We start from the raw sequence: 144,179 nt of genomic DNA on the forward strand, positions 1-144,179 counted from the left end.
CACATCCCCTATGGCCACAGAGGAATTGCAAACTTAGCTCAGAATTGCTGTAATTTCCTTCCTCTATTCTCACACTTGGGTAATGACCTATCCACACTTGGGGATTTGTCCACTTAAAAGCCTACGGTCATTATCAATAAAATGATCCTCACTGTCACCTCGAGAACTCATCTAGTTTCATTCCCCAGAATTCGGAAAGCCACTGGACTGTACTTTGTTGGACTTTCTATGTGTTTATATGAAGAACTCTTCTGAACACATTTCAAGATATCTGTCCTAGCTGCAAATGTGTTGCTGGTCAAAGCACAGCAGGTTAGGCAGCATCTCAGGAATAGAGAATTCGACGTTTCGAGCATAAGCCCTTCATCAGGAATAATGAAGATATCTGTCCTACCAAGTCTTTTACATGGTGACTGACCCAGCTAATGTGGGGTAGTTGAAATCCATTAATTTCATTAGCTTATTATTATTTTTACACACCTCATTGAATTGTCTATATGTCTGCTTTTTGATTGCACACTGACTGTTTGGGCGCCTATCACACTCTCAGCAATGTGATTACACCAGCTTGTCTATACACAAAGCCTCATTTGAAAACCTCTCAAGATATCAGCCCTCCTTATTGCAGTAACTGACTCCTGAATGAATAATTTTACCCCACCTCCACTTTTACACACTCCACTCTCCTCCCTGAATATTGAATGCTGGACTTGATAGGCTGAATAGCCTAATTTATGCTCCTATGTCTTATGGAATGTTGAGTTGCCTGTCCTATACCTCCCTCAACCACAACCACAACTCTGTGATAGCAACAGCATCACAATTCCACGTGCCAATCCATAACTGCTCTGTCTTCCCTCAAATACTCCGAATGTTACAGTAGTGACCATCCAGCCTCACCTTACTCCCATGGAACCCAAGATGACTGAGCTCCTTCTGCTTTGGTTCCTTGACTAAAGTATTTCGTGTCCTGATTAACACACTGTGTCCCATTCCTCTACCAAACCCATTCATGGACATTACCACCATTGTCTCTGCCAGCATTTATTTCCTAACTGTTGTTACTTACTTGGATACGTTTCAAGAAGCTTGACATTTGACTTACAAAAAAACAGAAAAACTGCATGTGTTTTGAATAGATTAAAACTACAGATTTCCATTTTACTCTAATTTTGCAGCTATGGCATTGAAACCCACCGTCCCGATCTGTTGAAGCAGTTGTGTGTTAAGAACCTAACACGCAGAAGTTGACAGTTTGAAACTGGCTTCCAACATACTGTGAATTTCACTGATTTTGAAGCCTCTCTCCTCAGGTTCCATTTCCTCCACTTATTAAGGAGCTGCAGAAAGTTGTTGAGTTTACAACATTCCAAATTTTAATCCAAATACCACTAACCAGGATACTGAGAATAATTATCCATTAGTGAAAATATTTTATTGACAAGTACTTCACATGAGGCAGAGACAACCGTGAAATTTGGGGAAGCAAATTTAGAGCAAAACAGACTCTGGTTACTGTAACTAATGAAAATGAAACCACAAACAACCAGAAGATGTATTATTAAATCATGTTGCTGAAGCAGCAATGAACAGTCACACATAGCAGCTGTTTGCTCAGCTCAGTGAGATTTTGCAAAGACACTTATACTTCAAATGCTGAAGTTTGAATATTCCTGATCCTTCAGGAATTTGCTGATTCACTTTAGTAGCATGCAACTTCTGGGAAAAAGCAGATTCAAAGGAAGCAAAATGATTCCAGGGTGAGAATGGGATTGGCCACATTCAGTTGGAATAGGAAACAGCAGAAATGCACACGGACCGGAGATGAGAAGAGTTTTCCAAATTACAATAAATAACAGCTGAAAATGTGTTGCTGGAAAAGCGCAGCAGGTCAGGCAGCATCCAAGGAACAGGAGAATCGACGTTTCGGGCATATGCCCTTCTTCAGGCTTATGCCCGAAACGTCGACTCTCCTGCTCCTTGGATGCTGCCTGACCTGCTGCGCTTTTCCAGCAACACATTTTCAGCTCTGATCTCCAGCAGCTGCAGTCCTCATTTTCTCCTACAATAAATAACAGCCATCTCAACACTCATAGCATCTGAAACTACAGTACAACTTTCGAAAACAATCTATTTCCGGGATTGTCAATCCACAAATCAGCTTCATGAGAACAATCTCATTTTCTGTGTGCAATACAAGAATCCTACATTCATACAGGACACTTATTGAGCTCAGGAGAGAAGATATAACAATTCCTTTGTTTTACAAGAACATGACTGACTGCCGTCATGGCTCACACAGGCAAATATCCCATCACCAATAACTCCACACAGGCTGGTAACCAATCACCAACAACTCCACACAGGCCAATATCCCATCACCAGTCACTCCACACAGGCTGATAACCTATCACCAACAACTCCACACAGGCCAATATCCCATCACCAATCACTCCACACAGGCTGGTAACCAATCACCAACAACTCCACACAGGCCAATGTCCCATCACCAATTACTCCACAAAGGCTGGTAACCAATCACCAACAATTCCACACAGGCCAATATCCCATGACCAACAGCTCCACACAGGCCAATATGCCATCACCAATGACTCCACACAGGGCGATATCCCGTCACCAATAACTCCACACAGGCCAATAGTCCGTCACCAATAACTCGACACAGGCATTTATCCCATCACCAATAACTCCACACAGGCCGGTATTCCATCACCAATTACTCCACACAGGCCAATAGCTTGTCACCAGTAACTCCACAAAGGTCAATATCCTGTTGCCAATAACACCACATAGGCCAATATCCTGTCACCACTAACTCCATACAGGCCAATATCCCATCACCAACACATCCACACAGGCCAATATCCTGTCACCAATAACTCCACACAGGCCAATATCCCATCACCAATAACTCCACACAGGACAATATACTGTCACCAATAACTCCACACAGGCCAACGTCCCATCACCAATAACTCCACACAGGCCAATATCCCATCACCAATAACTCCACACAGGACAATATACTGTCACCAATAACTCCACACAGGCCAACGTCCCATCACCAATAACTCCACACAGGCAATATCCCGTCAACAAAAACTCCACACAGGCCAATATCCCATCACCAACAACTCCACACACGCCATTATACCGTCACCAATAACTCCACACAGGCCAATATCCTGTCACCAATAACTCCACACAGGCCAATATCCTGTCACCAATAACTCCACTCAGGCCAATATCCTGACACCAATAACACCACACAGCCAATATCCCATCACCAATAACTCTACACAGGCCAATATCCCATCACCAATAACTCCACACAGGCTGGTACCCCATCACCAATTATTCTACACAGGCCAATATCCCATCACCAATAACTCCACACAGGCCAATATCCCGTCACCTATAACTCCACACCAGCTGGTACCTCATCGCCTATAACTCCACACAGGCCAATATCCCGTCGCCAATAACTCCACACAGGCCAATATCCCATCGCCAATAACTCCCCGCATGCCAATATCCTATCACCAATTGGTCTACAGGGGCCAATATCCCATCACCAATATCTCCACACTGGTCTATATCCCATCACCAATTACTCCACACAGGCATTTATCCCATCACCAATAACTCCACACAGGCATTTATCCCATCACCAATAATACCACACAGGTCAATATCCCATCACCAATTACTCCACACAGACCAATATCCTGTCACCAATAACTCCACACCGGCCACTATCCCATCACCAATAACTCCACACAGGCTGGTATCCCGTGCCAAATAACTCCACACTGGCCAGTATCCAAACACCAACAACTCCACACAGGCCAATATCCCATCACCAATCACTCCACACAGGCTGGTAACCAATCACCAACAACTCCACACAGGCCAATGTCCCATCACCAATTACTCCACAAAGGCTGGTAACCAATCACCAACAATTCCACACAGGCCAATATCCCATGACCAACAGCTCCACACAGGCCAATATGCCATCACCAATGACTCCACACAGGGCGATATCCCGTCACCAATAACTCCACACAGGCCAATAGTCCGTCACCAATAACTCGACACAGGCATTTATCCCATCACCAATAACTCCACACAGGCCGGTATTCCATCACCAATTACTCCACACAGGCCAATAGCTTGTCACCAGTAACTCCACAAAGGTCAATATCCTGTTGCCAATAACACCACATAGGCCAATATCCTGTCACCACTAACTCCATACAGGCCAATATCCCATCACCAACACATCCACACAGGCCAATATCCTGTCACCAATAACTCCACACAGGCCAATATCCCATCACCAATAACTCCACACAGGACAATATACTGTCACCAATAACTCCACACAGGCCAACGTCCCATCACCAATAACTCCACACAGGCAATATCCCGTCAACAAAAACTCCACACAGGCTGGTATCCCATCACCAACAACTCCACACACGCCATTATCCCGTCACCAATAACTCCACACAGGCCAATATCCTGTCACCAATAACTCCACACAGGCCAATATCCTGTCACAAATAACTCTACACAGGCCAATATCCAATCACCAATAACACTACACAGACTGGTATTCCATCGCCAATTACTCTACACAGGCCGGTTACCCAACACCAATATCTCCACACAGGACAATGCCCCATCACCAATAACTCCACACTAGCCAATATTCCGTCACCAATAACCCCACACATGCCAATATCCCGTGACCAATAATTCAACACAGGGGAATATCCCATCACCAATAACTCCATGCAGGCATTTATCCCATCACCAATAACTCCACACAGGCCGGTATCCCATCACAAATATCTCCACACAGGCCAATTTCCCCTCACCAATAACTCCGCACAGGCCAATATCCCATCACCAATAACTCCACTCAGGCCAATATCCTGACACCAATAACACCACACAGTCAATATCCCATCACCAATAACTCTACACAGGCCAATATCCCATCACCAATAACTCCCCACAGGCTAATATCCCATCACCAATAACTCTACACAGGCCAATATCCCATCACCAATTACTCCACACAGGCCAATATCCCATCACCAATACCTCCACACAGGCCAATATCCCATCACCAATAACTCCACACAGGCAATATCCCGTCACCAAAGACTCCACACAGGCCGGTATCCCATCACCAACAACTCCACATATGCCAATATCCCATCACCAATAACACCATGCAGGCCAATATCCCATCACTAATTATTCTACACAGGCCAATATCCCATCACCAATAACTCCACACAGGCCAATATCCCATCACCAATAACTCCACACAGGCCAATTTTCCATCACCAATAACTCCACACAGGCTTGTATCCTGTCACCAATAACACCAGACAGGCTGGTATCCCATCACCAATAACTCCACACAGGCCAATATCCCATCACCAATAACACCATGCAGGCCAATATCCCATCACTAATTATTCTACCCAGGCCAATTTTCCATCACCAATAACTCCACACAGGCCAATATCTCATCAGCAATAACTCCACACAGGCTGGTATACTGTCACCAATAACTCCACACAGGCCAATATCCCATCACCAATAACTGCACACAGGCCAATATCCCATCACCAATAACTCCAGACATGCCTGTATCCTGTCATCAATAACACCAGACAGGCTGATATCCCAGCACCAACAACTCCACACAGGCCAATTTCTCATCACCAATAACTCCACACAGGCTGGTATCCCATCACCAATAACTCTACACAGGCCAATATCCCATCACCAATAACTCCACACAGGCCAATATCCCATCACCAATAACTCCACACAGGCCAATATCCCATCTCCAATAACTCCACACAGGCTGGTACCCCATCACCAATTATTCTACACAGGCCAATATCCCATCACCAATTGGTCTACAGGGGCCAATATCCCATCACCAATAACTCCACTCAGGCCAATATCCCATCACCAATAACACCACACAGTCAATATCCCATCACCAATAACTCTACACAGGCCAATATCTCATCACCAATTACTCCACACAGGCCAATATCCCATCACCAATACCTCCACACAGGCCAATATCCCATCACCAATAACTCCGCACAGGCCAATATCCCATCACCAATAACTCCACTCAGGCCAATATCCTGACACCAATAACACCACACAGTCAATATCCCATCACCAATAACTCTACACAGGCCAATATCCCATCACTAATTATTCTACACAGGCCAATATCCCATCACCAATAACTCCACACAGGCTTGTATCCTGTCACCAATAACACCAGACAGGCTGGTATCCCATCACCAATAACTCCACACAGGCCAATATCCCATCACCAATAACACCATGCAGGCCAATATCCCATCACTAATTATTCTACCCAGGCCAATTTTCCATCACCAATAACTCCACACAGGCCAATATCTCATCAGCAATAACTCCACACAGGCTGGTATCCTGTCACCAAAAACTCCACACAGACCAATATCCCATCACCAATAACTGCACACAGGCCAATATCCCATCACCAATAACTCCAGACATGCCTGTATCCTGTTACCAATAACACCAGACAGGCTGATATCCCAGCACCAACAACTCCACACAGGCCAATTTCTCATCACCAATAACTCCACACAGGCTGGTATCCCATCACCAATAACTCTACACAGGCCAATATCCCATCACCAATAACTCCACACAGGCCAATATCCCATCACCAATAACTCCACACAGGCCAATATCCCATCACCAATAACTCCACACAGGCCAATATCCCATCTCCAATAACTCCACACAGGCTGGTACCCCATCACCAATTATTCTACACAGGCCAATATCCCATCACCAATTGGTCTACAGGGGCCAATATCCCATCACCAATAACTCCACACAGGCCAACATCCCGTCACCAATATCTCCACACTGGTCTATATCCCATCACCAATTACTCCACACAGGCATTTATCCCATCACCAATAATACCACACAGGTCAATATCCCATCACCAATTACTCCACACAGACCAATACCCTGTCACCAATAACTCCACACCGGCCACTATCCCATCACCAATAACTCCACACAGGCTGGTATCCCGTGCCAAATAACTCCACACTGGCCGGTATCCAAACACCAACAACTCCACACAGGCCAATATCCCATCACCAATCACTCCACACAGGCTGGTAACCAATCACCAACAACTCCACACAGGCCAATTTCTCATCACCAATAACTCCACACAGGCTGGTATCCCATCACCAATAACTCTACACAGGCCAATATCCCATCACCAATAACTCCACACAGGCCAATATCCCATCACCAATAACTCCACACAGGCCAATATCCCATCTCCAATAACTCCACACAGGCTGGTACCCCATCACCAATTATTCTACACAGGCCAATATCCCATCACCAATTGGTCTACAGGGGCCAATATCCCATCACCAATAACTCCACTCAGGCCAATATCCTGACACCAATAACACCACACAGTCAATATCCCATCACCAATAACTCTACACAGGCCAATATCTCATCACCAATTACTCCACACAGGCCAATATCCCATCACCAATACCTCCACACAGGCCAATATCCCATCACCAATAACTCCGCACAGGCCAATATCCCATCACCAATAACTCCACTCAGGCCAATATCCTGACACCAATAACACCACACAGTCAATATCCCATCACCAATAACTCTACACAGGCCAATATCCCATCACTAATTATTCTACACAGGCCAATATCCCATCACCAATAACTCCACACAGGCTTGTATCCTGTCACCAATAACACCAGACAGGCTGGTATCCCATCACCAATAACTCCACACAGGCCAATATCCCATCACCAATAACACCATGCAGGCCAATATCCCATCACTAATTATTCTACCCAGGCCAATTTTCCATCACCAATAACTCCACACAGGCCAATATCTCATCAGCAATAACTCCACACAGGCTGGTATCCTGTCACCAAAAACTCCACACAGACCAATATCCCATCACCAATAACTGCACACAGGCCAATATCCCATCACCAATAACTCCAGACATGCCTGTATCCTGTTACCAATAACACCAGACAGGCTGATATCCCAGCACCAACAACTCCACACAGGCCAATTTCTCATCACCAATAACTCCACACAGGCTGGTATCCCATCACCAATAACTCTACACAGGCCAATATCCCATCACCAATAACTCCACACAGGCCAATATCCCATCACCAATAACTCCACACAGGCCAATATCCCATCACCAATAACTCCACACAGGCCAATATCCCATCTCCAATAACTCCACACAGGCTGGTACCCCATCACCAATTATTCTACACAGGCCAATATCCCATCACCAATTGGTCTACAGGGGCCAATATCCCATCACCAATAACTCCACACAGGCCAACATCCCGTCACCAATATCTCCACACTGGTCTATATCCCATCACCAATTACTCCACACAGGCATTTATCCCATCACCAATAATACCACACAGGTCAATATCCCATCACCAATTACTCCACACAGACCAATACCCTGTCACCAATAACTCCACACCGGCCACTATCCCATCACCAATAACTCCACACAGGCTGGTATCCCGTGCCAAATAACTCCACACTGGCCGGTATCCAAACACCAACAACTCCACACAGGCCAATATCCCATCACCAATCACTCCACACAGGCTGGTAACCAATCACCAACAACTCCACACAGGCCAATGTCCCATCACCAATTACTCCACAAAGGCTGGTAACCAATCACCAACAATTCCACACAGGCCAATATCCCATGACCAACAGCTCCACACAGGCCAATATGCCATCACCAATGACTCCACACAGGGCGATATCCCGTCACCAATAACTCCACACAGGCCAATAGTCCGTCACCAATAACTCGACACAGGCATTTATCCCATCACCAATAACTCCACACAGGCCGGTATTCCATCACCAATTACTCCACACAGGCCAATAGCTTGTCACCAGTAACTCCACAAAGGTCAATATCCTGTTGCCAATAACACCACATAGGCCAATATCCTGTCACCACTAACTCCATACAGGCCAATATCCCATCACCAACACATCCACACAGGCCAATATCCTGTCACCAATAACTCCACACAGGCCAATATCCCATCACCAATAACTCCACACAGGACAATATACTGTCACCAATAACTCCACACAGGCCAACGTCCCATCACCAATAACTCCACACAGGCAATATCCCGTCAACAAAAACTCCACACAGGCTGGTATCCCATCACCAACAACTCCACACACGCCATTATCCCGTCACCAATAACTCCACACAGGCCAATATCCTGTCACCAATAACTCCACACAGGCCAATATCCTGTCACAAATAACTCTACACAGGCCAATATCCAATCACCAATAACACTACACAGACTGGTATTCCATCGCCAATTACTCTACACAGGCCGGTTACCCAACACCAATATCTCCACACAGGACAATGCCCCATCACCAATAACTCCACACTAGCCAATATTCCGTCACCAATAACCCCACACATGCCAATATCCCGTGACCAATAATTCAACACAGGGGAATATCCCATCACCAATAACTCCATGCAGGCATTTATCCCATCACCAATAACTCCACACAGGCCGGTATCCCATCACAAATATCTCCACACAGGCCAATTTCCCCTCACCAATAACTCCGCACAGGCCAATATCCCATCACCAATAACTCCACTCAGGCCAATATCCTGACACCAATAACACCACACAGTCAATATCCCATCACCAATAACTCTACACAGGCCAATATCCCATCACCAATAACTCCCCACAGGCTAATATCCCATCACCAATAACTCTACACAGGCCAATATCCCATCACCAATAACTCTACACAGGCCAATATCCCATCACCAATAACTCCCCACAGGCTAATATCCCATCACCAATAACTCTACACAGGCCAATATCCCATCACCAATTACTCCACACAGGCCAATATCCCATCACCAATACCTCCACACAGGCCAATATCCCATCACCAATAACTCCACACAGGCAATATCCCGTCACCAAAGACTCCACACAGGCCGGTATCCCATCACCAACAACTCCACATATGCCAATATCCCATCACCAATAACACCATGCAGGCCAATATCCCATCACTAATTATTCTACACAGGCCAATATCCCATCACCAATAACTCCACACAGGCCAATATCCCATCACCAATAACTCCACACAGGCCAATTTTCCATCACCAATAACTCCACACAGGCTTGTATCCTGTCACCAATAACACCAGACAGGCTGGTATCCCATCACCAATAACTCCACACAGGCCAATATCCCATCACCAATAACACCATGCAGGCCAATATCCCATCACTAATTATTCTACCCAGGCCAATTTTCCATCACCAATAACTCCACACAGGCCAATATCTCATCAGCAATAACTCCACACAGGCTGGTATACTGTCACCAATAACTCCACACAGGCCAATATCCCATCACCAATAACTGCACACAGGCCAATATCCCATCACCAATAACTCCAGACATGCCTGTATCCTGTCATCAATAACACCAGACAGGCTGATATCCCAGCACCAACAACTCCACACAGGCCAATTTCTCATCACCAATAACTCCACACAGGCTGGTATCCCATCACCAATAACTCTACACAGGCCAATATCCCATCACCAATAACTCCACACAGGCCAATATCCCATCACCAATAACTCCACACAGGCCAATATCCCATCTCCAATAACTCCACACAGGCTGGTACCCCATCACCAATTATTCTACACAGGCCAATATCCCATCACCAATTGGTCTACAGGGGCCAATATCCCATCACCAATAACTCCACTCAGGCCAATATCCTGACACCAATAACACCACACAGTCAATATCCCATCACCAATAACTCTACACAGGCCAATATCTCATCACCAATTACTCCACACAGGCCAATATCCCATCACCAATACCTCCACACAGGCCAATATCCCATCACCAATAACTCCGCACAGGCCAATATCCCATCACCAATAACTCCACTCAGGCCAATATCCTGACACCAATAACACCACACAGTCAATATCCCATCACCAATAACTCTACACAGGCCAATATCCCATCACTAATTATTCTACACAGGCCAATATCCCATCACCAATAACTCCACACAGGCTTGTATCCTGTCACCAATAACACCAGACAGGCTGGTATCCCATCACCAATAACTCCACACAGGCCAATATCCCATCACCAATAACACCATGCAGGCCAATATCCCATCACTAATTATTCTACCCAGGCCAATTTTCCATCACCAATAACTCCACACAGGCCAATATCTCATCAGCAATAACTCCACACAGGCTGGTATCCTGTCACCAAAAACTCCACACAGACCAATATCCCATCACCAATAACTGCACACAGGCCAATATCCTATCACCAATAACTCCAGACATGCCTGTATCCTGTTACCAATAACACCAGACAGGCTGATATCCCAGCACCAACAACTCCACACAGGCCAATTTCTCATCACCAATAACTCCACACAGGCTGGTATCCCATCACCAATAACTCTACACAGGCCAATATCCCATCACCAATAACTCCACACAGGCCAATATCCCATCACCAATAACTCCACACAGGCCAATATCCCATCACCAATAACTCCACACAGGCCAATATCCCATCTCCAATAACTCCACACAGGCTGGTACCCCATCACCAATTATTCTACACAGGCCAATATCCCATCACCAATTGGTCTACAGGGGCCAATATCCCATCACCAATAACTCCACACAGGCCAACATCCCGTCACCAATATCTCCACACTGGTCTATATCCCATCACCAATTACTCCACACAGGCATTTATCCCATCACCAATAATACCACACAGGTCAATATCCCATCACCAATTACTCCACACAGACCAATACCCTGTCACCAATAACTCCACACCGGCCACTATCCCATCACCAATAACTCCACACAGGCTGGTATCCCGTGCCAAATAACTCCACACTGGCCGGTATCCAAACACCAACAACTCCACACAGGCCAATATCCCATCACCAATCACTCCACACAGGCTGGTAACCAATCACCAACAACTCCACACAGGCCAATGTCCCATCACCAATTACTCCACAAAGGCTGGTAACCAATCACCAACAATTCCACACAGGCCAATATCCCATGACCAACAGCTCCACACAGGCCAATATGCCATCACCAATGACTCCACACAGGGCGATATCCCGTCACCAATAACTCCACACAGGCCAATAGTCCGTCACCAATAACTCGACACAGGCATTTATCCCATCACCAATAACTCCACACAGGCCGGTATTCCATCACCAATTACTCCACACAGGCCAATAGCTTGTCACCAGTAACTCCACAAAGGTCAATATCCTGTTGCCAATAACACCACATAGGCCAATATCCTGTCACCACTAACTCCATACAGGCCAATATCCCATCACCAACACATCCACACAGGCCAATATCCTGTCACCAATAACTCCACACAGGCCAATATCCCATCACCAATAACTCCACACAGGACAATATACTGTCACCAATAACTCCACACAGGCCAACGTCCCATCACCAATAACTCCACACAGGCTAATATCCCATCACCAATAACTCTACACAGGCCAATATCCCATCACCAATTACTCCACACAGGCCAATATCCCATCACCAATACCTCCACACAGGCCAATATCCCATCACCAATAACTCCACACAGGCAATATCCCGTCACCAAAGACTCCACACAGGCCGGTATCCCATCACCAACAACTCCACATATGCCAATATCCCATCACCAATAACACCATGCAGGCCAATATCCCATCACTAATTATTCTACACAGGCCAATATCCCATCACCAATAACTCCACACAGGCCAATTTTCCATCACCAATAACTCTACACAGGCTTGTATCCTGTCACCAATAACACCAGACAGGCTGGTATCCCATCACCAATAACTCCACACAGGCCAATATCCCATCACCAATAACTCCACACAGGCCAATATCCCATCACCAAAGACTCCACACATGCCAATATCCCATCACCAATAACACCATGCAGGCCAATATCCCATCACTAATTATTCTACCCAGGCCAATTTTCCATCACCAATAACTCCACACAGGCCAATATCTCATCAGCAATAACTCCACACAGGCTGGTATCCTGTCACCAATAACTCCACACAGGCCAATATCCCATCACCAATAACTGCACACAGGCCAATATCCCATCACCAATAACTCCAGACATGCCTGTATCCTGTTACCAATAACACCAGACAGGCTGATATCCCAGCACCAACAACTCCACACAGGCCAATTTCTCATCACCAATAACTCCACACAGGCTGGTATCCCATCACCAATAACTCTACACAGGCCAATATCCCATCACCAATAACTCCACACAGGCCAATATCCCATCACCAATAACTCCACACAGGCCAATATCCCGTCGCCAATAACTCCACACAGGCCAATATCCCGTCGCCAATAACTCCCCACATGCCAATATCCTATCACCAATTGGTCTACAGGGGCCAATATCCCATCACCAATAACTCCACACAGGCCAACATCCCGTCACCAATATCTCCACACTGGTCTATATCCCATCACCAATAACTCCACACAGGCATTTATCCCATCACCAATAATACCACACAGGTCAATATCCCATCACCAATTACTCCACACAGACCAATATCCTGTCACCAATAACTCCACACCGGCCACTATCCCATCACCAATAACTCCACACAGGCTGGTATCCCGTGCCAAATAACTCCACACTGGCCGGTATCCAAACACCAATAACTCCACACAGGCTGGTATCTCATCACCAATAACTCCACACAGGCCAATATCCCGTCACTAATATCTCCACACAGGCCAATATCCTGTCACCAATAACTCCACACAGGCTGGTATCCCATCACTAATAACTCCACTTAGGCCAATATCCCATCACCAAGACACCCTTTATTTACCCACAGAGAATTCTTGACACTGATTCACTCCCTCAGAGCCAGCTTTCAGACTGAATACAACCTCTGACACATCTGTCAGCCAAAGCTCCCTGATTGGACCAGGTTAACAGCCCCAGTCAGGGAACTAATATTTTATGTGTTTCCCCTGGCTGACCACGTTACAGCCACTACATCCCTCCCTGTCTGAGTCTGAGGACATAGCTCAATTATTTTGGACTCCTCCTGAGGGATTTTAACACCAGGTCAGGTCCCTCCAACTCTGCCTCTGATACCGGACGTGTGTAACACATAGTCGCTCACCTTCTGTGCCTGGAGCATCTCGGAAGAAATTCTTTCTCCTCTTCAGGTGGAAAAGGCATCTCAGATTTCGAGGTATCTTTAACGCCTGATGGAGAGGTAAAACTCACGGGTTCCTGAACAGTTGGAAAGGCAGTTGTGGACACATTTTGCTCTCACACTGTTTGCGAGTTTGCAGATTTCATATGGTCCATGTGCTTGTTCAGGACTAGCTCACTGACCTGAACTTTATGTATCACTGGTCAAGACCTTGTGTCGACCTTGCCTCTTACCCATGCAGGGCCATTTCCATGATTTCTACACCAAACTTTGTACACTGAAGAACACTGTCTGTCACACGTAGAGGAGTCTTGTGTCCAGTATTGACGTTCTGATGCCATTTCACCACCGCCTCCACACCCCCCCCCCCCACCCCAACAATCACCTCAGCCTGGTCTGGGAAGATCAGATTTAATCTGGTACAGAGTCTTTTCCCCATTAGCAACTCATCTGGAGCTACCTCTGTAGTTACATGAGGAGTGGTCCTGCAGTCAAACATGAACTGGGACAGTTTGGTATCGAGTGAAGCTGTAGGTAGTCACTTTAAGCCTGCGTTCAAAGTTTGGGCTGCTCTTTCTGCCAGGCCATTGGATGATGGATGGTAGAGAGCTGTCTTTATACGCCAAATGCCTTTTGACTTTAGGAAACACTCAAATTTCCTGCTGGTAAATGATGGCCCGTTGTCTGTGACTGACACTTCTGTGAGCCTGAGTATTGCAAAAGATACATGCAGTTTTTCTCTTGTCATCGCTGTGTTTGACAAATTAACTCTGTGCTCATCCAGCCACTTTGAGTGGGCATCCACAATGACAAAGAACATTGAGCCCATGAAAGACCCAGGATAGTCAATGTGTAAACAAGTCCAGGGTTTACCTGGCCATTCTCACGAATGTGGGGGAGCCGCTGGTCCTGGGCACTGCAAGTTCTCTAAGTGCTCCTTATTGGTCTTATCTGTTATTAGCATGTCATCTGATAAATGATGACCTGAGGTCAACCTTGTAAAATGTTGTCTATCATCAGCAGAAACATAGCACAGGCTGCTGATAACTCAAACGGCAGTCTCGTATATTTGTACAAATCCTGATGCATATTTATTGTAGAATACTTCGGGGGATCTTCATCCAACTGCAAGTATGTATGTCCGGCTTCTGAATGACAGCCTTGAGTGAAAATCCTCTATGCGAGGCATTGGGTATTTAATCCAGCTGCAAAACACACTTCACAATTTGTTTACATCACTGTGAAGGCGAACCGACCCACCGAGCTTCACAATCCACATGACCAGCACTGCCTCGTCTACAAACTGGACCGGGGGGGGGGGGTTGATGATTCCTCGCTCTGCAGCCTTCAGATTTCTGCCATTACCTTTACCTTTAAAGCAAATGGCTCTGGGCAGGCCTTGCAGAACCGTGCAATTGCTGCCTGGTCAACATACAAGGAGACCTTGGCTTGTTTGATAGTGTCTAGGCCGTTCTGAAAAACCTCTATGTATTTAATTAGGACTTCACTCAGGCAGCCATTTTCTAATAGAAAAATGTTGAGCCAATCAAGGTGAATCTTTCCCAACCAATTTCACCCTATCAAGTTTGGGCCCGAGCTTTTTACAGCCAACAGTAACTGAACCAGCTGCTTCTCATAAGAGACTGGAAACAAAATTATACCTTTAATCTGTAAAGGTTCCCCTGTGAAGGTTCTCACTCCAGCTGAGGGTTGGAGTTAGAGTGAATTTTGTTAAAGACTGGCTCTGCGATCAGTGAAACAGCTGTGCTGTATCGACCTCCATTAGAACTGGGCGACCATTTAAGCAGACGCTTATTTTGATTGGGTAAAAACAAGGACTGCAGATGCTGGAAACCAGAGTCTAGATTAGAGTGGTGCTGGCAAAGCACAGCAGGTCAGGCAGCATCCAAGGAGCAGGAAAATCGACGTTTCTGGCAAAAGCCCTTCATCAGGAATAGAGGCAGGGTGCCTGCAGGGTGGAGAGATAAAGGAGGTGGGAGTGGGGAGAAAGTAGCATAGAGTACAATAGGTGAATGGGGGTGGGGATGGAGGTGATAGGTCAGAGAGGAGGGTGGGGGAAGGTAGCAAAGAGTACAATGGGTGAATAGGGGTGGGGATGAAGGTGATAGGTCAGAGAGGAGGGTGGAGTGGATGGGTGGAAAGGAAGATAGGCAGGTAGGACAGGTCCTGGGGACGGTGCTGAGCTGGAAGGTTGGAGCTGGGATGAGGTGGGGAAAGGGGAAATGAGGAAACTGGTGAAGTCCACATTGATGCCCTGGGGATGAAGTGTTCCGAGGTGGAAGATGAGGTGTTCTTCCTCCAGGCGTCGGGTGGTGAGGGAGCGGTGGTGGAGGAGGCCCAGGACCTGCATGTCCTCAGCAGAGTGGGAGGGGGAGTTGAAATGTTGGGCCACAGGGCGGTGTGGTTGATTGGTGCAGGTGTCCCAGAGATGTTCCCTAAAGCGCTCTGCTAGGAGGCGTCCAGTCTCCCCAATGTAGAGGAGACTGCATAGGGATTGGTTCTGAATTGGATGTTGCTAAGCAATGTAACTTGCAGACCTGATGTAGATGGACTTTACAGGGTTTGCACTCTCCTGCATACTGGCCTAGGGGTTTTCTGACTCCATTTAGATCTAATGCGACTCTTTTGCTCTCTCAAATCTGCACACCAGCAGCAACTACAATGGCTTACCAGCCCAGACCCTGAAGGAAATTTTAACTGTTTGACCGAGGCTTGGCTTTGTTTTGGGGTTTTGCTGTGGGCTGACCGAGAGTCCCTCTGTTCAGGATAGGCCCGAAGTGAGGCTATGCAATTGTCTTTATTCAAGTGGTATTCCCAGACTCACTCAGACTGGGGAGGGTTTCCACTTCCGTTGGAATACCCTGCAATTCATCTGATCCACTTGCCACATTTTCTAATCACAGTCAGTTTTAGTGCCTGTTTGAAGTCCAGTTCGGCTTCAGCTGATAAGCGCTTTTGCGTGGTTACGTCATTAATCCCACATAAAGTCTCTCAGCATCTCACTAAATCTGTCAACTCTTGAAAGGTTTTAATGTCTGGTGCCTCAGAGAAAGTTAGGTTCCTAATAATGGAAAAAGCTGTGAGTCCACAAGCTGTCGGGAGAATTACTTGTTTTTCATTTGCCCCAATGTTATTTGCCTGGAAATAAATACTGCACTGTTTCCACATACAGGGCCCAGACTTTGACGGCAGGACCAAATGAGACAAGCTTCCAAAATAACTGCATGATGCCAGAAATGTTTACCCCAACTAAAAATCACTGTTGTGTGCAAATTTCTTCAGAAGCATGTTTTTCTGTTGTCACCACTAAAGTAATTCCACAAATGTCAATATACTGTCATCAAATCCCTGTTTATTTACACGTGGAGAGTCCTCAACACTGATCCAGCTCCCTCAGAGCCTCTGGCACTCCTGTATTTTTTTTACTGTGTTTTTTAGCCAGCCTGCTCAGAGCCAGTCCCTCGAGTCAGGAGACTGTCTGAGATTCATGTTTTTTTAATCCTGCCCACACTACCATAGCACACCGAAAGGAGGTACAGTAATTGTGCTCATATCTTCCCCACATCACCCGTGGCTGTGTGTGCAGGGACTCAGTAAAAAGATACCGTTGTGTAAAAACTTTATTCCATATTTTCCACCACCAGGAAAAGTACCCATGTGACCAGTGAAACATTAACAAGCAAAGCCTGAGAAGACCAATGCTGACATGAAGAAAATGAAGGGGGAATTGTTCCTGTTATTTATTTTTACTTCTTTCTTTCTCCTCCTACATTAATACTTCACAGCAGTAGGTGCTTATATTTCCCCCACAACAGCCGTGGTGTGTGTGTGTGTGTGTGTGTGTGTGCATGTGCATTGATTTATTGAAGACACCATGTGTACAGAAAAAAAAACCTTTATTCAATATTTTCACCACCAGAAACACTTCTGTTTATTCTTTTTTCCCCACACTGTCGCCTAACAGCAGGAGTAACAATCCTTTTTTTTAAATCTCCTAGTTATTTTTTTTCTCTCTTTTTGCAATAACACACTGACTGTGGTTCAGCCAGCACAGAGTCAGTTCCCTAAACTAAGGAGATTCTAAGTCTCCTGATTGTATTTTCTATCTTCCCCCACACTACCGCCTAACAGCGGTGGTGCTAATTTTTCCCCAGCACCCATATTGTGTGTGTGCAGGTGTGAGTCACAGTGAAAGACACAAGGTGCACAAATCTTTATTCAATTTCCACCACCAGGAAGAAAGGAAACACCCGAGTGTCCAGTGACCAGCAGTGCCCTTCACAGAGGGCAATGCTGCATGATCAAACAGTGAAGGGAGGACAGGGATTAAATCAAAATAGAGTCGGGGAGGGGAAATAATACAGTCCATTCGGTGCGATGCCCACCTCTCCCTGAAAATCTTGAGGGTGTTGGTGGACTCCACATGCTCCTTCTCCAGAGACACCCAGGCTCTAACATAACTGCCAAAGAGGGGCAGGCAATCAGCCCTAACGACCCCCTCCACTGCCAGTGTGGCCAGGCCTGGGATCAGACCCATGAGGAGGTCCTCTGACCTACCCTCCCCCCTCTGTACCGGGTGCCCGAAGATCAGGATTGTGGGACTGTAGTGCAACCAGAAACAGAGGAGAAAGTTTTTAAGAAAATCAAAAAGGGAGTGTAAGCGCCCACACCCAATATACACATAGTCCATGGACTCCACAGCAGCACAGAACAAGCAAGTGGGTTGTGAGTTTGTGAACCTCCACAGTCTGTGGTTACAGTGGACTGCCACATGCAGCACCCTCCACCCAGATCCCTGAGCAAAAGGCAGAAGACCCCCGCATAGACAGCCTTCACTCCTGTTTGTTTTTCTTAACAATCACGATAAACAATAAAGAAAAATAAAAAAAATCAAAGCAAAGTCTCCCTGAAACAAAGGGGAGAGACAAAAAGGAAAACTCTCCTCATCAGTTGGAAACACCAACGGCAGTAACTAAGACACACTGACTGCGTGGTCCAGACAATTCCAGAGGTCAGCCCCCTCCCTCTAACACACAAAAATGTAGAGTCCTTCTCACAGTGATCCTGCTCCCTCAGAGGGTGCTCTCTGTGAACAGGATGTTTGATACTCCTTTTTTTTTGTCAGACACTCCTGTTAATTGTTTTTCCTTTTTCACCCACACTACCACCTAACTGTGGTAGTACTTGTTGTCCCCCCAGCACCCATGTTGTGTGTGAGACACAGTGAGAGACACAAGGTATGCAAATCTTTATTCAATTTCCACCACCAAGAAGAAAGGAAACACCTGACCGGCCAGTGACAAACAGTGCCCTTCACATCAAAGGGCAATGCTGTGTGATCATACAGTGAAGGGGAGGGCAGGGACTAAATCAAAATAGAGTTGGAGGGGGAAATGATGCACTCCACTCCCTGCGGCGCCCACCTCTCACTGAACAACTCCAGGATGTTGGTGGACACCGCGTGCTCCTTCTCCAAGGACGCCCGTGCTCTAATGTAACCACGGAAGAGGGGCAGGCAGTCAGCCCTAACGACCCCCTCCATGGCCCGCTGCCTGGACCTGTTTATGGCCAGTTTGGCCAGGCCCAGGAGCAGACCCACGAGGAGGTCTTCAGACCTGCCCTCCCTCCTCCGCACCGGGTGCCCGAAGATCAGGAACGTGGGACTGAAGTGCAACCAAAAGCAGAGAAGGAGGTTTTTAAGGAAATCAAAAAGGGCCCCCCTGTTTATATCTGTTAGTCAGACTGTCTGAGTGGGCCAACTTAACAACCCAATCGGGAACCTCGTTAAAATCACAACAATGTCTAATTTTTGATGTGCCTCTGGAGACCTGTTGAAAAGCTGCTGCTACTATTACAGAGAGTTTGCATATCCACCTGGATTACTACTGGAGGAAGCCTGCAAAGGATTGGATTAAGGAAGATTAAGGAACCTTGGATGACGAGAACAGAGGTGCTTCTCATCAAAAGGAAGAAGGCAGCTTACGTAAGGTGGAGGAAGCAAGGATCTAGCACAGCTTTAGAGGATTACAGGCTTGCTAGAAAGGAGCTCAGAAATGGGCTGAGGAGAGCCAGGAGGGGGCACGAAAAAGGCTTGGCAAGAAGGATTAAGGAGAACCCAAAGGCGTCTTACTCATACGTGAGGAATAAGTGAATGCTCAGAGAGAAGGTAGGGCCGGTCAGGGATAGCAGAGGGAACTTGTGCGTGGAGTCTGAGCAGATAGGGGAAGCCCTAAATGAGTTTTTTGCTTCGGTTTTCACCAAGGAAAGGGAACTTGTTGTAAATGAAAACTTAGAGGAGCTGGGATACAATCTTGACCAGATCAAGATTGATGAAGATAATGTGCTAGAAATTTTGGAAAATCTTCAGACTGATAAGTCCCCAGGGCCAGACCAGATTTATCCTAGGCTGCTCTGGGAAGCGAGAAAGGAGGTTGCTAAGCCGCTGGCGAGGATATTTTCCTTCTCATTCTCCATGGGAGTTGTACTGGAAGATTGGAAGGAGGTGAATGTTTTTCCTCTTTTCAAGAAGGGTAATAGGGAAATCCCTGACAATTACAGACCAGTCAGTCTTATGTGTGTGGTCAGCAAAGTTTTGGAAAGAATATGGTGGATAGGATTTATGACTATTTGTCATGCCTCACAAATCTTATTGAGTTCTTTGAGGAGGTGTCAAGACAGGTCAGCGATGGTAGAGCAGTGGATGTGGTGCACATGAACATCATCAAGGTATATATGGACATTTGATAAGGTTCCCCATGGTAGGCTCATTCACAAAGTCAGGAAGTATGGGATACAGGGAGATTTGGCTATCTGGATTCAGAATTGGCTGGCTGACAGAAGGCAGAGAGTGGTTGTAGATGGAAAGTATTCTGCCTGGTGGTCAATGTTGAGTGGGGTCCCACAGGGCTCTGTTCTTGGGCCTCTGCTCTTTGTAGTTTTATAAAAGACTTGGATGAGAGGTTGTGGGGTGGGTTAGTAAATTTGCAGATGACATAAAGATTGGAGGTGTCGTTGATACTATAGAGGGCTACTGCAGGCTTCAGCATGACACAGACAGGATGCAGAGCTGGGCTGAGAAATGGTAGATGGAGTTCAACCTGGATAAATGCGAAGTGATGCATTTTGGAAGTGCAAACTCGAATGCTTAGTATAGGATTAAAGACAGGATTCTTGGCAGTGTGGGGGAACAGAGGGATCTGGGTGTGCAAGTACATGGATCCCTCAAAGTTGCCACCCAAGTGGATAGGATTGTTAAGAAAGCATATGGTGTTTTGGCTTTCATTAACAGGGGGATCGGGTTTAAGAGCTACAAGGTTTTGCTGAAGTCCCTGGTGAGACCACACTTGGAATATTGTGTCCAGTTCTAGTTGTCCTACTATAGGAAAGTAAAAAATGAGGTCTGCAGATGCTGGAGATCACAGCTGAAAATGTGTTGCTGGTCAAAGCACAGCAGGCCAGGCAGCATCTCAGGAATAGGGAATTCGACGTTTCGAGCATAAGCCCTTCATCAGGAATGAGAGAGAGTAGCCAAGCAGGCTAAGATAAAAGGTAGGGAGGAGGGACTTGGGGGAGGGGCGATGGAGGTGGGATAGGTGGAAGGAGGTCAAGGTGAGGGTGATAGGCCGGAGTGAGGTGGGGGCGGAGAGGTCAGGAAGGAGATTGCAGGTTAGGAGGGCGGTGCTGAGTTGAGGGAACCGACTGAGACAAGGTGGGGGGAGGGGAAATGAGGAAACTGGAGAAATCTGAATTCATACCTTGTGGTTGGAGGGTTCCCAGGCGGAAGATGAGGCGCTCCTCCTCCAGCCGTCGTGTTGTTATGTTCTGCCGGTGGAGGAGTCCAAGGACCTGCATGTCCTCGGTGGAGTGGGAGGGAGAGTTAAAGTGTTGAGCCACAGGGTGGTTGGGTTGGTTGGTCCGGGCGGCCCAGAGGTGTTCTCTGAAGCGCTCCGCAAGTAAGCGGCCTGTCTCCCCAATATAGAGGAGGCCACATCGGGTGCAGCAGATGCAATAGATGATGTGTGTGGAGGTACAGGTGAACTTGTGGCGGATATGGAAGGATTCCTTGGGGCCTTGGAGGGAAGGGAGTGTGGAGGTGTGGGCGCAAGTTTTACATTTCCTGCGGTTGCAGGGGAAAGTGCCGGGGGTGGAGGTTGGGTTGGTGGGGGGTGTGGATCTGACGAGGGAGTCACGAAGGGAGTGGTCCTTGCGGAACGTTGATAGGGGAGGGGAGGGAAATATATCCTTGGTGGTGGGGTCCGTTTGGAGGTGGCGGAAATGACGGCTGATGACGTTGTATGCGGAGGTTGGTGGGGTGGTAGGCTACTATAGGAAAGATACAGAGGCTTTGGAGAAGGTGCAAAGAAGGTTTACTAGGATACTGCCTGGACTGGAGGGCTTGCCTTATGAAGAACGGTTGAATAAGCTTGGACTTTTCTCTCTGGAGAGAAGGAGGAAGAGAGGACTCCTGATCGAGGTATACAAGGTAATGAGAGGCATGGATAGCGTCAATAGCCAGAGACTTTTCCCCAGGGCAGGATTGACTGCTACGAGGAGTCATAGTTTGAAGTTATTAGGAAGGTATAAAGTACACGTCAGAGATAGGTTCTTTATGCAGAGAGTTGTGAATGCATGGAATGCATTGCCAGCGGTGGTGGTGGAAGCAGAGTCATTGGGGACATTTAACTGACTGCTGGACATACACATGGAGTTGAGGGGTGCGTAGGTTAAGTTACTATATTTTACATTAGGATTAAACCTCGGCACAACATTGTGGGCCAAAGGGCCTGGTCTGTGCTGGACATTTCTATGCTCTATGTTCTAAAACAGCCTCATCAAAAACTCCCATCTTCACTCATCCTCGATGATTTAATACAGAAGCATATGTACAGGTGCACACATGCACACACACAGAAAATAAACACACAGATAGATACAAAGACAGACATATATATACACACACATACACAGTTACACACATAGAAACACGCATACACACACAGAGACATGCACAAATACATGCAAATATGGACTTGAATCAAGTCCCACATGGTAAACTTCTTCAGAAAGTAGAAACAGATATGAATGTAGCCATTTGCAATGATGGATAACATATTAAAAAATAGAAGGTAAGAGATGAGCAGATGTCTTTCTGATCAGAGGCAAGATGTGGATGTGTTAGCAGCAGGATCAATGCTTTGTTTGCTGATTTTACAATATCTCCAAGCTGTAGTGAGCTCCCAGTGTAATGGGATCACCAAATTGGTATTTCCACATCTCACTCTCTTACAGTTAAGAACAAGAAAGCAACATCAGCACAGTCTGGATGATATGCTACAATGATCATCTGGACTGTTAACTACAGTCTGAAAGAAGATTTTTTGTATTATCTCATGAGCTGTGATTGAATCTCGTAACTGAGTTGTAATAAACTTGGATTTAATATACTTTGTCACCAAATTTCCTGTTCATTCAGGAACAAATAAGTATCAGTCTCCACCTTATTCAGAACACATAAACTGAAAAAAACTAAATTATATTTACTTTCCAGATTACTTCACTTGAGCAGAAGGGCTGAATTTTTTAATGATAATTTTATTTTATACAAGCTTCAATAAAATTGTTGTCAGAATAATGAAAACAAAAAGTTACAGAAACAAATTATTAGACTGGCGGGTTTTACACAAAATATAGTATTGAATTTTCAATAAACCTGAGATGCATGTTTCAAAGAAGACAGCATTTGGCGAGAGAAGCGGGGATATGGAGGTGAGAAGGGAATGTGTTTGAGAGAAGGGGCTGAAGTATGGAGGGAGACAGAGCAGATTGCACAGAATCTGTTATCTAGATCACAGAATCTATTATCCTTCAGTCATGGAGTTAATGGTGGATGGGAGTTTGAAGACCCACTTTACTCAGTTTCTAGTTCGCTTCTTATATCCAAGATTGTCTCACACCAAGGCAGGGTTTTAGGCTCTTGGGTTAAAGGGCTTCTTACTTCAGGCTTGTCTAATGTAGTCAGACTGAGGGATATGGCCCTGGAGACAAGGTCTGGCAGCCAGCCAACTCACTTCACCTTGCCTGGGAGAAACTGGAGATGTTGATGATAAAAATTATAACTTTATTCACCTGTACTTCACAATTCAAGGAGAATTGATGGCTTGCTTTGTGTCCAGGAATACAACAATGGATTCAGCACACTATTAGCTTTGATTTTTTTGATTTGATTTAATTTGATTTGATTTGATTTATTGTTGTCACTTCTACGAGATACAGTGAAAAGTACTGTTTTGCGTGCTAACCAGAAAAATCAGATGTGACATAGGACACCAGGGTAATAGAACATAATGCAGAATATAATGTTACAGTTACAGGGAAGGTGCAGGGAGTGATCATCTCTAATATATGAGAGGTTTGTTCACAAGTCTGATAACAGCGGGGAAGAAGCTGCTCTTGATTCTATCGGAACCTATTTTCAAACTTTTGCATCTTTCACCTGATGGAAGAGTGACAGTGATTCTCTTCCATTCTCCTGTCAACCTGCTTATTTTAATAACCAGTCCAGCCTGATCTTAGCCAGAACTAGAAAACCATTTAACGTTCAGTCAGGGCACAGCTGCCTGAACGATGTTATAACAGATCCACCCAGACAGTCCCTTTCCACATTGAAACAGAACTGAGTTAACAGAATTGCTACCAAGTACATACATGCAAATGGCAGCTATAACAAAGTTATGGTTTTATGGTAAAATGTGTTTGATACTTTCAGAAAACTGCTGAGCTTGAAACGGTACATTACACTTTACCAATTCAACAGAATCTATTAGTCGATTGTAATTTATCAGAAGAGCAAAATATTACCATGGAAAGGTCAGAAAGTAATGTATAATGTTAGACAGCATTCAAAACTTGTGATATAGACAAACCACGCGAGTGAACCACAAGGTCTGTGCTACAGAACAGAGAACATAGAACAGTATAGCACAGTACAGGCTCTTTGGCCTGCAACGTTGTGCCGAGCATTTATCTGAATCTCAGATCAACCTAACCTACACACTCCTCAATTTACTGCTGTGCACATGCTTGTCCTGCAGTCGCTTAAATGTCTCTGACTCTACTACCACTGCTGGCAGTGTATTCCACGCACCCACCACTCTGTCTGTAAAGAACCTACCTCTGACATATCTTCTGTACCTTCCTCCAAATCACCTTAAAATTATGACCCTCATGACAGCCATTTCTGCCCTGGGAAATGCCTCTGGCTACCTACTCTACGTATGCCTGTCATTACCTTGTACACCTCTATCAAGTCACCTCTCTTCCTTCCTCTCTCCACTGTGAAAAGCCCAAGCTCACTCAACCCTCATCAGACAAACCCTCCAATTCAGGCAGCATCCTGGTAAACCTCTTCTGCACCCTCTCTAAAGCATCTACATCCTTCCTGTAATGAGCTGACCAGAACTGGTCACAATATTCCGAGTGTGATCTAACCAGGAATTATTAGAGCTGCAGCAAAACCTCACGGCTCTTAAACTCAATCCCCCTGTTAATAAAAGCCAAAATACCACATACCTTCTTAACAAATCTATCAACTTGGTGGCAACTTTGAGGGATCTACATTCGTGGACCCTAAGATCCTGCTGTTCCTCCACACTGCCAAGAATCCTGTATTTAACCCTGTATTCAGCATTCAAATTCGAACTTCCATAATGAATCACTTTGCATTTGTCCAGGTTGAACTCCATCTGCCACTTCTCAGCCCAGCTCTCTACCATGTCAAGCCTATTAATCTGGTCCACAGTGTTCTCACTATCAACAAGGTGCCTCTCTCTAGTGAATACTGAAGCAAAAAACTCAGTTAGGATCTCACCTGCATCTTCAGACTCCAGGTACAAGTTCCCTCCACTATCCCTGATCAGCCCAATCCTCTCTCTGATCATTTTTTTATCCCTCACGTATGCATAGAACGCCTTTAGGTTGTCCATGATCCTTCCCATCAAGGCTTTTTCGTGCCTCCTCCTAGCTCTCCTCCATCCATTTTTGAATTATTTCCTAGTTACTCTATAATCCTCTGAAGCTATGCCGGATCTTTGCTTCCTCAACCTTAAGTAAGCTTCTTTCTTGGTCTTGACAAGAAGCTCCTCTTCTCTTGTCATCCAAGGCTCCTTCACCTTCCCATTTCTTGCCTGTCTCAGTGGTACAAAGTTATCCAACACTCGCAACAAGTGCTCCTTAAACAGCCTCCACTTTTCTGTTGCACATTTCTTATAGATAACTTGTTCCCAATTTATACTCCACAGTTCCTCTGTTATAGCGTATAATTTCCCCTCCCCCAATTAAATACCTTCCCATACTGTCTGTTCCTATCCCTCTCCATGGCAATGGTAAAGGTGAGGCAGTTGTGGTCATTGTCACCAATCTGTCTCCTGGCCTGGCTAGTTTCTGAGCACCAAATCCAATATGGCCTCCTCCCCCTAGTTGGCCTATCTACATATTGAGCCAGGAATCCTTCCTGGACACACCTAACAAAATTGGCTCCATCCAGACCATCTGCACTAAGGAGGTTCCAATCAATATTGGGGAAGTTGAAGTCACCCTTAACAACAACTCTGTTGCATCTGCATCTTTCCAAGATCTGCTGTGCAATCTATTCTTCCATCTCTCTGCTGCTATCAAGAGGTCGAGAGAAAACACCCAATAAAGTGACTGCACCTTTCCTGTGACTGACTTCCGCCCATACTGACTCAGTAGACAAACCCTCCTCAACAACCTTCTTTCCTGTAGCTGTGATGCATTCTTTAATTAACAATGCTACTTCCCCCTCCTCTTTTACTATCCTCACTGTTCTTTGTAAAAGATCTAAACCCTGGAGCATCCAGCAACCATTCCTGCCCCTGTGAAATCCATGTCTCCGTTATGGCCACAACATTGTAGTTCCAAGCTCTGATCCATGCCCTAAGATCAACACTCTTTTTCCTAACACTCCTTGCATTGAAACTGACACACCTTAACCCATCACTTTGCCCTATCAACTGTGTATCTTTCCTGACAGACTTTCTGCATTCCATTTCTGCCTGTTTGACAACTACCCTCTCCTCTCATCTGTAGCTCTGGTTCCCATCCTCCTGCCAAACTAGTTTCAACCCTCCTGAAGTGCTCGAGCAAATCTCCTGCCCTGGACATTGGTGCCCTTCCAGTTTAAGTGCAACCTGTCCTTCAGGTCCTTCATGTGCAGGTCATTTATGTACAGGTCCCCCCTTCCCCAGAAGGTACTCCAATGATCTATATATCTGAAGCCCTCCCTCCTACACCAGCCCTGGAGCCATGTGTTCATCTGCATTCGCTCTCTATTCCTAGCCTCACTAGCACGTAGCACTCGAATAATCCTGAGATTACTACGCTGCTTGTCCTGCTTTTTAGTTTCTCACCTAACTCCCTGAAGAAGCACTAGATGATAGGAAAGGCTATTGTTTAAAATTTCAAATTTTGTGATGGATTTCTTTCAGTTAATAACTGAATCTGAATTTCTTTTTCATAACAACTGGTCTACATTGAGATCATAATAACTTATGCAAAGCAGAAACGGCTGTACTTATGGAATCATATCTTACAGACAATCTTCCAGACACCATTACCATCACTGGATGTCCTGGCCCACTGGCAGGACAAGTCCAGCAGAGGTGATGGCACAATGAGGTCCTGGGAGTCCTCAACATTGACTCCTGATCCCAAAATATTTCATGTTATAAGGTCAAACACAGACAACGAAGCTTCCTACCGATACCGTGTACCATCCTGCATTAATTTATGAATCCTTACTCCTCCATGTTCAATAACACTTGGAGGAGATACGGAGGTAGACAAAGGTGAAGACAAAGGTGGGTGTACCAACAGTAACCCCTGACCCCAAGCAGAGTAAACCCACCCTGACCCTGTCCTAAGCACAGTGACCCCATCCAATGCCACCACTCTGACCCCTGACCTGAGCTAAATGACCCCACCCTGACCCCTGATCTGAGCACTGTGAATTTCTGGAAGTTTGGGCCCTAACCTCCCTTCACCCACAGATGCAGGCTGTTCAGCATATTTCTCCTTGAAATTATCTTGGTAAGATTTAATAGATGTTGATGCTATAACCAACTCAGCAAATCTCCCAGTGATTTTCCTTTCTGCTATCTCCAGCAATTTTGGGGGATTATTGATTGTTGTGAACAGTGTGTGAGAAACCCTAGGTTGAGCTTGTTGCAAGTTGTTGCCCCACAGTTATATCTAGTTCGAATCCCATGTTCATTTTCCGATTGCTCAGACATGTGTAATCTGAGGTGTCCTTCATTACCCATTTGTGACTTTCTTGACAGATCACTTGCTCAGAAATTACTAAGTCAATAAACCATTATTTTACACACTGCTCAAGCAGCTTAAACTCACAGACAATGTCTGCTCCCTTGAATTGAAACAAGATGGAGTTTGTGTCAAAGTTCCTAGAACTCTGAATTCAGAGCAATCATTCTGGACTCTTGGTGTTGAAGATGCTGCAGATCTGACTATCTGTGGTACTACGCCACGTCCCTTTGCCACTGTCACCCTCTCTCTGTGCATTTTGTCAGGAATTCTTGCCTGAAAACTGGCTTCTGGACAAACACATCACAATGGCCCAAAAACAATGTCATGCCTGCAATAACTTTGTCAAGGCATCCTGAGGCTGTCTTTTATTTGACCTTGCCCAGTATTTTCCAAGACAATAGATTGCCACCATCACTCCTATCTGACAGACCCATTATTCATTATTGCTACTCAAGTAGTGCCTGGTGCAGTCTCTATTGAATGTAAGCTTGCTGTTGTGGGTCCCAGAAGAACTGGAAACAGTCCAAGATCTGAGTGTTTTCAGAGAACTCAGCACAATATATTGATGCTTAAAGGGTCAATGGAGCTCCCAGTGTGCAGAATGATTGCTGATGATCTGTCTATATTAAGGCAAATCCCACAGAATTGTCAAACCTCATTGGCTGCCATGGTTTTATTGTTAATGTGCTTAAAGTTGGAAAAGCTTCAGAATCACAAGCTGCCACCATGTTGTGTTTCCTTTACTTACAGCACTCAAGTGGGAATGAAAAACTTAAATCTGAGTTATTTATTATTGAAGATTATGTAGATCCTACAATTTTGGGGAATATTTGACAACAGATTTCGGTTGGATGACTCCACTTAGCCAACAATCTATTATCTTACATCATTTTGATCTGAGATTTATAAATCAGAGGCGTGTCTATGTCAAGATGTAAAACTAGTCAGACACCCCATGCAGCCACCTTAGAGAGGAAGGTGAGCAGGAACATTTGGCTCAAAGAGTTTAAAAAAACTTTGGGCTCTGCATAACCCAGTAAGAAAGGAATTCTTAGGGGTATTTGTCTTTCTCAGACCTTTGAGGCCCTTCAAAACAACTTGGCAAATTTAACTGCTAAGAATGAACAAATAAGAGGAAAGCATTTAATCGTGGAATCGACAGCTTTCCTTTGATGGAATCATCTTCCATTTTAGTCACGAAAGATGCAACCTTCAGGCTACAGAGATGTGGAAGGCTGGATAAGTGCATCAATTATAACCAGAGTGACATACAGGCTTCTCTCACTCTGCAGGCTCCTGGAAATTGGCGTGAAACATCTACACAGTTTGTGAACTTTGATGCTCAGCAAATGGATCAAATAGGTCTTTTTTTGCCCTGTCTATCGCTCTGTGCGTGAATGTGATGGTTCAGTTTGTGATTTTGTACAATTGTAAACCATCAAGTTATAAATGACAATGATTTTCCAAGCTTGACAGCAATCTGCCAGGTAAAAGGAAAATGTGACTGTCACCTTCGCAAGAATAAAGTCACCTTAATTCCAAAGGACCACAGGGCTTGAAATGAAATAAAAACTAAAGGAAGCCATGAACTGAACTCTAGACACTTAAAGAGTGTGCAGTTCCTGTGGAGGTGAAGGATAAAGTCACTATAGTCCCAGAGGCAGCTCCCTTGTTTGAAAGAGAGAGAGAGAGTTGTGGTGAGTTTAACCTGATGGTCACCTTGCCTCAGGCGAGAGGCAAAATTGAGAAGCAGATCCTTCATGGTGACCTCATCCAGTGCCTGAGACATGGTGACCTCAGGTTAAACTACCACGAATCATCTCTCTCTCTCTCTTTCAAACAAGGGAGCTGCCTCTGGGACTATAGTGACTTTATCCTTCACCTCCACAGGAACTGCACACTCTTTAAGTGTCTAGAGTTCAGTTCATGGCTTCCTTTAGTTTTTATTTCATTTTTTATTCTCTTAATATCATTTCAGAGAGTGACCTTGATTCTGGATGTGATAGAATCAGTGTGTCCAGGTAGAACATCTCAGGTAGAATGCTCTCTAATTCAACTTTCCCAAAATCTGGTCAGTAATCTTACAATCACAGAAATTTGGGCCAGAGAGACATGGGCTTTGGTGAAATTTGTAGCAGAATCAGGTGAGAAGATCATTGAGGCCAATCTTGACAGTGGTAGCATCTCACTCCATCTTTCTGGGGTTTCTGAGTAGGCAGCAGTGAAACACCAATTAAGGGCCCAACTCACCTCATTAATGTTCAGTTCCCATTTATCAATCATACCAAACAAGAAATCTCATCATGAAGTTAAAACGAGTACTTGGTGACTTTAGCTCACCACTAGATCCAAATGACCTCCATGTTGGACAACAGGCTTCTTTGGCAAACTCTGTGGGCACTGGTTGCACATCCCATATCGTTTAGGAAGGCCATCACGGTACATCTCCAATCCAATCACAGTGTGCTTCTGTATCTTGGACTGCACTTTGTCCTCTCAGTCAGAGATACCAGGCTTCCAGGGCAGTGGTATACCCTGGCTGTCTCATGCAGACACAAAGCAGGAAGCAATCTCCAATTCAGTTGAGGGTAATGGCTTTTGCTCAAGGGGTCCTATCACAGTACCTCAAGGGCAGTCTCTGATACCAGGCCTGGGTTTTGATTAATAAGAGGATGAAGGGTTCCTGCTATAGATGGGGAAATGGCCCAAGTGACTGAGTGGGTGGGCAGTGCAGGGGAAGCAGGTGTGGAAGGACTGAGACTGCACTGACCTATGTTGGCAACCTTGAACCAGGATGGCATGGGCTGGTGTTATGTCCTCCACTGTTGGTCCTGGTGGAGGGGGATATCCCCAGTTGGCACCACCCTGTCCAGCAGGAGCCTGGTCTTTTCCTGAAAAGCAGGAGTACCGTATCACCAACCCCCACCGCACCACCATTCCCCCCCCCACCCCCCCGCACCCTGTCTGTCACGTCTGGAGAAGATGTCAGGACAGTATAGGACAACTCCGGACTGACATCCAGCTGGACAATGATGCAGGCAATGCCATAAAACCATAACATACAGGAATAGAATTATCCTATTTGGTGGCCCATCAAGTCTGTTCCAAAATTCAGACATGATTGATATGTTTCTAACCCCATTCTCCTACCTTCTCTCTGCAATCCTTGATCCCCTTACTAATCAACAATGTACCTATCTCTGTCTTAAATACACTTAATGGCTTGGTCTTCACAGCCCTCTGCAGCAATGAGCTCCTCAGTTCAGTCCTAAATGGTCATACCTTCACTCTGAGGTTGTGCCCTCGGATCCTACTAGTGGAAACATCTTCTCCTTGTCCAATCGATCCATGTCACTCAGTATTCTGTAAGTTTCAGTCAGATCCCCCCATCATCCTTCTAAACTCCGTCGAGTACAGACCCAGAGTGCTCAGCTGCTCCACATATGAGGAGCTTTTCATTCCTGCGATCATTCTTGTAAACCCCCTCCAACACCAGCACATCCTTCCTTAGGTACTGCTCACAATGTTCCAAATGCAGTCTAACCAGAGCCTTATACAGCCTGAGCAGTACATCCCAGTTTGTGTATTCTAGCCCTCTCAAAACAAATACAGCCATTACATTTGCTTTCTTAACTGTTAGTGAATTCTAGAATCTCTGGTCAGTGAGTATTTCCCTGAACAGAGGGAGACAGTAATGGAATTAGACATGGAATAGCTGTTATAAAGATGTTGTTTTTATAAAACAACACTTCCTCGGAGTCAGAATGGCATTTTTAATTGCAAATTTTAAAAGCTTTCAAATACACAGCTTTATTCTTCTTAAACCTTTTAAGAGACCGTAAGACTGTAAGAATACAAATTAGGCCATTCAATCCATCAAGTCTGCTCCGCCATTCAATCATGGCTGAGAAGTTTCTCAACTCCATTCTTTCGCTTTCTCCCTGTAACTCCTGATCCCCTTGATACTCAAGAATATATCTATCTTAGCCTTAAACACACCCAATGACCTGGCCTTCACAGGCTTCTGCGGCAGTGAATTCCATAGATTCACTTCTCTTTGGCTAAAGAACTTTCTCCCTATCTCCGTTATCAAAGGTCTTCCCTTTACTTTAAGGCTGTGCTCTCAGGTCCCAGTCTCCCCAGCCAATGGAAACATCTTCCCAACATCTACTCTGTCCATGCCATTCAGTATTCTGTATATTTCAATTAGATCCCCCCTCATCGTTCTAAACTGGGAAAAACAATTCTCTCCAGAAGCAGGAACATCTAAATGAACCTTATCTCTTGGCCATTATTACACCTGATTCCTTGTAATGCTTTTTATTCTCGAGAACAGAACCACAATCATTTGTCCATAAATTCAGGATGCAATCTATTATATTTGTGTTGCTTTCATTCATCAATCTCATTTCAAGACTTGATTTTCAAACAGTTAAACTATCATAACAAATTCTAACATTACCACAAATTATTATCTCAAACTTTTGCCACTTCCTCGAGAGACTTAGGAATGGTGCAAAAAATGGAAAAGCCTGGTTGAAATGGAAAAATCAGACTCTTCAGTCAAGAAAACTGTTTTAGTTTTCCTCTTTTCTGTGCAACACCAAATTCTCCCCTCCCTCTCCAAAATGTAGAAATGTAAATCAGAGCAGGAATCCCATGCCATAGCTCACTGTCTGCTAGACCCAACCAGCATTGACTCTGTCTTCACCACAATGTCCCTGCACACTCTGTGGTTAGAATCCTCCTCAGCCCGTCATCCATACAAACCAACATCAGCATCATGGCTGCTATCAGACCAACTTACACACCTCTCCAACCTTTTAGGACCTGACTCTGGAGCTCAGAGACTTGATTGATTGATTGTCACGTGTACCTAAGTACAGTGAAAAGCTTTGTTTATGAGCAGTACAGGCAGATCATAGTAAACAAAGACATACAGGTCATAAGGTGAAAAAGAAACTTGGACAGAGGTATACAGGTTACATCACACAGGATGTTAGACAAGATCAACATTAACAAGGTCAGTATTATTTGAAGTTAGAGGGTCCAGTCATCAGCCTAATAACAGTCGAACAGAAGCTGTTCTTGAACTTGTTGGTGTGTGTGTTCAGGCCTCTGTACCTTCTGCCTGATGGAAGAGGTTGGAGGAGAGCATTACTGGGGTATGATGGGTCTTTGATGATGTTGGCAACCTTTCCATGGCAGTGGGCCTTATAAATGGAGTCCATGGATGGAAGGTTGGCTTCCATGATGGTCTGGACTGTGTTTACCACCTTCTGTAGTTTCTTACATCTGTAACTTGTCTGTTTCTTCAGGTCAGAGAAAGTGAGGACTGCAGATGCTGGAGATCAGAGTCAAAGAGTGTGGTGCTGGAAAAGCACAACCGGTCAGGCAGCGTCCGAGGAGCAGGAAAGATGTAGATTCTCCTGCTCTTCGGATGCTGCCTGACCAGCTGTGCTTTTCCAGCATCATACTCTTTGACTCTTTCTTCAGGTCCCTTGGTGTTCAGAGACACATAAGCACTTACACAGCTTGCAGCTTATGGCTCTTAGCTTCATTTTATACCACTCACTCAGATTGTGTTCACACAGTAAGTGTCTGTGGATTGAAGAGAGAGACAAGCAGCTTGTTGTGGCTGGAGTACTGAGCAGTAGAGGGGAATGGACGTATCTCTGCACTGCACTGTATCATGTCAGACTCACACTGACAGCGGTTTACACCATAACACACTGCATGTGACCACAAACCTTCAAGCAAAAGGCCAAGTGTGAACTTCAAAGTGGAGCAATACTTATTGTGGTCAAAGGGGGAACTACTTTCAGCCACAGTTAATGAAGGAGCTCATCTGATTACATGAGAGGGGGCTTAGCCATGGTCATTTACCCTGCTACACAGGGGATAGATGTATGTGAAGGACCAGTTGGAGGTGATGCAGGAGCAGGAGGAGGTGGTAGACGTTCCTCCTGAGAGTGGGGAGGAAGCTTAGAGAGCAGGAACAGGCAGTGGATTGGGAGGATGAGGTGGGTGAATGGACACATTGACCTGGACACCATATACAAACCACTACAGCTGAAACTGACACCCGGAAACGGCAAGAACATCCATCAACAGACACATCGACCTGGACCCCACATACAAATCACTGCAGCTGAAACTGACACCCGGAAGCGGCAAGAACAAACCACTATAAATACCGGAAGAAACATCAAAGCAGCGCTTCACACGAGGCTCCAACAGCACTGATGATGTTCCCTAGCCAGGGAACGAAACGTTTGCAGCAAAAACTTCCAGCTCGGCGAGCAGAACCACAACAAAGAATGGACATAATGTTGTAACAGTGTGAGTTATAGTACGTGAGCCCTGGGGAGAGGCAGGTGGAATGGCAGAGTTCCATGGAGGGATTTACCAGTGAATATAAGGTAGCAGAGAGAAGATGGTTGCACTTACCCATGTGGAGCTCAGAGGATCATTGATCTTCTCCCAAGACACTGCCTTAACCATGGATGGTCATGCAGCTGAGGTTTCCTGGTGCTAGGAGGAATAAGGACACAGCAAAGTCTAAGTAATGGTGAGCAGTTCCCGCTCTCACTGTATTATTGTATAAGGCTGGGACTGGGGAGACTGGCTGCATAATCCATGAGTAGGAGATTGGGTGACATTTGTGTACACCCTGATGCACAAGACTGAAAATGTGTTGCTGGAAAAGCGCAGCAGGTCAGGCAGCATCCAAAGAGCAGGAGAATCGACGTTTCGGGCATGAGCCCTGAAAGAAGAGCTCATGCCTGAAATGTCGATTCTCCTGTTCCTTGGATGCTGCCTGACCTGCTGCGCTTTTCCAGCAACACATTTTCAGCTCTGATCTCCAGCATCTGCAGTCCTCACTTTCTCCTCCCTGATGCACAAGACACCAAGAATCTCATTCAAAAAATACCCTGCCAAAAAAGAGGACCATTCGGCCCAATCTTTAGCTTTGCATGTTAAACATTGAGCACAGCCCTGTGATATGAGCATATACATAAACTATGCTTTTTTTCAAATTTAAAACAGAAAGTAAGTTCTGTATGGGCTTGATTATAGGATACAGTATAATTTGGTATCTGATTGCTATTAGGAGGAATTGCTAAATTTCACATCCTGTATGAATGCACTCTCTGTAATAACCTAATTTCAAATGTGCGAGCAAAGAGAGATGTGAGCCTTGAATACTGAATTAGAAATCCACATTGTAAACTTCAGCCAAGAAACCAGCCAGGCCTCAGGCTTGGCAGATAGTTAAATTATCCTGAACAGAACTCATGCTGTGGCCTGTGCCCCTGTAACAGCAATTACTTAGACATCATGTGGGATGTGAAAGAGCTAAGTATTCTGATTCTTATTGCACTGTCACCAGATCACAGTTCAGAACACACCTGCATTGAAAGAGGGAGAGTCTGCACATCAGTCAGAGACACATGAATAGAAACCATGGTTTAATCCTTACAAAGTATCATAAAATATTTAATAAATAATATTAAACCTCAACTTTTAAAATCTCTTACACATCTCTAAACATGTTTTGAAATAAATACATCCATGTAACATTAGGAAGTTTCTTAATGACAACTTTCTGCAGGGACAGGTTAAACACACACCTTTTAGAAACCAAAAGAACTGTAGATGCTGTAAACCAAAGATAAAAATAGAAATTGCTAGAAAAGCTCAGCAGGTCTAGCAGCATCTGTGAAGGGAAATGAGAGTTAATGCTTTGGTTCAAGTGGCTGTTCCTCAGAACTGGTGCTGCCAGACCTACTGAGCTTTTCCAGCAATTTCTATTTTTGTCTCTTTGTTAGTCAGTTGCATTGCTGACATGAAGCATCTCCTTCCAAGTGGATTTTTATCAATAGTAGGCTTGTATTTGTCTAATATGTCACATGGAAACTTTCCCACTCGGGCAAAATTGACCATCACCACCAAGAGAGAAGAGCTCCTCGGACAGCACCTTCCAAACCCATGACAACTTCCATCTAGAAGGACAAGGGCAGCAGATACATGGGATCACCACCAACTTCAAGTTCCCCTCCAAGCCACACACCATCCTGATTTGGAAACGTACCTTCATTCCAACACTGTGGTTGGGTCAAAATCCTGGAATTCTCTCCCTAAGGGCAGGGACTGCAGCAGTTCAAGAAGGCAGCTCACCACCACCTTCTTTCAAAACAGCATTATGTATTAACAAAGGGTTCTGGATTCCCAAACTAGTCCAACAAGAATTGCCTCAGGAATAGTTGCAATTTTATGTTGAGGTAAGTCATGCCAGCTTCTCCCTCCCCCACACTCACAATGGTGGCCCTGCCTTAGCCCAGTGGTTCCAGGCATCACCCTGAAATTTACACCTCTCCACTTCCCTCGGCTTCTTTAAAACTCTTCTTGCAATCCACTTTTTGACCCCAAATAGAAAAAAATGTTCAAGGTTAACGCTGCAGGTGTGAAGGTAAAACTATCAGACAATGAGGGGTTACTTTTCTGTTTGGTGCAGAAGATTCAATTTTAAAACATTTAGTGAGATTTTAAGGTGAATGTTTCCACCTGTGGAATGAAGCAAAACTAGGAAGAAGATAATCGTCAAGAAATCAAATTGGGAATTGGGAAGAAATACTTTTATCCAGAGGAAGGTGAGGATGTGGAACCTGTTTCAGCAGTGAGTGGGTGAAGTGAATCATGTTGATATATTCACACATTTGTGAAGGACCTGGGAAGAGAGGGTTATGCAGATAGCTTTATCTGAGGCAGGGCGAGAGGAAGCTGGTTTGTGACATAGACATCTGCAAAGGGAAAAAAGGAGAAAGTGAGGACTGCAGATGCTGGGGATCAGACTCAAGAATGTAGTGCTGGAAAAGCACAGCAGGGTCAGGCAGCATCCGAGGAGCAGGAGAATCAACATTTCAGGCATTAGCTCTTCATCAGGAATGAAGCTAGTGGGCCAGGATGCTGAGAGATAAATGGGAGGGGGTGGGGCTGGGGGAAAGGTAGCTGGGAATGTGATAGGTAGATGAAAGTGGGGGGGGGGGGAAGGTGATAGGTTAGAGAGGAGGGTGGAGCGAATAGATGGGAACTGTGATGGACAAGTCAAGAGCGTGGTACCGAATTGGAGGCTTGGGACTGGGATAAGGTGGGGGGAGGGAAAGTGATAAAACTGGTGAAATCCTGATTAATCCTGTGTGGTTTCAGGGTTGCAAGGTGGAAGATGAGGCGTTCTTCCTCCAGGCGTCTGGTGGTTAGGGTTTGGCAATGGAGTAGGCCCAGGACCTGCATGTCCTTGGTGGAGGGGGAGGGGTTAAAGTGTTCAGACACCGGTTGGTGGGGTTGGTTGGTGCGGGTGTCCCAGAGATATTCTCTGAAACGACCCGCAAGAAGGCGTCCTATCTCCCCGATGTAGAGGAGACCACATCGGGTGCAACAGATACTGTAGATGAGGTTTGTGGAGATACAGGTAAATGTCTGTTGGATGTGGAAGGATCCTTTGGGCCTTGGACGGAGGTGAGTGGGGAGAAGTGGGGTGTGGGCTGGTGGTTGGGGGGTGTGGATCTGACAAGGGTGTCACCTAAAGCTGATAGGGGTGGGGAGGGAAATATATCTCTTGTGGTGATCTGTTTGTAGGTGGTGGAAGTGGTGGAGGATATATCCAGAGATTGATGGGGTGGAAGGTGAGGACCAGGGGGTTCTGTCCTTGTTGTGTTGGGAGTGGTGCGGTTCAAGGACGGATGTGCAGGAAGTGGAGGAGATGCACTGGGCATGCAGGCCCTGGGCCTCCTCCATTGCCAAACCCTAACCACCTGACGCCTGGAGGAAGAACGCCTCATCTTCAACCTCGGGATGCTGCAAACACACGGGATTAATGTGGATTTCACCAGTTCCCTCATTTTCCCTCCCCTTATATTATCCCAGATCCAACCTTCCAACTCAGCACTGCCCTCTTGACCTGTCCATCATTTTTCCCATCTATCTGCTCTACCCTCCTTTCTGACCTATCAACGTCTCCCACCCCCCCATCTATTTATTGCATTCTCAGCTACCTTCCCTCACAGCCCCACCCCCCTCCCATTTATCTCTCAGCCCCCTGGCCCACAAGCCTCCTTCCTGATGAAGAGCTTTTGCCTGAAACATCGATTCTCCTGCTCCTCAGACGCTACCTGACCTGCTGTGCTTTTCCAGCACCACAGTCTCGACACATACATCTGCAAAAGCTATTTGTCCTTAAATGGCCTCTTTCTGTGCATGACTTATGTATTTCCTTTTAGTTCAACATGATATCTCCACATTTGATTGGTGCTTGCTTTTAGCTCATTTCACTGAGGTTGATATAAACATAAGTTATTGTTCGACAATGTGGCTGATAATAACCTTTGTTTAAACCAGAAGGTCACCAAGGAAGAAATACAACAAAGTGCAAGTTTGAGAAGAAAGCTGACTGCAGGGAGGGTATTGCTATACTGTACAATGTTGTGATGGCACTGCCTCACCCAATGATGGATGAGGAGCAGGCACTGGCCTTTGTCAGACCTGAAGAACAGACACTATCCACACCCATACCAGATAGAGAGTAAGGGTGAGATGTCACTGAGCAGCTCTTCTAATGAGCACTGTATTCTGGCATCATAACAATTGTAATAAAAACCAAAATACAAAGGTCCCTGAAATAAAAACAGAAAGTGCTGAAGAAACTCAACAGGCTTGGCAGCAGTGGAGAGAGAAACAGAATTAACATTTTGAGCCCAGCATGATGCATTTTGAAAATATAAAGTCTGTTTCTCTCTTCACTTATACTGCCAGACCAGCCAAGTTTCTCCAACATTCTGTTTGTTTCATAATATTCTTGATATTGTTATTCATTACGATCGTCATTGTTTATTACTGTTATAGATATTTCCGAATCAGTTGCTATTACTCACCGTGGGACTATATGGGACTTGAACACAAGCTTCCAGGCTTAGACATGCATAATGCTGTATTATAATTGCTGAACTGCCATTTCATTTCACTTTTAGATTTAATGTAATGATAGACTGGAGGAATATGCACATTTAATTCATTTAGTCCCATAGTTCTAAAATCTCTACATGTTTGTGTGCAGCTATCTCTTTTGACCATTATTTTTCAGGAATGTCTCTGTACAGAATATGCACATGCAGCAATGAAGGGAGAGTGCTAGCACTAATTTGTTAACTCTCCCAGTACCCAGCATCATCTACTCATGGAAACGGCTGGGCTAATCTTTCCTGTGCTAGCTGTGAGATTGTTACTCTCTCTGGGAAATGGCACTTATTGAAGAATACATGATGGCATGTACTATTGACGTTTGTATTAAGTAAACCTGCACTATGCATGACACTGCTGGAGGACACTGTGTATGGACCTGGGTAAATTCCATTCTACTTTACACTTCACTTCCCATCATAACCTTTATTTCTACATTATTAACAATGTCTTACTCACATCTCTCAGTTTCTGTTTATAAGGTTTCCAATGAATACATCCGTAAGTTAATATTCCAATCATGATTTTCTTTAAGGAATGAGCATTAATATCATGGAATTTAAGGAATGAACCTTATTCCAGATTCCCAAATAGATCCCAGTGAGCAGTTGACAGACTGTGAGTGATGTGTAGCTCATTTCATTGCCTTCTTCTTAGATTCTCCATTACTCGTCAACCAAAAAAACTTTCTTCAATTGTCATTGAATCACCTTCATATTAATGTAATTAATGTACAAAATCTACACCTGAATTAATAGATGTTAGATTGTTGAGTGGCTCAAGAATAAATGTGGAAAGATTAAAAATTCATTGCTGTAAATAAATGATATTTCAAATACTGCCCTTAGAATTTCATTGTTAAGAAGCAAATGTCTCAAGTTCTTACATTTCTGTTAGCAAGTTCTGAACTTGTAGTGAAAATATCAATTTTGCCCCTAAAAATCTAACTCCACGTTGCTACATCAGTCATGCAAGATTGAGTAACATTCATTAACTGTTTGAGGACTTGCATAAAAACAAATTACAAATCAGTTACAGATTATTGGGTTACTAAATTCATCAGTAAGAGAATAGTCCAGTTACAAGAGAGAAAAATATTTTAAAATTCACTTCTTAAGGCTTCTTCTTTCCAGCTATTGATACTGTTAAATGTTGAGACGACAGCTGCAGAGAGAATCAGACTGCCATGTCACCTTACTCGGCAGTGTGATTCAATATGTGCACGATTGATGGTGTCTGTTTTGAAATAATTGTTTTTGATCTAATTCAATCCACTTTTATTTTTCCACTTCTCCCTAGTTTCCAGGTAATATGAAGCAAGAAAAAGACTTATTATTTCTTTTGATTTGAAGATTTCAGAGTTAGAATTTGCAGGGGCCAATATTGTCTACAGCTGCAACATGCCTCTGTGGTATGTCATTCACTATTGTCAAACCATTTGTCACGTGGCTGGGCAAGACCCACTGAGAATGACACTTGACAGAACTCTACTGTTGTCTGTAGGCAATGTATAATAGCCTTCAATAATCTTCAGAAAGATTGATTTGATTACACTTGTTCGAAGGTGATTTGGTGGCTTTCTTATAACGTCAACATTGAATCCTTACTTCCCTGCCTTAAGGTAAGTGCTTTAGATAAAAGCATTTGTGGCAGCAAAGGAATGAATAAATTGTTCTTAAACCAATGACTGCACTGTAACTGCAAACCCGTTTGTATGAGGTATTGCTTTTTACACTGCATTAATTACACTCTTCAGAGATGCAACCAATAGAGGTGACTGTACATCATCAAATTTTAATGTATTAATTTACCTACTTTAATGACAGTTCAGCTCAGTTCCCTTAAGAGCAATGCAGTTAAAGCACTTTCTTCTAATGATGCCAGCTTAGCAGCAAGCAGCAGGTGGAAGAATCCAGAGTCGAACATGTGTTGAAGGATAGAGACTGGATACAGAGCCTCAGTCAAGGTGCCGGCATTCATTGTGTGTTTTCATGTTTAGACTGAGTCAACTAACAAGGAAAATCCATGGAGCATAATCACATTTTCAACACCGACAGTCCCCTACCCTCCCATGATGGGGAGCATGCTTGTGGTTTAGAATATGTACGTGTTGCCTACTACAGTCTTCTGCTGTGCTTAGGTTTACCAGGTGAGTGCACATTTTTATCTAAGAGGAAAAGCTCAGTAAAAGACTTGCAATGTTAACGCTGGCTTCACATTTATTCAAATGATAGTTTAATGAAACTGTAAAGAAATGATAAACTCATTATCGTGGAATAAGAAACTGATCCTTGTTTCTCTAAAGATCTTAGTATATCTTAAAGAATTGTCTAGATCACATCTTTCAATTTCTATCAAATATTATATTGTGCATTTAAATTAAAAAACCTTTAATTTGGAACATAATTAGCAAAATATTAGGACAAAAGAAATCTCCCCTTTTTACTTAATACTAATCCAATTTTAAAAAAAGATAACTTACAAAAATTAAGTCGGAAATGAAACACTGTGAGGTCATTATGTTTCCTTTGTGAGCTCAAAATGAAAGGACCTTCTCCTCATTCAGAACCTCAAAATATCACATTCAATTTGTAAAGTTAAAAACAGAGCTGTAGCTGATGGCAGGACAAATAATTATCCTCTTTAATGTGTGTATAATAAACTGCAGATATCATGATTTACATTTCTGTTGAGTGATGCTCTTATTTTCTACTATCAGAATGAATGTTTAACACATTGAAATTAGAACATCAGCACAAAATACATTTTAAAATGTTAAACAAAGGAGAAACAGTGTTTATTTATGTATGTAATATAGTTACAGATTAAAACAATAATTGCGAATGGAACCTATATGCATCAACGTTTCAGTTGTTTATTGAGAGGACAATCCCCATCTTCAGGCAGGAATAAGAACAGATAGGAAGGTAATTTATGGCTTAGGTGACAATCAGAGAAAAACGCTTCATAATTCCAGTGTGCCTCAGCTTGGGAGCTGTGACACAGATTGCTGATCATTGCAATTCGAGTGGGATACAATCAATTCATCAAACCTTTTCACTGGTAAGTATACTAAAGTTAAATTAGTATTATTCAAATATTTTATAGTCATTTTTCTCATAAGCGTACTTATTTCATCACACAGAAAATCACAGGAAAACTGGATTGTCTTTAGTGTGAGCCTCAATAACAAAATGAAATAAATTAAATCAATGTCATGATGAATTGATTTTTCAGAAGATGTTGTTCACAAAATACTTTATTGCTAGATTGGAGATGGGGGGAGCAGTCTGAGGGAAACAATTCTAACTTCCAGGCGGTCTCTGATGAAATATGAAAGACTGGGGAAGCTGGGCTTGTCCTGCTTTGAGTTGAGACAGCTGTGAGGAAATTGGACCAAAGTGTCTCAAATTGTGATGGGTTTAGAGTAAGTTACAAGACTCTGTTTCCATGGTGAAATGAAGAGTCACTGAAGGGCACTGGTATAAGGTAATTGGGCAAGGAATCAGAACAAAACCTGAGGCCAAACTTTCTCACCCGATGATGGCTAGGATTTGGAATGTAGTGCTGGGTATGGTGATCGTTACAGATTCAACAGGCACTAGCAAAAAGGAATTCGATCAACTCTTGGGAAAAAAAAATGCAGGGGCTGTGGGAAAGAGCTAGCAATGGGAGGAATGGAATGACTTTATGAAAGTGCTAGTACACACTTGATGGACTGAACAATCCTCAGCATTTTGCTGCGCTGTAATGTTATAATCCTGTAATTGCACCCAGGTATATGGTCCAGCTGGCTCTCAATCATGTTTCAATGTAAAATACCTTTATTAAATAACATTAGATGATGGTAAGAGGAGTGAGACATTGTCCAGATTAGTAATGGTCCACGTCAGATCAAAACCTTGGAATTCCCCCATAATGTCGTTTTGAGTCAATACACAGCATGTAGACTCCAGCAGTTCAAGAAGACAGCTCACCACCACATTCTCAAGGGGCAACTAGGGCAGGCAATAAATGCTGGGCCCAACCAGTGACACCTATGTCCTACAAAATGAATAAAAAGACATTATTCTTGTGGAGGCCAGAAAGACTCCTCTTGGATCTGAATGGACATCTCTCTTCATCTTGCTCACTTGGTTTTACTGAGTGTGGGGGGTTATATTGAGCTCCTCACTGTGGGGGTGGGAGTGGGAATTTAAAGCTGCAACCAGTTCCTGTGTATGTCAGAGGGTCCTAGTTTGCTTGGATTACTGAAGCTTCCATCTCATTGTACATGAAAATGCAACAAGGACGATGGAGCAGGTAGAGATTCAGAGCTGGGTAGAAATTGCTAGGAGAGGAGCCTAGCAAGAAAGACAGTGGGACAGCAATGGCAGGAGTTTCCCAGCGGCAGCTCCAGCAGCAGCTCCAGCAGAGCCCCAGCTAGCAGCTCCAGCAGAGCCCCAGCAGCAGCTCCATCAATGATGTCTCCTTCCACAGTTGTTGCCAGGAATCTGAGTTCCTGCAGCATTCTTGGTTTTTAACTCAGATTTCCAGCATCTGCAGTATTTGTTGCTAGCATGAGTTCTATCATAGTTTTAAAACAATAATCAACTCTAAAAAATAATAAAATATACACACAAATTCACAGAAGCATTTCAAATGAAACTCCTTCACATTTCTAATGATTTGTTGTGAAAGAATCATCTTTTTATACAAATCCATCTGCAGGTGACAGAATGATGAAAGACAGAAAGCAATTGGAACGAGAACTAACTTTGACTTTCATAAGAGCTAGAACTAGAAATTATTCTCTGATTTGGTAAAATGCTATCACAAGCTGTTTTACAGTTAATTTTGAACCATTGCACACAGCTACTTGAATTTAATTGGATTCGGTAACTGCATCTCCCTGAATGTTAACAGTTTGGTGTTTCTGCCAGATTATATAACTGATCTCATTTATAATTAACAACTGATTACAATGAAAGGGCTTAATTTTTATCACACCAACACTTTCAGCAATATCAGCAATACGTATCTAATACGGAAATATATACATTTAAAAATAATAATTGAAAATAAAATTTTGGCTATTCTGTACAGTTTTGGTTCTAGCTTTAAAGGAGGCTGTGCTTATGTTGGAGTTGGTACAGTGGAGATACTGGAATAGTCACTAGTTTGAAAGGTTTAAACTTTGATGAGATGACGAGGAAATTGGGTTTTTATTCTCTGGAGCTTTGAAGAATGAGAGGTGATCTCACACAACATTGAACAGTACAGCATGGGAAAGGGCCCTTTGGCCCATGATGTTATGCCAAACATAGATCCAAATGAAACTACTCCCTTCCGCCTGCCCTTGATCCATATCCCTGCATTCCTGTATATCCATGTGCTTCCCTAAGTCTCTTTAACACCCCTATTGTATCTGTCTCCCCCACCATCCCTGGCAGCATGTTCCACACTCCTACCACTCAGTGTGTAAAAAAACCTGCCCCCTCACATCTCCTTTGAACTATCCTCCTCTCTCCTTAAATGCATGACCCCTAGTTTTAGACATTGCAATGCTGGGAAAAAGATTCTGACTATCAACCCGTAATTTTATAGACTTCGATCAAGTCTCCCCTCAGCCTCCGTCACTCCAGAGAAAACAACCTGAGTTTTTCTAGCCTCTCCTTATAGTTCATACCCTGTAACCGAGGCGGCGTCCTGGTAAACCTCTTCCATGCCCTCCGCAAAGCCTCCACATCCTTTCTGTAATATGATGACCAGAATTGAACATAATACTCTAAGTGTGCCCTCACCAAAGTCTCATTAAGCTGCAACATGACATCCTGACTCTTATACTTTAGAGCTTAAAAATGTGTTGCTGGAAAAGCGCAGCAGGTCAGGTAGCATCAAAGGAACAGGAGAATCGATGTTTCGGGCATAACCCCTTCTTCAGGAATGAGGAGGGTGTGCCAAGCAGGCTAAAATAAAAGGTAGGGAGGAGGGACTTGAAGGAGGGGCATTGGAGATGCGATAGGTGGAAGGAGGTCAAGGTGAGGGTGATAGGCCGGAGTGGGGTGTGGGCAGAGAGGTCAGGAAAAAGATTGCAGGTTAGGAAGGCGGTGCTGAGAATAGGTGGGGGAGGGGAAATGAAGAAACTGGAGAAATCTGCATTCATCCTTTGTGGTTGGAGGGTTCCTAGGCAGAAATTGAGGCACTCTTCCTCTAAGCGTCGTGTTGCCATGGTCTGGCGATGGAGGAGGCCAAAGACCTGCATGTCTTTGGCGGAGTGGGAGGGGGAGTTAAAGTGTTCAGCCACGGGGTGGTTGGGTTGGTTGGGTTGGTTGGTGCAGGTGTCCCAGAGGTGTCCAAGCCAGCATTTGGAAAATTCAAAAAGGTGTCATTTCCCAAATAGAATCTGTTTCTTTTCAGACAAATTTAGAACAAATAAGAATGTATAGCAGCAATAAGAGATGAGGTTCAGCTCAATGTCCTCCTCAAAATACAAAAAACCTGATCTTTAAAATGTTTCCAAGACCAAAGAGTGAAAACTGTTTATTTTAATGTCACACTGCTTTATTTTAAAATAGAATAAAAGGGGTCAACATTCTTACAGAATTCAGATTGGTCATCCTGTGCTGAATAATGCAATCATCAGTTTTTGAAAACAGGAACAATCATTTACATTTTTGTGATTTGACTGGATCATGAGGAAAAAACTGATTTGGCCATTAATGTCTCAGATCAATGACCTTTCATCAGAACTGGAGGATGTTATAAATGAACAGCTTTCCTGCAAGCGCACAGCTAGGAAAAAGAGATTATGAAAAATAGAAAATGGACAAGGCGGTGAGTTGGAGTGATTCAAGTACGAAAGTGATCATGGCAGGCGCCGGAGATCACTTAACAAGTGCAGGAACATAAGATGGAATACAGGGAGAACTAGCCATTTGGATACAGAACTGGCTCAAAGATAGAAGACAGAGGATGGTGGTGGAGGGTTGTTTTTCAGACTGGAGGCCTGTGACCAGTGGAGTGCCACAAGGATCGGTGCTGGGTCCTCTACTTTTTGTCATTTACATAAATGATTTGGATGTGAGCATAAGAGGTACAGTTAGTAAGTTTGCAGATGACACCAAAATTGGAGGTGTAGTGGGCAGTGAAGAGAGTTACCTCAGATTACAACAGGATCTGGACCAGATGGGCCAATGGGCTGAGAAGTGATAGATGGAGTTTAATTCAGATAAATGCGAGGTGCTGCATTTTGGGAAAACAAATCTTAGCAGGACCTATGCACTTAATGGTAAGGTCCTAGGGAGTGTTGCTGCACAAAGAGACCTTGGAGTGCAGGTTCATAGCTCCTTGAAAGTGGAGTCGCAGGTAGATAGGATAGTGAATAAAGCATTTGGTATGCTTTCCTTTATTGGTCAGAGTATTGAGTACAGGAGTTGGGAGGTCATGTTGTGGCTGTACAGGACATGGTTAGGCCACTGTTGGAATATTGCATGCAATTCTGGTCTCCTTCCTATCGGAAAGATGTTATGAAACTTAGATTTACAAGGACGTTGCCAGGGTTGGAGGGCTTGAGTTATAGGGAGAGGCTGAACAGGCTGGGGCTGTTTTCCCTGGAGTGTCGGAGGCTGAGGGGTGACCTTATAGTGGCTTACGAGATTATGAGGGGCATGGATAGGATAAATAGACAAAGTCTTTTCCCTGGGGTTGGGGAGTCCAGAACTAGAGGGTGTAAGTTTAGGGTGAGAGGGGAAAGATATAAAAGAGACCTAAGGGGCAACTTTTTCACACAGAGGGTGGTACGTGCATGGAATGAGCTGCCAGAGGATGTGGTGGAGGCTGGTACAACTGTAATATTTAAGAGGCATTTGGATGGGTATATGAATAGGAAGGGTTTGGAGGGCTATGGGCCAGGCGCTGGCAGGTGGGACTAGATTGGGTTGGGATATCTGGTCGACATGGACGGGTTGGACCAAAGGGTCTGTTTCCATGCTGTACATCTCTATGACTCTATGACTTTATAAGATGGGTTTGAAGGAGGTGGAAATGATTACCCAGAATAACAGAAGTTTGGAAAATATGGCAAATAGGAAAACATACCCAGTTGAGGAATAGTCAGCAGACTCCAAGGTACAACTCTCAAGCTGTTCAGTGTTTCCAGTATAATTACCAGCTCACTTCTCCTCCACTTCCAATGGTGCAGATGCAACCATTCACCACTGAGTTAAGGTAGAAACCTACTCTATCATAGACCTTTCATAACATGACATGAGTCTGGGGAATTAGTAGTAGAGGATAAAGAGATGACAGACAAATTAAACAATTTTTTTTTCCTTGGTCTTTACTGAAGAGGACATAAGTAACAGTTGGGAGGCAGCTGTAAATCAGGAAATAAAAGTGAGGGAAAAACATAAAAACATTACAATTACCAGTGAAATGAGATTGAGTAAATAATTGGAACTGCCAGACCCTGATGGATGTCATCCTTGTATTACAAAAGAAGGAACTAGTGATAAAATTGATGCATTAGTTTTAACTTACCAAAGCTCAGACAACGTTCTTTCAGATTGGAGAATGGTTAATGTACCTCCTTTATTCAAAAAGAGAGAGAGGTAGAAAGCAAGAAACTACAGGCCAGTTAGTTTAACGTGTCATTTTGTACAATGTCAGAAGCTATTATGAAAGAAATTATAACAAAGTACTTGGAGAAGATGAAAATAATCAGACAGAGACAACGTGGTTTTGTCAAAGGGTAATTATGTCTAACTTATTTATTGGAACTCTTTGAAGAAGTAACTCATGCTGTTGATTAAAGGAAATCTGTGGATATACTGTATTTAGACTTCCAGGAGGCATTTAATAAGATGCCATATCAAAAGTTATTATGGAAAATAAAACAATGTTGTAGAGTTATTATGGAAAACAAAACAATGTTGTAATGTTTTGGCATGGATAGAAGGTTGGTTGGCTAACTGGGAGCTGAGTACAGGAATAAACGTGCCTTTTTCTGGCTGGCAGGATGTCATGAGTGGTGTGTCACAGGGGACAGTGCTGGTGCCTCAGCTCTTTACAATTTACAGAAATGATCTGAATTAAATGATCAAAGGTATGGAGCTTAATTTGCCAAAGATGTCAAAACAGACAGGAAAGTGAGTTGTGAAGATGACATAAGGACCCTACAAAGGAATATAGTGAGTCATCAAAGATCTGGCAAATGGAGAAAGTGTGAAATGGTTCATTTTGGCAGAAAAAAATCAAAAAGAAGCCTGATATCTGAATGTTTAGAGGGTATAAAGCTCTGAGACGCAGAGATGGATCTGGGTTTCCGAGCGCATGAATCTCAGAAGGTCGGTATCTAGGTACAGCAGGTAACCAGGAAGGCTCAGACAACAATATGGTTTATTGCAAGAGAAATTGAATGAAGGATTAGGGAGATTATGTTTCAGTTACACATGGCATTGGTGAGACTGCATCTGGAGTACTGTGTACAGTACTGGTCACTGCACTTTGTGTGAGGATGTTAATGTATTGGAAGTCATTCAGTGAAGGTTTAGAACAAAGAACAATACAGCACAGGAACAGACCCTTCGGCTCTCCAAGCCTGTGCTGACACACTTTGCCCTTCCTTGCTAAAACTTTCTTCCCTTACAGGGTCCCTATCCCTCTACTTCCTTCCTAATCACAAATTTATCCAGGTGTTTCTTGAATGCTTCTATTGTGTCTGCTTCCACTACCTCCTCTGGCAGCACGTTCCAGGCACTCACCACGCTTTGTGTGAAAAACTTGCCTCGCACATCTCTTTTAAACATTCCCCCCTCACATTTTGAGCTTGTGTCCTCGAGTAATTCACCCCTCAATATTGGGGAAAAGCCTCTTACTTTTTACTCAATCCTTGCCATTCACAATCTTATGAACTTCTATCAGGTCACCCCTGAACCTTCTGCATTCTAGTGAAAACAAACCCAGTCTATCCAACCTTTCTTCATAGCTAAAATCCCCCATACTAGGCAACATCCTGGTAAACCTTTTCTGAACCATCTCCATAGCATCCACATCCTTCTGGTAATGTGGTGACCAGAACTGTACGCAATATTCCAAGTATGGCCTAACTAAAGCTTGATAAAGCTGCAACATAACTTGCCTTTCCTTATGCTCAATGCCCCTTCCAATGGAGGCAAGCATACCATTGGCCTTTATTACTCCCTTATCTACCTGCCCTGTCACCTTCAGTGATCTGTGGACCTGCACCCAGATCCCTCTGCACATCAATACTCCAAAAGGTTCTGCCATTCACTGTATAATTTCCACCTGTACTTGACCTTCCAAAGTGCATCACCTCATATTTGTCTGGATTAAACTCCACCTGCCATTTCTCTGCCCATGCATCCAACTGATCTATACCCTGCTATACCCTCTGACAATCTTTCCACTATCCATAATTCTGTGTATCGTCCGCAAACTTACTAATTAGACCAGCTACATTTTCTTCCGAATTATTGATATAGATCACGAACAGCAGAGGTCCCAGCACTGATCCCTGTGGAACACCACTGGTAACAACCCTCCATTCTGAAAAGCATTCTTCCACAGCTGCACTGTCTCCTATGACTCAGCCAGTTCTGTATCCATCTTGCCAACTCATCTGTGATACCATGTGATACCTTTTGTACCAGTCTGCCATGAGGGACCTTGTCAAAGGCTTTACTGAAGTTAATGTAGGCAACATCAACTTCTTTGCCCTCATCACTCACCTTTGTCACCTCCTCAAAAAACTCGATCAAGTTAGTGAGGCACGATCTCTCCCGCACAAAACCATGCTGTCTATTGCTAATAAGTCCATTTGCTTCTAAATGTGTAAAGATCTTGTCCCTGAGAATCTTTTCTAATAATTTTCCTAGCACTGACATGAGGTATACAGGTCTCTAATTTCCTGGATTATTTATGCTACACTTCTTAAACAATGGAACTTTGGCAGTCTCCAATCCTCTGGGACCTCACCTGTGGCCGAAGAGGATACATCGGTGTCTGTCAATGCTCCAGCAATTTGTTCTCTTCCCTCTCAATACTCTGGGATAGATCCCATCAGGACCCTGGGACTTATTCACCTTAACATCATAATGGTTTGCTGGACTAATCCCTGAAATGAATGGATTACCTCATGAGGAAAAACTGGACAGGCTGGACCTGTAACCTCTGGAGTTTAAAAGAGTCAGAAGTAATTTCATTGGAACATCTAAGATACTGAGGGGACTTGACAGGGTGGATGTTGAAAGGATGTTTCTGCTTGTGAGAGGATCTAGAATTTGTCATCATAGTTTAAACATAAGGGGTCTTCTATTAAAACCAAATTGAGATAAAAGTTAAATTTTGAAATTATGTCAAATATGTACTTAGCTAGTGGAAGGTGATGAAACTATCATATGAACCTTGATATCAAATACAAAGTGTAATAAAAATTTATCGTCAAGGTGAGAAATTGCACCTTCCCTGAAGATTGTCTCCAACTGTAAAGCAATTCATTGCTGGGCAGTATTTTCTACCATTGGTTAGATGTTTAACACAATCAATTTCTTCTTGTGCAAATAAAATACAAATTTATTTTCACTCAGCATATTTTATTCCTCATTTTCTGCAATATTTGTATTTTGAACTCAGTCTAAAGGTCAGACAAGTGATTCTCAGTCCTTCTGTAACATCTGTGAATGTCATTTGGTTCCCAGCCAATAATGAGCACTCAGCAGTGATCACACACTGATGCTGTTTTAATGGCTACATACCTTGCCCTCTGCTCAGAACTCCGTCCAATCACTCACCAGAAACTGATGATTCATCACATAAACCTGCAGTTTTGTTCCAAAACATAAACATTACTCTCTCTTTGTTTCACATCAGTCTTTAATTAAAATAAACTCATTTCACAATGATTAAACATTTATGGTCTATGGCAGTGGGATAGTTGTTGAAGTATTTTAAGGAAAGGTTCACAATGATTTTCAAATCTTGCAGATAAATCTCTTCCTGAAAGTTTCTACTTTTGATTTAAATAGGGCAAAGTCAGCATAACTTTGTCAAGAGAAGGTCATACCTCAGACATCTTAGAATTCTTTGAGGCGGTAACAAGAAATTTAGACAAAGGAGAACCAGTAGAAGTGATTTATTTGGATTTCCAGAAGGCCTTTGACAAGGTGCCACACAGAAGACTGCTAAATAAGACAAGAGCACGAGAGGGCATAGACTCAAGGTGAGAGGAGAAAGATTTAAAAGGGACCTGAGGGGCAACCTTTTCACAAGAGGATGGTTTGTATATGGAATGAACTGCCAGAGGAAGTGATAGTTGCAGGTGCAGTTGCAACATTTAAAAGACATTTGGACAGGAACATGGATAGGGAAAGGTTTATAGAGAAATGGACCAAACTCAGGCAAATTTGGGAAATTTGGTTGGCATGGACGAGTTGGATCTAAGGGTATATTTCCAAGTTGTCTGACTCAATGATCCTATGTTGTAAAGAGGAAAGGTACTGGCATGCTTAGAGGATTGGCTGACTGGCAGAAGGCAGACTGACTGGGGATAAAGGGATCTACTTCAGGATGGTGGCTGGTGACTAGTGGAGATCCACAATGATCATTGTTGGGACCACAGCTATTCACTTTATACATTAACAATCTGGACTAAGAAACTGAGGTATTCTGGCTAAGTTTGCAAATGACACAAAGGTAGTTGGAGGGACAGATTGTATTGAGGAAGCAGAGAGGCAGAAAGACTTGCTAGACTGGAAGAGTGGACAAAGAAGTGGCAGATGGAATACAATGTGGGAAAGTGTGAGGTTATGTATTTTGCCAGGAAGAACAGCTGCATGGAGTATTTGTAACTGAGGAAAGGCTTTGGAAATCTGAAGCACAAAGGGATTTAGGAGTCTTAGTTCAGGATTCTCTTCAGGTAAACATATAGGTTCAGATTGCAGTTGGGAAGGCAAATGCAATGTTAGCATTCATTTCAACAGGGCCAGAATACAAGAGCAGGGGTGTACTGCTGAGGCTGTACAAGGCTCTGGTCAGACTTATTGGGAATATTGTGAGTAGTTTTGAGCCCCAAATCTAAGGAAGGATGTGTTAGCCTTGGAGTGGGTTTACAAGAATGACCCCAGGGAAGAAAGGCTTGTCATATGAGGAACGATTGAGGACTTTTGGTCTATAATCAATGGAGTTCAGAAGGATGAGGGAGAGATCTGATTGAAACTTACAGAACACTGCAAGTCAAAAGTGTTTTGCTGAGAATACTGAGAGACTTGGATAAAGTGGATGTGGAGAAGGTGTTTCCACCATTCGGAGAGACCTAAGGGCACAGTCTCACAGTGAAAGGACAACTCTTTAGAATTGAGATGAGGAAGAATTTCTTTAACCACATTATGTTTAATTTGGAGAACTCATTGCCACAGAAGGCTATGGAGACCAAATCATTGAGTGTATTTAACACGTTCAGATTGTTTGTTGATTGGTAAGGGAATTAAGGGTTACAGGGTAAATGGGGTTAAGAAACATATCAGCCATGATTGAATGGCAGAGCAGACTTAATGGGCTGAATGGCCTAATTCTGCTCCTATATCCTAAGGTCTTGCATGAAGGTAATTGAATTTAACTAAAGGAATTGCATTTGAAAATCTTGGCTCTTTAAATGAACATATCATCATAGAATAGGCAGAAATAATGTGTAATAAATTGATTCAATCTGGACAGGGTATATTTTTATTCCTGTTTTCAATATTTAGCCTTGTTTTTATAAATATATCATTTGTATTACCCAGATATCTGATGGCCGGATATCAATCTGCTGTCAGTTAGTGGAAAATAAGGTCAAATGTACGTTTACTGCACATGATGAACAGTCTCCAATCAAATGCAAATTCTAATCATGTAAATTAATCAATTTAGCAATTGGAAATTACTTGATTCTTTCAAATGATTTATTGAAAGGGGAACTGTAAAGAAAATACCTCCTGCAAGAGATTGTGGTACAGGCCGAGAGACCTTGAGCTGTCAGTAACAGTTATTTGGGCAAAAATATTGATGATATGTCCGTCCTCAAGAAGAAGCAGGTGACTGTAACCAGTTCACAATGACTGGGGTATGCCACAAGAAGGAAGATCTAATAAAGACTTGTACACAGAGAGCACATCTGGCAAAACATAAATGCTACTACCAGCAAGTGGAAATTGTGCAGCTATTCCATTATGAAAAGGAAAGAAATGATGAGAATCTGACCAAGGCAATTTTTAAAAATATCTGTCTGTACAACACCACAAAATGAATCCAATAATAACATAAATATCACATTGATGGAGGAATATAGTATCTCCATTAACTTTTGTGAAAATATTTAGTTATTTTATCTAATTCTGCTGGTAAGCAAACCTGATTATATTTAATTGACTGAACCTCATATTGAATACATCACAGTCATTACGCTACACTCAAACTCAAGGGGTGGTATGGTGGTTCAGTGTTAGCACTGCTACCTCACAGCACCAGGGACTTGGGTTTGATTCCAACCTGGGGCGACTGTCTGTGTGGAGTTTGCATGTTCTCCCCGTGTCTGCTTGGATTTCCTCTGGGTTCTTCGGTTTCCTCCCAACATCCAGTGAAGTGCAGATCAGGTGAATTGGCCATGCTAAATTGTCCCATAGTGGTCAGAGATGGGAAAATGAACAGTTACAGAGATTGGGTGGGATGCTCTCTGGAGGGTCAGTGTGGACTTGATGGGCTGAATGACTTGCTTCCACACTGTAGGGATTCTACAATACAAAATGAAACATTTTAAGAGACACCCAACAAGCTAGTATCTTAGAATTGAACTAGAGGGAGATATTGTCGAGGGTGAAGCATTGGAAAAGCACAGCAGGTCAAGCAGAGCCCAAGAAGCAGCAGAAACGACGTTTCAGGCAAAAGCCCTTCATCAGGAATGAGGCTGGGAGCTTCAGGGATGGGGATATAAATGGGAGAGGGGTGGGGCTGGGGGGGGAAGGCAACTGAGAGTGCTATAAGTAGATGGAGGTGGGGGTAAAGGTGATAGGTCAGACAGGAGGGTGGAGAGGATAGATGGAAAGGAAGATGGACAGGTGGAACAGGTCACGAGGTCGGTGCCAAATTGGGATAAGGTGAGGGGAGGGGAAATAAAGAAACTGGTGAAATCCACGTTGATGCCTTGTGGTTGGAAGGTGCCCCAACCTTATCCAAGTTCCAATTTTACAACTCGTCACCGCCCTCATGAAATGTCTTTCCTGTCCATCTTCCTTCCCACTTATCCGCTCCACCCTCCTCTCCGACCTATCACCTTCCCCCCCACCTTCATCTACCAATCAAATTCTCAGCAACCTTCCCTCAGCCCCACCCCTCCTCCCATTTATCTCTCAGACCCCTGTCCACAAGCTTCATTCCTATTGAAGGGCTTATGCCTGAAACATAGATTCTTCTGCTCCTCGGATGCTGCCTGACCAGCTGTGCTTTTCGAGCGACTTTGATCTCCAGCATCTGCAGTCCTCACTTTCTCCTCGAGCAGATATTGAAGATACTGTAATGTCCAATCTGCTTTCTGAGTGAACATCAGGACAAATGAGCACAGGCAATCTTCCAGATGACTCCAGAACATTACCCATTACAGAAGGAGAAGCTGGTAGCACCACATGAGAGAAATATCAGGCCCCACCCCTACCCCACCTCAACTGTTTACATCACCCCACCTGACAAAGGAGCAGCGCTCTGAAAGCTCGTACTAACAAATAAACCTGTTAGACTATAACCTGACGTTGTGTGATTTCTGACCTTGACAACCCAGCCCAACACCAGTACCTCCACATCATGGCTACATTACTCAGAGACAGCTGTTCAACATATTGTCATCATTCTGGATGTTCAAAATATATTTCAGCTTAAAACGACAAGAATAACCCTTTTCTGAACATTAAACAAGCTGCTGTGCATACAAACTGGCAAACAGATCACTCCAACATTGTTGACAGAAACCTGCCAGCCATTGTGTAAACCTTGAGGATGTCAGTGTGAGATTTGGACAGATTTGTTGAGGTGAGTTCACTGGAGGTCTCTGGAAATTCGAACACAGAATCATAGAATCGTAGAATCACAGAGTCCTACAGAACGGAGATGGGCCCCTTTGGTCCAAACTGCTCCATGCTGACCAGAATGTCCATCCACACTAACTCCATTTCCCTGCACTTTACCCATCTTTTCTAAAACTTTCCTTTCCAGATAATTGTCAAAATGTCTTTTAAATGTTGTTAATGTACCAGCCTCAACCACTTCTGCTGGCAGCTCGTCCAATATGCATACCACCTTCTGGGTAAGGAAGTTGCCCCTCAGGTGCCTTTTGTTCTTTCCCCTCTAATCTTTAACTGATGCCCTCTAGTTCTTGATTCCCCAACTCTAGGAAAAAGGCTGAGTGCATTCACCCTATCCATGCCTCTCATGATCTTATACACCTCTATAAGGTCTCCTCTCAGTCCCCTATGCTCTGAAGAGAAAGGACTAGCCTAGAACATAAGAATATATGAACTAGACCGCAGTTACTAGCGGTGTACCACAAGGATCTGTTTTGGGACCATTGCTTTTTGTTATCTTTATAAATGATCTAGAGGAAGGACTTGAAAGCTGGGTAAGCAAGTTTGCGGATGACACGAAAGTCAGTGGAGTTGTGGATAGTGAGGAAGGAAGTGGTAGGTTACAGCGGGATATAGATAAGTTGCAGAGCTGGGCGGAAATGTGGCAAATGGAATTCAATGTAGCTAAGTGCGAAGTCGTTCACTTTGGTAGGAATAACAAGATGATGGATTACTGGGCTAATGGTAGGCTACTTGGTAGTGTGGATGAGCAGAGGGATCTTGGTGTCTATGTACACAGATCTCTGAAAGTTGCCACCCAGGTAAATAGTGCTGTGAGGAAGGCATATGGTGTACTGGGCTTTATTGGCAGAGGAATTGAGTTCCGGAGTCCTGAGGTCATGTTGCAGTTGTATAAGACTCTGGTGAGGCCTCATCTGGAGTATTGTGTGCAGTTTTGGTCGCCATACTATAGGAAGGATGTGGAAGCTTTAGAACGAGTGCAGAGGAGGTTTACCAGGATGTTGCCTGGAATGGTAGGAAAATCTTATGAGGAAAGGCTGAGGCACTTGGGGCTGTTCTCATTGGAGAAGAGAAGGTTTAGGGGAGATCTGATAGAAGTGTATAAGATGATTAGGGGTTTAGATAGGGTAGATACTAAGAACCTTTTACCGCTAATGGAGTCAGGTGTTACTAGGGGACATAGCTTTAAATTAAGGGGTGGTAGGTATAGGACAGATGTTAGGGGTAGATTCTTCACACAGCGGGTTGTGAGTTCATGGAATGCCCTGCCCGTATCAGTGGTGAACTCTCCTTCTTTATGTTCATTTAAGCGGGCATTGGATAGGCATTTGGAAGTTATTGGGCTAGTATAGGTTAGGTAGGACTCGGTCGGCGCAACATCGAGGGCCGAAGGGCCTGTACTGCGCTGTATCCTTCTATGTTCTATGTTCTATGTTCTAGACTACACGTCCTCCCACTCTGCCCCCTGTAAAAACGCCATCCCATACTCCCAATTACTTCGCCTCCACCGCATCTGCTCCCAGGAGGACCAATTCCAATACCGAACAGCCCAGATGGCCTCCTTCTTCAAAGACCGCAGATTCCCTCCAGACGTGATTGACGATGCCCTTCACCGTGTTTCTTCCACTTCCTGCTCCTCCGCCCTTGAGCCCCGCCCCTCCAATCACCACCAGGACAGAACCCCACTGGTCCTCACCTACCACCCCACCAACCTCCATATACATCATATCATCCTCCGTCATTTCTGCCACCTCCAAACAGACCCCACCACCAGGGATATATTTCCCTCCCCTTCTCTATCAGCGTTCTGGAAAGGCCACTCCTTCCACGACTCCCTCATCAGGTCCATACCCCACACCAACCCAACCTCCACTCCCGGCACCTACCCCTGCAACCGCAAGAAATACAAAACTTGTGCCCACACCTCTCCCCTCACTTCCCTCCAAGTCACCAAGGGATCCTTCCATATCCACCACAAATTCACCTGCACCTCCACACACACCATTTACTGCATCCTCTGCACCCAATATGGCTTCCTTTACATTGGGGAGACAGGCCGCCTACTTGAGGAATGTTTTAGAGAACACCTCTGGGACACCCAGACGAACCAACCCAACCACCCTGTGGCTGAACACGTTAACTCCCCCTCCCACTCCACTAAGGACATGCACGTCCTTGGCATCCTCCATCGCCAGACCATGGCAACATGATGCCTGGAAGAAGAGCACCTCATCTTCCGCCTAGGAACCCTCCAACCACAAGTGATGAATGCAGATTTCTCCAGTTTCTTCATTTCCCCTCCCCCCACCTTATCCCAGTCCCAACCTCTGACTCAGCACCGCCTTCTTGACCTGCAATCTTCTTCCCGACCTCTCCGCCCCATCCCTCTCCGGCCTATCACCCTCCCCTTAACCTCCTTCCACCTATTGCATTCCCAACGTCCCTCCCCCAAGTCCCTCCTCCCTACCTTTTATCTTAGCCTGCTTGGCACACCCTCCTCATTCCTGAAGAAGGGCTTATGCCCGAAACATCAATTTTCCTGCTCGTTGGATGTTGCCTGACCTGCTGCGCTTTTCCAGCAACACATTTTTCAGCTCATTCTCATCCAAACCATTGATATAAATAACAAACAGTAATGGACCCAGCATCAACCCCTGAGGCACCCCATTAGTCACAGAATTCCTGTCCGACAAGTATTCTTCCACTATTACTGCTGCTCCATACCATCAAGCCAAGTGTGTATCCAATTTGCCAGCTCCCCCTGGACTCCACGTGATCTAACCTTCCAGAGCAGCACGCCATGTGGAACCTTATCAAAGGCCTTATGGAAATCCATATTAACTACGTCTATCGCCCTGCCCTCATCAACCATCCTGGTCAAAGAACTCTAACAAATTTGTGAGCTATGATCCCCATGAATAGAGCCTTTCGATGCTTTGAAATTCTCCAATATTTAGAAATATTAAAATAACCCAGGCAGTAATGCAATGCTCTCCCTCTAAAAACCGAAGCTCATATTATTAGAGCAATAGCTGTCTCTAGCCCAAGTGCCTTGTCATCACAATAAATATTGCTTCAATATTATGCAGGTTTCCACTTCTACCACCCTCACGGGCAGAGAGTTCCAGATTCCCATCACCCTCTGGATGTAAAAAACTTTGATCTTTCTGTTTTCTAAACTTAAAAAAAATTCTTTAATTTCCTCATTGAATAATTTTTTTTCCTTAGGCCAAACAAGTGAGGATTTGCCTGGAATTTACATAAAGTCATTTGTCTGTTTTGCAACGTAAGTTTGTAGTCACGAGTAGCGAGAGCTACTGAAGGTTCTGATTGAGAGAGGTTGGAAACCTCTTTGACCTGAAAGCAAATGTAACTGGGCCTGTGCAAGGAGTGCTGTTAAAATTAAACAAGCCAGCTGCAAATTAATTCAGTTAACTTAATTTGAAGGAATGGCAAGGGGAACTAAATGAATTTCCAAGTAAGTACTCAATTAGAATCTTGTAGATAAGGAGGATGATTGTGTGAATGAGAGATTAATGCAGTGTAACTAACAATCAGTTGTTGCTGAGAGAAAGTTGAGCTCTGAGTGTGACTTAAACAAGAGTTCAGCAAACGAGTTATATGCCAGTTAAGTTCATATACCCATCGTGCCCATTGATGGTCTTGAATCATAGACTCTGGAACATATCTAGCACTTCCTACACCTCAGCATCCCCCTCTCTCCAAAGGTCACCATTGACAAGGAGATTCCTCATGGACTCAGTTGCTTCATCCCCACCTTCTACAAATTATTGTAGCCAGTAGTTAATTACAAAGACCTCCCTTTGAAAGTCAAGAAAAGCCTGTATAAAAAAACACTCTGTTGTCATCACACTGCTGCATTGCAGGGAGATTCGGACTGTGTGCCAGTAACACATCAGAGCACTCGAGAAACTTCATCAGCAATGCCTCTACCACACCATCCAGATTAAATGGGAGGAGAATTGAGCAAATACTTTGTCTTTTTTGGAGCCAGCTCCAAAAATATTCAGATAAAACATGCAGAAGGTAGATGGGTTACCGTCGGGGATAGGAAAGTGAACCGGCAGGCAGTGCAGGGATCTCCTGTGGTGGTTCCCTCAACAACAAATATACCGTTTTGGGTAGTGTTGGGGGGATGACTTACCAGGGGTAAGCAATGGGGCACAGGTCTCTGGCACAGTGTTTGTCGCTACTGCTCAGAGGGGAAGAGGGAAGAGGAGCAGAGCTTTAATCATTGGGGACTCCATAGTTAGGGAAAACAGATAGGAGATTCTGTGGGAATGAGAGATTCACGATTAGTGTGTTGCCTCCCAGGTACCAGGGTTTGTGATGTCTAGATCATGTTTTTAGGATCCTTGAGGGGGAGGGAGAGAAGCCCCAAGTCGTGGTCCACATAGGCACCAATGAGATAGGTAGGTATAAAAGTGGGATCTAAGGCAGAAATTCAGGGAGCCAGGGTGGACGATTAGAGCTAGAACAACTAGAGTTGTTATCTTCGGTTTGTTGCCCTGCCACGTGCTAGTAAAGCGAGGAACAGGGAGGGAGCGGAACTGAACACGTGGCTGCAGGGATGGTGCAGGAGGGAGGGTTTTGGGTTCTTGGATAATTGGAACTCTTTCTGGGGTAGTTGGGATCTCTACAAACAGGATGGTCTTCACCTGAACCAGAGAGGGACCAATATCTTGGGGGGGAATTTTCTAATGCTCTTTGGTTGGTGGGGGGTGGGTTTAAACTAATGTAGCAGGGGGATGTGAACCTGAATTGTAGTTCCAGTGCACAGGAGGTTGAGGGTAGTGAGGTCAGGGATAGATTTACAAGGTCACGAGAGGGGATCCGCAATCAGGATGTTGGTTTGAAATGTGTGTACTTCAACGCCAGGAGCATCTGGAATAAGGTGGGTGAACTTGCAGCATGGGTTGGTACCTGGGATTTTGATGTTGTGGCCATTTCAGAGACATGGGTAGAGCAGGGACAGGAATGGTTGTTGCAGATTCTGGGGTTTAGATGCTTCAGCAAGAACAGAGATGATGGGGAAAGAGTGGTGGGGAGTGGTGACATTGTTAATCAAGGATAGTATTACAGTAGCTGATGTAACATTTGAGGAGTCATCCGCTGAGGTAATTTGGGCTGAGGTTAGAAACAGGAAAGGAGAGGTCCTCCTGTTGAGAGTTTTCTATAGGCATCCAAATAGTCCCAGGGATGTAGAGGAAAGGATAGCAAAAATGATTCTCTACAGGAGCGAGAGTAACAGGGTAGTTTTTACGGGGAACTTTAACTTCCTCAATATTGACAGAAATACTTTTGTTCAAGTAGTTTAGATGGGTCAGTTTTTGTTCAATATGTGCAGGAGGGTTTTCTGATACAGTATGTAGACAGGTCAATAAAGGGCAATGCCATATTGGATTTGGTATTGGGTAATGTACCCGGCCAGGTGTTAGATTTGGAGATGGGTGAGCACCTTGGCGATACTGACTACAATTTGGTAATGTTTACAATAGCATTGGGCAGGGATGGATATATACCAAAGGGAAGGAGGCATAACTGAGGGAAAGACAATTATGATGCAATTGGGCAAGATTTAGGATGAATAGAATGGGGAAGGAAACTACAGGGATAGACACACTTGAAATGTGGAACTTATTCAAGGAACAGCTATCGGCAGGGAGGTAGTTGTTGAGAGAGAGAGCTATGGTTTACTAAAGAAGTTGAAGCTCTTGTCAAGAGGAAGAAGAAGGCTTATGTGAGGATGAGGTGTGAGGGCTCAGTTACGGGGCTTGAGGGTTATAAGTTAGCCAGAAAAGATCTAAAGTGAGGGCTAAGAAGAGCCAGGAGGGGACATGAGAAGCTGTTGGTGGTTAGGATCAAGGAAATCCTTAGGCCTTCTATAGGTATATCAGGAATAAAATATTAATTAGAATAAGGTTAGGGCCAATCAAAGAAGGTAGTGGGAAGTTGTGTGTTGCCATCCAGGTTCATAGGGTTGCTAAGAAGGCATACTGTGTGTTAGCTTTTATTGGAAGGGAGATTGAGTTTCGGAGCTTCAGCTGTACAAGACACTGGTGCAGCTGTACCTGGAGGATTGTGTGCAGTTCTGGTCGTTGCAGTATAGGAAGGATGTGGAAGCTTTGGAAAGAGTTCAGAGGAGATTTACTAGGATGTTGCCTGGTATGGATAGAAGGTCTTACAAGGAAAGGTTAAGGTAACTGAAGCTGTTTTCATTGGAGAGAAGAAGGATGAGAGGTGACTTAATTGAAACATATATAAGATAATCAGAGGATTAGATAGGGTGGATAGTGAGAGCCTTTTTCCTTGAATGGTGAAGGCTAACATGAGGGGACATAGCTTTATATTGAGGGGTGATAGATTTAGGACAGATATCGGGGGTAATTTCTTCACTTGAAGATTAGTAAGAGCATGGAACGACCTGCCTGCAACAGTAGTAGACTCGCCGATGTTAGGGGCATTTAAATGGGCATTGGACATACATATGAATAATAATGGAACGGTGTAGGTTAGATAGGCATCAGATTAATTCTACAGGTCGGTGAAACTTTGAGGGCTGAAGCATCTGTACTGCGCTGTAACATTCTATGTTCTAAAATACTTGTCAAATCAACTTGGATTGAAAGGTCTGCCTTGCCATGTTCTATTCTCTCTGGTAGCCATCAATCCAGGACAGGACTAGGAAAAAGCTTCAAAGACACACTGAAACAATCCTTGAGCATGGCAGCATTGACATCAGTGACTAGGAGGAGATTGCTATTAGTTGTTCTCAAACCCCTGGCCCACAAGCCACATTCCTGATGAAGGGCTAATGCCTGAAACATTGATTCTCCTGCTCCTCGGATGCTGCCTGACCTGCTATGCTTTTCCAGCACCACACTCTCGACTCTGATCTCCAGCATCTGCAGTCCTTACGTTCTGCTGATTGTACATACTGTATAGACTGTACATACACTGTGCATATTCTGATTGTACATATACTAACTGTATGTATACTGACTGTGCATATACTGCCTGTGGTATACTGACAGATTCATATACTAATGGTTTATAATTAAAAACCATATAATTACTAACAGTGTGCATCAGTTGACTATGTTGAACACGAGGAATGCACATATACTGATGTTGTGCACTTGTCCATGTATACTGATTATTTGCACATACTAATGACGCATGTTTCCTGACAACTTGTGTACACTGGTCGTGGCACAACATCATGGGCCAAAGGGCCTGTTCTGTGCTGTACTTTTTTATGTTCTATGTTAGTACTCTGGCAGAGTGCAAATTGCAATGAAATTCATGCATAGACAATGTGTATATACCAGGGAGAAAGTGAGGACTGCAGATGCTGGAAGATCAGAGCTCAGAGTGTGGTACTGGAAAAGCACAGCAGGTCAGACAGCAACGGAGGAGCAGGAGAATCGACATTTTGGGCATAAGCCCTTCATCAGGAATGTGTATATTCTGGCAGTGTATGCATACTGGCATTGTGGGCCAGCTGGAGGTGTGTGTACTCTGACATTGGGCCGGTACTGATGATGTATATACACTGACTGCTGAATCAGTGCTGTCCTACTCTGGACACTGTAGTCACTGCCTCATTTGCTACAGAGGAAGGTAAAGCCACCCTAGTCCTGGAGGACCGCTCTCACTCATTAGAGTTGACTGGTGATGGTTTAATCCAAGGCATCAGGAAAGGGGACAGAGTGAGAAGGGACTTCTTCATGGTAACATCAGTTAGTGCAAGAATTGAACCCATCATTCTGCATTACAAAACAGCCATCCAGTCAACTGAGCTAACCAACCACCTGCAGAGGAACACAATGGGATGAGAAGGTGCACGATTCGTTGATTTCTGGCTTCCCTGGGCCCTCTGCTTGGTCAGGCAAGTTTCTTGTTTATTTTTAATGCTGTTCCAAACAGCCAGCATCCAGAAACCACTCCACTGGGAACTGTCTTCAAATTGTTGGTTTCATTGTCTGCCATCTTCATATAACACTCTCCCTAACTGAGGTATTACCCCCAGCAGGAATGACTCCAGAAGGTCATGACCCTGGGACAAATGACCCTGACAGGTCATGACTCCAGGAGGTCATCACCCAATGGTCAAGTCACAATGGAGTAAACTTTTGGATAAATAGCCATTACTCATTAACGACTTTGGCTCACTCAATGCAGCAAATGAGGGTCTGCTGATGGAAATAATTTTAGAAAAGCACATTTGCTTCATCTAGATATTGGTGAAAATGTGCACCAACATTTTAATTTGAGGCACTAACACAGGAGGCGCTGTCTTTCTGCAGAGATGTTAAACTAAGATGTTGTGTCAGTCCTATCATTACCCTCTGCTGATTATCACAAAGCTGCCCACACCATCTATCTCCCTGTCTTTGGCAAGAGATGTTAACATCTTGTTAGCTCTTATTGAACAGAAAACTTCAGTGAACTCTGTTATCACAGTAGATCACAGACTGGAAGGTGCGAAATATCTCCAGCTCCAGCCCAGAGAAAACCAGGGACAGAAAGGTTGATCAGCGATTGGGGTTAGATTAGATTAGATTCCCGACAGTATGGAAACAGGCCCTTCAGCCCAACAAGTCCACACCGACCCTCCGAAGAGTAACCCACCCAATCCCATTTCACTCTGAGTAATGTAACTAACACTATGGGCAATGTAGCATGGCCAAGTCACCCTGACCTGCACATTTCTTGGACTGTGAGAAGAAACTAGAGCACCAGAGGAAACCCACACAGACACGGGGAGAGTGAAACTCCACACAGTCAGTCACCCAAGAATGGAATCGAACCTGGGTCCCTGGCACTGTGAGGCAGCAGTGCTAACCACTGAGCCAACATGCTGCCCCATTAACTTTGCATTATGATTTTCAGACATTGTGCTGGTATCTGTAGGTGACAGATTTCTGTATGTGAACTCATAAACAGCACTCAGGTCCAATTATAGAAAATCAAGCAACAACAAGTGTAGGTAGCTGAGGATCTGTTTAAATAGCCCCAAGAGTGGAATCTTCCCTACTGCTTGATGTCTTTCTAATTGTCCATGTTTAGGACAAAACTGTGGCTGGACATCTGAACTTCATACATAAGCAGCACAAGGCAGAACTAAAAATGAGGTGTTTACCTGGTGAAGACACAACACAGGATGCTTATGTGCTATGTAGTAAGTGATAGACAGAGCTAAGCGATACCACAACCAACAGTCCTGCTACATCCAGACATGAATGGTGGTGGACAATTAAACTACTGACAGGAGAAGGAGACTCCACACATTTCCAATGATGGAAGAGGCCAGCACCCAGTGTAAAAGATAAGGCTGAAGCTTTGGCAGCAATCCTCAGCCAGAAGTGTCAAATGGACAATCCATCCTCACCTCCCCCAGGGATCCCCCGTGTCTCAGACACCAGCAAAACTGGGGGGCAATCGGTATCGGGGCCAAACTCTCTGCTGGTTGGTGTCACTCCATCCAAGATGGTGGCAGAGTAAGATGGCTGCATGCAGGCTCGTGCCTTGAGAAAATCTGCTCCCATCTGCTTTCCTTCTTTACTTTTGCTTCTTCTCTTTTCTTTCCCTTTATTTTACTTTTCTTTTGGATTTTCTTTTCTTGTTTTTTGTGATGGGTTGGTTGGAAACACTGGTGCGGCAGTGAGAACGGGCCACATGCAGAGGGGTGGATGTGGCGATAGGAAGCAGCCGGCAGTGAGGTCATTACCCCACCATTTGGGGCCAGCAGCAAATCCCTTCCGGTGATCAATGGGGGCGGCACCAGTGCCTGCGGACTCAAGGTGGTGGCACCAAAAGGTGACATCTGCAGCTGAACCAGGACATGTGGCCTGGCAGCAGCCTGGTCTAACTGCAGAGCCACAGACTCTTGGTTGCAGGGCAAGTGTGCATTCAGCAGTGTCAGTGAAGTGGGCCCAGCGGTGAAGAGTTGGCACCGAAAAAATGTGACAAACCCTACTTTGGTGGGTCCGGCACAGGCAGCAGCCCAGGTGGAGATCACCCCAGAGGCCGGGTGTGGCATGAACTGGATCGGAAAGACCAATATTCTGAACTTTTCACTTCATTTTTCTAATGTATTGCTATGACCTACAATGCTGGACTATTTATTTGTTTCCTAAGAATTTGACCTCTCATATCCATAACCTTTGTACCAAAGATGGCGCTGTAATGTAATAACTGTAAATGTTTCATAATAACAGCTAATTCAATTCAATTTAATTAATTCATACCTGGCACATAGGCAGATGGTTGTGTTTGTTGCAGATCAGTCATCTCAGCTCCAGAACATCTCTGCAGGAGTTCCTCAGCATGTTATCCTCAGCCTAAACATCATCAGCTGCTTCATCAATGAACATTGGGATTGTTAGCTTCAATGATGTAGACGGGAGCATGTTGTCTTCCCTTCTTTCAGAAGTCAATGACCAGTTCTTTAGTTTTATCGTTGTTAAGAGAGAGTTTGTTTTCATTGCACCATAACACCAAGCCCACCAGCTCCTTTCTGTATTCTGACTCGTCGTCATTTGATGTCTGTCATGATGTTGTTGTCAGCAAAGGTGTAAATGATATTTGTTTGGAACCTGGCTACACAATTGTGGGTGTTTGCCCTGAAGAGTGGCTTTCATGCCACATAAATACCAGGCAATGATCATCTCTAACAAGAAAGCCTAAATATCTCCCTTGATATTTAGTGGTGTTACCATCACTGAATCCCACACTAACAACATCATGGAGTTACATTGACTAGAAATGAACTGAGTCAAAAAGTGTGGCGCTAGAAAAACACAGCTTGTCAGGTAGCATCCAAAGAGCATAAACCCCTCATCAGGAATGTGGGGGCGGTCCACAGGGGCTGAGAGATAAATGGGAGTGTTGGGATGGGGGGAAGGTAGCTGAGAGTGCAATAGGTGGATGGAGGTGGAGGTAAAGGTGATAGGTCAGAGAGGAGGGTAGAGCGGATAGATGGGAAAGGAGATGGACAGGTCAAGATTGGGATGTTGCCAAATTGGGATGTTGGTACTGGGATAAGGTGGGCGGAGGGGAGATGAGGAAACTGGTGAAATCAACCGGTTGGAGGATCCCAAGGTGGAAGATGAGGCGTTCTTGCTCCAGGTGTCAGGTGGTTAGATTTTGGCAGTGGAGACAGAGCAGGACTTATATGCCCTTGGCAGAGTGGGAGGGGGAGTTGAAGTGTTCAGCCACAGGGCAGTGGGGTTGTTTAGTGCATGTATCCCAGAGATGTTCTCTGAAACATTCTGCAAATTGGCATCCTGTGTCCCCAATGTAGAGGGCACCACATCGGGAGCAGCGCATACAGTAGATTAGATAAGATTAGATTACTTACAGTATGGAAACAGGCCCTTCAGCCCAACAAGTCCATACCGACTACAGCCCAACCCACCCATACCCTTTCATTTACCCCTTTAACTTAGGCAATTTAGCATGGTCAATTCACCTAAGCTGCACATTTTTGGACTGTGGAAGGAAACTGGAGCATCCGGAGGAAACCCACGCAGACACAGGGAGAATGTGCAAACTCCACACAGACAGTTGCCTGAGGCGGGAATTGAACCCGGGTCTCTGGCGCTGTGAGGCAGCAGTGCTAACCACTGTGCCACGTGTGGAGGTGCAGGAAGTGTCTCCCGGATGTGGAAGGATCCTTTGGGGCCTTGGATGGAGGTGAGTGGGGGATGAGGTGTGGGCGCAAGATTTATACCACTTCAGGTGGCAAGGGAATGTGCTGGGAGTGTGGGGTGGGTTGGTGAGGGGCATGGACTTGACATGGGAGTCGCAGAGCAAATGGTCTCTATGGAATGCAGATAGGGGTGGGGAGGGAAATATATCTCTGGTGGTGCCTGTTTGTAGTTGGCAGAAATAGTGGAGAATGATGCATTGTATCCAGAGGTTGGTGGGGTGGAAGGTGAGGACTGTGGGGGTGGGGGGTTCTGTCATTGTTGCGATTGGAGGGGTGGGGTTCAAGGACAGAGGTGTAGGAAGTGGAGGAGATGTGCTGGAGGGCATTGTTGACCATGTGGGAGGGACAATTGTGGTCTTTGAAGAAGGAAGCCATCTAGGATGTTCTAAGGTGGAATTGGTCCTCCTGGGAACAGATGTGGTGGAGGTGGTGGAATTGGGAATAAGGAATAGGGTTTTTACAGCTTTTTTACAGGAGGTAGGGTGGGATGAACTGTAGTCCAGATAGCTCTCCATCTCCATTTATGGTGACCAACTCAACAAGGACATCTACTTCAAACCCACAGCTACCTGGACTACATTTCCCCCCATCCTGCCACAGTGATCTCCAGCATCTGCAGTCCTCACTTTCCCCCAGAAACTGAACTAGATTAGCTGTGTAAATACTGCAGCTACCACCAATACACACTGGGGAAGAAAACATGAAGATATTGTGCACAATGAAAACCAAGCAGTGAAAGAGGGAAGAATTGCCTTAGTTCCACTTTTCTGGGTCTGGAGCAATGTAATCAGCAATTCATAGAATTAGAAAAGATTTATCTTTTTACTTCATCTATCGTGGATCTAGGGGTCCCAGAGGGCTTGGTTCTGTCTCCAGATTAACTCTGTGACCTTTTCAGATTAGCCTCACCCACCTATTGATGACATTAACGATTGTGCATGTCCTTGAGGCCCACAGCCTGATTTTCAGTGAGTTTTTGGAATTCCACCTTTGATAGATGACCCAGATAAGACATATTCCCCAGTTTAGTTGGATCAATGCAGGTTTAAGCGTGTTTGGTTTAATTGTATATTTTTGGATTAGGTTTTTTTTAGATTAGATTAGATTCCCTACAATATGGCAACAGGCCCTTTGGCCGACAGTCCACACTGACCCTCCGAAGAGTAACGACCCAGACCCATTTCCCTCTGACTAATGCACCTAATATTACGGGGCAATTTAGCATGGCCAATCCACCTAACCTCCACATCTTTGGATTGTGGGAGAAAACCAGAGGAAACCCACGCAGACACGGGAAAGATGTGCAAACTCCACACAATCAGTTACCCAAGGCTGGAATTGAACCCAGGTCCCCAGCACTGTGAGACTGCAGTGCTAACCACTGAGCCACTGTACCATCCTCTTATTATATTATTGTCCCTCCCTCCAATCTCAACAGCCATGGCCCCCAATTCTCTCTGTGTCTGTCTCTTCCTCGATTAGATTAGATGAAGGTTATATTAAGAACATCCTGAGCAGTTTGTCCAGGTGACCTCTTGCAAAAGGTGTGAATTATTGAGGTAAGGGAAAATTGCAATGATATTTGGAAATGACAGTATTAGACCTTGAATTATTTCACCGAGTTCTAATAATGCAAAATTGTTTAGTTTAAACTCCTTCCTGTGCTATCCCAGTGAGTGCATTAACCTGTTGACACCTAGTTAAGATAACCAGGAAGTAATTGTAAGTGGACATGTTTAACGTTTCTAAATTAAAATCTCACAAAATAATGTCTACGCTTAAACTATTTTAACAAGGCCACAAAATTGAATTATTTTTCATGAGATGAAGATTGAGAGAAGATATAATTCAGATGACTTTTAAATAAATTATTATGCATACATAAAATATCACAGCTCCAAAAATATAATTCCAAATAAACTACAATAAGCAATAGCAGGACATGAATAAATGATTAGATACACTCAGAGAAATCAAGAGGGGGCACTGGCAATGGGAACAAAAGGTCAAATCTTAAAAGGTTTGATTGAAGTCTTTAAAAGGTTTGTATAATGCAAATGGAAGTAGGTTATTTGAGTTTAACTTTGATTGCAATGCTGAATAGACCGAATATAAAATTGGCAAATGTTAAAAGACTTCTCAAAGAGTGAGCTTTTTTTTCAGTATGTAGTAAAAGATGAGTTTTAAAAGTCAGGTTGATTAAAGGCTTTGTTTAAAAAAAGACCTTAATGATTCAGGAAATGATTGAAGGGACAACCATACTCATAGCTGATCCTAAACTCTAGACCTGCAGGGGGCAGAAACTATTAATGAAGAGTGTGTCAGATTTGAAGAATGATGATTGTCATCTCTCGTATTTGAGGGGGACATCGGGGTAGATTGGAGAATGGTCTCCCAATTTTTGTGCAAGCATCTCCCTCAGGAACTTAATTATCTCAGAGTAAGAATACAAATTAGGCCTGTAGTTTGACTGATTGAACAGAAAAGACTTTGAGGAAAGTAGTAGCCTATTCCCTACCCATGATGCCTTAGGTGAGCTTTCATTTTCAACAAAAGAATCTTTGTGCTTTCACATGTTCATAATCTCCAGGAGAATGATGATAGATGTCAACTGGTTACAAGTTAAAACAGAAAAGGGAAATGTCCAGTAATTGAGTAATAGAAAAGCACATGATTTATCAATCAGACTAATCACAGCCAACATTGTCCTGAATGAAACATCTGAAATAAAACTTTCAGCTTTGATGGTGAAATTACTCTTCAGAGGCCAGCATCCCATCACATCACCAATTGCCATTTATTCACATCGCCTTTAACAATAGCACTAGCTCTCACTGAGTCAGGCATTCAGGGGCTCAATATCATGGACACTCAACCATTTATGTCAGCCAGGTCTTCCCTGACTGGACCAGATTAACAGTCCCATATCCTATGAGATCCAGCTGGCTGATCGTTAACGTATCATACCCTGGCCCACTTTCACTCATGGCCATCCAACATTTGAAATTTAAAGTCCTCAACCTCACGATCAGATCCCATTGTGGCTTCAACACTCCTTTCAATTTCCTGGAACTCTAAAATTCCAGCCTTCCCTAACCCAGGCCTGTTGTAAGGCTGCACTTGTTTCCCCACCAACATGGAATCGCTATAGGGTGCAAGCAGGCCATTCAGCCTTTTGAGTCTACACTGACCCTTCAAAGGGCATCCCCAACCCACCCAACCCCACTCTAACTCTGCATTTCCCATGGCTGATTTACCTAACCTTCACATCTTTGGACTGTGGGAGGAAACCCACACAGACACGGGGACAATGCAAAAACTCCACAACGTCACCCCACATTGGAATCGAGCCCAAGTTCCTAGCTCTGTGAGGCAGCAGTACTAGCCACTATGCCACCCAGCATTGACAGCTGTATCATCTGTGCCCTCACCTGTATAGCCATAAGCTCTTAAGTTCTCTCCCAAAACGTCATTGCCTCTTCTTCTCATTCCATTTCTCAACAATTCTGCTCGAAAGCTGTTTCCTTGACCGAGTGTTTGGTTAATTATCCTCATGTGTCCTTTTAGGCTTGGGGTCTATTTCTGATTATGATAAATAACAGTAAATAATTTTGTATTGCTTTCAGAGAAGAATTATCAAAATATTATGGTATCAAAAAAGCCATTTAGTCCACCATTGAGCTGGCATGGGAATATCATTCAGCATCTTCATCTTTTGGTCTCTCTCCTCATAGGCTACAGATCTCTCAGGTAAAAACAATGACTGCAGATACTGGAAACCGGATTCTGGATCAGTGGTGCTGGAAAAGCACAGCAGTTCAGGCAGCATTGGATGCTGCCTGAACTGCTGTGCTCTTCCAGCACCACTGATCCAGATACAGATCTCTCAGGATAATCCAAATACTTTTTAAATGTGATGTTCATTAAATATGCTATGTAAATAAATGTTGTATTTGAAATTTCATTTTCCTGATGTATGGAAGAGCAAGCAACCTTCATACTGGCCTCATGCTGACCATAATGAGCTGTAAATGTCACATTCCTGTTATTTCACCCAATCTACCCTGATCTGGACGTATTGGCTGATGAATGTTCAACCTGTCAGTTTATATGAATATCACTGAGGAATTTCAGATCATCATTCATGGAATTCCCTCAACATTGCTCACTGCAGAGTTGCATCTTCTGGATCATTTCCCCAGGATTAGCCTCAAGAGATCCCATTCTGTTCTGACCATCTCCCATTCAGGGCGATCCTGGGTAGGAAGCAGGCATACTATTCCCTCTAGCCTCAAGTGCTTCCATGTCTTATCTGAAAAGAAATACTTTACTGTTAATGTACATGAGAACTCTGTGGATAACATCCATCCACTATTGCCATCATTGTTACCCCCTTCATTTTGTGGGTTATTGGTGAGAGAGAATGGGAAAATTGATGGGACAATTGAAAATGGCTCAGAGGGAAAAAGATAGAAACCAAATTTCCTTTGCAGCATCATCTTATTTCCTTCCAAAATCTGGGCGATTCACTCAGCAAAATGTGATTCTGACACTGAGATCATTCAGGGCAGAGTCTCCACTTCTCTAACCAAGTTTTCCTGGAGATGCTCCCACTGCACTGCCCTATTACAAGACTGATACTCTGTTTGTAAGAGCAGAAAATGGAGATGGGATAGTGGGAGGAGATGGGATGTGCAGGTCAAGGAAGTGTCCAAATCTTTAAAAGGCAAGAAAAATATTAGGATTGGGTCTCTCAGAGAGATTAGCTTCCCAATACCCCTATCCTCAGTCTCCAGATACAGGGGATGCGCAGGTGTATGAGGTACATCCGTACTGACACAGACAACCTGTTAGGCCATGCCTCAGTTTATGGTAAAAAAAATCATGTCCTGGAGTGAAATATCTAGCATGATAGATTATACATTTTAAAGTTGCAGTTTGGTTACCATGGCAGTCAATCTCTTGAACATAATCTCGAAGAGGCTGCCAGTGTACCTTTATCAAAAGAACAATGAAGTTTATTACAAACAAAAATAAAGAAATATAAACAACTTTGTGTTATATAAGAATAAACTGAAACAGTCTTATTTCAGTGATAAACATAAAGACTCTACCCACAACAACCTGACAGATATTTAAACCTCAGTGAAGAGTCACCCATTTCCACTTTAGTGGGCACTGTCTCATCTGGTTTCTTTCACTCCATATTATTGTCTTTAATTAATGCCTCACATGAGACCCTGAAACAAACTGGTAACATGGCTCACTTACTCCTTAACATGTCTTCCTAAAACTCATGCATTCAGAAGTTTGGTTGGCTGTCCTCCTTTCTGAGACCTCTGTTTATGGAGATTTTCTGTTCCTAATTACTAAGCCACTCAAGTATTCTTCTGCCCTGATTGCTTCAGCGACCTGCTAAAGTACACTGTTGCTCTTACAAGCCTTTTCTTTTGGAATGACCTACCTCTTTCTCCAAAATGAACCTGCACAGTCATTAACCTTCTGAATGGTTCGTTCTTTGTCTCTGTCTCTGCCTGACTGTTTCAGAGGACATAATGTTGGGAAACAACCCAGTTCTATCCCTCTCTTTGTCATTTGTTCTCTAAAGCACTGAACTATTCACCTCAACAGCTTTAAAAGAGTGCAAGTAAATTCCCAGACAACCATGCATAGAATTCAAAAATAAAACTAAAACCATGCCTTTTCTTCTTAATGTACACAATATAGACTATCAATCAAACCTAAAACTCTACATAGCTCTGTCCACTTTCAAAACCATGTTTCCAAACAATGAAAATGTCAAGAGATTGATCATAATATGAGAGACACCATCATTGTTACTGCCAAGATGGAGTAGACATAATCTTATAGAACATAAAACATTACAGACCCTTCGATCCTCAATGTTGCGCTGACCGGTGAATCAATCTGAAGCCCATCTAACCTACACGATTCCATTTTAGTCCATAAGTCTATCCAATGACTATTTAAATGCCCTTAAACTTGGCGAGGCTACTATTACACAACAGGCAGTGTGTTCCATGCCTCTACTACTCTCTGAGTAAAGAAACTACCTCTGACATCTGACCTGTATCTATCACCACTCAATTTAAAGCTATGTCCCCTCGTGCTAGCCAACACCATCTGAGGAATAAAGTTCTCACTGTCCACCCTAACTAACCTTCTGATTATCTTATACATTTCAATTAAGTCGCCTCTCAACCTCCTTCTCTGTAACAAAAATGGCCTCAAGTCTCTCAGCCTTTCCTCGTAAGACGTTCCCTCCATACCTGTCAATATCCTAGTAAATCTCCTTGGCACCCTTTCCAAAACTTCCACATCTTTCCTATAATGTGGTGACCAGGACTGTATGCAATACTCCAAATGCAGCCAAGTGCTCCAATATTCCAAATACAGCTGCTGCATGAACTCATGGTTCCGAAACTCAAAACTACTAATAAAAGCTAACACACTGTATGCCTTCTTAACAACCCTAAACTTCCATGTTGTAGTCTGCAAATTTTCGGATCCTCCAACTGGAACCTGATTATATTTGGTCACTTTACAATTGGACAATCAATCCCCCCAGAGAGGATGTGCATATGTCTCCCCATAGTTCCTCTACAGCACTTTAGCAATTAGTTCAGGTTGAGCCTTGAGCCCCACAAAAGTGGAGCGAATTGTTTCAGGTGAGGTGTTAAATCATTATTCATCAGTTTAAGACAAGGGAACTCCTCAATTTTTATAAAACTGTATTGGCCTTAACACAGATGACCTCGTTATTTAATAATTCTCTGATTCCAGTCATCAGTTGTCATAGAATCATAGAATCACACAGTACAGAAAAGATCCTTCAGCCCATCTAGTCTGTACCACCTCTTGTCATGTTTTCCCACATAACTGTGACTTCATTTTTAAAGTTAAATTGTTTATTATGTACCTTCGATCAACAATAACTTGCAATTGTATTGTGCCTTTAATGTAATAAAACATTTCAAACTACTTCATGGGGTCATTTTGAAATGCAATTTGGTATTGTGACATTTGGGAGTATTGGGGAAAGTGACAAATTTATATCAAAGGTCAGTCTTAAAGGTGCATTTGGAAGAAGAGACAGAAAAGTTTATGAGGAGCTCCAGAGTCTAGGGTATGAATAGCTAAACATACAACCACTAACATCAGACTGAATGAAATTGGATATTTTACTTAAGGCAGGTTAGGAGGATGAGGGGTGATCTGATAGAAACTTACAGAATACTGACCGGCCTAGGTAGGATGGATGTGGAGAAAATGTTTCCGCTAGTAGGAGAAACTAGGACCTTGGGGCACAGACTCAGAGTGAAGGGATGACCTTTCATGAACTGAGATGAGGAGGAATTTCCTCAGCCAGGGGATGGTGAATCTGTGGAACTCATTGCCATAGAGGGCTGTGAAAGCCACTTGCATTTTTAAGACAGAGATAGATTGTGAAATAACTCCACAGAGGCTGGTATCTCATCAACAAGTCAACCTTCATTTATGTGAAAATTCCCTGACACTCATCCTGCTCCCTCAGAGCCAGCTCTCGGTGTGAACAGAATTTCTGACTCTGCTGATTTTATTATTTTATTAAACAAATTACAAAACAGTTTACAATAAACATTTACAGCTGCACAAGAGACAGCAATTTTACAAGGGAGAGGAGCAGCAAAGCTAGGCCCCAAACCCTACCGTTTGACCATTTTACAGGGAGATGAGGACAAACCTCAAATCCTACTTCCACATTTAACAAGACAGTGACTCTGCTGATTTTATCTGTCAGCCAGGGCTACCTGATTGGACCAGATTAACAGCCCCAATCAGGGAACTCTTATGGTCATTATAATCACTAGAGATAGGTTCTGGATTAACAAAGGGATCAGCGGTTACAGGGAGAAGACAGAAGAATGAGGTTGAGAAACATATCAGCCAAGATTGAATGATAGACCAGTCTTGATGGGCAGAATGGCGTAATTCTGCTTCCATATCTTATGGTTTTAGGAAATGCTGAAGTGGTCAGGATTAGAGGAATGCAGAATATTAAAGATTGTGTGGCCCTATATAAATTCACCTTCCTTCTTTGTAGAAGAGTTATTAAGCAGCCTACACATTTCAGATAATGTAAAGTCACTGGCACTAACTTTCTAGAATCAAACAACACAGGTAATTCTGCCCATCATGCGTCTTTGTTTCCCAAAAACTTTGTTGCTCTTTCCCCGAACACTGCAATTTTTATTTTTTCATAACTGGAGTCTTAAAACTTCATTAGCAACTACAAGCCTTGGTTTGTTTGTGCATTGGCTAATAGACTATTTCAGATCTTATTCAGATCTTATTCTCTGCCATTTCTTTGATAACAAGAAACCTGTCTCCTTCCCCAGAGATAAATCTTCACATCTCTTTGCTAATTTCACTGGATTTGATTCAAAGATTTTACATTTCTAACTGTAATTTATAATTCTTGAGCAAGTGGTGATACTTGTAGGAAAACTGATTCTCAGACAATAGTAATATAGTGATTAAAGTCTGGTTGAAGATTTGTAGCTCGGGTGTCCGTTGTTGTGGTTCTGTTCGCCGAGCTGGAAGTTTTTGCTGCAAACGTTTTGTTCCCTGGCTAGGGAACATCATCAGTGCTATTGGAGCCTCCTGTGAAGCGCTGCTTTGATGTTTCTTCCGGTATTTATAGTGGTTTGTTCTTGCCGCTTCTGGGTGTCAGTTTCAGCTGTAGTAGTTTGTATGTGGGGTCCAGGTCGATGTGTCTGTTGATGGATGTTCTTGCCTTTTCCGGGTGTCAGTTTCAGCTGTAGTGGTTTGTATATGGGGTCCAGGTCTATGTGTCTGTTAATGGAGTTTGTGGATGAATGCCATGCCTCTAGGAATTCCCTGGCTGTTCTCTGTCTGGCTTGTCCTATGATGGTAGTGTTTTCCCAGTCAAATTCATGTTCCTGGTTGTCTGAGTGTATGGCTACTAGGGATAGCTGGTCATGTCGTTTTGTGGCTAGCTGATGTTCATGGATGCGGATTGTTAGCTGTCTTCCTGTTTGTCCTATATAGTGTTTTGTGCAGTCCTTGTATGGTATTTTGTAAACTACGTTAGTTTGGCTCGTGCTGGCTATTGGGTCCTTTGTTCTAGTGAGTTGTTGTCTGAGTGTGGAAGTTGGCTTGTGTGCTGTTATGAGTCCTAAGGGTCGCAGTAGTCTGGCTGTCAGTTCTGAACAGCCAGGGAATTCCTAGAGGCATGGCATTCATCCACAAACTCCATTAACAGACACATAGACCTGGACCCCATATACAAACCACTACAGCTGAAACTGACACCCGGAAAAGGCAAGAACATCCATCAACAGACACATCGACCTGGACCCCACATACAAACTACTACAGCTGAAACTGACACCCGGAAGCGGCAAGAACAAACCACTATAAATACCGGAAGAAACATCAAAGCAGCGCTTCACAGGAGGCTCCAATAGCACTGATGATGTTCCCTAGCCAGGGAACAAAACGTTTGCAGCAAAAACTTCCAGCTCGGCGAACAGAACCACAACAGTAATATAGTGAGGCAAATAGCCTTTATCTCAACATTTCATTAATGCCACATTAACAAACAATCTTTCAAGACAGAGAGCTGTCATAACTCACTGAGCTTTCCAACGTGGGCATTAAGGACATTACTGATTCCGTTCAGCTAAAATGCTGTCCATTCTCATTTTTCGTCTAGTTAAATAACATGCATCTCTTTTATTCTTCTTGCCAAAGTGCATTACCTTACATTCTCTCACATTGCCTTGATTGGCCATGTTTGTGTCACTCAGTAAACTGTCTATATCTCTCCATGTTCTACAGAATCCATTTGTAAACAGCTTGTGTCAGCCTCACCACTTGCCTTCCAATCTAATTTTGTATCATTCACAATGTTGGCTTTAGTACATTCCATCATCTAAGTTATCAATACAAATTGCAAATAATTCTGTCTCCAATACTGTTCCCTGTGATGCTCCACTAGTTACAGGTTCCCATCCTGAAAATACACCTCTGATTGCAATGCTCTGTCTTCCATTAGTTGGTCAATCCTTTATCCATGCTAATAGGCTACCTCAATTACCATGGGCTATTATGTTGTTAGTAGTCTAATGTGTGATACCATGTCATATGCCTTCTGAAAGTTCAAATAAATTATATAGACTGCTTTCCCTCTATCTATCCCATTAGTTCCTGCCTAGCAAGCTACATTAAATTTATCAGGCAAAATCTCCCCTTCATGAAGCCATGCTGATTCTGCTGGATCTTGTGATGTTTTTCTAACTGTTCTGCTATTGCACTCTTTATAACTGACTCTAACTCTTTCCCAGTATTTGGTATTAAGCCAACTGGTTACTGCTTTTTTGAGACCAGCCCTTTGTGAATGAGAATGTTTCTTTGGCAATTTTCCAATCCTCCAACATGTTTCCAGAAGCTACAGATATTCCTTTCCTGTTTCTTTCCAGGAATTCTTTGATAATATACAGAATTGCTAGGACTAGTTTTAGGAGAAAACTTGATGGCAATTGTCAGAAGGCAGGAAACTATAGGCCAGTTAGCCTGACCTCGGTCATTGGTTAGATTTTAGGGTTCATTACTGAGGATGAGATTGTGGAGTATTTGGAAATGCAGTGTAAAATACAGCTGAGTCAGCACAACTTCATCAAGGGAAGATCATGCCTGACCAATCTGTTAGAATTCTTTGAGGAGATAATGAGCAATTTAGACAAAGGAGAGCCCATGGATGTCATGAGTCATAGAGCTGTACTACACAGAAACAGAATAGACAATAGACAATAGGTGCAGGAGTAGGCCATTCTGCCCTTCGAGCCTGCACCACCATGCATTATGATCATGGCTGATCATCCTCAATCAGTATCCTGTTCCTGTCTTATCTCCATAACCCTTGATTCCACTATCCTTGAGAGCTCTATCCAACTCTTTCCTAAACGAATCCAGAGACTGGGCCTCCACTGCCTTCTGGGGCAGAGCGTTCCATACACCCACCACTCTCTGGGTGAAGAAGTTTCTCCTCATCTCTGTCCTAAATGGCCCTCTCCTTATTTTTAAGCTGTGTCCTCTGGTTCGGGACTCACCCATCAGTGGAAACATGCTTCCTGCCTCCAGAGTGTCCAATCCTTTAATAATCTTATACGTCTCAATCAGATCCCCTGGGTATACAAGCCCAGTCGCTCCAATCTTTCAACATAAGATAGTTCCGCCATTCCAGGAATTGACCTCGTGAACCTACGCTGCACTCCCTCAATAGCCAGAATGTCTTTCCTCAAATTTGGAGACCAGAACTGCACACAATATTCCAGGTGTGGTCTCACCAGAGCCCTGTACAGCTGCAGAAGAATCTCTTTGCTTCCATACTCAATCCCTCTTGTTATGAAGGCCAGCATGCTATTAGCCTTCTTCACTACCTGCTGTACCTGCATGCTTGCCTTCATTGACTGGTGTACAAGAACACCCAGATCTCTCTGTACTGCCCCTTTACCTAACTTGACTCCATTTAGGTAGTAATCTGCCTTCCTGTTCTTGCCACCAAAGTGGATAACCATACATTTATCCACATTAAACTGCATCTGCCATGCATCTGCCCACTCACCTAACCTGTCCAGGTCACCCTGTAATCTCCTAACATCCTCCTCACATTCCACCCTGCCACCCAGCTTTGTATCATCAGCAAATTTGCTAATGTCATTGCTGATACCATCTTCTATACCATTAATATATATTGTAAAAAGCTGCGGCCCCAGCACTGATCCCTGCGGTACCCCACTGGTCACTGCCTGCCATTCTGAAAGGGAGCTGTATATCACTACTCTTTGTTTCCTGTCAGCCAACCAATTTTAAATCCAAGTCAGTACTTTGTCCCCAATACCATGTGCCCTAAATTTGCTCACTAACCTCCTATGTGGGACTTTATCAAAGGCTTTCTGAAAGTCCAGGTACACTACATCTACTGGATCTCCCTTGTCCATCTTCAGAATTACATCCTTCAGTCCAACTCGTCCTTACCGACCCGATATCCTCAATTAATCTAGTCCCATTTGCCAGCATTGGCCCATATCCCTCTAAATCCTGCCTAATTATGAATCTATCCAGACGTGTTTTAAAATATGTGACCTATTTGGATTTTGATAAGGTCTTTGACAAGATGGCACACAGGAGGCTGTAAAGTAAGATAAGTGCCCGTGGTGTTGGGGGAAAGGTACTGACGTGGGGAGAAGATTGGCGGAAGATAGCAAGTGGAGATGAAGGGGTCGTTTTCAGGATGACAGTCAGCGACTTGTGGAGTTACACAGGGGTCAGTGTTGGGACTACTACTATTCACTTTACACATTAATAACCTGGACGATGGAACTGAGGTCATTGTTGCTATGTTTGCAGATGATGCAAAGCCAGGTAGAGGGTCTGGTGGTATTAATAAAGTGGGGAAGCTGCAGAAGGACGTGGACAGGCTGAGAGTGTGGGCAAAGAAGTGGCAGATAGAATACAATGTGGGAAAGCATAAGGTTATGCAGTTTGATAGGAAGAATAGATATGTAGACTATCTTCTACATGTAGAAAGGCTTTGGAAATCTGAAGCACAGAGACTTTGGAGGCCTAGTTCAGGATTCTCTTCAGGTTAACATGCAGGTTCAGTTGGCAGTTAGAAAGACAAATGCAATGTTAGCATTAATTTCAAGAGGGTTAGAATACAAGAGCAGAGATATACTGCTGAGGCTGTATAAGGCTCTGGTCAGACTGCATTTGGAATATTGTGACTAGCTTTGGGCCCATATCAAAGGAAGGACGTGTTGGCCTTGGAGGGGTCCAGAGGTTTACAAGAATGATCCCCGGAGTGAAGGGCTTGTCATATGAGGAGCAGTTGAGGACTCTGGGTCTGTACTCAACGGAGTTTATAAGGGTGAGCAGATCTGATTGAAACTTACAGAATACTGGAGGGCCTGGATAGAGTGGACACAGAGAAGATGTTTTCAATAGTAGGAGAGACTAGAGTCCATGAGCACAGCCTCAGAGTGAAGGGATGACCCGTTAGAACTGAGATGAGGAGGAATTTCTTCAGCCAGAGGGTGGTGAATCTGTGGAACTCATTACTGCAGAAGATTGTGGAGACGAGGTCATTGAGTCTATTTAAGACAGAAATAACATTACAGGGAGAAGGCTGGAGAATGGGGCTGAGACACACATCAGCCATGATCAAAAGGCAGAGTAGATTAAATGGGCCAAATAGCCTAATTCTGCCGCTATAACTCATGGTCTTATGGTTTCAACTGCTTATGTAAAACTCAGAAACATATGGCAATAAACATATTCATAACATTTAAAAAAGTTTAAATTTTAGCCAAGCATATGTTTTTGGTTGTGGAAGCTATTCATCTCTCTCCAACACCAGCTGTAAATTCATATTAAGTGGAAATGCCAGGGTAGATAACAGGATTGCTAAATGTCAGTGTTGGCAACTGTTATGATTTATCATTAATTTTGTGATATTATTTAAATAGTGAAGGATTGTCAAAAGTGTCAGGAGTCACTGGAGAGACTGCCCTAACATTGACCTGGAGTCACCACAAATATGAACATTTGGTTAAACAACAAAATGCTCAATTTCCCTGACTCTGATTCAGTTCAAAAGAACTACACTTCTTGAACTAGAACATAACCATTTATTGTTTTTCTTAAATAATTGCAGAAAAATATGTAAAAATGAATGGTTAATTTATGACTTGTGAAATTAAACCTTACTAGGCAGCACAGTGGCTCAGGGGTTAGCACAGTAGCCTCACAGCACCAGGGACCCAGGTTCGATTCCAGCCTTGGGCAATTGTCTGTGTGGAGCGTGTACACTCTCCTGGTGCCTGTGTGGGTTTCCTCCGGGTGCTCCAATTTCCTCAAACACTCCAAAGATGTGCAGGTTAGCTGAATTGGCCGTGCTAAATTTGCCCACAGTGTTCAGGGATGTGTAGGCTAGGTGCATTAGTTAGGAGTAAATGTAGAGGAATGGGTCTGGGAGGTTACTGTTTGGAGGATCAGTGTGGACTTGTTGGGCCAAATATTTAGATTAGAGTGGTGCTGGAAAAACACAGCAGGTCAGGCAGCATCCGAGGAGCAGGAAAATTGACATTTCAGGCAAAAGCCCTTCATCAGGAATAGAGGCAGGGAGCCTCCAGGGTAGAGAGATAAATGAGAGGGGGTGGGGAGAAAGTAGCATAGAGCACAAAAGGTGAATGGGGATGGGGATGGAGGTGATAGGTCAGAGAGTAGGGTGGAGCTGATGGGTGGGAAGGGAGATTGGCAGGTAAGACAGGTCATGGGGACTATGCTGAGCTGGAAGTTTGGAACTGAGATAAGGTGGGAGGAGGGGAAATGAGGAAACTGGTGAATTCCACATTGATGCCCTGGGGTTGAAGTGTTCCAAGGCGGAAGATGAAGCGTTCTTCCTCCAGGCATTGGGTGGTGAGGGAACGGCGGTGGAGGAGACCCAGGACCTCCATGCCCTCGGCAGTGCAGGAGGGGGAGTTGAAATGTTGGGCCACGGGGCGGTGTGGTTGATTGGTGCGGGTGTCCCAGAGATGTTCCCTAAAGCGCTCTGCTAGGAGGCGTCCAGTCTCGCCAATGTAGAGGAGACCGCATCAGGAGCAACAGATACAATAAATGACATTGATGGATGTGCAGGTAAAACTTTGATGGATGTGGAAGGCTCCTTTGGGGCCTTGGATGGAGGTGAGGGAGGAGGTTTTGCAATTCCTGCGGTGGCAGGGGATGGTGCTAGGAGGAGAGGTTGGATTGTTGGGAGGAGCGTGAGTCCTCACTTTGCCAAGGTCCTGGGCCTCCTCCACCACTGCTCCCTCACCACCCAACGCCTGGAGGAAGAACGCCTCATCTTCCTCCTCGGAACACTTCATCCCCAGGGCATCAATGTGGACTTCACCAGTTTCCTCATTTCCCCTTCCCCCACCTCACCCCAGCTCCAAACTTCCAGCTCAGCAATGTCCCCATGACCTGTCCTACCTGCCAATCTCCCTTTCCACATATCCGCTCCACCCTCCTCCCTGACCTATCACCTCCATCCCCACCCCCATTCACCTATTGTACTCTTTGCTACCTTCTCCCCAGTAGACCCCCCACCCCCATCCCGCACTCCCCCATTTATCTCTCCACCCTGGAGGATCCCTGCCTCTATTCCTGATGAAGGGCTTATGCCCGAAACGTCAATTTTCCTGCTCCTCGGATGCTGCCTGACCTGCTGTGCTTTTCCAGCACCACTCTGATCTAAACTCTGGTTTCCAGCATCTGCCGTCCTCACTTTTGCCTTGTTGGGCCAAATGGCGTGTTTCCACACTGTAGGGATCCTATTATTCCTGTCCTGATTTTTAAAACCAAAAGCTGCCAAACTACTCGGACCTCTTGACATCATGGTAGCCCACAAACCCACCAACTCACTAAAACAGCAGCTAATGAACTTAAAAGAACCAATACAGACAATGAGCAAAACTAATGTCATTTACAAAATACTGTGCAAGAACTGTAACAAACGCGACATTGGACAAAACAGGCAGAAAACTAGCCACCAGGACACATGAACATCAACTACCCACAAAAAAAATGGCCTTACACACAGATAAGGAAGGACACCACTTTGGCTGGGACAACACATCCATCCGAGGACAAGCCAAACAGAGACACACACCATCATTCCTAGATGCATGGAGCCAGACCTGCCAAGTTTCTGCAGCACTTTCTATTTGTATTCCTTTATTTGAGCATTGGATTCAGAGCTTGAGGATTCTATTTGTAGTTGGTTGTTGCTTCTTTCATAACTCTGACTGCACTTTAAAAAATTTTTGTTTGTGAGACTCACAGCGCCAGAGACCCGGGTTCAATTCCCGCCTCAGGCAACTGACTGTGTGGAGTTTGCACATTCTCCCCTTGTCTGCATTGGTTTCCTTCGGGTGCTCCGATTTCCTCCCACAGTCCAAAAAATGTGCAGGTTAGGTGAATTGGCCATGCTAAATTGCCCGTAGTGTTAGGTGAAGGAGTAAATGTAGGGGAATGGGTCTGGGTGGATTGCGCTTTGGTGGGTCAGTGTGGACTTGTTGGGCTGAAGGGCCTGTTTCCACACTGTAAGTAATCTTAGACACTGCTGAGCAACCTGAAATAAAACAGTACAGGCCCTTCGGCCTCGATGTTGTTCCACCTTTTATCCTACTCTAGGGTCAGACTAACTACATACCCTTCATTATAATATCGTCCATGTGCCTATCCAAGAGTCGCTTAAATGTCCACAATGTATATTCTTCTACCCCCCTGCTGGCAGTGCATTTCACACACCCACCACTCTCTGTGTAAAGAACCTACCTCTGACCTAAACCTTCCTCCAAGCAACTGAAAATTATGTTCCCTTGTGATAGACATTTCCACCCTGGGAAAAAGTCTCTGGCTATCCACTCTATCTATGCCTCTCAACACCTTGTACACCTCTATCAAGTCACCTCTCATCCTTCTTCACTCTAATGAGAAAAGCCCAAGCTCCCTCAACCTTTCTTCATAACACATGCCCTCCAGTCCAGGCAGCATCTTGGGAAATCTCCTCTGCACCCTCTCTAAAGCTTCCACATCTTTCCTATAATGAAGTGACCAGAACTGAACACAATATTCCAAGTGTGGTCTAACCAGGGCTCGATAGAGCTGCAGCATAACCTTGTGGCTCTTAAACTCAATCCCTCTGCTAATGAAAGTCAACACACCATATACCTTCTTAAGAACCCTGTCAACTTTGGTGGCAACTTTGAGGGATCTATGGATGTAGACCCCAAGATCCCTCTGTTTCTCCACAATGCCACGAATCCTGCCTTTAACCCTGTATTCTGCATTCAAATTCAATCTTCCAAAGTGAATCACTTCACACTTTTTCAGGTTGAAGTCCACCTGCCACTTATCAGCCCAGCTCTGCATCCTGTCAATGTCTCACTGCAACCTATGGCAATCCTCCACAACTCCACCAACCTTAGTGTCATCAGCAAAATTACTAACCACTCCCCAACTTCCTCATGTAAGTCATATATAAAAATCACAAAGAGCAGAGGTTCCAGAACCGATCCTTGCCAAACACCAGTGGTCACCGAGCTCCAGGCTGAATGCTTTCCACCTACCACCACCCTCTGTCTTCTATGGGCAAGCCAATTTTGTATCCAGACTGACAAGTTTCCCTGTATCCCATGCCTCCTTACTTTCTGAATGAGTCTACATTGGGAAACTTATCAAAAGCCTTGCTAAAATCCAAAGCACACCACATCCACATTCATCAACATGTTTTGTCACATCCTCAAAGAATGCAGTAAAGTTTGTGAGGCATGACCTGTCCCTCACAAAGCCAGGCTGACTATTTCTAATCAAACTATGGTTTTCCAAGTAATCATAAATCCGGTCTCTCAGAATCCTCTCCAATACTTTGTCACCCACTGACATAAGACTGACTTGTCTAATTATCAGAATTATCCCTATTCCCTTTCTTGAACAAGAGAATGATATTTTCTACCTTCCAGTCATCTGGCACTACTCCAGTGGACAGTAAGTTTAGATTAGATTCCCTACAGTGTGGAAACAGGCCCTTCACCCCAACAAGTTCACACCCAAACCCATTCCCATACATTTACCCCTGACTAATGCACCTAACACTATGGGCAAATTAGCATGGCCAATTCACCTGACCTGCACATCTTTGGACTGTGGCAGGAAACCACAGCACCCGGAGGAAACCCACGCAGACACAGGGAGGATATGCAAACTCCACACAGACAGTTACCCGAGATGGAAATTAAACCCGGGTCCCTGGCGCTGTGAGGCGGCAGTGCTAACCACTGAGCCACCGTGCTACAAAGATCATCGCTAAAGGCACAGCAATCTCTTCCTTCACTTCCTGTAGTAACCTTGGGTGTATCTTCATGGTTTATCTATCCTCATGGTTTTTCAAAATTTTCAGCACATCCTCCTTACTAACATCAACCTGTTCCAGTATATCAGTCTGTTTCACGCTGTCCTCAGAAACGTCAAGGTCCCTCTCAGTAGTGAATATTGAAGCAAAGTATTCATTAAAGACCTCCCCTACTTCCTCCAACTCCAGGCGCAAGTTCCCTCCACTACCTCTGATTGAGCCTACCCTCACTCAGGCCATCCACTTGTTCCTCACATAAGTGTAGAATATCTTAGGGTTTTCCTTAATCCTACCCACTAAGGCTGTCTCATGCCCCCTTCTAGCTCTCCTAAGTTCATTCTTCAGTTCTTTCCTAGCTATAGAACATAGAACATAGAACAATACAGCACAGAACAGGCCCTTCGGCCCACAATGTTGTGCCGAACATCTATCCTAGATTAAGCACCCATCCATGTACCTATCCAATTGCCACTTAAAGGTCGTCAATGATTCTGACTCTACCACTGCCACATGCCCCCACCACTCTCTGGGTAAAGAACCCACCCCTGACATCTCCCCTATACCTTCCACCCTTCACCTTAAATTTATGTCCCCTTGTAATACTCTGTTGTACCCGGGGAAAAAGTTTCTGACTGTCTACTCTATCTATTCCTCTGATCATCTTATAAACCTCTATCAAGTCACCCCTCATCCTTCGCCGTTCCAACGAGAAAAGGCCGAGAATTCTCAACCTGTCCTCGTACGACCTATTCTCCATTCCAGGCAACATCCTGGTAAATCTTCTCTGCACCCTCTCCAAAGCTTCCACATCTTTCCTAAAGTGAGGCGACCAGAACTGCACACAGTACTCCAAATGTGGGCTAACCAAAGTCCTTGAATTCAATCCCTCTGCTAATGAACGCTAATACACCATAGGCCTTCTTACAAGCTCTATCCACCTGAGTGGCAACTTTCAAAGATCTATGTACATAGACCCCAAGATCCCTCTGTTCCTCCACCTGACTAAGAACTCTACCGTTAACCCTGTATTCCGCATTCTTATTTGTTCTTCCAAAATGGACAGCCTCACACTTGGCAGGGTTGAACTCCATCTGCCACTCCTCAGCCCAGCTCTGCATCATATCTAAGTCCCTTGGCAGCCGACAACAGCCCTCCTCACTGTCCACAACTCCACCAATCTTCGTATCATCTGCAAATTTACTGACCCACCCTTCGACTCCCTCATCCAAGTCATTAATAAAAATTACAAACAGCAGAGGACCCAGAACTGATCCCTGCGGAACTCCACTTGTAACTGGGCTCCAGGCTGAATATTTACCATCTACCACCGCTCTCTGACTTCGACCGGTTAGCCAGTTTTCAATCCAATTGGCCAAGTTTCCCTCTATCCCATGCCTCCTGACTTTCCACATAAGCCTACCATGGGGAACCTTATCAAATGCCTTACTAAAATCCATGTACACTACATCCACTGCTCTACCCTCATCCACATGCTTGGTCACCTCCTCAAAGAATTCAATAAGACTTGGAAGGCAAGACCTACCCTTCACAAATCCGTGCTGGCTGTCCCTAATCAAGCAGTGTCTTTCCAGATACTCATAAATCCTATCCCTCAGTACCCTTTCCATTACTTTGCCTACCACAGAAGTAAGACTAACTGAAGCTCTCTGAAATCCTGTCTGATCCTTGCCTCTTCAACCTTAAGTAAGCTTCCTTCTTGCTCTTGACTAGATGCTCAACATCCCTTGTCACCCAAAGTTCATTCACCTTACCATCCCTTCCTTGCCTCAGTGAGACAAACCTGTCCAACACCATCAGCAGGTGCTTCCGAAACAACCTCCACATTTCCATCATGCATTTCCCTGAGAACATCTGTTCCCAATTTAGGTGCCCCAGTTCCTGCCTGATAGCATTGTATTTCCCCCTCCCCCAATTATATACTTTCCTTTACTGCCTGCTCCTATCCCTCTCTATGATTATAGCAAAGGTCATGGAGTTGTGATCACTATCACCAAAATGCTCTCTCACTGAGAGTTCTGACACCTGGTCTGGTTTGTTGCCTAGCACCAAATCCAATATGGCCTCCTCTCCCCTATCTACACAGTGTGTCAGGAACCCTTCCTGTACACAGCTGACAAAAACTGCTTCATCCAAACTATTTGAACTAAGGAGGTTCTAATCAATATTAAGGAAGTTAAAGTTACCCATGGCAACAAACCTGTTACTTCTGCACCTTTCCAAAATCTGCCTCCCAAATAGTCCTCTTTGTTTCTGTTGCTATTGGCGGTGCCTGAAGAAAATGTCCAATAAAGTAACTGCTCCTTTCCTATATCTCACTTCCACTCATACTGACTCTGTAGACTCTGAAACATCCAACAAGCTTTCCTGCCCCTGTGATATCTGATGGCCATAACAGCATATTTCGAGTTCTGATCCATGCCTTGAGTTCATCATCCTTATTCCTGATTCTACTTGCATTAAAATAGACGCACTTCAACCCACCACACTGACTGCAGCTTTGCTCTATCAAGTGCCTATCCCTCCTCACAGACTGTCTGCATGCTGCATCTGGTTGTTCACCACCTACTCCATCATCTGATCTGTAGTTCAGGTTCCCATACCTCACCACCCCCACCTCCAAACCCCCCACTAATCTAGTTTAAACCCTCCCAAAGAGCTCTAGCGAACCTTCCACACAGGATATTGGTGCCCCTTCAGTTCAGGTGCAACCCGTCCTTCTTGTACAGGTCCCACCTTCCCCAGAAGGTATCCCAATGATCCATATATATGAAGGCCTGTCTCCTAAGGCAGCTCTGCAGCAGTGTTCATCTGCACTCGCTCTTTATTCCTAGCATCACTAGCACGTGGCACCAGCAGCAATCCTGAGATTACTACTCCACTTGCCCTGCCTTCTAGATTCCAACCAAAGTCTCTGCATTCTCTTTTCAGGCCCTCCTCCCTTTTCCTGGCTATGTCATTGGTAGCAATGTGCACCGTGTGGGAGGGGCTGCTCTCCCTCCCACTTAAGAATCCTGTAGACTTGATCCAAGCCCTGGCACCCGAGAGGCAACACACCATCCAGAAGTCTGGCTCACAACCAAAGAAATTCCTTCTGTTCCTGTAACCAATGAATCTCCTAAATATACAAGATTTAGGAGAATGAACTCTCTCTCTCAGGTAACAACTGCTAACTGCATTTGTATCATACAGATATTCTGTATCTTTAATGTAGAATAGAAAGCACCCACAGACGTGATATTTTAGTGAAAGAAGATATCCAGATGGGTGACCAAAAATATGGGTGAATGTGGCTGGAGGCAGACGGTTTGAATGAGATTCCCCGACCATGGAGCTTAGATGGAATATAACATCATCGATGAGTCAGGGGGAAGGTATAATGCACAGACTGTGAAGAATAGAGAGTGTTTAAAGTTTTTGTGAAGATCTGTAGCTCAGGAGCAGGTTGGATTCATTGTTGGTCTGTTCACTGAGCTGGGACATTTTGTGACATCATTAGCAGGGTATTGTCCGCTGTGAAGCACTACTGTTCTGTTCAGTAGAGAGTGCTGTGAAATTGGAGTGAGGAGGTAGACAGTGGCTTGAGTTAGAGTTTCAGCAGAGTTGGGCTGTGACATCGGGTAAATCTGATCGAGAGGACATGGAATTGAAATCTTAATTGCACTGGGTAGAAAACCAAGATCATGAATACTCTGGTTCAAACTCAGAGAATGGTCAGTAATAGAATGGAATTGTAGGGCTGCAATACGCAGCTGGGACTGAATTTCAACATTTTTGATGACAGAATGATAAATTGTATAACGATTTGGAGATGCCGGTGTTGGACTGGAGTGAACAAAGTTCAAAATCACGCAACACCAGGTTATGGTCATCAGCTTCTTCATCAGCAGCGCTCTGAAAGCTAGTGCTTCCATTTAAACCTGTTGGACCATAACTTGGTGTTGTGTGATTTTTAACTAATGTGTATAACATTTCATTTTTTTCTTTATTGGGGTAGCTACATCTGATTTCCATTTATAGTTAAGCTTCTATTTAGAAATAACCTCCTATTTGATTAAGTTTGTTTATGTAGTTTTATATCAACGAATGATCAATAATTACAAACAAATCTTAATCTTTTCCAAATATAGGGTGAGAATATGTGCCTCTAGGGTTAGGTACCTAGATGGTTACAGATTTCCCTCACAAACTAATAGATATAATTCAGAAGCAGAGAGTGCTGGAATATCGAATTCTCATCTTCCACATACAAGAATCACCCCAATCACACCAGCTCGATATTTGCTTACAGCTGGTCACAACATCTTCACTGGATCAGTTTCTTAGATTTAAACCAGACTCAGACGAACTCAAATAATTCTGACCGGCGGATTTTTGAAAAGGTTGCATCAGTTCCCAATCTTGCGGCTGATGATATTTTCTATGAAAGTTTATTTAAACAATTACTAACTTATTGAGAACTGTAACAGAAGTATTTCTCCAGTAATTGTATGGAAACTGGTCGTTGAGAATTCCTGACATGAACATCGGAGTGGGTACCTGGTGACTCCACTTTGGAGATCAGTTTCTGCTGTTTCAGGGCACACTCCACCAGTACCTGGTCACACACAACTCACATGTACAGCACAGAAAAACATGTTGCTGGAAAAGCGCAGCGGGTCAGGCAGCATTGACTTTTCGGGCATAAGCCCTTCTTCAGGAATTCCTGAAGAAGGGCTTATGCCCGAAACATCGATTCTTCTGCTCCTTGGATGCTGCCTGACCTGCTGCGCTTTTTCCAGTAACACATTTTCAGCTCTACAGTGGAAACATCTGAGATCTTTCACCTCCTTTCCACCCTCTTGGGCTTCTTTTTTAACCTGTGGTAAACACTACGAATGTTCCATACTCCTGGTTTCATAGTGTTCGATCACTCCTTCTCCCAACTTCTGGCTGGAAGCTTGTCTTCCCCCCCACCCCCTTCCCCACGCCTCCTAGGCCGTGTCAAACTCTCAGCACCACTAACCTCATTAAAAGGCTTTTGCCAAATCTCATCTACACCTCTTGTCTTCCACTTTAAAATGGTATGTCCTTGTTGTTGTTAGTCTCCTCTGTACCCTCTACAGTGCAATCACATCCTCCCGAAAGCGCAGTGACCAAAGTACTGTACAGATCTAACATATCCTGCCTGCTCTTATAATCTATGCCTTGTCTGATAAAGACAAGTATCCCACATGCTTTCTTAATGACCCTATTAATCTGTCCTGCCATTTTAAGGGACCTATGGACAAGCTTCCCAAGAATCCCTGAACCTCTGAGCTTCCTAGCATCCTGCATTCATTGAGTACTCCCTTGTGTTGCTCCTTTTTCCAAAGTGCATCACCTCACACCTTTCAGGCTTAAATTCCATCTGCCACCGATCTACCCATCTGACTAATCTGTTTGTATCCTCCAGTAACATAGCACCTTCCTTCTCAATCCACTCAGCAAATATTCGTGTCATCCACAAGTACTTATCATCCCTCCCGCATCCTCACCCAAACACTAAAGACCCAGTATTCCTCCCTGTGGTACATCACTGCACACAAACAGCCTTCTCCTACCACCGTCTGTCTCCTGTAACTCAACCAGTTTTGAATGCATCATACTAAGTTATTCTGAAAACCCATATGCTTTCTACCTCCTTTATCAGTATTCTACATGGGACTTTGTCAAAGGATTTGCTGAAGTCCATGTACCTACATGAACTCTACTATCCTCATCTAGTCAGCTCCTCAAAAAATTCAATCAAATTTATTAGGCATGACCTCCTTTTGACAAAGTCATCCCTGATCAAACATTGTCTCTTCAAATGGAGATTAATTCTCTTGTTCAGAATTTTCTCCAATAGTTTCCCTACGACTGATATGAGACCTCATTGGTTTATCTCTACCACCCTTCTTGTAAAGTGGAGCAGGTGTGTTTTGAATCTCGGAGTTGATCTTTCCCATTTGCCCTGTAAGGTATAGTTCCCACCTGCAGCCATCTGCAGGAATTGATCAAGCATTGTATTTTAAGAATTCTACACTCTCAAAAAAGTGCCACAAAAACTGAATCCTCTCTTCACTTGACTTCCTCAGTTGTGGATATTATAGGTGGCACATTGGCTCAGGGATTAACATTGCTGCCTCACAGCATCAATGACCTGGATTTGATTCCACCCTCAGTCTGTGTGGAACATTCTCCCTGTCTCTGCATAAGTTTCCTTTGGTTTCCTCCCACAGTCCAGAGGTTTGCAGGTTAGATGGATTGGTGATGGGAAATGCAGGGATAGTGTGGATCTGGTTGTGATGCTCTTTGGAGGGTTGGTGCAGACCCTTTGGGCCAAACACTGTAGGGATTATATCTTCACTCAGTGAATAATGATCAAAGTCTCATGTTTCCCTTCTCTCTAACCCGACAATGATTCAGCACAGGCCTGCAATCTGACCTTGAATTGTGCTTATTCTGAAAAGATTAAACTGAATTCATCAAATGTATCTTTGGGAGTGTTGACGAATGGAGTTTAGTTGAGAACAGGATGATGTTTTAAACGTTGTTGCAGCAAATTGTGAAAAGACCATTTTGAACTTTTCAACAACTGATGTAAGACCTTTAATTGATCAAACACCTGTTAATAGTTTACAAAACCAGAACGTTCAAGCCTGTGATTTCTTAAAAAGTATTTTAATAACATTTATTCCAAGTGTCTTCTACTGTTTCAAAGGGTCAGCCCACATCAATTTCATTGCTTATAGCAATGCTTTAACTATTACCTTCAGATAATACTGCAGACTGCTCAGAAATGACTTTATTAACTTAGAATGCAATATTTAATAAAATTGCCTTCTATACGGGTGGCATGGTGGCTCAGTGGTTAGCACCACTGAAGCCAAACGTCAACTCGAGGACACCTCTTCCTACTTCCCCCTCGACCATGACCCCACCCCCCCATCACCAAACCATCATCTCCCAGACCATACAGAACCTCATCACCACAGGAGATCTCCCACCCACAGCTTCCAACCTCATAGTCCAGGAACCCCGCACTGACCAGTTCTACCTCCTTCCCAAGATCCACAAGCCTGACCACCCTGGCCGACCCATTGTCTCAGCATGCTCCTGCCCCACTGAACTCATCTCTACCTACCTCGACACTGTCCTATCACCCTAGTGCAGAAACTCTCCACATACGTTCGAGACACCCCCCATGCCCTCCACCTCCTCCAATACTTCCATTTCCCAGGCCCCCAATGCTTCATCTTCACCATGGATATCCAATCCCTCTACACCTCCATCCGCCATGACCAGGGCCTCCAAGCCCTCCATTTTTTCCTCTCCAGATGTCCCCAACAGTACCCTTCCACCGACACTCTCATTCGCTTGGCCAAACTGGTCCTCACCCTTAACTATTTCTCCTTTGAATCCTCCCACTTCCTCCAGAACAAAGAAGCAGCCCTGGGCACACGTATGGGCCCCAGCTATGCCTGTCTCTTTGTTGGCTACATAGAACAGTTGATCTTCCGGAGTTACACTGGCACCATCTTCACCATTCCCCACCTCTTCCTCCACTACATTGACGACTGCATTGGCGCCACCTCGTGCACCCGCGAGGACGTTGAGCAATTCATCAACGTCACCAACACATTCCACCCTGACCTTAAATTTACCTGGACCATCTCTGACACCTCCCTCCCCTTCCTGGACCTGTCCATCTCCATTAATGACGACCAACTTGACACTGACATCTTTTACAAACCCACCAACTCCCACAGCTACCTGGATTACACCTCTTCCCACCCTATCTCTTGCAAAAATGCCATCCCGTATTCCCAATTCCTCCGCCTCCGCCGTATCTGCTCCCAGGAGGACCAGTTCCACCATAGAATACACCAGATGGCCTCCTTCTTTAGAGACCGCAATTTCCCTTCCCACGTGGTTAAAGATGCCCTCCAACGCATCTCGTCCACATCCCCCACCTCCGCCCTCAGACCCCACCCCTCCAAGCGTAACGACAGAACGCCCCTGGTGCTCACCTTCCATCCTACAAACCTTTGCATAAACCAAATCATCCGCCGACATTTCCGCCACCTCCAAAAAGACCCCACCACCAGGGATATATTTCCCTCCCCACCCCTTTCTGCCTTCCACAAAGACCATTCCCTCTGTGACTACCTGGTCAGGTCCATGCCCCCCCACAATCCACCCTCCCATCCTGGCACTTTCCCCTGCCACTGCAGGAACTGTAAAACCTGTGCCCACACCTCCTCCCTCACCTCTATCCAAGGCCCTAAAGGAGCCTTCCACATCCATCAAAGTTTTACCTGCACATCCACTAATATCATTTATTGTATCCGCTGCTGCCGATGCGGTCTCCTTTACATTGGGGAGACTGGGCGCCTCCTAGCAGAGCGCTTTAGGGAACCTCTCCGGGACACCCGCACCAATCAACCACACTGCCCCGTGGCCCAACATTTCAACTCCCCCTCCCACTCTGCCGAGGACATGGAGGTCCTGGGCCTCCTTCACCGCCGCTCCCTCACCACCAGACGCCTGGAGGAAGAACGCCTCATCTTCCGCCTCAGAACAATTCAACCCCAGGGCATCAATGTGGACTTCAACAGCTTCCTCATTTCCCCTTCCCCCACCTCACCCTAGTTCCAAACATCCAGCTCAGCACTGTCCCCATGACTTGTCCGGACTTGTCCTACCTGCCTAGCTCCTTTTCCACCTATCCACTCCACCCTCTCCTCCCTGACCTATCACCTTCATCCCCTCCCCCACTCACCCATTGTACTCTATGCTACTTTCTCCCCACCCCCACCCTCCTCTAGCTTATCTCTCCACGCTTCAGACTCACTGCTTTTATTCCTGATGAAGGGCTTTTGCCCGAAACGTCGATTTCACTGCATGTTGGATGCTGCCTGAACTGCTGTGCTCTTCCAGCACCACTAATCCAGAATCTGGTTTCCAGCATCTGCAGTCACTGTTTTTACCTCACTGCCTCATAGTGCCAGGACCGAAGGTTTGATTCCACTTTGAGTAACTGTCTGTGTAGATTCGATTAGATTCCCCATAATGTGGAAACAGGCCATTTGGCCCAACAAGTCCACACCAACCCTCTGAAGAGTACGCCACTCAGACCCATTTTCTGACATTGACCTCCAACTAATGCACCCAACCCTATGGGCAATTTAACATGCCCAATTTACCTGATCTGCACATCTTTGGATTATGGGAGGAAACCACAGCACTCAGAGAAAACTCATGCAGATGCAGGGAGAATAAACAAACTCTAAACAGACAGTCACCCGAGGCTGGAATCAAACCCTGGTCCCTGGTGCTGTGAGGCAGCAGTGCTAACCACTGAGCCACCATGCCACCCTGGAGTCTGCACATTCACTCCATGTCTGCGTGGATTTGCTTCGTTTCCTCCCACAGTCCAAAGATGTGCAGGTTAAGTGAATTGGCCATGCTAAATTGCCCATAGTGTTCAGTGATGTGTAGGTTAGGTGCATTAGTCAGGGGTAATGTAGAGTAAGAGGTAGGGGAATGGGTCTGGGAAGGTTACTGTCCAGAGGGTTGGTGTGGATTTGTTGGGCCAAATGGTCTGTTTTCACACTATAGGGATTCTATGATAAAAAGAATAAACTGCTTTTTACTAAAATGCATTCAATATCTCAAACAAGTTTTTAATATCACACTGATAACAACATTGACATTTCGGCAAAAAGCCATGATCACCAACTCATGACAGAATTAGACACTGGTGAATGAATAATTGACTCTTTTTGTTTAAAGTGAGTCAGTACAGGTTCCAATATTTCCAGGAGGGTATGAAATGGACCACTAACCCAAGGAGAACCTTCCAAACCAAATGAGTTTTCCTTTTCACAGCCAGCTGTTGGTTAAATTGCTTTTTGGTCATTGGATAAACCAGCGCTAAGGCCATGGCTGGAGCCATTGGGCACTGCTTCTGGCAATTGAAGATCTGGAATGGACATGCATTTATTGTGCTGGAGCAGGACTTCATCATGGTCTGTTCCATGGAGAAAGAGGCAGCAAAGCACAGGAGCAGGAGGCCAGCTGTTCAGGGAATAGAGGTCAGTGACCAGCAGAATGGATTGAGGGTATTTCCTCAATCAGTTAGAAGGAGCATTCCCATTCCTCCTGCTCCATGAACAACATTGTTCAAAATGGATCTTGTGCAACTGGAAGGTCTCATCTCCCTTTCCTGCTCAGCTTTCCTGGCTCAATGTATTTGCAAAGTGACCCTCAACCTCCCATCCCCTTCCCCAGCACATTTTCCACTGTGGGATTCTGAGACTTCATAAATTCCACACCTGTCCAAATGGCCTGAGGGAGATCCTCAGGGTAGATTGGGAACACTTTTCCCTTGCTTTTTCATAGTCAAAACCCAATCTTCGTCCACCTGCTAATGAGCTGGACCTGGGGGTAAGGTTTAACCAAGAACAAAACATCAGGTGAACAGTGGGGGAAGTCATTCATGTTGAACTCTGTCCAGCGCAGGCCATCTAAAACAACAGAAGGAATTAAACTAGGCATTGATCTGGGCATCAGAAACAACAATATCAAACCCAGCACTGAGGTAGGGGAGCTGATTCACAAACACAGTCATACTCACACAGTCACACCTTCCAGACAATGTTCCACACACCATCATCATCTCTGGATGGGTCATTCCCACTGGCAGAGGTTGTAGCACAGTGGTACACATTAACAGGGGGTTGTTCAAGGAGTCCTCATTGTTCACTCCAGGTCCTTTTTGGACTGGCAGACAGTGGTGAGTGGGATGCTGCAGGGTTCAGTGCTGGGTCCTCAGCTGTTCACAATATACATTAACCATTTGGATCAAGGAATTGAATGCAATATCTCCAAATGTGCAGATGACACTAAGCTGGCAATGTGTGCTGTGAGGAGGATGCTAAGAAGCTGCAGGGTGACTTGGACAGGCTGGATGAGTGGGCATGTACTTGGCAATAAAATATAATGCGGATAAGTGTTAGATTATCCACTTGGGTCACAAAAACAGGAAGGCAGATTATTGTTTGAATGGGTGCAGTTTAGGAGAAGGTGAGGAGCAACCAGACCTGTGTGTCTTGGTGGAACAGTTGCTGAAGGTTGGCACAGAGGTGCAGCAGGCAGTGAGGAAAGCTAATGGCGTACTGGCCTTTATAGTGATAGGATTTGAGTATCGGAGTAAGAATGTATTGCTGCTGTTATACAGGGCCTTGCTGAGGCCACACCAGGTGTATTGGTCTCTTAGCCTAAGGAAGGACATTCTCGTTATTGAGGGAGTCCAGTGAAGGATCACCAGACTGATTCCTGGGATGGCAGACTGACATATGAGGAAAGTCTGGATCCATCGGCTTTTCCTCGCTGGAATTTAGAAGGATGAGGGGGGAATCTCATAGAAACATGTAAAATCCTGATGGGACTGGACAGTGTTATAGACCAAGCCAGACTCCTCAAAATATGTCAAGAAGGTAGTCCAGACCCTAACTTTGCCAGTTGTATTAAACAGGTGTAGAGCGGATATTCCAGGGGAGAATCAGCTGGTCAAACCAGTTAGTTTTAAACAAAACAATTTATTTACAAGATTACTGAATGAAACACAAACAACAGAAAACAGAACACCAAATAACTTATCCTCTCTGAAAACCCAACAGATCAACCCAACTTAATGAAACTGTTCCAAGTACTTGCAACAATCCCCATAAACACACACTGGCACAAAAGGTAAAATCAAACACAAGTTCTTATAAGATAGGAGTCAGAGAGAGAGAGAGAGAGAACGAGCACCAATCTGCACCTGCTTTTTTTGGGTTCAGCAGCTTTTTTTCCAAAGTACTGCTAAAAACCAAACCAAACCAGAGAAAAGCTGAGCTGGGAGATCTGGCCATTCCCCTTTTATTGTACAAGTACTTTTGTTTAAACTTGAAAGCCTTCTGCCTGAGACAGTATGTGTTAGTTGTAATCAAATTGGCCCCAAAACTCTTCAACCCCCCAGACCTTTTGGTGTCTGTGTCATTATGATCTCTCTGAAACAAAAGCCAAGGACTGCATAATCTTGTTAAAGGAGCAACTTCGTCACAACAGACTAGATTTGGGAAGAATGTTCCTGATGTTGGGGAAGTTCAGAATTGGGGTCACAGTTTAAGAATAAGGGGAAGCTATTCAGGACTGCAATGAGGAAGAGTGTCTTCACTCAGAGAATGATGAACCGGTGAAAGTCTCTCCCACAGGAAGCTGTTGGGGCCAGTTCGTTAGATAGATTCCAGAGGGAGGTGGACGTGGCCCTTACAGCTAAAGGATCAAGGGCGTGAATGGGATACAGAGATTGCATAATCAGCCAGGATCATATTGGATGGTGGTACAGGCTTGAAGGGCTGAATGGCCTACTCCTGCACCTATTTTCTACGTTTCTCCAAGTCTCATGGCATTAAGTCAAATATAGAATTATAAAATTTGACAGTATAAATGAGGCTGTTCAATCTAGCATGTCTGTACCAACTCCCAAAAGAGTTACCCCCAATCCACACTCTCCAGCCCTTGCTCTGTAGCCCTCTAAATCCACCCCTTTCTAATATATATCCAGCTCTCTTCTGAAACCTCTGATGGAATCTGCCTCCCCCACACTCCCAGGCAGCACATTCCAAATCCTAACGACTCTCTGAGTAAAGATGTTTCTGTTCCTCTCACTCTGAGCTCTTTTGTTTTGAAATTCTGATACATCAACTAATGGAAACAGGATATCTTTCTTCACCTGTCAAAATTGTTCCTAACTTTGAACACGTGATTAAGGTCACCTCTTAATCTTCTCTGCTCCAAGAAAATAAACCCAGTCTCTCTAATCTTTCCTTGTATCTAAAATCCCTTATTCCTGGTATCATTCTAATAAATCTCTTTTGCACTCTCTCCAGGGCTTTAACATTCTTCCTTAAATAAGTTGCCTAGGACTCAACACAATGCTCCAAATATGGACTGACCAGTGATTTGTAGAGGTGTAGCATCACTTAGAGTCATAGAGATGTACAGCATGGAAACAGACTCTTCAGTGCAACTCGTCCATACCGACCAGATATCCTATCACAGGTCAGAAGCCTCCAGTCTGAAAAGCAACCCTCCACCACCACCCTCTGACTTCTACTTTCCAGTCAGTTCTGTATCCAAATGGCTCATTCTCCCTATATTCCATGAGATCTAACCTTGCTAACCATTCTCCCATTGGGAACCTTGTTGAATGTCTTACTAAATTCCATTTAGATCATGTCCACTCCTCATGTCCTCATCAATCCTCTTTGTTACCGCTTCAAAAAATTCAATCAAGTTCGTGAAACATGATTCCCCACAAACAAACCGTGCTTCCTCTTGCCTTTATGATCTATGCCTCTGTTTATAAATCCAGGAATCCTATAAACCTATAAACCTTGTTACCAACCATTTCAACTTGCCTGGCCACCTTCAGAGAATCATGCACATGAACCCACAGGTCCCACTGTTCCTGTACTCCCCTCAAGGCTGTACCATTCACCTGTATTGTGTCTCTGTGTTTCTGCTACCAAAAAGCATTGACTCACATTTCTCTGCATTGACATTACTCTGCCATGTGTCTGTCCATTGACCAACTTGTCAATGTCCCTCTAAATTCACTCAGCATTATCTTCAAAATTCACTATTTTCCCTAGATTAGTATCATCTCCAAATTTAGAGTTTTTGCCTTCAACACCCACCTTCAAATCATTTTTATAAATCAGAAAAAGCAAGGTTCCCAACATTGACCCTTGGGTCACATGATTTTCAACTTGTCTCCAATCTGACAAATGCCCATCTATACCTACCCTCTGCTTTCTATCTTTTAGCTAATTTTTAATTCATCCATCCAAGGATCCATCAGTCCAGAACATTTCTAATTAGTTAACCAGCCTGTCATGTGGCACTGTATCAAATACATTCTGAAAGTCCAAATATACATCATCCAGAGCCTTACCCTCATCCACTGCCAGTGTCACCTCATGAAAGAACTCAACTAAATTAGTCAGACATGACCTGTCCCTGACTTAGTCATGTTGACTGGTATTCACTTATTTTTCTCTAAGTGTATATTTAATTTATCCCATGTTATGGTTTCCAATAGTTTTCCCACTATTGATGTCAAACTGACAGGTCTGTACAAAGTTTGGGAGAAGATTTGTAGCTCGGGTTCTCGTTGTTGTGGTTCAGTTCGCCGAGCTGGGAATTTGTGTTGCACACGTTTCGTCCCCTGTCTAGGTGACATCCTCAGTGCTTGGGAGCCTCCTGTGAAATGCTTCTGTGATGTTTCCTCCAGTATTTATAGGGCTTTGTCTCTACCGCTTCCAGTTGTCAGTTCCAGCCGTCCGCTGCAGTGGCCGGTATATTGGGTCCAAGTCGATGTGCTTATTGATTGAATCTGTGGATGAGCGCCATGCCTCTAGGAATTCCCTGGCTGTTCTCTGTTTGGCTTGTCCTATAATAGTAGTGTTATCCCAGTCGAACTCATGTTGCTTATCATCTGCGTATGTGGCTACTAAGAATAGCTGGTCGTGTCATTTTGTGGCTAGTTGGTGTTCATGGATGCGGATCGTTAGCTGTCTTCCTGTTTGTCCTATGTAGTGTTTTGTGCAGTCCTTGCATGGAATTTTGTACACTACGTTGGTTTTGCTCATGCTGGGTATCGGGTCCTTCACCCTGGTGAGTTGTTGTCTGAGAGTCGCTGTTGGTTTGTGTGCTGTTATGAGTCCTTCTGCATAGCAGAAGCTGTAATGTAAAATTTGAACTAGGTCTTACCGCAAATTCAACCCAAACTCTGGGTCAGATATGTAGATGACACCTTTGTAATTATTAAAAACACAGAAAGAGAGAACACACACCGGATCATCAACGCCACACTCACAGGAATCCGATTCACTAGAGAGGAAGAAAAGGACAACCAACTCCCATTCCTAGACGTGATGGTACAGAGAACACCGAATGGAGAATTCACCACAAAGGTATACAGGAAAGCCACACACACAGACAAAGTCCTAAACTATGAAAGCAACCACCCCAGCACACACAAAACAAGTTGCATCAAGACACTGTTCAAAAAGGCTACAACACACTGCAGTACACCAGAACTGCAAAAAGAGGAAGGAGAACACCTATACAATGTATTCGCCAAAAATGGATACCCACGCAATTTCATCAACAGATGCCTAAGGGAAAGACAACGGAACGAGGACATGCCACAACCCAAAGGACTGGCCACACTACCATACATCAGGAGCATTTCCGAACTGACAGCCAGACTGCTGCGACCACTAGGACTCATAACAGCACACAAACCAACAGCCACTCTCAGACAACAACTCACCAGAATGAAGGACCTGATACCCAGCATGAGCAAAACCAATGTAGTGTACAAATCCCATGCAAGGACTGCACAAAACACTACATAGGACAAACAGGAAGACAGCTAACGATTCGCATCCATGAACACCAACTAGCCACGAAACGACACGACAAGCTATCCTTAGTAGTCATGCACGCAGATGATAAACAACATGAGTTCAACTGGGACAACACTACTATTATAGGACAAGCCAAACAGAGAACAGCCAGGGAATTCCTAGAGGCATGGCACTCATCCACAGATTCAATCAATAAGCACATCGACCTGGACCCAATACACCGGCCACTGCAGCGGACAGCTGGAACTGACAACCGGAAGCGGTAGAGACAAAGCCCTATAAATGCCGGAGGAAACATCACAGAAGTGCTTCACAGGAGGCTCCCAAGCACTGAGGATGTCACCTAGACAGGGGACAAAACGTCTGCAACACAAATTCCCAGCTCAGCCAACAGACCCATAACAAGGACAGGTCTGTAGTTTCCTGGGTTATCCTTTGTTCCTTTCTTATTTGCAATCATCCAATCCCCTAGATTAGTCCTGTGTTCAGATATGCTTGGAACATTTCTGTCAATTGCTCCACGATTTGCTCTAACTCTCTCAGTATTCTATAATGCATCCCATTGGGCCCTGAGGACTTATCGACTTGAGTGCTGCCTTTTAAACACCTCTTCTTTATCTGTCACTATACTTCTGTAGAGTTCTTAACATCCACATTTTCAAATGGGTCATTGTCACCATTTTCTAACTTGGCAAATGTGAGCAAGTAAACCTGGTTGGGTGGTTGGAAGATCATTTGGAGCCTTTGTACAGTTGAGTGTATTTGGAGTAAGAGTCACATCTTCAGTAGTTACTGTGGTGAATTTTCATTTGCATTGTAGTCATATGAAGAACTATTGGTGAGGAATAGAACAGTTTGCTTCTCTTGATCTGGAAGAATATCAGAAGGCTCTCAACACATTGCGTCAAGAACAGGAGAGTGAGTCTTACAAGGAGAGATCCCAAAACTGGGCATGACAGCGTTACATTATCCAGATCACCACGGAGTGTTTCTCATGGCCAGGAGCTATGAAAGAGATCAGCTCATCATCACCAACCAATGGGACGTCTCCATGAAGCTGATCAAACTTCTGGAAAAATTGTGATATGTCTTGATAGAGAATCATCTGATCACCTTGGTACAGAAGTTGATGCTCCTGAACCGCAAGACCCTGAGGCAATTCCTCACTGTGTGAAATAAGGTCTTCATCTCAGCACAAAGCATCGAGTATCAGCTACAGGAGACCTCACTTCTGAGGCTGGAATCCAACATTTCGTCATTCTGAAATAAAATTCTGGATAATTACAGCAGGTCGGGCATTACCTGTGGAGAGGGATCTGTTCTGATTCCGTAAGATTCAAATATATTCAATAGTGAAGTTATTAAAGATGCAAAATGATTGTTAACTGAAGTGTTTTTGCCTCTGAGAAGCTGACTCCTGATGTCTGATTTTTCTTTCTCAGTCTCACTGACTGGCCAGTATTTATTGCTCCCTATTACCCACCTGCCCCTGACCTGAGTAGTTTGCTCAGCCATTTCAGAGGGCAGAGCTGAAAATGTGTTGCTGGAAAAGCGCAGCAGGTCAGGCAGCATCCAAGGAGCAGGAGAGTCGACGTTTTGGGCATGAGCCCTTCTTCAGGAACACATTTTCAGCTCTGATCTCCAGCATCTGCAGTCCTCACTTTCTCCTATTTGTGAGGGCAGTTAAGAATGAGGCACATTGGTAGAGATCTGGAGTCACAGGGAGGCCAGACTGGGTAAAGATGGCAGATTACCTTCCTTGAAGGGCATTTGTGAATAGGATTGGCTTTGATGACAATGATTATGTGGCCGCACAAGGCTAGCTTTCATGACAGGTTTTATTGAATTTTTGATGACCTGCAGCTGTATGAAGGTTGGTGTGACACCACCTCAGTTGACAAAAATGAAATACATCGATCAGTCACAATCACTTGGGAAGGAAATAACATATGACTAAATACAATCTGTACTTCTGTGACTGTTTCTCCCACAGCAAATCTGATTACAAACTATGTAAGTTTTTTTAAAAAATCTGGTAAGGAATTTTTTTATGGATTCTATTAACTTTACAACTTAAACAATAATACAAATGCCTTAGATATTGTCTCATCTTAACATTATCTCATGTTGACCTCAAATCAAAAATTTACTTTGCTGCCTACAATTTGCGTGAAGACATATCCTGGGTTGTAGATATTTTTAAACTGTTCAGAGATATTATAGAGTAGGTGGGATTTAGTCCCAGGCCTCCTGTCTGAGAAGTAGAGACACTACTACAACACCACAAGTGCCCTCGGTGCCTGGGTTGTAAATCAGTGTATTATTCTTCTCCCTGATAATAAGAGCTGGATTTTGTGATGTTCACACCTGCCTTCATCTGTGCTCCTCTAATCTTCCAAAGGGGAGCAGTAAATACCACGTCATTGAATCAAAGCCAGGAACCAATCATTGAACAGTTTAATGTCACAGTCCAAAAAAGAAAGGATAATGTAACAAGTGGAACAAATCTGCCTTCACGTCCTCTTCATTTTCCATCCCTACTCACCACAAAGAAAATAATTAAAATACATCAGTTCACGGTCCCAGCTGTGTAGATAACATTCTTATTTTTATCCAGCTTATCACTGAATTAGACTCGAGGGGAGTTAAATTAGTGACAATGTAAGAACAGACAGTGAGGGTTTGTACTGAAGAAATACACCTGTTTAAAGGCTGGTTTGAGGTCACAGTTTTGTGCTTAACGGCTGATTACCATAATTTGATTCTGGATTAGTGGTGCTGGAAGAGTACAGCAGTTCAGGCAGCATCCAAAGTGCAGCGACATCGACATTTCGGGCAAAAGCCCTTCATCAGAAATGAAGGGCTTTTGCCCAAAACATCGATTCTCCGGCTCCTCGGATGCTGCCTGAACTGCTGTGCTCTTCCAGCACCACTAATCCAAAATCTGGTTTCCAGCATCTGCAGTCATTGTTTTTACCATAATTTGAGATGACCTGAAGTTATTAAATCTGATATTTGCAGGTTTATCAATCAATTGCTGATCAGGGACAATTTTCATGCATTGTAAATGTGGACCTCGCACCAGGCAGGAACACAGTGTATAGTAACACAAGCACACAACTCCCTGGACATGGTGAGGAACAGATGGATACCCACAGAAGAGGGTTTGGGGGAGGGATGGATCTTCCTCACTCCCCTCTCCTGTCCCTTGCAGCAGCCTGTGATACACTGACAGTCTGTGACCCTCAGCCTGTGATACACTGACAATCTCTGACCCTCAGTCTGTTATACACTGACAGTCTGTGACCCTCAGCCTGCGATACACTGACAGTCTGTGACCCTCAGCCTGTGATACACTGACAGCCTGTGACCCTCAGCCTGTGATGCACTGTCAGTCTCTGATGCTCAGCCTGTGATACACTGACAGTCTGTGACCCTCAGCCTGTGATACACTGACAATCTCTGACCCTCAGTCTGTTATACACTGACAGTCTGTGACCCTCAGCCTGCGATACACTGACAGTCTGTGACCCTCAGCCTGTGATACACTGACAATCTCTGACCCTCAGTCTGTTATACACTGACAGTCTGTGACCCTCAGCCTGCGATACACTGACAGCCTGTGACCCTCAGCCTGTGATGCACTGTCAGTCTCTGATGCTCAGCCTGTGATACACTGACAGTCTGTGACCCTCAGCCTGTGATACACTGACAATCTCTGACCCTCAGTCTGTGATACACTGACAGTCTGTGACCCTCAGCCTGTGATACACTGACAATCTCTGACCCTCAGTCTGTGTTACACTGACAGTCTGTGACCCTCAGCCTGTGATTCACTGACAGTCTGTGACCCTCAGCTTGTGATACACTGTCAGTCTCTGACCTTCAGTCTGTGATACACTGACAGTCTGTGACCCTCAGCCTGTGTTACACTGTCAGTCTCTGACCCTCAGTCTGTGATACACTGACAGTCTCTGACCCTCAGCCTGTGTTACACTGTCAGTCTCTGACCCTCAGTCTGTGATACACTGACAGTCTGTGACCCTCAGCCTGTGTTACACTGTCAGTCTCTGACCCTCAGTCTGTGATACACTGTCAGTCTCTGACCCTCAGTCTGTGATACACTGACAGTCTCTGACCCTCAGCCTGTGTTACACTGTCAGTCTCTGACCCTCAGTCTGTGATACACTGACAGTCTCTGACCCTCAGCCTGTGTTACACTGTCAGTCTCTGACCCTCAGTCTGTGATACACTGACAGTCTGTGACCCTCAGTCTGTGTTACACTGACAGTGTGTGACCCTCAGTCTGTGATACACTGACAGTCTGTGACCCTCAGCCTGTGATACACTGACAGTCTCTGACCCTCAGCCTGTGTTACACTGTCAGTCTCTGACCCTCAGTCTGTGATACACTGACAGTCTGTGACCCTCAGTCTGTGTTACACTGACAGTGTGTGACCCTCAGTCTGTGATACACTGTCTGTCTCTGACCCTCAGTCTGTGATACACTGACAGTCTCAGACACTGCTCTTGTAGAAAAGAGACTGAGTGCAGGAAGGAAACCAGTGAGGAACGCATTCTCTTTCTCCCGGTTACTCTTTAAAGTTAAATAGGACTGCACTTTCTATTTAAGGTGAATTCCTTTAGAGCTTCCTTTACAGTGAACCTCGGAGAGGTATTGGGTAACATCTAGATAAATGGCTCCAGAAAATCCCAATGTGTTTGAAGGGTCCCCTTCACATTTCCTGAAGTCAGTGAAGCTGTGAGTAATAATTGAAATGATTAACAACGACCTGTTTCATCCTGTTCAGTCTTTGCTGTGAAGAGAGGTTATTAAATAAAATGTTCTCCACCAAAATGACAATTAGCCTTTTTAAAGAGCACGTGCAGGTAATTTATTTGTCATTTGAACCCTTAATAATGACGTCTGTAACGGTTCCTAACACTGGTTTTGACTCCATTGTCACAGTAACATCAAACCCTGGGTGAAAGGTGCAGTGGTTTGGGCACCTCTTTACCTGCAGTGAAACATGCCAGCCGTGCCTCCTTTGCCCAGACCTACCATTTCCCCGCCACCCTTCCCCCAACTTCTCAATTGGACTAGACCCTCCACCAACTTGGACAGCCTCCTTGACCTAGGCCCTTTATCCTCCAGACTCCCTGCCACCCATTGTCCCCAAGCAGCTGAGACCTGACCTCAGCCATCGTCTGGCACATAGACTTCCCACTGAGATCACAGCAGTGAGGGCTCAGTCTAGCATGCACACCTCTTACTGCAGTCAGGAATCCGAAGAATCATATTGCTCGTATATTGAGAAGCTTATTCTGATGAGCTGGCCTTTTAGTGAGCTTGCATAAGACCAAAAGAAATAAGAACAGAAGGAGTTTGTTCACCCCCTCCAGCAAGGTCCACCATGCAATAGGATCATGGCTGCTCCAAAATTGCTCACATCCACTTTCCTGCCCCTTCCGCCTTGCCATTGATTTTCCGACTGATCAAGTATCTACCTCAGCCTTAAGTATAATCAAGAACTCTGCCCCCACAGCTCTCTGTGGAAAAGAGTTCCAAAGACTCTGAAGAAATTCCTCCTCATCTGAGTGTTCAATTGCCATCCCTTTATTCCGACACTGTGCCTCTGATCCTAGATTCTCCCATAAGGGGAAACATCCATTTGTTCGGCAGCAATCTCTGAACCATGGGCAGTGGGTGGCTACTGGGAATTCACCTCTTTCCCCTGTATCCAATCACTCTGTGCCTGTCTCCCCACAATCTCTAACTCAGACCAGGCCAGTACTTACCTTTGTCCTGGGCCCTCACTGTTCCTGGGAGCCCAGGAAGGCCGGGGAGTGTGGGTGCGATCTCCTGACAGCAGTTGAGGGGGTCCTCCATGATACTTGCTGAACAAAAGCCTCCTGCCCCCAACAGTGTTTCCACACCAGGGCCTAGATCAGGGTCAGGCAATATCACCCAGACCTTAGATGAAGGCAGGATCTCTGCTGCCTACTATTTCAGAACTTTACTGAAACTTTACATATCAACATGAGTCACATTTTATGAAGCCATAGAACCATAGAAATGGTACAGCACAAGATGGCCATTCAGCCCATCTTGCCCATGCCAACCTTACAGATACCCCAGCTGCCCTTTCCTATCCCATCTTCCTGCAAACCGCCCATTGCCCTGCAGCTTACAACACTGAAGGTGCAAACCCAGGTACTTTTTAAAATGAGTTTAGACTGTCTGACTCCACCACCAACTCAGGCAGTGAATTCCATACAACATGGAAATAGCAGAAGATTGTTGAAACTCTTCTAAAATTACTATATTGCAGCAGTTATGTCACACTAACTCTCCACAAGAAGCTGAGTAAATGAGTGTCAAGCTGGGAATGAGTCAAAGGCAGTAATTTACTGACCTGACATTTTTATAAACTGTCCGACCTTCACTCAGCTATTTGAGGGCAGGCGAACAATTCAATCAAATTGCCTTCAGCTCCACCAGATATCTATCATTATTTATATCCTGCTGTAAATAATGCAGATTATTCAGATCTAGGACCATGATGAGCTATTTTAAGGCAATTTGCAGTTAGGCATTTTTGGCAGTTTACACGTGGTGTTTACAGTCTGAGATAATTTGCAGGTAATTTGTAAATTGAACATAATTTCAGTGTTTAGCTTAATATGTTGAAGTGGCAGTGCAGAGGCTAAACAAAAGGGTATGTCTGGGATCTTGTTGCAACTCTAAAGACCCTCTGTAAGGTTAGCCCTGAGAGGGAGACCTGAATACAGTGTGTTTTCTGATATCAGTGATATTAATTATTCAGTCTCTCTCCAGGGTTGGGCAGGGACATGTGGCCTTGATGGTGCTGGGGCTGGAATGAAAGCACAGCAGATTGACCCACATTCAGCATTCCCATTGCTTTCAGTGTTTGTGCTCCTCCTTGCTCCATGCAGTGAAGTCAAATCCTTAAATAAACCAAAGAATAGTGGAGGCTGGAAATCTGAAACAAAAACAGAAGTTACTGGAGAAGCTCAGCAGGTCTGGCAGCATCTGCGGAGAGAGAAACAGAGTTAATGTTTCAGGTACAGTGACCTTCTGTTAGAATTGTTTCAATCAAATACATGAACTGCCACATCCCAATTTTTTGTTTTGATGGAGAGTCACTGGACTCAAAATGCTAATTCTATTTCACTATCCACACTTGCTGAGTTTCTCTAGTAACTTTTGTTTGGAATTTCCAGCATCTGTGGTTTTTGATTTTATTTACATCCCAGTTTTTATCTGACCTGCCTCAATGTTGCTGCAGTGTCACTCCAGCCAGATACTCTTGGTATTGGACCACAGTTTGCAGTTTAAAGAGGACCCCTCTAACCTCAGTGATCTCCACCCTGTATGTAGCTTCAGGTGACTGTTTGGATACCAGCTGCTCAGAAGAACAGTTTAAAAACAGAGTGTCGTGTCCTAAATGGGAAGAGGGATCTGGTAAGTTAGCCACTTGATTGAAGAGTTTAGGATCCTGAATTGTCTTGACAAAGCGGACATGGATCAGGATGTTTCCTTTTGTGGGTCATTCCAGAGTGTGGGGACTGAGGATTTGATTTTCTCTCAGTGTTGGAATTCTGCACCTCAGAAGGCGGAGTTTTAAAGGTGGAGGTAGGTAAATTCCTGTTAGACAGGAAAATAGAGGGTTATTGGGGATGATGGGAATGTGGAATTTGAAACACGAACAGATCAGTCACGATGTAGGGGACTCAAGGGGCAGAATTAGCTATCCCATTTTGTGATAAGGCCTTTTGTGGATTTTCCTCTGGACAGTTTGGGTCAATTTCATCCTCCCACCCTGAGCCCTTGTGCCAATGTGATGTTTGTAAATTTTATCGCCATGGTGACAGCTTATTTTAAACCAATGGCCTTATCTGCCCTGCCATTTTCTTCAGTCCTAACCAGTATTTATATTGTCTGGTTGAGTGAGTTTAAAGAAATGAGTTGCTGTACAATTCTGCTAACAGGTGATACATTTGGAAAGGTCTAATAAGGGAAGGATATTCCCATGGTAATAAACGAGAAATAGTTTTCAAGGCAAAACATTTTTGAAACACTGATCAAATTCAGAGAGTCAAGCTGTTAGATGAAAGAATTGAAAATTCTGATCAAAACCTAATTGATAATTCTATTTTGCAGTTAATACTTCCATCTGTAGTGGGATGGGGGAGATTGGTGATTATAAAGAATCCCTCTCTTTAACTGGTGTGCACTTTGAAATGTGTTGCTGATTTGGAGGCCATGTCATAGCAGGGCTCTGGGGCAGATATCAAAGACAGCAATAATGGATCACAGTTTATTTGTACAACCTTACAGCATAGAAACAGACGTTTCAGCTCGCCATATCTACGTTGACCAACAGACACCAAACCACTCTAATCCCATTTATCTATACTTGATCCATAGACAATTATGACCTGGCATTTTAAGTGCTCATCCAGGTACATCATAAATGTTGTGAGAGTACCTATCTCCACACCCTTTCAGGCAGCATTTCGGTATTTCTGCCACCCTCAGGGTGAGAAAATGTTTTCTCAAAACTCCTCAAAACCACTTACTCCTCTGGTCTTAGACATATTTGCCGTAAGGGAGAAATACTCGTAATCTGCACTGACTACACATCTCATAACCTTGTATCCCTCAATCAGATCCCCCTCAGCCTCCTCTGCTCCAGGAACAACAAACCCAGCCTATCCAGTCTCTCTTCATAATTGAGATTTCCATCCCAGGCAACGTCCTGGTGAATTTCCTTTGCACCCTCTCCAGTGCAATCTCATCCTTCCGATAGTGTGGCGACCAGAACTGCATGCAGCATTTCATCTATGGCCTAACCAATGTTTTATAAAGTTGTAATAAGACTTCCTTGCTCCTATATTCCATGCCTTGGCTAATAAAAGCAAGCATCTCATTTACTGCCTTCACCATCCTATCAGCATGTAGCTGACACCTTCAGGGCTCTATGGATTTGTATACTGAGGTCCTTTTGTTTCTTAGTACTCCCTAGGGACTTACAACTCAGACATTCATTGTTAATGTCCTTCCTTTATTAGACCTTTCCAAATGTATCACTTGTCAAGGAAAAGATCAAAACTGATGGATGTAGGTTAGCTCGCTGAGCTGCAAAGTTCATTTTCAGAAGTTTCGTCACCGTACTAGGTAACATCTTCAGTGAGCCTCTGGACGAAGACTTTGTCCGGACACTTACTGAAGATGTTACCTAGTACGGTGACGAAATGTCTGAAAATGAACCTTCCAGTTCAGTGAGCAAATCTACATCCAGAACCTCAACCTAAGCTACAAATCTTCTCAAAACTCGTGATCAAAATTGATATTATTTTCAAATGTAGTAGCACAAAATTAAAATTTATGTGAAGGAATAATTTGAATGAAAGTGGGAGTGTTTTGCCTGAAACAATTGAGAGATTACTTTGAGTTGGTTTAGCTAAATATAGTGACCAAATGCACAAGAAAATTTCATGAATGCCTGAATTAATTTTTCTTTGTTTCCTAGCTAACATCCTGACCGTAATCATCCTCTCGCGATTGGTGGCTCGGAGACAGAAGTCCTCCTACAATTATCTCCTGGCACTAGCTGCTGCGGATATACTTGTCCTTTTCTTCATTGTTTTTCTTGATTTTCTACTCGAAGACTTCATGCTGGGTCGTCAGCTCCCTCACATACTGGACAAAATAATTGGAGTCCTAGAATTCTCTTCCAATCACACATCGATTTGGATAACTGTTCCTTTGACCATTGATAGATACATTGCTGTATGTCACCCACTGAAATACCATACTGTGTCATATCCTGCACGTACTCGGAAGGTGATATTGAGTGTGTACATCATTTGCTTCTTGACCAGTGTACCATATTACTGGTGGCCCAACATCTGGAGTGAAAGTTATACAAGTACTTCCATGCATCAGATCCTGATCTGGGTCCACTGTTTTACTGTATACTTGGTGCCATGTTCCATTTTCTTTGTTCTGAATTCAATTATTATTCACAAACTTAAGAGGAAAAGTCATTTTCGCATGAGGGGCTACTCTACAGGGAAGACAACAGCTATTTTGCTCACAATTACCACCATATTTGCAATACTCTGGGCACCAAGAATGGTGATGATCCTCTATTATGTCTATGTTTCACCAATAAATAATGGCTGGTTAGTGCACCTAGTGTCAGACATCGCTAATATGCTTGCTTTACTCAACACTGCCATTAATTTCTTCCTTTATTGCTTTATCAGTAAACGATTCCGTACTATGGCAGCTGGGACATTGAAGGCTTTCATTAAGTGTCAGAAACAGCCAGTGCACTTTTACACAAATCATAACTTTTCCATCACCAGCAGCCCATGGATCTCTCCAGCCAATTCCCATTGCATCAAGATGCTTGTGTATCAATATGATAAGGATGGCAAACCACTAAAGATATCGCCATGAACTGGAAATCTATTACCTAAGTGGGAAACATTATTTGAAGGTCACAATGTCTGATCTGTTAATGTTCAAACAATTGTATATTAGTTAATGCCTACTTTGTCCATCAATTTATGGTGATGTTACTCACCAGGTAGATGGTATTTAGCAGATTGACAGTGATGTGCAAGTTTCAGTGGGATCTGTCAATGTAAAATGGAACAAAGCCTGATATGTGGATGGGGTGGTGAAAACTCACCCACAAGGATAACAAACTGCAAAAATAAAATTGCTGTGCTTGATTTACAATCACTTATACCAAAACATTGTATACTAATTGATCTAGTCAATCAATTAGATTGATTCTCTAATCAATAATATTCCTTAAGAGTCCTTAAGGATTTTCTAATATAAATTCTGTTGAGTGGAAGGACAATATTTGCATTTTTAGTATCTAATTCAGTAGGATTCTGTGCTACAAATATATAGGTGAGTGTTTTCTGCAATGATACATGGGTCTATTTAATTTATCCTGATTGTGAATCAGTTAAAGATATATTCAGGTGAAACATTGAAATACATTTAACCTCTTTGTTGCTTGGTATGTTATAATCAGAATTTTGAACAACATTTTTCCCACAAATTCAGAGGAATTCGAATTTGAATTTCCATTTAAAGGTTTATAATTATAAAACAAGTGGCCATAAATGGAATGTTTTATTGTTTCTGTTCCAAAAGGTAAAGCTAATTAAAAGATACAGTCCACAAGCTCTTGTGCACGTTGCTATAAGTTATGAAATCCTTTGTTTCACCAAGAGAAACATCATCAGTTCCACAGAATGTATGCAATAATTGTATGGACCTTATTACTAGAAACAAAGAGATTGCTAATGTTCGGGGTTCCTGAATATATGAACTTATTGAACTTTGCAAAGCAACCACTCAGAAACAATTTGCTCACAAACTCAAATTACTTTTGGAGGTCTTGAAACATGTTTGTTCTATGAATAGCACTTCAGATGTTTGCTGTGTAATTGTGTGCTACTAACTACATTGTTAAGAATGATAGTACAACACATTTTTTAAAGTTGACAACAAAAGAAGTTCCAGCCCATGCTCCAACAGGTTTATCTCTCCTCATTTACATGTCTGTTCAGTAATCACAGTTTTCTAAAGTTGAAATCGTGCAGGAGAAGTTTGGTTTTCAGGACTATAGCTGATAATAGGTTCATAAACTATTATTCCTCATTTGAAAAAGCCAGCTGATAGAATTAGAATTTTAAAGAAACTTGTTTGTTACAAAGTAGGTAATGGTTGTATTGTGAATGCACTGTGATTGTTTAATAATATTATTCATGCTTCTAATACTTTGCACAATAAATTTTTAAAAATGCTAGCTGACAGATTTTGTATGTCAAGGAATTATTAAATTTTCACTCATGGGCTAATATTAGTAGATTAAATGTTTTTTACTGCCTTCAAATCATTAGGGTTACTTTGGTCTATGCCAACAAAGCCAAGTGGTCTCATAGGATCATAGAAATTTACATTTCAACCCATGTATCTTTACAGGCTCCAGAAAGAGTTACGCAGCTAGTCCTACTCCCCAGCCCTATCTCTATAGCCCTCTAACTTCACCCCTTTCAAATATATCTCCAGCTCTCTTCTTAAACATCCGATAGAATCTGCCTCCCCCACACTCCCAGGCAGCACATTCCAAATCCTAACAACTCTCTGAGTAAAGATGTTTCTCCTCAGCTCACTCCTAGCTCTCTTGCTGACAATCTTGAATTTGTGACACCTAGTTACTGACATACTAACTTTTGGAAACAGAATCTCTTTCTTTACCCTATTAAAATTGCTCATAATTATGAACATCTCAGTAAGGTCACCTCTTAATCTTCTTTCCTCAAAGGACACTAATCCCAGTCTCTCTAATATTTCCTTGTATCTAAAATCCCTCATTCCTGGTATAATTCTAATAAATCTCCTTCGCATTCTCTCCAGGTCTTTAACGTCCTTCCTTAAATAAGGAGACCTGAACTGAACACAATGCTCCAAACGTGGTCTGAACAATGATTTGTAGAGATGTAGTATCACTTCCTTGTCTTTTTGCTCTATGCCTCTGTTTGTAAACCCAAGGATTCTATAAACCTTCTTAACAACTGTTTCAACTTCAATTCCTGATGAAGGGCTTTTGCCCGAAACGTTGATTTTCCTGCTCCTCGGATGCTGTCTGACCTGCTGTGCTTTTCCAGTACCACATTCTTGACTCTAATTTCCAGCATCTGCAGTCCTCACTTTCACCTAACTGTTTCAACTTGCCTGGCCACCTTCATGTGAACCCTGAGATCCCTCTGCTCCTGCACTCCCCTCAGGGATGTACCATTGTGTCTCTGTTTCTGCCATCAAAAGCATTCCCTCACATTTCTCTGCCCATTGGACAACTCATCAATGTCCCCCTGAAATCACTCAGCGTCATCATCATCATAATTCATCATTTTCCCTAGCTTAGTATCCCCTGTCAATTTAGATATTTTGTCCACAACACCCATCTTCAAATCATTTTTATAAATCACAAAAAGCAAGGGTTCCAACACTGATCCCTGGGGAACTACTTTCAACTTGTTTCCAATCTGAGAAATGCCCATCTATACCCATCCTCTGGTTCTTTGAGCTAACTTCTAATCTATACTGCCAAGGATCCAACAATCCTGAATATTTCTAATTTGTTAATCAATCTGCCATGTGATACTGTATAAAATATGTTCTGAAAATCCAAACATACAACACCTAGAGCCCTACCCTCATCCATTGCCCATGTCACTTCATGAAAGAACTTAAGTAAATTAGTCAGACGTGACCTACCTTTGACAAAGCCATGATGACTGCCAAGTATTAACCTATTTTTCTCTCAGCTTATATTTACTTTGTCTATATTATAGCCTCCAATGTTTTTCCTACTATTGATGCCAATCTGACAAGTCTAGATTCTTGGCTTATTCTTAGCCCCTTAAACAACAATTTGCAAACCTCCAGTCCCCTGGGATTACTTCAGAGATGCCTGGAGAATTTCTGTCAATGGCTCCACCATTTGCTCCATTACCTCTCTCAGAAATCTAGGTTGCATCCTATCTAGGCCTGGAGCCTTCTCTACCTGGAGTACTGCCAGCCTTCTCAGCCTCTCTTCTTTATCTTCTCATGATGAATCTGCAGCTCATCTCTCACAAAGTCCTGTCTCCTTTACATTGAAGTTCACAGATTTAGAACTCAAACTCTGTTTGAAATATATTGCCTCGTCTCACTTTCACATTTATTTAGCTTTAAATTAAAGACAATGGCAATATTTTGTGAGCCAATGGAAAATACAAGTTTGCCCAGTGAATAACCAGCTGCTGATTCACCACAAATCCTTCCCAAACTACACCCGTCAATTATGTTATCCTCCATGTGAGAGGTAAAGGCACTCAGAAATATCATAGAGTCACAGAGATGTACAGCACAGAAACAGACTCTTCGGTCCAACTCGTCCATGCTGACCAGATATCCTCAATTAATCTAGTCCCATTTGCCAGCATTTCGCCCATATGCCTCTGGACCCTTCCTTTCATATGTCCACATGTTTTAAACGTTGCAATTGCACCAGCCTCCACCACTTCATCTGGCATTTCATTCCCTACACGTGCCACCTTCTGTGTGAAAACATTGCCTCTTAGGTCCCCTTTAAATCTTTCCCCTCTCACCCTAAACCTATGCCTTCTAGTTTTGGATTCTCCCACCCCAGAGAAAAGTTCTTATCCATTTCCCCTATCCATGCCCCTCATGATTTTATAAACCTCTATAAGGTCACCCTTCAGTCTCCGACGCTCCAGGGAAAACAGCCCCAACCTGTTCAGCCTCTCCCTTTAGCTCAAACTCTCCAACCCTGGCAACATCCTTGTAAATCTTTTCTGAACCCTTTCATGTTTCACAACATCTTTCCTATAGCTGGGAGACCAGAATTGAACACAGAATTCCAAAAGTGGCCTAACTAATCTCCTGTACAGCTGCAACATGACCTCCCAACTCCTGTACTCAATGCACTGACCAATAAAGGCAAGCATTATTTCCATTCATGTACCTATTCCTTCAATCTTATTTCTAAAACTGTTGCTTATATATACTAGAAACAGGCATTTATAGAAACTAGACTTTGAATTAAATAATTCAGTTACTGTATTTCATTGTGTTATGAAGAAATATACAAAAAAAATGTATTTATTAAAAATTTATTAATAGACTATATAAGACCTGAGACTTCTGAAAAGAATAAAATAAATATTTAATACTGAATTGATTCAAAATATAAATACAATATATTTGACAGTTGTATAAGTCTGAATGTTTTTGTTAAATACAGACTGTAATGCTTCTGTATTTTACAATGTAGAAAATATACATATTGATTTTTCTAAAAATAAAATGATGAAATGAATGAATTTGCATTTGTATAGCATCCTCCATAACCTCAGGACATCCTAAAGCAATCTGCAGTCCATTTGAATAGGTGTTACAGTGGCAATGCAGTTAAATGTAGCATTCATTATACACTCTGCAAGAATCCTCCCATCAACAGCAATGAGATCATCACCAGATCCTCTTACATTTGTTGTTTTCCTGAAAGATCTTTCTCAGAAACATTTAACTGTCCCATGTTCTGTCTGACCTGCTGTGTGTCTCCAGCAGTTACTGCTTTTGTTTGTGAGTTTAGTATTCCTGTGATTGTGCATCTTGTTCACACTGCATCAGGAACGTAGCTTTGACGTGTGCAGCAAAAAGGAAAATATGTCAAAAGCTTCACTGTCATTTTTCTTTCCAAATAAAAAATGTAAGCCTGCATATATCTACCATTTTTGACAGATCTGCCTTTTCACGAGTCTTCTTGTTAAAGCGTTGATAGAAACATGGAAATGTAGAAAATAGGAGATGCAGCAGGCCAATCAGCTCTTTGAGTCTGCTCCACAATTTATTCTGATCATGGCTGACCATCCAACTCAGTCTGCTCTCCCATTTTCATACAATCATAGAGTCATAGAGTCCTACAGCACGGAAAAAGGCCCATCAGCCCATTGCATTCAGACTGTCAAAAGCAATCACCTAACTATTTGATTGCCATTCTCCAGCACTTGGCCTATAGCTTTGTATGCTTTGGCTTTGCAAGTGTACATCTAAATATTGCTTAAACATTGAGGATTTCTGTGTCTAACACTTTTACAGGCAGTGAGTTCCAGATTCCCACTACCCTCTGGTTTGTTCTCACAACTTCTCTAAACCTTCTGGTCCTTACCTTCAATCTGTGTCCCTTGGTTATTGATCCCTCCATCCATCTGTCCTTTCTGCTGTATGCATGCTCCTCATAATTCTAAACATCTCAACCATGCCCCCCACCCCCTCCCCTCCCACAGACTCCTCAGCTATAAGGAAAACAACCCCAGTGTGTCCAATCTCTTTGACATTCTGGTAAATCTCCTTGGCATCTTCTCCAGTGGATCCTCTCCATCACATCCCAGAGCAGAGTAGCAAAGGCAATAATCCCAGGATTACTACCTCAGCTGTGTGCAAACTAGTGTGGAGAAAATGAAGATGTTAATGTGTGGCTCAGAGACAGGGGTGGGAGAAATGGGTTTCCAATCAAGGGCTGCTCGCAGCTCGTGGGGAATGAGAGAGCTGTTCCACTGGGCCCAGCTTCATGTGAACAGTGCTGGGATCAGTGACCCGAGGAATCATATACTGAGGGTTTCAGCAAAGACTTCAAATTCATTAGTGGTGGGGATTGGGGGGGGTGGGGATGGGTTCAATTGAAGGGAAGTTCAAAATATCAAAAAGATACAAGATAGCAGAAGTGCACGTTAGTGACAGGCAAACAAATATCAAAGTGTGATCGTGAGGGCAGAACATATACACAGAGTGCATCAGAAATTAGAAGCTGATGAAGTAATCATGGTAAAATGTGAATGCATGCAGCATTTATAATAATAGAGATGAGCTGTAATAAAAAAGATGGGTTCACAGCACAAATAGAAATAAATTAAAATAACTTGACAATAATTACAGGGTGACCAAGGCTGGAAGCTCAATATTGAGGGTTTTGGAAATTCTACAAAAATAGAGGGAAAGAGGAAAGGAGATGACATAACTTTGTTAATTAAGGATGACATTCATGCAGTGGTGAGGAATTGATTGAGGTGCAATCAGTTTGGGTAGAAATAAAAAAATGGAAGAGAAGGTAGTCATGGGTGTGAATGGTTTTGGTCACACTGCGGGACAGAGTATAAATGGGAAAGAACAACGGTATGTAAGAAAGGCACTGAAATTGTCATGGGTGGTTTTAATCAAATCACTCTTGATCAACAATAAAGTGATAGAAGGTGTCATCAACAGTGCTAGCAAATAGCACCTGCTCAGTGAGTCCCAGCTTGGGTTCTGCCAGGGCCACTCAACTCCTGATCTCATTACAGCCTTGGTTTAACATGGGCAAATCAGCTATATTTCAGAGATTAGGTGAGAGTGATAACCCTTGACATCATGGCCACATTCAACCAAGTATGGCATCAAGGAGCCCTAGCAAAACTGAATCAATGGATATTGGGGGTAAATTCTCTGCTGGTTGGAATCATACCTGGCATTTAGGAAGATGGTTGTGTTTGTTGAAGGTCAGAGTCAAAGCATGGGGTGCTGGAAAATCACAGCTGGTCAGGCAGCATCCGAGGAGCAGGAGAATTGACATTTTGAGCATAAGCTCTCTTGCTCCTCGGACACTGTTGACTGGCTGTGCTTTTCTAGCACCACACGTTTTGACTCTGATCTCCAGAATCTGCAGTTCTTGCTTTCTCCTTTGTTGGAGGTCAGTCATCTCAGCTCTAGGTCATCTCTGCAGGAGTTCCTCAGAGTAATGACCTAGGGCCAATCACCTTCAGCTGCTTTATCAATAACCATCCCTCCATCATAAGGTCTGAAGTGGGGATGTTCGCTATTATTGCACAATGTTCAGCACTATTTGTGATTGCTCAGATACTGAAGTAGTCCATGTTCAAAAGCAACAAGATCTAGACATCATCTGGGCTTGGGCTGACAAAAGGCGAGTGAAATTCACACGACACAAATGCCAGGAAGTGACCGGCTCCACTAAGAAACAATCTAACCTATGTTTCTTGACATTCAATGGCGTTTTCATCATTTTCAACATCCTGAGGATTACCATTGACCCCAAACCAAACTGAACTCACCACATAAGCACAGTGGATACAAGAGCAGGTCAGAGGCTAAGAATACTCTAGCAAATACCTCACCTCCTGACTCCCCAAAACCTGTTCATCATCTACAAGGCGCAAGTCAGGAGTGTGTTGGAATATTCCCCACTTGCCTGAATGGTTGCAGCTCCAACAACATTCAAGAAGCTTGACGCCATGCAGAACAACCACAAATATCCACTTCCTGCATCACTGACACTGAGTAGCAGCAACGTATACCATCTACAAGATTAACTGTAGAAATTTGCCAAAGGTTCTTACTCAGCACCTTCCAACCTACGACTACTTCCACTGAGAAGGACAATGGCAGCAGACACACGGAAACACTACTCCCTGTAAGTTCCCGTCCAAACCAATGCCTTGGAAACATATCGCCATTCCTTCACAGTTGCTGAGTCAAAATCCCAGAATTCTGTCCTTAAGGGCATTGTGTATCTACCTACAGCACATAGACTGCAGTGGTTCAAGAAGGTAGTTCACCCCCACCTTCTCAAGGGGACAACTAGGGACGGGCAGTAAATGGAGTTGTTGTTTTGCTCACTGAGTTAGTGGGTTGTCATGCAGATGTTTCGTCACCATGCTAGTAACATCATCAGTGCGAGACCCGTGAAGCGTTGTTGTTCTACTCCCCTTGATATTTATATGATCCAGTCTGTTAAGGTGGATGTGTCATTTCCGATTTTGCTCTGCAGTGATTTGTATTTGGGGTCTATTTCTGTATGCTTGTTGATGACATTCCAGGTTGAAAACCAGGCCTCTAGGATTTTCCATGTGTCTCTGGTAACCTAGTATGGTTACATTGTCCTAGTCAAATTGATGGCTCTGCTTGTCTGTGCATACTGAGATGCAGGAGAATTGGTCGTGCAGTTTTGTTGCTAATTGGTGTTCATGTATCTGGATTGTTAGTTTTCTGCCAGTCTGTCCAATGTAGTGTTTATGGCAGTCGTTACATGGGATTTTGTATATTATGTTGGTCCTGCATATTGTGGGTATAAAGGGTCTTTCGTCTTTGTAGGTAGTTGGCACATTGGAGGCAATGATCAAAATATTTCTGAACTCACAGGATTCCAGCAGTTTGAAAAATCGCTTGTTTGATGTTCTTGTTCAAGAAAGGAGGGAAACAGGAAACATAGGCCAATGAGCCTAACATCTGCCATTGGGAAAATGCTCGAGTCCATTAATAAGGAAAGAATAGCAGGACATTCAGAAAAGCTTAACACAATCAAACAAAGTCCACATGGCTTTGTGAAAGGGAAATCCTGTTTAACAAGTTTGCCAGAATTCTTTGAGAATATAACAAGCAGAGATGATAAAGGGAAAACTGGTGAATATGAATTTTCAGAAAACATTTGATAAGGTGCAACACAAAAGGTAGGCTATCACACAAGGTAGAAGTTCATGGTATTGGGAATAATGCATTAGAATGGACTGAGGATTGGTTAAAATGCAGAAGACAGAGAATTGGAATTAATGAATCCTTTTCAGATTAAAAAGATATAACAAGTAGAGTGTCACAAGGATCAGTACCAGCACCTCAATCATTTGTTATGTATATTAATGACTTGGGGGAGGGGGCAGAGTGTAATGCAATCTGACTTCCTGATGATAAAACCAAAGATGGGAGAACTTTTTGTGACGAAGGCACTAGGAATCTGCAAGGGAATATTGGGTGAGTGGATGGGCAAAAGTTTGGTAGCTGGAATATCATGTAAAAACATGTGAGGTCATGCATTTTGGTAGGAAGATTTGAAAGGCAGAGTGTCATTTAAATGGAAAGACACTCTAAAAATCCTACAGAGCAAATGGATCTGGGTGTTCTTGCGAATGACATATTAAACATTAACATGCAGGTGCGGCAAGTAATTTAAGAGGCAAATGAAATGTATTTTTTATTGTTGGGGGGATGGGGTTTTGAAACAGGGAAGACAAATCACAACTGTAGAGCTGGGTGTTGGGGAAGCTGAAGAACTGTGCAGAGTGTTGGTCCCTATATTGAAGAAAGGATATACAGCCATTGGAGGCAGATTTCAAAAACTGAAGTGTTTCTGCATTCTCCTCAGTTCAACACCCCTCTCCCTCCAGATTCACACCATCTATGAATTTGGAAATATTACATTTAGTTCCCTCATCAAAATAATTAATATACATTGTGAATAGCTGAACCCAAGCACTGATTCCTACTCTATCAGTCACTGCTTGCCACTCAGAAAAATACCCGTTTATTCTCTATTCCATTTGGTTCCTATCTGCCAAACAATTCCTACTTATGTCAGTACATTACACCCAATCCACTATCTGGGACCTTATCAAATGCATTCTGAAAGTCCAAATATTCATGGTTTCCCCCTTGTCAACTCAATTAGTTACCTCCTAAGCACTTTCCAGAAGTTTGGTCAAACAGGATTTCCCTTTCCATAGAATCCCTGCAGTGAAAACAGGCCCTTCAGCTCAACAAGTCCATGCTGACCCTCTGAAGGGTAACCCACCCAGACCCATTTCCCTACCCTATTATCCTATATTTATTGCTGACTAATGCACCTAAACCAGGGCAGCACAGCGTTAGCTGCATTAGTCAGAGGGAAATGGGTCTGGGTGGGTTACCCTTCAGAGGGTCGGTGTGAACTTATTGGACCAAATGGGCTGTTTCCACATTGTAGGGAATTTAATCTAATCTAAACTGCTCATCCCTGAACACTATGGGCAATTTATCATAGCCAATTCACCTAACCTGCACATCTTTGGACAGTGGGAGGAAACCCACGCAGACACAGGGAGAATGTGCAAACTCCACACAGACATTGGCCTAAGACTGGAATTGAACCCAGGTCTCTGATGCTGTGAGATAGCAGTGCTAACCACTGAGCCACCATACTGATTTTGTCCCACTGTTTTCCAAGTGTTCAGCTTTTATAATGAATGCTAGCATTTTTTCCATTGCTGAAGTCAAGCTGACAGGAATATAATTCTCTGTTTTGTCTCTACCTCCTATTTTTTTTAAAATGAAGGGTATCATATGGGATTAGGGTAATATTTTAGCTTGGATAGGTGGCTGGCTGATGGACAGAAGACAGAGAGTCAGGATAAATGGGTGTTTTTCTGAATGACAAGATGTAACTAGTGGGTCCTTGGACCCCAGCTATTTACAATATCTCCAAGAAAAAGCTGTCAATAACTAATTTAATCTACGTTTATTGTTCATTGATGCATTCGAGGTAATGACACCCGAGGCACTCCCATTGCCTTTTGATGCTGTGTCACTTCTTCCCCATCGAATGGACTTTCATATTAATGATCACACTGTCTGATTCAGGAACTCTGGAGGAACCTTATTGACCATTTGCTTAAGGGAAGATATTTTTGTTACATCATTAAACAGAGATCAAACATCATTGTGAGGTTTCAAGCATTACAAAGTTCTGCTTGTTTGTTCTTTTGAAAAAAAATACAAGTTTCTCAAAAGTAAATTGCTTGATGATGTTTAATGCTTCTTTCTTTTAAAATTCTTGCAATTTCAAACAGACTTGAAAGTTTCTTTCATCTACAGCCCCAAAGGTGTTGAATTGATAGACTTCCTTTGTGCCCAATTATTTTCTTCCCTGTTCTTGATACAAATTAAAAGCATCTAGGCTCTTTCCACTGGCTCTTGTTTTAAATTTAAATTTAAAAAGGTGAAATTCATTTGTCTCTTTAAACTTCAATTAAATTTCCCATTGCGTATTTAAACTAACAACCTGTATCACGTTATTTTCTCAATCCCAATTTCAGAAATTCATTCCAAATCCTGAATCTAAATGGGATGTTACCAAAATGCAGCCAATACTTTTCCACAACAAAAATGATCTTTTTAGAGCACTTTAAAAAGTCATTTTTTTAGACACAGGATCATGCTACTTAGAAAAATGTATTTTCTAAATTATTTTGATCAATTTGAATTAATGATGCTTTCAGGCTGCTCCCTGTTTTAGTGCGTGTCAGAAAAGCTCTCATTGTAATGTCCATTGGAACTCTCTTTGAATCTGTTTAGTTTGTTTGCCAAGTCTTGTCAGGTTGAAAGATGAACATTAATGAGACAATTAGAGCCATCAAGATGTTTGATAAGCAATAATCTCCCTTAATTGGCAGCTTGTTGCTACCCAACAAGAAACTCTCTACACCGTTTGTGAAAAGCATAAAAGATGGAGCAAGAAGCCCCTAATATTGAGATTTCTCCTCTGATTCTGCCATGAACCTCAGCCACAAGACCATGGCACTCAAGCATGTCTGAGGATCTGCCTTGTGTTTCTGTAACATTCTTCCTGTAAGAATGTTCCAGTGACAGTCTCCTGGTAACAGTGCTTATGTACAGTGTTCCCATAACAGTCTCCATGTAACAGAGCTGCTCTAACAGAGTCTCTCTGTGACAGTGTTACTGAAACAGGCTCCCATTGAGAGGCAATGGCCTAGTGATATTATTGCTAGACTAGTAATTGAGAAACTCAGCTAACGTTCTGGAAACTGGGTTCGAAATTTGCCTCAGCTGATGTGGTGGAGGCTGGTACAATTGCAACATTTAAGAGACATTTGGATGGGTATATGAATAGGAAGGATTTGGAGGAATATGGGCCGGGTGCTAGCAGGTGGGACTAGTTGGGTTGGGATATCATGTCGGCCTGGATGAGTTAGACCGAAGGGTCTGTTTTCATGGTGTACACCTCTATGAGTCTATGACTCTAATCACTGCAAAATCTCAAAGAAATGAAACAGGATGGATCACCTGGTGTCAATGTAGGCATCGGAAAAGACAACAGCATAAACAGCCCTGTCAATCCTGCAAAATCCTCCTAACTAACATCTGGGGGCTAGTGCCAACACTGGGAGAGCTGTCTCACAGACTAGTCAAGCAACAGCCTGACACAGTCGTACTCATGGAATCATACCTTACAGACAATGTCCCAGACACAACCATCACCATCCCTGGATATGTTTTGTCCCATGTCAGGAGAGACCAGCCAGAGGTGGTGGCTCAGTGGGATACTATCAGGGTGGAGTTACCCTGGGAGTCCTCAATATTGACTCCGGACCCTGTGAAGTCTCGTGGCTTCAGGTTAAACGTGGGCAAGGAAACCTCCTGCTGATTACTACATACTGCCCTCTCTCAGCAAAGGGATCAGTACTCCTCCATGTTGAATATCATTTATTGGCATGGACACAAAACTTACTCTGGGTGGGGGATTTCAATGTCCAACACCAAGAGTGGGCTGAGCAGCAGCATTACTGGTTGAGCTGTTCAGGTCCTAAAGGTCATAGCTGCTGGGTCTGCAGCAGATGGTGAGGGAACCAACAAGAGGGAAAAACATACCAGACCTCATCCTCACCAATCTGCTGGCTGTAGATGCATCAGTACATGACAGTATAAGTAAGAATGACCACCACACAGTCCTTGTGGAGACAAAGTCCCACCCTCACATTGAGAATACCCTCCATCATGTTGTGTGGCACTATCACCGTGCTAAATGGGACAGACTTCAAACAGATCTAGCAACTCCAGACTGGTCATCCATGAGGCGCTGTGGGCCATTCACAGCAGAACTGTACTCTAGCACAATCTGCAACCTCACAGCCTGACAAATCCCCCACTTAACCATTAACATTAAACCAGGGGATCAACACTGGTTCAATGGAGAGTGCAGGAGGGCATGCCAGGAGCAGCCAGGCATAACTAAAAATGAGGTGTCAACCTGGTGAAGCTACTAAACAGGACTACTTGTATGCCAAATGGCATAAACAGCAAGATAGACAAAGCTAAGCGATCACACAACCAATTGATCAGGTCTAAGCTCTACAGTCCTGCCACATCCAGTCGTGAATGCTGATGGTCAATTAAACAACTCACTGGAGGAGGAGGGTCCACAAATATCCCCATCCTGAATGATGGAGGAGCCAAGCACATCAGTGTAAATGATAAGGCTGAAGCATTTGCAGCAATCTTCAGCCAGAAGTGCTGAGTGAATGATCCATCTCCACCTCCCCTAGTGGTCCCCAGCATTATAGAGACCAGTCTTCAGCCAATTTGATTCACTCCATGTGATATCAAGAAACGGTTGGAGACACTGGATACCGCAAAGGCTATGGGCCCTGACAACATTCTGGCAATGGTACTAAAGACTTGTGCTCCAGAACTTGCCACTCCCCTAGCTAAGCTGTTCCAGAACAGTGAAACAGTGGTATCTACCCGACAATGTGGAAAATTGCCCAGGGTATGTCCAGTCCACAAAAAGCAGGACAAATCCAACCCAGCCAATTACCGCCCAATCAGTCTCCTCTTGAACATCAGTAAGGTAATGGAGGTTGTCATTAACAGTGCTATCAAGCAGCACCTGTTCAGCAACAACCTGCTCAGTGACGGCCAGTCTGGGTTCTGCCAGGACCACTCAGCATTTCAGTAACAGTCTGCCTATAACAGTGCTTTTGTAATTGTGTTATTGTAACATTCGCCCTCTAACAGTGTTCCTGTAACTCTCTCAATAATAGCATTTCTGTAACAATCTCCCTGTAACAATCTGCCTGTAAAGTGGTTGAGAACTGACCTCACACAAGGACCTTGCCATCATCATCATTGGTGTATCTCTGATCCACTTACAGGACACTGCTACACTTCAATATTTATTGTATGGTCATTCTTACAAAATGTGAACAAACTGGGCCACAGGATAAAATTCATCATTTATCAGCCTCAAGAATTGAAATGACATTGTCCTGTAGCAATAACTGGCTTTCATTGAGCAGCTCCTTCTCATCTAATTCACCTGGAAAATATTCAGTCACAATTAATTACAGTAACAATCAGCTTAAATTATCATGCAAGTCTGACAAAATACCAATTTAGTGCACAAGCTACGTGACCAAGCTGCTGTCACAGTGACATGAAGCATCTCTGCAAGACACCTTGGTGCCAGGACAATACTTAGAAATCTTCCTCGTCGACATAATCTCATTAAGAGAAACATTGGCAAGCCTTTGAAAACAAATGTGCGGGTCTGCAAACCCTCAGCAAAAATAGAGGATAAATGGGGAAGGACGTCTTGGTTCAGGGGAGTGCTGTGTTCCATTGAACTACGCAGTAAAGAGCCAGCTGTGTAATATTCAACTAATGGCTTCAGTCTCATGCGAGAAGTGAAAAGGGATTGGGCCCCAGCGGTAAATGTTAATAATTCGACTCCTAATTTCAAATTATACTTCATCTTTTGAGCACCATCTCCTCAATGTGAGGAATCTGATACTCTGGTAAGAAATCTGGGGAATTGTGGGAGAGATCGAGTGATTTAACATCAGGAACAATTCACTGTATTTTCCATTGAGTTCCGGATGTTGAGACAAGATTCGCTGGAAAGTGGTGAATTACCCATGAGGGGCGTTGTCACTTGTTGATGACTTTATTAACTGCAGCTCTCACCTCACTAATTCACAGCTTCCTATCCGACTTCTTGCTGTGGGGAAACTTGGAATCAAGAATTCCCAACTTGGAACCCAAAGCAGGTTCACCAACACACACACTGGGTGACTGCTTTGTGGAATACCTATGTCCCATCTGTAAAAAAGACCCTGAGCTTCCTGTTGCCAGCCACTTTAACACACTGCCCTGTTCCTGGCTCAGGATTGCTGCAGTGCTCCAGCAAAGCTCAGCACAAACTGGGAGAACAATGTCTCATTTTCCACTTGGAGGCCCTGTAGCCTTCAGGACTTAACACACAACAATACCTTTACCTTAGCCTCCTGAGGAAGAAATGTCCATAAGGACTCTCACTAACTTTTATAGAAGCATCATAAAAAACATTTTATCCAGATGCATCATGGCCTGGTACGGCAACTGCTCTGCCTAGGACTGTAAGAAATTACAGAGAGTTCTGAACACAGCCCAGTCCATCACACAAGCCAACCTTCCATTCACTGACTCCATCTACACTTCTCACTGCCTCAGAAAGGCAGCCAACATTATCAAAGACCCCTCCAATCCCAATTATAATCTCTTCCAACCTCTTCCATTGGGCAGAAGATACAAAAGCTAAAACACGTGTACCGACAGGTTCAAGAACAGCTTGTTCCTGCTATTATTAGACTCCTGAACGGACCTCTCAAATTTCAAACTTAACGTTGATCTCACTCTCTGTGCACCTTCTCCACAATTGGAACATTGTATTCCTCGCTCCGTTCTATTACCCCGATGCACTTTGCATGGTATGGTTTGCCCACACTGCACACAAAACAAAACATTTCACTGTCCCTCAGTACATGTGACAATAATAAACCAAATCAAATTAATGCTGAGTTCAATCAGTTTAATACCACCTTTTGAACACCTCCTTCCATGTCCTTTACCCATCCCCAAACCACAGGCCCTACCATCACATGGGCTACTTTCAACAAAGCCATCCACTTGTAATCCACACTCTCCAAGATGGCAGCTTTGGCATGGTAGGGAGTGCTGGGGCTCCTGTGCCCAAATGCTCCAGACCAGCTGTATCCTTCACTCTCTCTCTCCTTTTCCATCTTCCTCTTTCTCTTTTCTTTCACCTTCTGACCTTCATCACTGAGTGAAGCTGGAGTGATGGTGGAGTGAAGCTGGAGTGATGGTGGAGTGATGGTGGAGTGAAGCTGGAGTGATGGTGGAGTGATGGTGGAGTGATGGTGGAGTGAAGCTGGAGTGATGGTGGAGTGATGGTGGAGTGATGGTGGAGTGATGGTGGAGTGAAGCTGGAGTGATGGTGGAGTGATGGTGGAGTGAAGCTGGAGTGATGGTGGAGTGATGGTGGCGTGATGGTGGAGTGATGGTGGAGTGATGGTGGAGTGAAGCTGGAGTGATGGTGGAGTGAAGCTGGAGTGATGGTGGCGTGATGGTGGAGTGATGGTGGAGTGATGGTGGAGTGAAGCTGGAGTGATGGTGGAGTGATGGTGGCGTGATGGTGGAGTGATGGTGGAGTGATGGTGGAGTGATGGTGGAGTGATGGTGGAGTGAAGCTGGAGTGATGGTGGAGTGATGGTGGAGTGAAGCTGGAGTGATGGTGGCGTGATGGTGGAGTGATGGTGGAGTGAAGCTGGAGTGATGGTGGAGTGATGGTGGAGTGATGGTGGAGTGAAGCTGGAGTGATGGTGGAGTGATGGTGGCGTGATGGTGGAGTGAAGCTGGAGTGATGGTGGCGTGATGGTGGAGTGATGGTGGAGTGAAGCTGGAGTGATGGTGGAGTGATGGTGGAGTGAAGCTGGAGTGATGGTGGCGTGATGGTGGAGTGATGGTGGAGTGATGGTGGCGTGATGGTGGTGAAGCTGGAGTGATGGTGGCGTGATGGTGGAGTGATGGTGGAGTGATGGTGGAGTGAAGCTGGAGTGATGGTGGAGTGATGGTGGAGTGATGGTGGCGTGATGGTGGAGTGATGGTGGAGTGAAGCTGGAGTGATGGTGGAGTGATGGTGGAGTGATGGTGGAGTGAAGCTGGAGTGATGGTGGAGTGATGGTGGAGTGATGGTGGAGTGAAGCTGGAGTGATGGTGGAGTGATGGTGGAGTGAAGCTGGAGTGAAGCTGGAGTGATGGTGGAGTGATGGTGGAGTGATGGTGGAGTGAAGCTGGAGTGATGGTGGAGTGATGGTGGAGTGAAGCTGGAGTGATGGTGGAGTGATGGTGGAGTGATGGTGGAGTGAAGCTGGAGTGATGGTGGAGTGATGGTGGAGTGATGGTGGAGTGAAGCTGGAGTGATGGTGGAGTGATGGTGGAGTGATGGTGGAGTGATGGTGGAGTGAAGCTGGAGTGATGGTGGAGTGATGGTGGAGTGATGGTGGAGTGAAGCTGGAGTGATGGTGGAGTGATGGTGGAGTGAAGCTGGAGTGAAGCTGGAGTGATGGTGGAGTGAAGCTGGAGTGATGGTGGAGTGAAGCTGGAGTGAAGCTGGAGTGATGGTGGAGTGATGGTGGCGTGATGGTGGAGTGAAGCTGGAGTGATGGTGGAGTGATGGTGGAGTGAAGCTGGAGTGAAGCTGGAGTGATGGTGGAGTGATGGTGGAGTGATGGTGGAGTGAAGCTGGAGTGAAGCTGGAGTGATGGTGGAGTGATGGTGGCGGACTGATGGCTGTGGTAGAACTTGGTGCCTGGGGGTTGGGGGTCGGAGTTGGGTGCAGACTGGAGGCGAGTCCCAGAGCAGACTAAGGGCACCCTGGATTAGATAGGGCATGGGCTGGTGCTGGTCCCGGTGGGTAGTGGGTATCCCACCCTGTTCACACTCCCGCTCAGCAGGTCACCATGTCCATATCACTCCCAAAGCCAGGCTCAAGTATCTAGCAGAGCAGCTCCAGACTGACAGTGTTGTCCAGGGCCACTAGCAATGTTGGTCCAGTCTAGGAGATCCCAGCGATGGCATGGTTTGCTGGATATAACAAGTGGTAGAATCAGATGAGGGGGCACCATAGGGGTAGGGCAGGAGTTATTGAGGTAAGTTTGGGATGGTAGCAGGAGCTAGCTAGGCCTTGCAGAGGGAACACCTCCATGAAACTTAATAAAATTGACCCATCAACTAAAATGTCAAATACAGCCACAAACGTTACTGAAAATGTCCAGCATTATTCATAGAGCAATGTAAAGCACAGAGGGAAGCCATTTCATTATCAGATTCATGCTGCCTGTCTGCAGAGTAATCTGGTTAATGCCATTCTCTCACTCAAACCTTGTAGCAGTCTACAGGTTCAGTTCCTCAAGTTCACGTCCAATTAGATTTTGAATTGATGGGTTTGTTGCTGCATTCACTCCCTCATGGGCAGTAAGATCCTGGTCAATAATTTGTTTTAATTCTTCCATGTAATGTGAGCATCAGTGACAAGACCAATTGCTCTGAGCCTGGAGTCACATGTGGGCCAGACCAGGTAAGGATGGAAAGATTTCCTTCCTTAAACAACAACAACAAACATAAGAACAAGGAGCAGAGGGAGACACATCAGCCTTAACTCCATTTCCAATCTCATCTCACACTCGATGAAGGCCCTGATCATGCTGCTCAGTTTTATAATTGAATCGTGAGCTTCATGTTGTGTTCACATTACAGACAGACATCCAAATTCTGACAATATTTGGAGATGTAATGAACAATGTGATAATCAGGTAGCCTGTCACTTGTATTGTTGTCTTAGGGAGATATGCCTATTTTAATGCCATACTCCTATACTCTCTCCATTCCCTTGATACTCTGAACTTCTAGAAATCTATCTAAGTCTACAATGTATTCAGTGACTTGGTCTCCACAGTTTTGTGGTAGAGAATTCCACAGGTTCACTATCCTCTGAATGAAGACATTTCCTCTTAGCTCAGTCCAAAATGGCCTACCATATATCCTGAGACTGCGACCCTTTGTTTTGGATTCCCCCAGCCAGGGGAAACATTCTCCCTGCACACAGTCTGTCTAGCCCTGTCAGAAGTCTATACATTTAAATGAGATTCCCTCTCATTCTTCTAAATGCCACTGAATACAGGACCACTTGACACTATCTCTCTTCATATGACAAACTTATGGCAAGTCTATCCTTCCTCAAATAAGGACACCAAAACAACACACAGTACTCCAGGTACAGTCCCACCAAGGCCCCATAGACATCCCTGCTCTTGGACTTATATCCTCTTACAATGAAGGTGAGTAAACCATTTGCCTTCCACTTGCTTCCTGCAGCTACCTGACTACTTTCATTGACTGGTGTAGAAGGATACCCAGATCCCTTTGCACATCCGTACTTACCAACATATCACCATTTAAATAGCACTCTTCCATTTGGTTTCTTCTACTGAAGTGGATAATGTCATATTTATCCACATGGGACTGCATTCACTGTGTGTTTGGCCACCTATCCAAATTATCCTGATGCCTTTTTACATCCTCCTCACAGCTCCCACTTACCCATACTGTGTGACTCAGACGAAAGGACATCATTAACCGAAATGAGCTGATTAAACTGAACCCACTTGGCAAAAATGGAATGGATTCAAATCTGCACCAGTTTACACCCCAGCTCAGTTTCAGTGACTGAAATTCCCTGACAATTTATATAACCTCATGTTTGCGAGACTCTGTTCCCCCCGTTTATATTTATACTTACGCAGGGCACCATCTGGATTCCCATTCTGAATGTGCAAGATGCACAGGCTTTATTGTTCCCACCAGCACAAATTGGAGCATTCTGTACATCAGCCAAACATGTTGGACATAAATGATTCGGAAATGTAATTTAAATATATCCTAATGATGCATGATCCAAGGATGACATAGAATCAAAAAGAGGCTTCATCAGAATCAGAATATGTTCAAATATCTGACAGAAGCAATTGGATGAAGGTACAAGGATAATGAATGTTCAGCACACTGTCACTAATCTCCAATTCTCTCTGAATAGTTGTAAAATACAACACTAATTTAGAATGACGGTCACATTTTAATTTAAAATGCTGACTTCTAATGATGCAGTTTACTCCTAAAAATAAGCACATTCCCAATTTTTAAAATCAATTTGCTGTTTATAAATAGAGAGCTATTAACATTAGATATTTATCAATATCAGGAATTTTCAATTGTTTTGGTAGGACCTCCAGATAAATATCTTTGTAGAGTTTTTGACAGTCTTGTGTTAAAGGAACTCATCAGGAGAACCCTGAGGAAACCTACAAAGATTTTACAGTTGGTGCCAAAATCAACCATGATGTATACAGCAACTTAGTAATTATTCCAAGTCAAATGGCAAGACGAATTGATGCATAATCCTTTGTTCAAGCTGCCAGTTTTACAGGTGCGATTCCTGGCAGCCACTACAGTTCTCTAACATCATTGGAACATGACCTGGGTAATGCACAAACCATTTCAATCAGCTGGATTTGTCCTAGCAAAAAGAGCACTAGCTGTGGCAAAGCTCTGACAATGGAAGTAGGTTTTAAAGTTTGGCCAAACTCTGGTGGATTGCTTTCCCATAATTCACATTCTAATTGTCTGAATTTTGTTTCAGTTACCAATTACCAACATGCAGTGCTCTGAATCAAACAATCTAGATTGCCTCCATGTGTCTGGTCTTGAAACACTATTTATTAAAAGCTGATGCTGAGAAACAAGTTAACCCAGCATTGTTTGCGCTCACTACCCCTGGAGCTGGGATAGAGTTATAGAGTCATACAGCACAGAAATAGACCCTTCAGTCCAACTTGTCTGAGTCCTAATGAATAATAACTAAGAATATCAATAAAGATAATTTTGTTGTCTAGCAAGTGGGAAGAAATCAAGCCTTTCTGATCACTTTAATTTCTCTGTGGTTCCACTGTGAGCTGGCGATCTGGAGGTGTGAGCACTTCACCTTGCATTTGTATGATCATTACAGATGATATCATTAGCATCTTAAACCAAGAGCTCCTTCTAAACATCGCTCATCCCCACTTCTCAAGTGACTCTGTCATCACTTCCCCATTGGCTACCAGCAGCAAACCCTGTGACTTGCTTTTGGAAAGCACCTTTAACATCACAAAGTGCCCCATTGCGCTTTACAGGAGTAATTAAACACCAAGGTTGACAACTGATGAAGGTAGCTGCTCAGAAGAACAGAAAATGCTGAAGATGCTCAGTAGATCTAGCAGAGTCTGTGAAGACAGAAACACAGTTTGACCACACGTGAGCTGGGCTGAGAGGTCATAAATGATGCTAGGATTAACTTTGGATGTTTCAACCAATCCTGTGGATCTCATATCCCCCTCAGCTTCTGACAGTTAGATGGTGAAGATGATCAAATTTTAGTTTGAGTTTTCTTTGAACGTGCTTGAATTAAGTGAGGTAACACCACCAGCAGCCAAGATGCTTTTTTTTGTTACAAACCGAAAGAATCACACTATAAGATCTTTACAATAAATTGTAATTCTTTTGCAGCTTTCTCGTATTCCCATTGTTTCTCCTTCTTAATAATCTTTTATCCTCAAATGACAAAAAGACTTTGCTGTCTTTCCCTTTCACTAAGAATCTCATTGACAATGTGCCCTTTTCTCCTTCAACAATCCAAGCCAATCATTAATGTGGCTTTTATTGATTTGATGGAAAAGAAAAGTAACTTCTGACTGTTAATATTGGACAGAACCTTTCAGGCCCTGATGAGGTTGGCACTGATGAGAATGCTGGGAGATTGGAGAGAGAGAGAGAGCCAGGGAAGATCTTCCCACTGTCAATAGCAACACCTCCCATTGTCCAACCAAGAGCTGAATCTTACATCTTTCAGGTCAAGTTGAAGTTGCCAGAAATGTTTTGACAGGCTTTTTGGTATGAGTCATAGTGAGTGTACTCGCCCTGTCTTACCAAGCACACTGTTTTAATGATCAATGCTATGGCATTGTTCACATCCAGTTCTATCCCCATTTTGACATGTGCCATTCCAGAACAATTTGCCTCTCAACAAAAAACCAACATCTTCAAAACCCCATTATGCATCTGGATGAGCCTGTCAGCCTGGAGCTGGCCTGCACAGTTCTGGACATTTGCGCTGGATGACAGGTGAGGTCTAAGGTTTAGACCTGGCTTGGTGCATAGATAATGAGGGCAATTTGGGAGGTAAACACAAGAAACCTCACTACGCCTCTCAGAAAGATGCCTTCCTTAAAACTCACCAAACACGGTTCTCAGACAATTTCTGGTGAAATTCAGCACAGTGTTCCTGACTCTTGTACATTGCCTGTTTCCTGTCTTATTGTAGCTCATTAACCTTCACCTCTCTTGCCTGCAGTAAACATCATCTCTCTTGCCTCCATTATTTAACTTGCAGTTTACAGCTTGAATTTGTGACATTTGCCCTGACAATTTATTTTAGTAGAGAAGTGTGCATTTTTCCAATACCTTTCATATGTGAGAACATCAAGATGTCAAGCAATAATAAAGGCAGTGAACACATGGAGGATGGATGGTGCAGTGGGTAATATCACTGGATCTGGATTAGAGTGGTGCTGGAAAAGCACAGCAGTTCAGGCAGCATCCGAGAAGCAGGAAAATTGATGTTTCGGGCTCTCTGCCTGTATTCCTGATGAAGGGCTTTTGCCCGAAACGTTGATTTTCCTGCTTCTCGGATGCTGCCTGAACTGCTGTGCTTTTCCAGCACCACTTTAATCTAGTCTCTGGTTTCCAGCATCTGCAGTCATTGTTTTTACCTAATATCACTGGATCTGGTAATCCAGAGGCCCAAGCTAGTACTCTGGGAACACCGTTTCAAACCTCACCATAACAGCTGCTGCAATTGTGATTCAAGGAAAACACTAAAAAATAGTCTCAGTACTGGTGACCATGACAACATCTGCAAATGTGTTGCTGGTCAAAGCACAGCAGGCCAGGCAGCATCTCAGGAATAGAGAATTCGACGTTTCGAGCATAAGCCCTTCATCAGGAATAAGAGAGAGAGAGCCAAGCCGGCTGAGATAAAAGGTAGGGAGGAGGGACTAGGGGGAGGGGCGATGGAGGTGGGATAGGTGGAAGGAGGTCAAGGTGAGGGTGATAGGCCGGAGTGGGGTGGGGGCGGAGAGGTCAGGAAGAGGATTGCAGGTTAGGAGGGCGGTGCTGAGTTGAGGGAACCGACTGAGACAAGGTGGGGGGAGGGGAAATGAGGAAGCTGGAGAAATCTGAATTCATACCTTGTGGTTGGAGGGTTCCCAGGCGGAAGATGAGGCGCTCCTCCTCCAGCCGTCGTGTAGTTGTGTTCTGCCGGTGGAGGAGTCCAAGGACCTGCATGTCCTCGGTGGAGTGGGAGGGGGAGTTAAAGTGTTGAGCCACGGGGTGATTGGGTTGGTTGGTTCGGGCGGCCCAGAGGTGTTCTCTGAAGCGTTCCGCAAGTAAGCGGCCTGTCTCACCAATATAGAGGAGGCCACATCGGGTGCAGCGGATGCAATAGATGATGTGTGTCCTGTCCCCTTTAGTCCAAGAACTCCCCACCTACGTTCGGGACACCACCCACGCCCTCCACCTCCTCCAGGATTTTCGCTTCCCCGGTCCCCAACGCCTTATTTTCACTATGGACATCCAGTCCCTGTACACCTCCATCCCCCATCACGAAGGACTCAAAGCCCTCCGCTTCTTCCTTTCCCGCCGCACTAACCAGTACCCTTCCACTGACACCCTCCTTCGACTGACTGAACTGGTCCTCACCCTGAATAACTTCTCTTTTCAATCCTCCCACTTCCTCCAAACTAAAGGAGTTGCCATGGGCACCCGCATGGGCCCCAGCTATGCCTGCCTCTTTGTAGGATATGTGGAACAGTCCATCTTCCGCAACTACACTGGCACCACCCCCCACCTTTTCCTCCGCTACATCGATGACTGTATCGGCGCTGCCTCGTGCTCCCACGAGGAGGTTGAACAGTTCATCAACTTTACTAACACCTTCCATCCCGACCTGAAATTCACCTGGACTGTCTCAGACTCCTCCCTCCCCTTCCTAGACCTTTCCATTTCTATCTCGGGCGACCGACTCAACACAGACATCTATTATAAACCGACTGACTCCCACAGCTACCTGGACTACACCTCCTCCCACCCTGCCCCCTGTAAAAACGCCATCCCATATTCCCAATTCCTTCGTCTCCGCCGCATCTGCTCCCAGGAGGACCAATTCCAACACCGCACAACCTAGATGGCCTCCTTCTTCAAGGACCGCAGATTCCCCCCAGACGTGATCGACGATGCCCTCCACCGCATCTCCTCCACTTCCCGCTCCTCCGCCCTTGAGCCCCGCTCCTCCAACCGCCACCAAGACAGAACCCCACTGGTTCTCACCTACCACCCCACCAACCTGCGCATACAACGTATTATCCGCCGCCATTTCCGCCACCTCCAAACGGACCCCACCACCAAGGATATATTTCCCTCCCCTCCCCTATCAGCGTTCCGCAAGGACCACTCCCTTCGTGACTCCCTTGTCAGATCCACACCCCCCACCAACCCAACCTCCACCCCCGGCACCTTCCCCTGCAACCGCAGGAAATGTAAAACTTGCGCCCACACCTCCACACTCACTTCCCTCCAAGGCCCCAAGGGATCCTTCCATATCCGCCACAAGTTCCCCTGTACCTCCACACACATCATCTATTGCATCCGCTGCACCCGATGTGGCCTCCTCTATATTGGTGAGACAGGCCGCTTACTTGCGGAACGCTTCAGAGAACACCTCTGGGCCGCCCGAACCAACCAACCCAATCACCCCGTGGCTCAACACTTTAACTCCCCCTCCCACTCCACCGAGGACATGCAGGTCCTTGGACTCCTCCACCGGCAGAACACAACTACACGGCGGCTGGAGGAGGAGCGCCTCATCTTCCGCCTGGGAACCCTCCAACCACAAGGTATGAATTCAGATTTCTCCAGCTTCCTCATTTCCCCTCCCCCCACCTTGTCTCAGTCGGTTCCCTCAACTCAGCACCGCCCTCCTAACCTGCAATCCTCTTCCTGACCTCTCCGCCCCCACCCCACTCCGGCCTATCACCCTCACCTTGACCTCCTTCCACCTATCCCACCTCCATCACCCCTCCCCCTAGTCCCTCCTCCCTACCTTTTATCTCAGCCGGCTTGGCTCTCTCTCTCTTATTCCTGATGAAGGGCTTATGCTCGAAACGTCGAATTCTCTATTCCTGAGATGCTGCCTGGCCTGCTGTGCTTTGACCAGCAACACATTTGCAGCTGTGATCTCCAGCATCTGCAGACCTCATTTTTTACACCATGACAACATCCCCAATGTTTCATATCTGATTCATCAATGCCCTTTTGGAAATGAAATCTGCCTATGGGGGTAATTTTGAACTGTTCTTGTTCAGTTCATAGGCAATTCAAGAGGGCACTGGATGATTATTGGAAAATATATGGCACGGCATGGTGGCTCAGCAGTTAGCACTGCTGCCTCACAGCACCAGGGACCTGGGTTTGATTCCAGCCTCAAATGTCTGTGTGGAGTTTGCAGGTTCTCCCCATGTCTGCGTGGGTTTCCTCCCGGTGCTCCAGTTTCCTCCCACATTCCAAAGATGTGCAGGTCAGGTGGATTGGCCATGAAATGTGGGGTTACATGAATAGGGTAAGAAAGTGGGTCTGAGTAGGATACTCTTTGAAGGGTCAGTGTGGACTCAATGGGCCGAATAGCCCATTTCCATATAGTAGCGATTCTATGAAAAATGAGCACGCGTCAAAGTGGGAGATTGGCCCTGGGTGATGATGCTTGTTTAACAAGCCAGAGAGGGCACTTGGGCCCAAATGGACTGTACTATTTCTGCGATTTTGTGAGCTAGGGATGAGTAACAAATGCTGGTGTCACCAACAATAAAGTTGTGAATAAAGGGGGAAAAATAGAGCAGGAAGAGGAGAATGGGGATGAGGAAACCAGCCATCAGTAATCGGGTCAGACCTGTGATGGTGTGTCCTGGTGTAACTGGAGTCAGATGCTCAGGTGGGATTGCAAAGCCATGAGACACTTGAAGACAAACCTATGAACTGAGAGAAGTAGGCCATTCTGCCCCTTGAGGTCAGTTCACCATTCAATGAGATCATAGTTATCCTGTTCATGGCACCAAAATCACATTCCCACCTCACTCATTAGCCTTTTACTTCTTTGTAACTTAAAAATATATCCACTCCGGCCTTAAAAATATCCAAAGGCCTCGTCTCTATCATTCTATGGGGAAGAGATTTATAAAGACTCTCAAACCTCTGTGAGAAACAGTTTCTGCTCCGTCTCAACTGGGAGGTCATTTTTTTTTTAACTGTGCCAATTCTAGTTTAAACAGTTCTAGTCTTCCCCCAGAAGAGGAAGTGGCCTTTTAGCAGCAAGCATTCCAAGTACCTTCAATAAGAATACTGCTCATTCTCCTGACCTCAAATGGACAGAGGACAAGCCTATACAACGCTTCCTCATGAGACAATGCCTCCTCCCCACAGCCCTTCCCAGCTTTCAGTCAAATGAACTTCCTCTAAACTGCTTCCAACCTATTGGCATCATTTTTAAAGTAAGGACATGAACATTATAGAGAGTTGTCCAGATGTAGTCCCATCAAAGCCATGTGCAAATTTAGCAAATCACAAGAACTAATATTGTCTATTCCCCCTGTAATAAATGACAAAACTCCACATGCCTTTTTATTCATTTTCTGTTCCTGTACATACTTTGCTATATGTACTTGGCCATGCAGATCCCTCTGTACTGAAGAGTTCTACACTAGGTGATGATGTTGTCATTTTGGTACAGGATTAGTGACCCAGGTAATGTTCTGGGGACCCAGGTTCAAATCTCACCTTGGCAGATTCAATAAAATATTTGGAATTAAAAGTCTAACAATGACCATGAAACCATTGTCAATTGTCATAAAACCCCCAAATGATTCATTAAATTCTTTAGGGAAGGAAATTTGCCATCCTTACCTGGTCTGGTCAACAGCAATGTGATTAACTCTTAATTGCTCTCTGAAATGGCTCCAGTGAGTCACTCAGTTGTATGAATCACGAGAAAGAGGGAAAAAAATGGAATTGAACAGGCCACTTGGCAGCAACCTAGGCACCAGAAAATAAAATGGCAGAAACAGCCCTGTTAACTTTGGAACGTCCTCCTCACTAACATCTGGGGGCTCTGCCAACATTGGGAGAGCTGTCCTACAGACTAGTCAAGCAACAGCCTGACACAGTCATGCTATAGAATCATACCTTACCAACAATGTCCCAGACACAACCATCACCAGTCCTGGATCTGTTCTGTCCCACCAGACTCGGAGCCTCATAAATGAAAAGCTACAATCCTAAACAATAATAACCAGATTCACTGTAACAACATTATTAGCAACTTATATAAATGGATATTCTATTCAATTACATAGGCATAAAATAAGTCTTACCTGAGTGGTGACATTTTCCTGGGCAGTGAGGTGAAGGAGGGACATGTGTTGCCAATGGGGGGCTGTAGGTGGAAGAGGGAGGCTGTGAGGAGTTGGAGGATAAAGAGAGTGAAGTGAGAAAAGGAGCCTCAGGGTTGGGGTAGGAGGTCAAGGAGAAAACAAGAAAAGGGTGCAAAGAAAAATAACATTTTAAAACCTGTCAATAAAGGAGCATTTAACAATTGGGAAAACCTGTAATTACTGAGGTGCTGAATTATTTACCAAAAAATACACAATTTCAGCTTAAGGCTTTGTTACCATTTCTGGGAAATGCCACGGATGCTATTTTAGTAAACACTGACAGGTATCAAATTTAAATCGGATACTGAGTTCCACGTTTCAGTAAAAAATTAAACCAAACCTTCAGCTTTGTACATATCCAACTGAAATATGTTAGCTGTGATCTCAGCAGTCTGGGAGAGGTGGGTTTAGGGTGAAGACTTTTTAAAGTCAAGAAATGTGTGATAGTTATTTTGAAAATAAGCATTGTTGCCAAATTCTGCCTATTTTTCTGTTTTAATTTAAATAGGGTGGAATCTAAAAAATGAATATTAGCAGGTTTTGAAAAGATTTGTAGCTCAAGTTGAGGTTCTGGATGTAGGTCTGCTCGCTGAGCTGGAAGGTTCATTTCCAGACGTTTCGTCACCATACTAGGTAACATCTTCAGTGGGCCTCTGGGCGAAGCACTGCACATCTAAACAGAAAGCAGGAATTATCAGCAGTGCATCCAGACAAACCTACATCCAGAAATTAATATTTTCCATGTGGCTTTAAATTTAATGTAGGGATGGTGAGAATTGAGAATGCTGCTGACTTCCTCAATTCTGCAGCTGTGCTGGTTCAAATACACCACACAACACAAATAATAAAAAATGTATACCTATAAGACTGAATGACCTAACAAAGGAGATAGCATGAATTGAAAAAGAGCAAGAAAATCAACATTTAGGGCTAACGCCCTTCAGGAATCCTGAAGAAGGGCTCTTGCCTGAAATGTTCAATCTCCTGCTCCTTGGATGCTGCCTGACCTGCTGTGCTTTTTCAGCTCCATACTCTCGGCTTTAATCTCCAGTTTCTGCAGTCCTCACTTTCGCCTCGCTGAATTGAAAAAGAGCCCTGCAAATCCAAAGCAGCTCCCAAAAGTCAAAAAGCAGACACCAAGAAAATCCTCAAGAGGAGCCTTTAACAGATATTTTGAACTTTCTGTCCAACAGTTGCAGTATTTTTCTCTCCCTTTAGTATTTGCTTCATGCTGGGTGTTTGTAACCATGATCAGTTCCAATTTAAAATGAGAAAATACTTACCATTAAGTTTGAAAGTTCTTTTTTCTGTTATCAATGCCCACTAGTATGCTAGAAATATAATATTATCCAGCTAAATAGATTGGCATCAATTTACTGGAAAGTTTTTGCTACTTTTAAACCAGAAGTGAAACCAGAAGTCGTTAGTACATGGGACTGTTATTTTTGGAGTTTGTGGTGAGTTTCAAATTTTGAATGTTGTTACTGACCAGGTATCACACAGGAAAAGGTTCAGAAAAGTTCAGCTGATTATGTAATACGAACAACCAGGCTGTGTGTAACTGTCTGACAAAGCAGTGTGTGTAAAGTGCATCATATTGAAACCTGAGTTTTCAAAGAACGTTTGAAACAGAGGAAAGAATGCACAAACCAAGAAGCTTTGCTAAAATATATTTGCTAAACATAGAATCCCTACAGTGTGGAAATAGGCAATTTTGGCCCAATAAGTCCACGCAGACTCTCTGAAGTGTGACCCACCCAGACCCATTCCCCTACCCTGTCTCCCCTGACCAAAGCACCTAACCTACACATCCCTGGACACTAGGGGCAATTTAGCATGGCCAATTTATCTAACATGCACATGTTTGGACTTTTTGAGGAAACCAGAGCACCTGGAGGAAGCCCACACAGACACGGGGAGAATGTGTAAACTCCACACAGAGAGTCACCCTAGGCTGGAATCAAGCCCGGGTCCCTGGCGCTGTGAGGCAGCAGTACTAACCACTGAGCCACCGTGCCTGCCTTCCCATTTCAACCCCAATGTGATGCCCAAGCCTGGGCACCTACCAGAGGTGAAGGACAGGGTTAGGTGTTGCAATAAGGAATGCAGAAACAGGGAAAGCACAATATGACTTCTCTCCTTGGCCCTCAAGTATGCAACATGTCTCATGTAAATTGTAATGTTCAAGGCCAGAATATTTTCTCAGAACTAGTGATTTATTGAGTTCAGATTTCCTCACTTGCACATTGTTAATAACCAACAGATGAAAATATTCTCACAAATGCTTGGCAGTGAACTGCCCATTTCTTTCTGGCTGGCGTTGAGTTTAAGGAGCCAACAGATGGTGAGCTATAGCAGTACTGCCTGAGTATTCCATTACACAGCTCAATTGGACCCTCCTGACAATAGGATACAAGCTCTGTTCAAGTGCAGAAGGTCTTTTAAAATAAACATCAATGAGTTAGTGTATTGTCCCTTTGTTTGTCAGGCCCAGTTGCAAATTCCAATTCAAACGTGTTTCCTCTGGCTATTGGCTGCAGGAACTTTCCAAGAACTAAAGCTCTCAATCCAATCAGTTCCATAGAACTAGAACATAGAATGTTCTAGCGCAGTACAGGCCCTTCCACCCTCGATGTTGTGCTGATCTATGAACTTAACCTGATGCCCATCTAACCTACACCGTTCCATTATTATCGATATGTATGTCCTATGTCCATTTAAATGCCCCTACTACTCTCTGAGTAAAGAAATTAATCCTGATATCTGTCCTAAATCTATTACCTGGAATGGCTCCTGAAGAAGGGCTCGTGCCCGAAACGTCGATTCCCCTGCTCCTTGGATGCTGCCTGACCTGCTGCACTTTTCCAGCAACATATTTTCAGCTCCGATCTCCAGCATCTGCAGTCCTCACTTTCTCCTTAAATCTATTACTTCTCAATTTAAAGCTATGTCTCTTCATGTTAGCCTTCACCATCCAAGGAATAAGGCTCTCACTGTTCACCTTATCTAACGCTCTGATTATCTTATACGTCTTGATTAAATCCCCTCTCAACCTTCTTCTCTCCAACGAAAACAGCCTCACGTCCCTCAGCTTTTCCTCATAAGACCTTCCCTCCGTACCAGGCAACATCCGAGTAAATCTCCTCTGAACCCTTTCCAAAGATTCCACATCTTTCCCATAATGCGGTGACCAGAACTACACAATATCCCAAGTGCGGCAACACCAGAGTCTTGTATAGCTGAAGCTCCAAAACTCAATCCCCCAAACAATAAACGCTAATACACCATATGCCTTCTTAACAACCCTACCAACCTGGGTAACAGCTTTCAGGAATCGATGCACCTGAACACAGAGATCTCTCTGTTCATCTACATTGTCAAGAATTTTACCATTTGCCCATTACTCTGTATTCCTGTTACTTCTTCCAAAATGAATTACCTCACACTTTTCTGCACTTTTGCCACTCCTCAGCCCAGCTCTGCATCTTATCTCTGTCCCTCTGTAACCCGCACAATCTTTTGGCACTATCCACAACTTGCCTATCTTAGTGTCATCCACAAATTTACTAACCCATCCTTCTATGCCCACCTCCAGATCATTTATAAAAATCACAAATAGCAGTGGCCCCAAAACATCCTTGCAGCACACCACTGGTAACTGCGTTCCAGGATAAACATTTCCCATCAACCTCCACCCTCTGTCTTCTTTCAACTAGCCAATTTCTGATCCAATTCGCTAAATCACCTTCAATCCCGAAACTCCGTATTTTGTACAATAACCTACCGTGTGTAACCTTATCAAACGCCTTACTGAGGTCCATATACACCACATCAACCACTTTACCCTCATCCACCTGTTTTGTCACCTGCTCTGAGGTATGATCTCACTAAAAGAAGTACATGGTGAATGAAGTGAAAACATTTAGATCAATGCAGTCAGGGATGGTCCACTGAGGTCAGCATAGAACATGACCTCAAGGAAAGTGACTCAGAAACTTTGTATGATGCTGCAAATTTGGAAAAAGATTTCTTCCAAAATCATGATATTAGTCAATAGTGTTGGCAACATTATTCCGGAAAAATAATTCAAGCACATTTGGCTTTATTTGCTGTAAAGTTAAAAGCCGAGGAATAAGGTTAATGAGAGGAAAATACTAATTACTGACTTAGCAGAGCCATGTCTCATTCTTACTTTCTGGTTTCAGCTATTAGTCAAGCTCTGTGTTTGGTGAGAGTTAAACCACTGACGATGCCATTCATTAGGCCTCTGGCGTATCACTGACCTCACCCCATCTTTAGTTCATAAGATATAGGAGCGGAATTAGGCCATTCAGTCCATCGAGTTTGCTCTGCCATTCGATCATGGCTGATACACTCCTCACCCGCCTTTTCCTGTCTTCTCCCCATATCCCTTCAACCCACTACCAATTAAACCTGTCTAACTCCTCCTTAACTTTAATCACTGTCCCAGCATTCACCGTACTTTGGAGTAGCAAATTCAATGGACTCACAGGGAGAAGTAGTTCCTCCTCGACTTTGTTTTAAATTCACTACCTCTTATCCTAAGACTATAACCTCTCATCCTAGAATGTCCCACGAGAGGAAGCAGCACACAATGTCTATTTTAGCCACACTTTTTATTATCTTGAAAACCTCAATTTGATCTTCCCTCATTCGTCTAAATTCCAGAGAGTGTAGGCCTAAACTGTTTAATCTCTCCTCATACGACAAACCTCTCATCTCTGAGATCCATCTAGTGAACCCCTTCTGTACTGTCTCCAATGCCATTACATCTTTCCTCAAATAAATGGATCAAAATTGTGCACAATACTTCTGGTGCGGTCTCACCAATATCTTGTACAGTTGCAACAATGCATCCTTATCTTTATTATTCTATTCCTTTAGCTATAAAAGCTAATTTTCCATTCACTTCCTTTATTACTGCTGTATCTGCATGCTAGTTTTCTGTGACCCATGAATGAGGACACCCAGATCCCTCTGCACCGCAGCACCCCAGAGTCTCTCCCCCTTCAGATAATAGGTCGCCTTCCCATTTATTCAACCCAAATGTATGACCTCACACTTATCCACATTTTGGCTCACTCTCCTAACCTATCTATATTCAGTTATAAGGTTCTGATTTCCTCATTGCAATTTACCATTCTGCCTATTTTTGTGTTGTTCACAAATTTGGCTCTGGAGTCTTCTATCCAAGTCATTAATGTCGATTGTAAATAGTTGCACT

General features: G+C 44.0%; 1 protein-coding gene across 1 annotated transcript; it reads left to right on the plus strand.

Annotated features, from left to right (window-relative positions):
- Window positions 1–41,932: 41,932 nt before the first annotated feature.
- gpr139 (G protein-coupled receptor 139) lies at window positions 41,933–111,734 on the plus strand. The gene is made up of 2 exons (XM_060840083.1): window positions 41,933–42,056; window positions 110,800–111,734. Exons 1-2 carry the CDS (start codon window positions 41,933–41,935, stop codon window positions 111,732–111,734), a joined length of 1,059 nt encoding a protein of 352 aa, XP_060696066.1.
- The last annotated feature ends 32,445 nt before the right edge of the window (window positions 111,735–144,179 follow it).

The sequence above is a fragment of the Hemiscyllium ocellatum genome, chromosome 20, assembly GCF_020745735.1.
Source record: "Hemiscyllium ocellatum isolate sHemOce1 chromosome 20, sHemOce1.pat.X.cur, whole genome shotgun sequence".
NCBI classification, from domain to species: domain Eukaryota; kingdom Metazoa; phylum Chordata; class Chondrichthyes; order Orectolobiformes; family Hemiscylliidae; genus Hemiscyllium; species Hemiscyllium ocellatum.

Coding starts and splice junctions, on each gene's coding strand:
- gpr139 (XM_060840083.1), top strand. CDS start 41,933: ATGGAGCATAATCACATTTTCAACACCGACAGTCCCCTACCCTCCCAT. Junction 42,057..110,799: donor GCTGTGCTTAGGTTTACCAG/GTGAGTGCACAT, acceptor TTTGTTTCCTAG/CTAACATCCTGACCGTAATC.